Here is a 144,179-nt window from a genome sequence, read left to right on the forward strand (position 1 = left end):
AAAGTAAGGTAAGGTTGCATAGGTTTCTGGGCAAAACGCTGCTTATTTTTTCGATAAGAATATTGTGTAGGGAAGGTTGCATGGGTTCCTGGGGCGAATGTTGAATATAGAGCAAAATCTTGCATGTGTGTTTGGGCAAAATGTTTTGTAAATTTCTGGGTAAGGGTTGCGTAGGTTTATGGATAAAGTGCTGGACAAGGTTCCACGTGTCCTTATGACCAACTCATTGTCGAACTACAGTATTATAAACGTTTTAATAACTCTCAGTAATCTTACTCTTTCTTATGTCGAGTTCCCTGTTTTGTGAAAAGGGCTCAATTTTGTGGCCACCTTCAACCGACAGCGCGAATTTTCTTTAAAAGTTGACCCGAAAAAATTTTACTGGCGATACCATATAAAAGCTCACTTTTCCAAACAAGAGTCGTATGAACAAAATGCTAACAACACTGTCGATATGGGTTCCAGTGGAACCTCAACTCCTCTCATCCTGGATCTTATTTCTGATGACACTCTTCCCGTTGATTTTATATTTTCAGCAACACCCCTTCCATCTGGTATTTGCAATCGTTTTGAAGTTCGGAATCCAAAATGGTCACCACCGGATGGAGATCTTCCAATGGTTGACATCTTTATCAACCACTCTCGTGCTGAAACCAACACTATTAAATTCAAGAATACTAATAGTAGGCCTACCCTCTCCAAAGATGAGCGACTTGTTCTACCCATCATGAAAACCTGCAAGGAGATCAAACCGAACGACATAGGTGGCGCTATTGTTGTTACTTTTCAGTATCTTCACCCACAAACTCTTTTATCAGGCACATCGACGACATTCTAGGTCTTTTTTTTTTACTGGACACAAAAGCTAACGCGACCTTTTCATTCAATTTATCTTAAATTTACTTCCCAAATTTATAGTCATAAAACTAACTTTTTAAGCATCAGTTCGATATTTCTACAACTATATTTACAACCAATGTACAAACCAACTGACAACCATTCCTATTTACATTTCAATTGTTTGTATCCCTCTGAGCACAAACACGATATTTCTAAAGGATAATTCCTACGTTTGTGCTCCGACAACACTGATTTCATGTGTAAACATGACTCGTTATTCCAGAGATCAGAACTATCTCGATAACACCGTTAAGAAGGCTAAACTTGCCATATTCGCTTTATCACAAACTGACTTTCTCCACTGTAAGGACAAACCACATAGTGACAGAGTTCCTTTAGTTCTCACATACCATACTTTAACTAGACATATTAGCAGAATTGTCCAAAGCAATGTTATCTTACTAACAAGAGACAACACATCGTACATTTCAAATTACAGACTGAATTGACTTTACTTGCAAAAAATAATGGAACTTTAATTGTGAATATATCACCAACCTGTCCACCCTCTCCAGTTCTACCTTTCACGTGAAAGGTCAATTCAGTTGCACATCAGAGTGCATTATTTATTGCATTCGCTGTACTACATGTAAACAACTCCATATTGGGGAAATTATTTGCATATTAAGTGAAAGATATTGTGAACATCTCTTACTTTTACGCAACGGCAGATGGGTTAAGGCGTTCGACTTATAATCTGAGGGTCGCGGGTTCAAATCCCAGTCAAACCAAACATGCTCGCCCTTTCAGCCTTGGGAGCGTTATATTGTTACGATCAGTCCCATTATTCGTTGGTAAAAGAGTAGCCCCAGAGTTGGCGGTAGATGGTGATGACTAGCTGCCTTCCCTCTAGTTTTACACTGCTAAATTAGGGACGGCTAGCGCAGATAGCCCTCGAGTAGCTTTGCGCGAAATTCAAAACAAACCAAACCCTGCAGTACAACGGAAGTGACAACATGACTGTACTCGTTTTATTACATGCCCCAACCAAGTATGTTCGCGTAAGCCTAGAACATAAACTTATATTTAAACTAAATTATCTTTCACCACACGGAATTGATGAACTTTTTTTTTCTATTTTCAGTGATTATAGCTTTCGTCTCTATCTCTTTGCGACCCCTGTTAACTTGACATCGCCTGCATATATTTCCCTCATTATTATTATTATTATAAAATTGTTATTTTTTTTTCTTCCGTGTTCGTTTGATTTCTAAATTCAAATTTCTCCTTTTCCATTTTTCAAACAATGTTTTGATAATAATATTTTTGTTAAAGTGCTCCACACGGTACGTACGTAATTTAAAATATGTATATTCTAACTCTTCAATGATTCTGTCCAAGCCTTTTTTATGTGTAACTGCTTCACGAAAAGCTTTTGCCCCAAACGTTAAAAATAGAGTTTTTGTAGTCACTTTGAACACTTTCTTCATTATTTCATGAACAAATGTACGCACTTGCTCGCGCATACATTATACGCACCTTCGCGCGCGTGTATAAATATTCGTGCATGTTGCAATATGCAGAGATGTGCATTTACTATCATACACACCTGCATGATCATGTACCAATATGCGCATCTGCACAAGCATATGGTTGTGGTCAAGATGATTATATGGACAATCAGATTAACAAGGTGGTTGTCTTATTATATAGACAATTAGATTAACAAGGTGGTTGTCTGATTATATAGACAATCAGATTAACAAGGTGGTTATCTGATTATAAAGACAATCAGATTAACAAGGTGGTTGTAGCTCAGCCGGGAGAGGCGGTTTTATAGAGAATATATTAATTTGGAAAATGATATTTTCAGCAACTAAAAACACTGGTGGGATATTAATCCCTGGAGAAAAACAGTCACATGAGAGATTAGGTCATTTCTGAGAGGAATATTGGACTTATATCATTGTTGTGATCTATACAGGTGAAGAACTGCTATCATCTGCAACATTTAGGTCTGCCAATCATGTTCTTCTTTGAGGATCAGCCTTGATGCAAGGAAACAAGGACTACGTATCATCATCTCGGAATGGTGTCTGTTGAGTCTGAAACTTGATAAGTCCGTCTGCACTGTATTCCTAGGTTTAAGCCAGTTAGATTAATTCAACTTTCATTCTGATTGAAACAACCAGGCACAGCATGGCCAGGTGAGTTATGGCGTTCAACTCGTAATCCGAGGGTCGCGGATTCAAATTCCCCTCGAACCAAATATTCTCGCTCTTTTCAGCCGTGGAGGCGTTATAATGTACGGTCAATCCAACTACTCGTTGGTAAAAGAGTAGCCCAAGAGATGGCGGTGGATGGTGAAGACTAGCTGCCTTCTCTTACACTGCTAAATTAGGGAGGACTAGCGCAGATAGCCCTCGAGTAGCTTTGCGCGAAATTCCAAAACAAACTTTATTGAAACAACCCAAGAAAACTAACTGAAAAGAGACTGGATACACTGCTAGTGTACTGCATCTGCCAGCTGCAGCAATCTCACCACCAGGTGTAATGGTAGGTACCAAATGTCATGATCAATGCTCCCTTTAAGCTGCGAGACTGCACGGCCAAACAACAACCAATAAAGTGCCACACACTTCATTATTTTAGTCGCACTCCCATTATTCCTGAGTAATGGTGAGGGGTATCAACAAGATTATAGCCTTAATGACCCTGGCAATCGATAGTCCTAACCCACAAAAAACCAACAGCTAGCATTGCAAAGTGACCTAATGATCCAGTAGGATTGATGGTTTAAAATTACCCTCCCCAAAAAAACTGGTAGCGCATATCTGCACATTATCTTGATACTAGTGCGCATTAAAAATTCATACCACACATGAATCGAAAAATGAGTAAGAACACTGGTCATGGGGCAGTGATAAACTTCTTCAAGATGGAAAGTATACTGCTTATGTAAACATGATCAACTATGGAGCTTGGAGTTAATCAGAACCAATAATCAACCGACCAGGAATATTTTTTTACACTGCCACTATAGATCAGAACCTAATACTCATCAAAGAATTATAATCCATAAGAACCCTATCACACTATACCACTGACATATACGACATTCTAGCCTAGTGTTGGTCACGACTTCATGGGTTAATAACGGTTTATAAAACGCCTATGTTTTCTTGTTAGTAAGGCCAAGTATTATTCTTCCCAACACTAAAGGATCTAGCAACTAAAAGTTATACCCAAAAGTTCAAAAACACAATCAAAATGGCTTTAAACCCTTGCTTTCTAACCTAATGAGTGGTTTTCTCCAAGGTAGAATGTCCAATATTTCATGAGTAGTGAGAGTTTTATGGGAAGTACCGTATAATCTTTGCTAGTTTTTGTTGCTGGTAGAACTTTACCATATGAGGTGAAAGAGTTTTGCAACAGTTCAAGTAGTTAGTGTTTATTTATGAGAAATATTCAGCTGAAAATCCTCAGTTTAGCCAAAAATGATTTTGCGATTATTTATTCCGTGAAAGCCTGAAAAGACAAATGCTCAAGTCTGATGGTTTGCAAGTAGCAATCACTTGTATTTTGGCTTTCTTCACTCCTATATACGTTTATGTATTTTTTTCTGGGTGTAATGTTGCATTGGTCAAGGTCGAGTAGGTTTATGAGCAACATTTTGCGAATGTTGCATTGGTCAAGGTCGAGTAGGTTTATGAGCAACATTTTGCGTATCTTTCTGGAAAGATTGTATTGGGAAAGTTGTAGAGGTTTTGTGCATTTTGACTTATCTCACTCCAGTTCCGAGAAATGGAGCGCCATATAGAGTATTTTTTATAACATAGGGCACGATTGCTTTTTTCCCTTATATTTCGACAAATAAAGTTATATAGTGTATTTTTATATTTCTGATTTATCATTTACCTATAGTTTCACTTTTAAATTTCTGGGTGAAAGTTTTGCATATATTTCTGGACAAGATGTAGCGTGGGGTATGGTTGCATAGTTTTGTTGAGAAAAAGTTGCATAGGGAAAGTTGTGTAGGTTTCTGGACATTTTCGCTTTTTTTCACTCTTATGTCGAGAAATAAAGCGCTGAATATTTTTGGATTTAAGCATGACTTCATTTTCAGATTTGGCCCGACATAGCCAGATGGGTTAAGGCGTTCGACTCGTCATCTGAGGGTTGCGGGTTCGAATTCCCGTTACACCAAATATGCTCACCTTTTCAGCCGTGGGGGCGTTATAATGTAACGATCAATCCCACTATTCTTTGGTAAAAGAGTAGCCCAAGAGTTGGCGGTGGGTGGTGATGACTGGCTGAATTACCTTTAGTCATACACTGCTAAATCAGGGACGGCTAGCGCATATAGCCTTCGAGTAGCTTTGCGCGAAATTCAAAAATAACAAATATCAAAAATAATAACCCTTTCAGCCGCGAGGGCGTTATAATGTTACGATCAATCACATTATTCGTTGGTAAAAGAGTAGCCCAAGAGTTAGCGGTGGGTGGCGATGACTACCTACCTTCCCTCTACTCTTACACTGCTAACTTAGGGGCGGTTGGCGCAGATAGCCCTCATGTAGCTTTGCGCGAAATTATAACAAACAAACAAACATTTTTAGATTTCTGGGCAAAATGTTACGTAGGTTTCTGCACAAGGTTGCCCAGGTTTCTGTCTGAGGTTACGTATTTATCTCCGTGTTTATGTTTATTTCAAAAATTAGAACTTGTTGCTATTTTAACAGAAAATATTCTTGGCAAAAACTAAGAATAAAATAGTTTATAACATTTAAACTTTTTATCAGCTATATTTTCAGAACCTTCCAAAAACAAAAAGAAACAGAAACTTGTCATCATCCAGCCTTAGTTAGAAGATTTGCTTCGTTATGATGAATGAAATATAATACCTAAACGTACATAATTTCTTCATTTATTGTAGATTTTTTAACATTTTTTGCCTTCTAAAGTTTTAAATTTCTGACTAAGTTTGACCTGTTCTTACTTATTTTACCAAAATAACCACGTTAAACGCTTTGATATGAGAAGATGGGAAAAATATGAGCATGACCCACCCACCATCCAATTCACCCTCTTTTTATCATTCCAAGCTCCATTTGTCTAAATGTCTAAAATTTACGAATATAACAGACTTCTTGACCTTCCTATCAAACTCAAGTACGTCTTTAACCCATACTAAAAACAGGGAAGAGGGACAGAAGTGGGGGTGGGCAGGAGAGACGGTCCTGTCGCCTGACGACGGCTCAATGCCAGTGACCGACTTTGAAGAACTCGCCGAAGCTGTCGTCTCTTGTTTCCGTCCGTCAGTGTTATTCATGTCAAGTTCCTGCTTCCACTTGAGGTACATTTTTTTTTGGTTTTCTCTACATAATCGTTCTTTCATTTAATATTGTGAAACGAAACATAATTAAGGTTATCGTTTGACAAGTGGTCGTGCAACTGGGTCTTGATAGTCATTGGTCCTGCAAAGTATACCCTGTCCGAGGTTAGATTTTTCTACGTGAACTATGGTCAGTGTACAATACGGTTATATGAATATACACCTCGACACTTGTCTTAGAAATAGCACAATATCATCACTTGTTTTTACACCGACGATTACGATCTTACTGTATCATACTGAAATATCTGTAAAACATGTACTCTAAACTATTACCTTATACAATATTTCACCTTCCTTCTTGTTCAGACTCTCCACAAGTCCCACGCTGGTACAGCGGTAAGTCTATGGATTTCCAGCACTCACATCAGACGTTCGATTCTCCTCGGTGGACTCAGCAGATAGCCCGATGTGGCTTTGCTACAAGAACACACACACGCGCGCTCCAAGATCGGTGCTTAAATGATCTCAACATTTTTACGACAGATCCACGAATTTAAGTTGTTTTAATCGTAAAAATATTTGATGCGCATGACACCTACACTATAAACTACACATTGTCTTTTCTTTATTTTTTTTTTTTTTAATTTCGCGCAAAGCTACACGAGAACTATCTGCGCTAGCCGTCCCTAATTTTGTAGTGTAAGACAAGAGGGAAGGCAGCTAGTCATCACCACCCATCACCAACATTTGGGCTGGTCTTTTACCAACGAATAGTGGGATTGACCGAAATATTATAACGCCCCTACAGCTGAAAGGGCGAGTATGTTTGTTGCGACGAGGATTCGAACCCGCGCCCCTCGAATTACGAATCGAACGCCTTAACCCACTTAGCCATGCCGGGCCTACATATTATTTTACTGAAAAGTTAATCTTGTATTTAATAAGTATGTCTCTGTGGCATTTGTTTAATTTGTGGTGTTTTGTTTGGGGGTGTAGAGAGCGCAACTACTCTTTACAGGGGATAGTACCATCAGCCATTAATAGGCAAGGTAACATTTGATAATGCTTATAATCAGACAAATTTTCTAAAGACTCGACCAATGAAAGAGAGCAATAAAAGTGATGAATCGATGAGAATTTCATAGCAAGTACAGTCGTTGTATTTGAATATTTTAATACAAGCACGCGCATATATATTTGGCAAACAAAACTGTAATAATAACGACAAACGTGATGTTTAAATATAAAAAAAAAATCACTCTCTCTAGTGACAAAATTAGCAAAATAATTGAACCCTGAAACTATACATTCAGAGCTTTCAAATATCAGTTTCTGTTAGTGTTAGTGTTAAACGCAGCGCGTAATTTAGTCTGTACTACAAACCACATTACCAAATGTCACAACACGTTTGCCTGGCATGGCCAAGTGTTTATGGCGCTCGGCTCACAACCTGAGGGTCGCGGGTTCGAATCCCGTCACATCAAACATGCTCGGCCTTTCAGTCATGAGTATGTTATAATATGAAGGTCAATCCCTCTATTGGTTAGTAAAAAAGTAGCCCAAGAGTTAGCGGTGGGTTGTAATGTCTAGCTGCCTTTCCTCTAGTCTTACACTGCTAAATTAGGGACGGCTAGCGCAGATAGGCCTCGTGTAGCTTTGCGCGAAATTGAAAAAGGTACACACAAAATATTTACAGCAACCAAGATGAAAGTTAGAACAAATTTATTATACGTTTAACAAATAAGTTAGATAAGCCTATTTTAGTCTTTTTATGAAGGTCAGAGTTTGTGGGGTTTTATCAATTACGCGGTCATATCTTTATCAACTTACTTGGGGTTTCGTATAGAGATACATTTCTACAAGGCTCATATATGTACATACAGAAATGTGGGGTATGCTAATTTTTAGTCATTTCATAGAGGTCGAAACACAAACTTTTAAGGGATTTGGTCCCTTTCTTGGTCATATTTCTACCAATTTACATGTGGCTTGGTACAAAGATACGCTATATAGGTTCGAAGTGTAGAAAGTTTTTAGAATTTATTCTTTCGCTCAATATTTCAGCTTAGAAAGCACAATTTAGAGTTTTCATGAACTATTCATATGTACATCAACCAACTTTCAAAGATACCTTTTGCAAGTCCCAAGCGGTTACATAAACAGTTATCGATTTCTTTGTGTTTTTCAAAATTTCCTGGTGTTAAAACTGACCACGCTGGCCTGTTTAATGTATGTTTGAAATGGTTACGAAGAGTCTATTTAAATAACCAATAATATATATCAGCTGGAAAAAAAAAACAATTGAAGCATTCGCGTCACAATATGGTGGCTCTTATGCTAGAATGAACTTGAGAAATATTAGAGTAAATTATCTCTTCCTGACGTTCATTATACTCATATAAAACAAATCTTAACTTCATATACCCTACAATGTTGTTGTTTAGCTTTTGCGTACTCGTAAGCATGATCCAAGCCCTTATGAGCTGCATTAAGTACATGTTGCTTGTATGGTCTTGGAAGAGTGAGGAACGTGCCAGGTGCCTGCGGTATCCTAGGTAACATTAAGTATCCAACACGTGAACAGCACTTCACTGCTCTTTTCCTTGAGGAACACTATCAATATTGGGCACATATTAGTGACTAGGTGATCCAGTGGGATATAAATTGAAAAATGGACCTTTGATTCCATATGCCATGATTGGAGTTTGATTCCTGACAGGTTATTAATATATCTGTGATGGATAAAGATAGAGGTGTCAGAGTCTGACTGTCCCTGAGTATACCAACGATAATTAGAGAGAAGTTAGGCTTAGCTTTCTTCAGGGAACGCTTGTTGACAAAGTGACAACATTTTCAGAGTAAGCCTTGTTCCTTTTTTGTTTATCAATATTGGTTGTATCACTGTGCAATGTGCAAAAAATCCTGATGCAGTTTGAAATGACATGGATTTACTGTTTAGTTATGAATTTATTCCAGTTTCTTCTCCTCTAGTCCCATGTTCAGATTTAATAACCCATGTGACGTTGAGAATACACTTGATCACCATTCGTTTTACCAAAAGATACTGCTATAAAGCATGTACATTGGTAATTATAATTGGTAGATACTCTTCTATATGTAGACTTCACAGCATCTACAGCTCCCTCTATAATATTCGTAAAAATTACCCTTAAATCATAAATATTACTCCAGAACAACAGATCACCTGGAGTATTTTGTCACCAAAGATATTTGTTGACCTCAAAGGTATTAAGTTTTGTTCTGAAAAACAACACAGCCCTAATTCCTCGTTTCAATCGTTTATATTTAGTATTAAGCATAGCCCCTCATAAAACAAATAATGTTTTTTTTAAAAACTCTATCTTTAGGATAAATACTGAAATCAAATCTACGCCAGTAACGCTCCGAAGGTCTTTTAGAGTAAATAACTCATACATATCAACCAGTGTGGATACATTTAATAATGTAAATTTTTCATCATGTTACACCATTTCAACTTTTACATATGTTTCCCATCTTCCAATTACGGGAATCTTAAATTTCATAAGTAGTGAGGTTAAAACTTGGTATAAACTAATGCACTCACATCGTTATCTGCAATTATTAACTCTGTATTTCTCAAAGAGCAATTCCAAATCATAGCGTCTCATTTTCTCTGTACTTGTAAAAATTTTTGCAATGAGTTTTCTGACATTTATGTCATGTAACAAATTTTAGTTTACTTACAGCTTGTTACGTCACATCTTTATTTCCATTTTAATGTGTTGTCACGTGATATGTGAAGCCCCCTCGAATACTTCTCTTATTTTATTAAGTGAACAAAGAAAGTAAGAGCAATAGTTTTATTAACTTTATTAACAAGTTAGTTTAATTTCCTGGTTTTATAACTTATAATAAAACATAACGAGTTTTCCGAATGTGCTTGTAACATAGAGTAATGATTTAGAATCTGAAACAAAGAAATTAATGACAATATAATTAATAACACCTAACTATGAACTGACACATATCTGCCAAACAAATTAAGATATTCTAATAGCCGTTCACGATCCACATAGTCCCATATTCTAACTTAAATACTCTTTTACGTGATGCCCTTTGTTATGAACCGTTGCTCTCCAGTGCAATTTCTACTGTAAAATACTGAGCAATAATACACTGCAGCCGATTATTCCACCTTTCGTCCTATAAAGTTCCTAATATCAATTAACCACGAGCAAAAGACGTTTCATGAAGGATTGATTAAATAATAAAAAAGACACAAAAGTCCGAGAGTGATTTAACTGGTACGTCTTCAAAAAATGCATCATGAAGTTCCATTATTCGTTACATATTGTCGAGGAACTGCCATGTTCACTCAGACGCGTGGCTAGATGCTCTGTCTTGGTGGATCGTTACATTGTTGGCAATTATCACTTTCAAAGATGATATTTCCTTCCAGTATTAGAAAGCCTAATAACAAGCTGAGATTATCTTTGTGTTTTTCTCGACTTCTTGATTGTAACATAACACATCATTATAAGTCTGGTCTTAAACCTCCATAAATCCCTTAAGGAAACGTTTGTGGTCTGCTCTGTACCATCTTTAAATATTGTATTACTAGCAGAGTAACAATATTTTTTTAGAATTGTCGAAAATGACAGCATAATTCCATTTATCTCGTACCACGTATCGCTGACACGGTTTTCAACAACAAGTCAAAATTTCGTTGGGCTTTGCGTTATAGGAGAAATTTGTGAATGTAAGTCTTTTGTTGGCTTATTAAACCTATATTAACGCGAATCACCTTGTTTATAGTTACAAGGGAAGTTTCTACTTTATCTGCAATAAATGTTATTGAATTACTTCTGCTTAGCTTTCTACACGACCTGCAGTATGTCACTGATAGCCAATCGTAGAATAGCCTTTTTTTTTTCTCTTGCTGCTGGAACCATTTTTCTTCTTACATTACCGATACGGTTCAACACTACAGGTATCCCTTTTTTGAAACTCTAAAATTTTATATCTCTCAAGGTTTTATTGATGTAACTATGGAATAGAACTTCGAATTGGAAAGACATGTAATGTAACTTTCTCAGAAAAGGCACCATATGAATGACTAATTTCCACACTGATTTGCAACAAGAAAGCCAGAGCTTTTAACCTGTGTAGTTTCAGATCACGAGGCGGTCAGGAAAAAGATGGTTAGATGTGCTGGCTATTACCATAAATCCTGAACAGCCCTCCATATTGTCTTTTATGCTTAAAGTTGTCAAGTGATTAGGTATATTTCTTTGAAAATGTTTAATGTGTTTAATATTTTTGATTAAAGTAAAACTTATTGTGTAGCAGATGAAAGAAATATATTTCAAACGAAGCTTTTTTTTTCTTAACTGACAAGTGAATGAATTTCTTTTAAGATTTTCTTATCTAAATATGTTAAATTATATGAATTCGAGAAACATATTTATCTTATTCAGGTAAACTTATACTTAAGTATTTAGTGTAGTATTTCGATCATTTCTTTTACCATTAATCAAAATATCAAGGTTTTATGTTAAAACTTATTTCATGTAGTAAACACTCTGTCATTCAACCTAACTAATCATTAAATTAGCATTGTATTTTGTCCCCAGTGGCACAGCTGTAAACCTGAAGACTTATGACGCTAAAATTCGGTTTCGACAGCCGTTGTGTAGCTATCCTGTTAACAACAGCAACAACAATAAAATCATATCATACATTTTATTTCCTTTGTGGCGCCCTCTAGTGTTTGGTTATACGCCTAATACTTTAGTTTTATCCATCCAAGATAAAACTTTGGCCTCTAAAACGATTGGATTTCGCTAAAATTCTATGCAAAAAAATAAAATCCAGTAGTAGCTTGTTCAAATTTCCAAACTCAACAAAACAGTTTTATCATATTTCTAACTTATTTCCTTTACTTAGTATTACAGACCCTCTCCTTTTGTTTGTTTGTTTGTTTTTGAATTTCACGCAAAGCTACTCGAGGGCTATCTGCGCTAGCCGTCCCTAATTTAGCAGTGTAAGACTAGAGGGAAGGCAACTAGTTATCACCACCCACCGCCAACTCTTGGGCTACTCTTTTACCAACGTGATTGACCGTCACATCATAACGTCCCCACGGCTGAAAGGGCAAGCATGTTTGGTGCGACCGGGATTCGAGCTCGCAACGCTCGGATTACTAGTCGAACGCCTTAACACGCTTGGCCATGCCGGGCCATACCTTCTCCTAATGAACCTATTTGCGAGTGTACCGACGTGTTCAAGTTTTGTGCATAATTTTGTGATAATTATATCACGTGCACAGCATATAGTTTTCAAAAATCACACAGAACTAAAGATCGTACAAAACAAAGAAATAAGGAAAAACAATGATAATTACTTCCTACAAATATATTGTCAAATTTGTGTAAGTGACCAAAGTTTATATGTGTTTTTTGCAATAGAGAATGCGTACCTTACTAGTATTACAGCTGCAAACTCAACAGGAGGCGCGCATTCATCGAGGAACTTTCGTCATCTGAACATCATGACGTAATTCAGCCAAAATTTTTAATCTGGAATATGGAAAGTTAAACATATGCATACGGTAAACTATCATGAAAGTCAACTTCCCACCACGGCAGCTCATGTTGACAGAAACAGATGCAACACGATAGACTAATATAAAAACAAACATTGCTGTCGTTTCAATTAAAATGAGCTGTTTAATGCACACCTTTATCACTCTTTATCAACTAAACGCGTTTGCATGCGTAGTATCTTCTTAATATGTTTGTAAAGTGGGAGGGAGGGGCGTCGATAAATAGTTTCCTAGCTTGTACTAATAATGTGACACCGTCTTTTGAATTTCGCCTGTTTACTGTTCCTCACCTTTGTATAGCTTTTGTTGCAATGAACTTATCTGTAGAGTTTTGTATTTTATTGTTACTTGAGTTTCGTCTTTTGTTTAGCTAAGGTTTACCCTTCAGGCTATTGTACTGTCAACCTTATAAATTTTTCTAATTCTAGATGTACCTGATAATAAATAGCTTGTGTTATAAGGCGCCATTGATCCTTAACTTTTTTATCATCAGGTTATCTGTTATTACAGTCTGATAATGTTGTCATTAGATATAAATACAAACGATTGCCCTGTCAACCGACAGCATTGCTCTGGTGGGCGTGTTGCCACTGAGCACATGTCCTGCTCAGTATGCCTTCTCAATTGTATTTTGTCAGAGCCAACATTGTCAGAGGACGAAATCTATTGTATGTAAACATTATTAGATCTACCCCCCTTTTTTTGGAGAGGGGCAAAACGAACAATAAATATACGTTTTATTATAACCAGCCTTCAGTCCTTTGCAACATATTTAATTAATTGGTATACGTAATTTAAACGATTCAATCAGGTTGAAAGACAATTAAGAAATGTTGCTAAGCAACGGTAAGTTTCACAACAGTATGTCCAATGCAAAATAAAGAGTTTTATTACATAGTTGTTCTAATTAAATATATTAATTCTAATTGAAAAATAATTGTTCTAATGATTCATTCAAGCCAAGAAAAACCTTCATTCAACTGATCACCCACTTAATTTTTAGAGTAATTAGACCATAATGATATAACTAATGTTTTACGTGTTACACTGTTATGTAGCGTGCATTATATCAGATATGGAATGTCTAGGTGCAAAATGAAGTAAAAGTTTAATATTGGTTTAGTTTCTTGATTTGTTCATTGTTAGAACTACATATTATAAGAAACTAAAACCAACAGTGAAGTTCTTTTATATTCTAAAACAAAATGGAGTAGTAAAAATATTAATTATTTTAGACGTTGGCAGGGAATGGCCAGAACAAATTTAACATTCAAAATTTACTTCTGTAACACAAAACAATTTGTTATTGTGACAACGTGAGGTAATTAAACTCCCAGGCCACGCATCCCTAAGATTCAGAAGCACACTTTGTTTGGCGTCGAAAACGAGTTGTTTGTTTCTCAGTTTCGCGCAAAGCCACACAAGGGCTGTCTGTACTAGCCCTCCCTAATTCAGCAGTGTAAGATTAGGTGGACTACTCTTTAACTAACGAATAGTGGGATTAACCGTTACATAATAACGCCCCCACGGCTGAAAGGGCGAGCATGTTTGGTGTGATTAGGATTCGAACCCGCGACCCTCAGATTATGAGTCAATCACCCTAACCACTTGGTCATTCCGAGCAGCCAAATAAAGACACCCGAAGTCATGATTTTAATGCTCCCATGATTGAAAGTGCGGAAAGGGTTCAGCGATACTACGACTTCAAACCTTGGGCCTTCAGTTACGCAGCTCAGTTAAAGTGGAGCACAGACTTGTACTACCGGAAATTCTGTTAATGCATCATTTTGTACCTATTCGTCCAATATAAAATAGAACGAACATTTACGTGGAATGAAATTAATTAACATTTTTATTATCCAAACTCCTGTGCTAGAATACATTTTAGCTGCACATATAGAAAATAGTATTACACTGGTGTATCTGTATTTCAAAATTTTCTATGCACTATTTTGTTTGTTTTTTGGAATTTCGCACAAAGCTACTCGAGGGCTATCTGTGCTAGCCGTCCCTAATTTAGCAGTGTAAGACTAGAGGGAAGGCAGCTAGTCATCACCACCCACCGCCAACTCTTGGGCTACTCTTTTACCAACGAATAGTTGGGTTGACCGTCACATTATACACCCCCACGGCTGGGAGGGCGAGCAATGTTTAGCGCGACCCTCGGATTACGAGTCGCACGCCTTACGCGCTTGGCCATGCCGGGCCGCTATGCACTATAAACATAGAAGTAGTGAATAATCAAGATGGGCGGTTTCATGCATTATATCTTTCAGTTACGTAGAAAAACTTGTAACAAGAAGATAAGCCTATACGGCCCGGCATAGCCAGGTGACTGAGATACTCGACTCGTAATTCGCGGGTTCGAACCCCATTCACACCATAAATGCTCGCTCTTTCAGCCGTGGAGGCGTGATAATGTGACGGTTAATTATACTATTTGATGGTAAAAGAATAGCCCAAGAGTTGGCGGTGGGTGGTGATGACTAGCTGCCTTCCCTCTAGTCTTACACTGCTAAATTAAAGACGGCTAGCACAGATAGCTCTCGAGTAGCTTTGAGCGAAATTTCAAAACAAACAAATAATCCTACACTTTCAACATAATAATGAAGAAATTTTTATTTCAGCCAAATTTTCGCCATTGCGACTTCATCTTGTACTAGTGGCCCTGATGAAACTGCAACAGCGAAACATTGACTCAAATTTAAAAAATTCTTATTATTATCTGGAAAATAAAGATTTTGTTTTATTGTCAAAATGGCTACATCCCTCCAGCATGCAATACAAATTCTGAAAACTAATACTTTTTTCAAGTATTTAGTTGTGTGGTATAAGGTATATTTATGTTTAATTCCAAGTATTCAGTTGTGTGGTATAACATATATTTATGTTTAATTCCAAGTATTCAGTTGCGTGGTATAACATATATTTATGTTTAATTCCAAGTATTCAGTTGTGTGGTATAAGGTATATTTATGTTTAATTCCAAGTATTTAGTTGTGTGGTATAAGGTATATTTATGTTTAATTCCAAGTATTCAGTTGTGTGGTATAACATATATTTATGTTTAATTCCAAGTATTCAGTTGTGTGGTATAAGGTATATTTATGTTTAATTCCAAGTATTTAGTTGTGTGGTATAACATATATTTATGTTTAATTCCAAGTATTCAGTTGTGTGGTATAAGGTATATTTATGTTTAATTCCAAGTATTCAGTTGCGTGGTATAACGTGGTATAACGTATATTTATGTTTAATTCCAAATATACAGTTGTGTGGTATAACATAGATTTATGTTTAATTCCAAGTATACAGTTGTGTGATATAACATATATTTATGTTTAATTCCAAGTATACAGTTGTGTGATATAACATATATTTATGTTTAATTCCATTCTTCTGGTCTATTTTTATTCGCGTCAACATTTAGGTTACCAAACTTCTAAACTCGACAATATTTATTATATTTTTCTGTTGTAGAAATGTGTTTTTTAATGCAGTAATTTAGACCAGGATAATTAGTTAAAGGAAACAAAAGCACTTTCATGTTTCGTCAGTTACTGATCACGTCTCTATCCTGGTATTAATATGATCTTCTGGTCTGACGTGAACGCTGTAAATGTGTTGTTCTATGGTGTTAGTTACCAATTATCTCAGCAGGGAAAGGACAGAAACCTAGCCTCGACTAGACAGGTTGCACGAGTTCCTGTCCACCAGGGGGTACCTGACAGGCCTCGCTTCCCTGATGAAGCTAGAGAGACAACCAGACCTCACCCTAAACGAACACAAACTCCCACACCACATACCTCTCGTGATGGATGAAGGGCTCGAGACACGTGAATTGTCTTTTGCCTCCAATCAGAAATCAAAACATGCAGCTGTATGGCTTTTTCTAAAGAATTTTACGTACCAATGTTGACGTAGGCAAACACTAGATATGCGCAGCATAGAATAAAGGCATTAATCATTTGTTTTTGTTGCTGTTTTTTTGTTTTGTTTTTTCACTTTCAGGCTTATGTGGATTTACTTGCTGTATGTACTGGTGGTCATTTATTGTTTCGAAAAAGTACAAAACGTATTTGTGAGTGTGAAGAAAAACTGTTGTTGTTTTTTAACCTTTTCTGTCTTTCAACATTGCACTTATCAGGAGGTGATAACTACAAAGTACTACAGTGTTTTAAATGACCAAGTTTACTCAGTGTATTTCAGATTAGATTCATATTTAAAAAAAAAATAAATCGTTAAAGTTACGCCATCATGAGCAAACGTCACGACGTGTTGTGTGATTGTCGGGATACATTTTTTGTTTGACCTTGAGACCAAAAGAACGAAGTTTACAGTATTCGTTTTCGAAATGTACATAATTGAAATAGCTATCAAATAACTTTCTTTTTCCAGGAGCTGGAAGAGAATAGTTGAGTTTACCTGTCTAATGAAGATATGCCCCCCCCCTCAGTGGTACAGTGGTATGTCTGCAGAATCACATCGCTAGAAACAGGATTTCGATATCTGTGGTGGGCAACGCACAGAAAGACCGGTGTATAGTTTTTTGCTCGATTTCAAACAAATAATAAAGATAAAACTTACTACTTCCAGGCCCGGCATAGCCAGGTGATTAAGGCACTCGACTCGTAATCTGACGATCGTGGGTTCGAATCCCCATCACATCATACATGCTCGCCATTTCAGGCGTGGAGGCGTTATAATGTTACGGTCAATCCCATTATTCGTTGCTAAAAGAGTAGCCCAAAAGTGGATGGTGACAACTAGCTGCCTTCCCTCTAGTCTTACACTGCTAAATTAGGGACGGCTAGCGCAGATAGCCCTCGTGAAGCTTTGCGCGAAATTCAAAACAAATAAATAATACTATTTCATTCTCTCAGTTCCACTAGAACTATAGCAATGCCACACACACGTACACACTCCAGGTATAAAAATAGATACTGTTTTGTTTGTTTGTTTTTGAATTTCGCGCAAAGCTACTTGAGGGTTATCTGCGCTAGCCGTCCCTAATATAGCAGTGTAAGACTAGAGGGAAGACAACTAGTCATCATCACCCACCGCCAACTCTTGAGCTACTCTTTTACCAACGAATAGTGGGACTGACAGTCACATTATAACACCCCCACGGTTGATATGGCGAGCATGTATGATATGATGGGGATTACAACCCACGACCGTCAGATTACGAGTCGAGTGCTTTAACACACTTGACCATGCCGGGTCCGATAGATACTGTCTCTAGAAAAAGGAAAAACTTTTCATTGTCAAACACATTCAGACCGTTCACTCTCCTTTACAATCCTTTTTCATGGAAAATGATATAAATTTAATTATTTATGCAAGACATTAAAATAAATCAAGGGCTGCGTAGGAAGTTATTTGATCATAAACGAGCAAACATGTTGGCATTTTTCTCAGACGTAATATTCAACCACAATACTTTTGTTACCATAGTAGATCTTATAATTTGATCAACTTCAATCGAAATCATTCTTTAACTATTCTAAAGAAGATTAAAATACTTCAGGATATAACTACACGTTTTACAAACTGAAACTTTAATTATATATTCAACTATATGTTTACCTTTAAGAACGTATAAGAATTTCCACGTACTCCGTCATATGAATTTGCATTACATATATTTCCATTTGGCGTTTTGTAATTTTAACATACGTGATGTAATTCACGCGTAGTTGCGGATGAATTTGTGTTTCATTCAGACTTGACATTACAGACTAACACAAAAGACGATGCATGCGGTTAGCGTGATGTCACCCTTGAAATAATCGCTTTATTTGACGCTATAAAGCGTTCAAAATCGTGATTTAGTTGGAATATATCACCTCATGAACACGTGTACATAGCTTATTTTACGAGTTAGGAAACGTTATTGAAATACCACTGCTTGCACGTGTATTTGGTTCCACTTTTAATGCTAACGTTCTCTCTCTTTTTTGTTACCCGAGCCAAGTTTTAGCATAGTGACAAGTGTGCCGCACTGCGAAGCACGAGGCCCACTGTTCGTGTCTCCTTGTCTTGAAATCACGTTGTGCACTATAGGTACGTGGGTGTCTCATAAGAATACCGGTCCAGTCCGTTCTATTAGGTTATCCCAAGAATTAGCGGTGGGTTCTATTGATTAGCCTCCTCTCCTGTAGTTGGTTAGTTCAAATTTTATTAGCTCAAGCTAACGGAAGTTCGAAACAAACAAACCTGTATTACCATATTTTGTCTATAGTAACCGTGGATTGCGTTCATAATATTAGCGGTTTCTGAACATCCACTGATTCAGTGTTTTCATAAAAGTCTTTCAAAACATATAATGGTCCGATTATATAATACTAAAACTGTAGATTCTACTCACACAATATATCTATATATGTACATATTTCATGTACTCAGGAAAAATAAAAGTTTTGATCACATTTATATTCTCAGTAGTCCATCATATAGCAACTCATGTTATTTAGGCGTTTTAATAGTTCCTGGTAATGGTTATACGTAAGTGATCTGTGTGACTTAGTTCATTGTAATTTAAATAATATGAAAACCAATTTCAGTTTCCCGGTAAGCGTGGGAGAAAAAAATGTTATAGTTTAATTAATTATGTTGTATCTAATTTTGGAATGATTAAAACTGGAGATTGTGTGGTCATATGTTGGTGATTATTATCCTACGTATTATATAATTAGTTCTTGTAATATTTCAGAAGGAAAACAGTTAATTATAATTATTAAGTATATTTTAAATCGCATAAAGATTAATTAAAGCCGACGGATAGTTTCTGCAATCATTGCAAGAGCGGATCGTCTGTGATAGCGAAGGATATTAAATACATAAAGAGAAAGATTTAAAAGTGATAAAAATACACTTTGATAAACAATTATAAACAAAATAAAATGCAAGCTAAATTATCTTTTACAGCTAGATTATTGAGTACTAATGATAAAGGAAATAATTATTGTGTGATTAGAAACAGAACATAAGTTTCTATTAGCATGGCATGTCCAGGTGGTTAAGGCACTCGACTCGTAATCCGAAGGTCGCGGGTTCGAATTCCCGTTACAACAAACATGCTCGTCCTTTCAGCCGTTGTGGGCGTTATAATGTGACGGTCAATCCCACTATTCGTTGGTAAAAGAATAATCCAAGAGTTGGCGGTGGGTGGAGATGACTAACTGTCTTCCCTGTCGTTTTATAGTACTAAATTAGAAATGGCCAGCTCAGATAGCCTGCGTGTAGCTTTGTGCGAAATTCCAAAGACAACTTTTTATGGTATCTTTCTTTCTTAAAGTGTATAAAGATAAAAGTTCGTTTTTCAGCACGGTTTTACACATTGAGCTGTCTCCGGTGTGCCCAGGAGTATCGAATCCAGATTTTTAGCGTTATAAGTGATCTGTGTGACTTAGTCCATTGTAATTTAAATAATACGAAAACCAATTTCAATTTCCTGGTAAGAGTGGGAGAACAAAAAGGAAATGGATCTGTTTAATAATACCGAGTAGCAATAAAAATCTTTTCTCTACTATTTGAAATAAATACAACCGTTTCTGAGTAATTTAACAATACCGATTCCAAAGATCATGCCAAAAATCACTAATCATTTCGTCAAACTTCTTATATTAGAAGAAAATAACTTTTTATTTCATAACTTTACTTATTCATTGAAAATTGCATCTAAGAATGTTCAAAAACAATATGTAATAGCAATGCCAGTTTTTAGAAAAAGCCATAATTATAATAGAATTATATTCTGAAAATAAATTCAGAAACAAAAAAACAACAATGGTTGGTATACCCACTCTGCAGGCTTAGCAGGAGTGCAATAATATTCCGATTAGCACATATGTTCCACCTATGGTGATCATATTTGGTTATCTCAAGTGTAATCAGCATGCTCTGATAAGTTCCTTTCATGTTCACAGCACGAGCAATAGGAATCGAATTGATGTTCCCATCATGCAACAGTTTAGCTTTCAAAGTGGTTTTAGATGAATCGATAAAACGTTTCCATTCTTTAGCATAATGCTCAGAAGCCAATTCTTCTATTAGTGCATCAGCATTTGTATAGAAGCACAAAATATCTCACATGCTGTAGTGAGAAGCAAGACTTTGATGGCGACTTTGGTAAATCAAAACTCTTCTTCTTGAAGCTAATAAGTTTCATTGCTGTCAAGGAGAGCCAAGAATTTCCCCATGCGGAAATGAGACAAGTCATCACGAATCAGATCATTCTAGTTTGATCAGATGAGACAGTTTATTGTAAGGTATCACAGGAGTAGAATTATTAGATAAGGAAAATGAAGAGGATTCATTGTCTTCTTCGTAAGTTAACTCTTCTGTTTTCCAGTTATTTGGGGATGTGGCATTGGAAGACCATCCCTCTGAGGTACTGATTTCATTGTAAATACAACATCTGAATATTTAACGTACTGTTTGGTATTACTGGAATATCCAGGAACATTAATCATGCAAAGCTAACAGTCAGTCAGATGATCTTTAGGCTGACGACATATCATGGGAAGTGCAAATGGCATACTTGTTTTCTTCATATTCAGCCAAATCTGCAAATTGTACAATACTCATGCGGAGCCCCATATTTTCTCGGTCGTCAATTTACACCCAAAATAGTGGTAGTAAGTACTTTGTTTGTGATGTTTTTCTTTCGTGAAACTGTAATATATTTTTCCACAAATGTAGCAAAAACTGTTTGAATGATTTCTGAAACTTACGGACATTACTGATTGTTTGTTTATGAGTTTCGCGCAAAGCTACTTGAGGGATATCTGCGTTAGTAGTCCCTAATTTAGCAGTGTAAGACTAGAGGGAAGGCAGCTAGTCATCACCACCAACCGCCAACTCTTGAGCTACTCTTTTACCAACGAATAATGAGATTGACCGTCACATTATTACGCCCTTACAGCTGAAAGGGTGAGCATGTTTGGTGTGACGGAGATTCGAACCCGCGACCCTTAGATTACGAGTCGAATGGCCTTAACACACTTGGCCATGCCAGGCCCTTTGTTTCTTTTTCTCTAATATGTATGTTTTTCTTATAGCAAAGCCACATTAGGCTATCTGCTGAGCCCACCGAGGGGAATCAAACCCTTAATTTGAGTGTTGTAAATCCGTAGACATACCGCTGTAATAGAGGAGGGGGCTTTATTTGAACTGGAGGCAACCTGCGTTTCAAATGACTTTTTATAAAAAAAATGAAAATAAAATTTTATAGAATTTGGTTAAATCGCGGATATGATGCGAGAAAAAATACGGGATTTTATTTTCAACGTATGTCTAGCGAAACGCAGTGACCAACTGAAAAAGCGAGAGGCGTCTGAATTCGTCGCTTTTAGGCTAAGTTAAAGGATTTTTCGAATATTCTAATAAGCTGAGCACGAGAGTGTTTTGTTTTTCCCGGGCGGAGCTGGTTACTCCGGGCATGAAGCAAAAGTGACACAATTTGCTAGAGTTATATCGAGAACAAATAATATCTTAGAACAATTTATTTCGAAATTTAAACCAATACATTTCAATCAATGTTTGAAGTTATCAAAATTGTATGTCTACTAAACTATGCAAGTAAACTTCAGTTCACAGCATGAATATATTGTACTGAGTTGGTTTCACACAGTTCTGATAAAGTATTGAGATGTTACAATAACTCAAAATCGAGAGGTTCTGTACTTCTTCATCGTCTGCCATCCATGAGATGTAGAGAGAAAACTTTAAGAACTTTTGATGTGTTCTATCCAGAGCCTTTCTCAGGCTGATTCTGTGGTGTTTAATGTTAACTATGATGTCTTGACTCCACCTCATTCCTTGGCCCACCCTTTACCTTGTACCCGTTGCGTTGTATTGTTGCAGTCTATTCTAACGCATCCTAGTGACCAGTGAGGTGTCCAAGACATCTTATTTGCTGATTTCAACATGTTCTAGAAGTGATTTAACTCCCAATCTTTCTTGGATATCTTTGTTCCTGATCCTATCTCGGAGCCCGGCATGGCCAAATGGTCAAGGCGCACGACTCGTAATTTGAGGGTCGTGGGTTCGAATACCGGTAGCACCAAACATGCTTGCCCTCCCAGCCGTGGAGGCGTTATAATTTGACGGTCAATCCCACTATTCGTTGGTACAAGAGTAGCCCAAGAGTTGGCGTTGGATTGTGATGACTAGCTGCCTTCCCTCTAGTCTTACACTGATAAATTACGGACGCTAGCGCAGATAGCCCTCGTGTAGCTTTGTGCGAAATTCATAAAACAAATACCATCTCGCCGCTATTCTTTAAGGGCTCATCTCAGACATATGAATTTCGTTGTTTTGATCTTACACTTCTTTGAAGTTCTTAAGAATCCAGATGTGGCCTTGATAGCACAGGTTGGCAAGAGTATTGAAATGAAAAATCTATAAGTAATCAATGAACTCTGATTACATTTTTTTTTTAAATCAACACCATCTACTTATCTGAAATCACTCGAGTTTTTTTCATTAGCAAATCTTTTGTCCTTCAGTGTAATTTACGATTGAATAAATCAGAAGAACAGGCTATTGGTAATATATATCTTGGTAATGATTCACTACACTAATTGTTTTACTTTTCGTTAATGGGATAAAGCAATTGATGAAAAATTAATCACAGGGATAAATAAATATAGGTTTCATAACCAAAACAATAATTAAACAAAGCTATTTATGAAATCAATAACCAGAGTAGGGCAATTTATGTTGTAAAATAATAAAGAATACAAAAGCCGTTGGATTAGACAATATTTCCTTAGTAGTTGGGAAAACGAACTATTGAATCTATTGATTTTCGATTTCAATACGTATTTAGGTATTTAAAAAAAGTCCAAATTCTTCGAAAGAGACGAAAATACCAATATTTTAAAACGGAGATAAGAGATAAATTAATAATTATACGTCAATAACAATATCAAGCACGTTCTCACAATTTAAATTACACTTTGGGATTTTATTCATGTAATTGATTTAATATCAGTACGAACCTCATAAAGAAAACGTGAAATTGTTATAAAATGTCGCTGGGTTTACCTAAGGCACTTTGATGTGTGGATCATAAGTTATTGTTAATATATATACATATGCACGCGCACACAATTCAAGAAATATAATTAAAATATTTAATATAGTTGAAGAAGTTATTTAACAAGCAAACTCGCAATATTTAATATAAAAAAACAAGTATTCTGATACGTTAATAAATGCAAGGGATCAATATTGGGACCACTGTTTCTTTATGATATATCAATGATATACTTGGTTTAAATGATATACTTGGTTTATTGTTCCATGGAAGCAGATTTTAATCGCAGATCACTATACAGTTTTTGTTTATAAAAGAGTTTATCATCTAAAGATGAACTAATTGGGTGTTTGTGATTTGATTGCAATTTTTGGTTTGGTTTGTTTTGAATTTCGCGCAAAGCTACACGAGGGCTATCTACGCCAGCTTTCTCTAATTTAGCAGTGTAAGACTAGAGGGAAGGCAGCTAGTCATCAACGCCTACTGCCAGCTCCTGGGCTACTCTTTCACCAATGAATAGTGGGGTCGACTGTCACATGGAAACGACCCCACTGCTGAAAGGGCGAGCATGTTTGGTGTGACGGAGATTACGAAAACAAGGAGAACACAGTTTAATGACCTAAGTAAAAATAATACAGATATGTTTGTTGGATAAATGATTTCAAACCACCATTAATACATTAATTAAATGAACTAGTGATTAGCGTGATCGGAGTGTAAATCCGAGGTTCGTAACCCGTTGTAGCAAAAGCGCTCTTTGCACTTTGGGATCGTGAGTGAGTTATAAGAGTAAAAGTTAAATCCAAAGATTCGATTATACAACAATTTGGGATAGGTTCTATTGTCTAGTCGCTTTCACAGGCTGAATTATGTTATCTATTTGATATAGTACTCAAATGAATTTGCGGTTTGTTTTTTTTTGTTTCATCTACGTAAAGCCTGTAATGAACTAGAAAATATTGATCATTTCCTTAACTCTATTCGTTCAAATTCGTTTCGAATGAATATATAAAACTTCAAACATTTTATGTGTCAATAAGTATGGTAATCTTTAAGAAATAGCTTTGAGAGCTTTACCATTCCTTTGTCAAGTAGATTTGTAATGATAAAATCGCCGTCGAAAGAAATTTAAATCACTCACGTGATTGCTTTGGAATGTTTAGGATAATAATCGTCAAATCTAAGACCCATTTAACTCTTCAATATTTGCTATTATAACAAAAAAATATATAACGTTACTCTCTGCTGTATGTTTGGATGAGACCCAGCGCTTTCCATTACGGCAAACAGTTCACAGCAGATGGTGCTTGGATACAAGGAAAATTATACATATTTTCAGTAGATCGACAAGATGCATTATATTTATATCCAGATAAAAGGTTGATAATGATTTTAAGTTGAACCTAGTCATCACCAACCATTTCAAGAGAAAGTTCTGATGACCTGATGCATTTGGACAATGTCTTGTCATTATCGCGGGTTCCAAAACAGCTGTTATTGATTTCGCAAATGGACGAAAAGAGAGAATAATAGGTCTTAGGCGATTGGCGACTGCGTGATAGCTGCTCTAAAAGCTTAAGAACCAGAGGCGTGTAATAGAAGTCTTGAGTACAAAGACTGAATATCTACACTTAGAATTCTGATATATCATTGAAATAAGCACATATACCTGTGGCTTGTACATTCTTCATCGGCTTAACACTGGTCCCACTGGCATGTTTTAATGTACATCACATTAGGAAATCAATGATAATGTCGTTGTTTTAAACACCGAATTATCTACCATTATGTCTATTGGCTTGACTCAAGTCCTGATAAGGTAAAGATTACCGAAGGTGATTACAATAATCTTCTGCATGTGATGAAAAAAACTGAAGATTAGATCCGTTAATGGATGTAATGATTATTGTTTCGTCATCACTGATTTTATTATGTAGTTTGTATGTTAACGTTTATCCATTTGGGAACTATGTTACATATGTTGGTACATTAATAGGAGAAGTTACGCATTAGATTCACTGTAGATCCATTTACAAAATGCCAAAAGACACGTTGTATTGTGTATCTAAGTTTTGGCAGACTTCATACACGCTAGATGTCAGTAAGAACATTAGATTATAACAAAGTTAACAGAATATGTGCTGTAGACCCATTTTCATTATGTGGTAAGACATTTTTATATATCTATATTCTAACTGTTTCCAAATAAACTGGATATTAGCTATTCTAACATCAAACTGATAGACTAGAGGGATAGCAGCCAGTCAAACACACAACGCCAACTCTTCGGCAACTCCAACTGGAACATCAACTCATTTTGTTTCCAATCTGGAATTACTCTCCCCTAAATTACATTCAGCTTTTACAAGGACTTACGTTCCTAAAATCAGTTAAGGACAATTTAGTTCTTCAAAAAGTATAATGCTAGCAGCTTAGTTTTTAGCCACGACGTACGTAGTGGCTCATAGAATGACTCCAGAGTTGTTTTTCAAGTACAAACTCCATAAGCTCATAACTCCATCTCTTGGCTGATTTTGAGAACTAATTACAGCCATGGTTAACGAGGATTCGCTCTTGTTTATGATTATTGCTCTCAGGACTAGCTTCACAGGACTTTCGTGCTTGTATTTTAAATCTCCATCATTGCGTCAGAATATTAAAATCTATGTTTCGAAAGGTTTGATTTGAAAGAGTATCAACTGAACATCTAATTCAAAGGTTAATAACCTCTTTACTAACTGGTTTAAGCATTTTTAGTAAACTCATTACAAAACAAACAGAAAAATACAGTCGGAGTCGTAAATATATTTTTGTCAATATTATGGTATTTTCTAATTCTCTAAAGAAACATCGTGATTTATACTAAAGACTGTTTCATTGTTTGTAATGAAGCACAAAGCAACACAATAGATTGTCTGTGTTTGTCCATCAAGAGTATTGAAATTCGTTTTCTAGCGTTGTAAATCCACGAATACAGGCCCGGCATGGCCAGGTGATTAAGGCGCTTGACTCCTAATCTAAGGGTCGCGGGTTCGAATCCCCGTTGCACCACACGTGCTCGTCCTTTCAGCCAGGAGAGCATCATAATGTGACAGTCCATTGCACTATTCGTTGGTAAAAGAGTACCCCAAAAGTTGGCGGGGGTGATAATGACTAGTTGCTTTTCCTTTAGTTTCACAGTACTAAATTAGGGCGGCCCGGCATGGCCAAGCGTGTTAAGGCGTGCGACTCGTAATTTGAGGGTCGCGGGTTCGCATCCCCATTGCACCAAACATGCTCGCCCTTTCAGCCGTGGGGGCGTTATAATGTAACGGTCAATCCCACTATTCGTTGGTAAAAGAGTAGCCCAAGAGTGGGCAGTGGGTGGTGATGACTAGCTGCCTTCCCTCTAGTCTTACACTACTAAATTAGGGACGGCTAGCACAGATAGCCCTCGAGTAGCTTTGTGCGAAATTCCAAAACAAACAAAATTAGGGACGACTAGCGCAGATAGTCCTCGTGTAGCTTTGCGCGAAATTCAAAACAAACCAAATCGCAAACGTACTACTGTGACACTAGAGCTCTTATACAAAAGATGTGTGTCAAATCATGCGGATAATGGGATTAACGTGTTCTGGTTCCGATTAATCAGTCGACTCCTACTTTTGCAAAGAGATTCATGTCAGTCGCGTTGCGACAGAATGTCAAATCATCTGCATTTTAGATTACAGAGTCATTTATAAGAACCTCGTCATATTATCTTTGGTTGATATTTGGGTAATCAGATAACTTATCAATATCTCGTTATGCTAGGCCTGCATGCTTTTCTTGGAACCTTGATTTGACACATCATTTTTGGATTAAAGTGGCAGCATTTTCCTTCCATCATTGAAATCGTATCAGTAATACTTGATATCTTTGAAGCATACATCCACATACATCAAGAAAATTAGACGTGAAATTCGACTTATTTATAGTGACCTTTGATTCACATATAAGAAATTATAATACATTCCATTAGCTATAAAGATTTGAAAAAAAAAAAAGTGGAATGTTTTTAAAGCACTTTTAAAATGCTTGTGTGAAGCCTTCAACAGCGTCACTGACCAAAAGGTTCAAGTTCTGCGCAGTGTATTATTTATAGTGTTCGTTTCGGGCCCTTGTTTAGTCTTTTCTGTACATCAAAGTATGATCCGCTCATAGTAGTAGCCTGTCATTCCCTTCGCTTTGTCATTTCGTTAACGACAAGTCGTTCTGTCAATAAGGTTTAGAATTTCACTTTCATTGCAAGCAGCGCTTTGGAGTTTGATTTCTTGAAAACCAAAAACGTTTTTGACGACTTTCATTTAAATCCGCTATTCTCATTCCTCGTGAATTAAACATAGCAGAACACTTTATTTAACTTATTAACTTTTACAATGTTTTCAAGAAGATGGTGTATCCTAAAAATCACCCAAAAACACACTTTCTATGCGTTTTGAACAACCTGTGTCAGCTCACTTTGAGCAACCTATTTCAGGTATTTAGTTTGGTAAGTCAATCAGTCGCTTTACGACGATTTTCAATTCATGCAGAACTCCGAGTAAGTTGAGACCCAAATAGCTATTTTCTCTTCAATGATTTTCTGAAGCCCTCTGGCGTGGTGTTTCAGAAATATTGAGGTTTGGTTTGGTTTTTGGAATTTCGCACAAAGCTACTCGAGGGCTATCTGTGCTAGCCGTCCCTAATTTTGCAGTGTAAGACTAGAGGGAAGGCAGCTAGTCATCACCACCCACCGCCAACTCTTGGGCTACTCTTTTACCAACGAATAGTGGGATTGACCGTCACATTATAACGCCTTTAGGGCTGAGAGGGCGAGCATGTTTGGCGCGACGCGGGGCGAACCCGCGACCCTCGGATTACGAGTCGCACGCCTTACGCGCTTGGCCATGCCAGGCCCAGACATATTGAGAAAAAAAAATATTTTGGCAAAAACGTCTTTAATATCGACAGAGAAACTACTTTTATCTATAAAATATCTAATTAGCAACAAAGGTTTTATCAAAATACTTTTCTTCTTGTTTTTTGTTTTTGAATTTCGCGCAAAGCTACACAAGGGCTATCTGCGCTAGCCGTCCCTAATGTAGGAGTGTAAGACTAGAGGAAAGGCAGCTAGTCTTCACCACCCACCGCCAACTCTTGGGCTACTCTTTTACCAATGAATAGTGGGATTGCCGGCACATTATAACGTCCCCACGGCTGGGAGGGCAAGCATGTTTGGTACGATGGGAATTCGAACCCGCGACCCTCAGATTACTAGTCAAACGCCTTAATCCACCTGGCCATGCCAGGCCCAAACAGTTTGCATCCGTACTGAACGAGATCAGATTTAACACAAGACTGATGATATATTGTTAGGTATAATTGCAATAAAGGTATACATTCATCAGGTGTATTTTGATGAGGATTTTCAGTTCTTGTATTTCGTCCTGAGATTAACCATCAAGATCGGTCACGAGCTGCCGATTATTTTTTCTTTATTTTTTAGCCATTTCCAAGAAGGGGGCGCGGTTTACAGCTTTTCAGTTCCTTTTGGGCCTAGCATGTTAGAGTGTCACGTGCAAAAGCCCGCCATAAACAAAGGCATTAATCACATAAATTAGGTCTTTTATCAAGCTTTTAAATGCCCATGATATAAAATTTTAGTCCTTCATCGCTCGCTGCTAACGAGCTCTTGTACAATTCATGTGAACACGTGCCCTCTTTAATAAAGTTAGGGCGTATTCTTCCCCTGTTCGATATGGGATAACATCGGTTATCAACACCTCATACGTCGTATACTTCACGGCACAATCTACTTTCTATGCGTTGGTGATCGGAGAGGTCTCTCGCTCATCCCTTATCAGATTAACCGTGCTTATTACTAATCACTGCTTGCTCATCTCTCGGCCACCACTAGCTCTGTGTCCAGCTTAGGAGCAACAGTTTTCTGTGACTCTCATCTTTGCCCCTCATGGTCATGTAATTCACCTTCCTCATCCCGCCGTAAGAGACTCGGCATGAGGTCGACAAGAAAAATTAACCACATTAATTATTTGCTGTTAACCCTTAATGAGACTTCACATAGCAATTACATGTAGCACGTGCGGAACGTGGAAAATAAAAATACAATGTTGAGTTTGTGTTTATCTGTATAATGTTTTCAGATAAAAACTCTGGGCCCAGCATGGCCAAGTGGTTAAGGCACTCGACTCATAATCTGAGGGTGGCGGATTCGAATCCCCGTCACGCAAAACATACTCGTTCTTTCAGTCATGGAGGCGTTATTACATTACGGTCAATCCTACTTTTCGTTGGTAAAAGAGTAGGCCAAGAGTTGGCGGTGGGTGGAGATAACTAGCTGCCTTCCCTCTAGCCTTACACTGCTAAATTAGGGACAGCTAGCGCAGATAGCACTTCAGTAGCTTTGAGCGAAATTCAAAACAAACAAACAGAATATTACATATTCATTAGTTATTATTACAATTTTATTGAACTGGCTCCCCAGTGGCTCAGCGGTATGTCTACGAACTTACAACCATAAAAACAAGGTTTCGATACCCGTGGTGGGCAGAGTACAGATAGCCAATTATGTAGCTTTGTGCTTAATTCAAAACAACAACTATTGAACTGTAAAGTATGAATAACAACTGCTTCATAGAAGCAGACAAATACAAGGAAGCTTTCCCGGAATTATTTAACAGTAATCTATAAATGCCCAACAACAATACTTGAGATTTTACGTATTTGCATAGATTTACCTAATTGTGTTTGTGGTGTAAGAAATACTGATATAAAGCTTGTTTGTTTTGAATTTCGCGGGCTATCTGCGCTAGCCGTCCCTAATTTAGCAGTGTAAGACTAGAGTGAAGGCAGCTAGTCATCACCACCCACCGCCAACTCTTGGGCTACTCTTTTACCAACGAATAGTGGGATTGACCGTCATACTATAACGCCTCCACGGCTGAAAGGGCGAGCATGTTTCGTGCGACTGGGATTCGAATTCGCGACCCTCGGATTACGAGTCGACCGCCTAAACCCGTTTGGCCATGCTGGGCCCTGATATAACGTATTTTAAAATAACAGTTTGAATATTAATTTTAATAACTATAAAATTTAATGAAAAAAGCATTACAAATGTGTTCGAAAACGGTAAAACACCCGTCAAAAACAAAAACATTATTACCGTTTGCAACGTTTCGGGCATTTAAAACGTGTTACTCAGTAAAAAAAGCAAATCAGAAGTCGTCCTTTTACATCAAATATACTTTATACGCCTAATGTAGTGAAGCTAAGTTCTAACATCCTTTAAAAATGTGACAGTTCAATGTCTTTTCTATATAACACTGTTTAAATTGCCTGACGAAGGGCTTATGCCCGAAACGTTGCAACTAGCAATAACGTTTTTGTTATAGACGTGTGTTTTAACAATTTTGAACACTTTCTTGTGTTTTTTTTTCTACAGTGATTTTTCTGAATAAAAACATTAGCTAAGAATACGAAAAGCAGATAAAAATATAAAGTGTGTGTGTGTTTTTTTTTTCTAATAGCAAAGCCACGTTGGGCTATCTGCTGCGTCGACCAAGGAGAATCGAATCCCTGATTTTAGCATTGTAAATCCGTAGACTTAGTGCCGTGCCAGCGGGAACAAAATATATATATATAAAGATCTGCAGTATACGTCCTAACATTGTCAAAATCAGAAGCATGCAAAATTGCAGCCCCCAGTGGCTTAGCGGTATGTCTGCGAACTTACAACTCTAAAATCCAGGTTTCGATAGCCGTGGTGGACAGGTCACAGATAACCCATTGTGTAGCTTTGTACCTAATTCAAAACAACAACAGCAAAACTGCAAAATTTGTAAATTATTATAATTATTAAAACATTATTTTCTCTCTAAATACTGTGGCTCTGAGTCTGAATTTGAAAGAAAGTTTAGGTTGTAGCAAGCATCTGTAATGTTGGTTATTTTGATATGACTGATTTTACTAATTTTTACATCTAGTATCAGATATCGTTCACACGTAGTTCATTTGTTATCGGTTATTCTGTAATTTGTTGTTCGTGCCCTTTTCTCACGTGCATTTCGCTACCTTTAAGGTCATATTAATTGTGTTTTTTTTTGGTTTTTTTTGTACTGGTATTATGAGAATACTTCAAAACAATATTACATAAGTTTTTTTTTAAGCCACGTGTAACGTACGTCACATTTTAACCAAAACTTGTAATTATACTTTTCTCAATATGATCTGTGACGTTGTGTATATTTCCCTCTATTACAAACTTAAGTAAAAAATTTCAGATCATGTTGTAGACACGACTGTTTAATAAATATCATATAACACATTTATATAATGTATTAAGTTCAGTCATCGTCTGTAAAAAAGATTTATATAATACATTATATTTACATATTGGCCCGGCATGGCCAGGTGGATTAAGGCGTGCGACTCGTAATCTGAGGGTTGCGGGTTCGCATCTACAGCTCGCCAAACATGCTCGCCCTTTCAGCCGTGGGGGTGTTATAACGTTACAGTTAATCCCACTATTCGTTGGTAAAAGAGTAGCCCAAGAGTTGAGGGTGGGTGGTGATAACTAGCTGCCTTCCCTCTAGTCTTACACTGCTAAATTAGGGACGGCTAGCACAGATAGCCCTCGTGTAGCTTTGCGCGAAATTCAAAACACACAAACATTTACATATATAACTATTTTTTGGAAGTATACTTGGGCAGGTTGTCTAGTGTAAGAACTACTTTAGTCTAAATATTGGTAGTAAATAAGTACAGTTAATAATTTAAATTATTCAATGAATGCTTTTCTAAAACGAATTAAGTTTTCGCTTTTATAACAAGATTAGTTTTTGTTCTTTTGTTAACAATATTTGATAGAATGTTTAATAGATTCATTTTTATTAATTTTACCTTTGATTATCCTATGTAACAAAATTTTACTTTTTCTTCTTCCTGGGCAGAAAGTGTTATTTCCCAATTGCTTATGCCTAAAGTAAATGCTAAAGACCTATTTTTCTCTTCAAACTTTGCTTTTGTGGCCTGGGTAATGACATTTTCCAATTTACCCATTTTCCAGAACATTCCAGGTAGATTCAGTGGTCAGCAGCTGATAGAGAATTTTCTCGAACTTACAAGAATTTTCAAGAACCTTCTAGAATGTTGTAGAACTTGAAAATTTTTAAAAACCTTTTAGAATTTTCTAGAACTTTCCATAATAACATATATACATGGGTTCACCATTCACCACTTCAGTTTAGTTATAGCTGCCTAAGTAAACACATAGACCTATCTAAGGAGGCTTTACCAAGTTTTTCTGTCATCTTTGCCTTTGGGACAGCAGGGATACCGCAGCACACTACAACAGGAAGCACTGGCCACAACGGCCCGAGTTCTCTGTGGGGAGGCACAATGTCAAGTGTAAGCCACTAGTGGACCCTCTGAAGGTGTTGTTCCCACCATTGCACATAAAACTGGGTCTTATGAAACAATTTGTCACAGCTTTTGATAAGAGTCTGCAGTCTTCAAGTACCTTCAAGACTTCTTCCCTAAGCTGTTTGAGGCAAAGATCAAAGTTGGTTTCTTCGTCAGACCACAAATAAAGAAGATTCTGGAGTGCACAGTATTCTCCAAAAAGCTCAGTAGGAAGGAAAAAAAAGCTAGGGGCAGCTTTGTCGCAGTGGCTAGGGGCTTTTTGGTCAATCACAAAACCAAAAATTATGTGTAACTGGTTGAGGCTCTGGTGAATAACTACGGCAAAATGGGCTGCAGGATGTCCCTGAAAGTCCATATCCTTGACGCTCATCTTGATAAATTCAATGAGAACATGGAAGCATACTCAGAGGAGCAAGGCAAGCGCTTCCACCGAGATATACTGGACTTTGAACGCCGCTATTAAGGAGCGTATAACGAAAACATGTTGGAGACTATATTTGAGGGGCTGATACGTGAAAGTAATTTACATTACAATCGCAAATTTCGAAAACCTACTCGTTTCTAAACACTTTTATACAACTTTAGTATAAATACATGTAGATCTTGATTCATATGTCGTTTTATTCAAACCTTATGAAAATGAAAATGTGCAAATTTGCCTGTTTTTACATAGAAAATAGGTTAATTTCTAAATTTCATTATCCAGGTCACAAAAGCAAAGCTTGAAGGAAATAATGGCCATTTTCTGTAGTTTTACAACATAAGCAGTAAAGAAATAACACATACTATCCAGGAACAAACTTTGTGTTGCATAGAGTTATTCTTGTATGTCTTTATTAAAAGACTGTTTGCCTTGTTAACATAGTACATGAACTTAAGGTTAACCTAAATCTGTTAAAACATTCAAACCACTATCAGCGAGAATATTTCAGTGGCTGAATAATACAGTATATTCATTATAAGTAAGAATAGCATATATACTAATGTTATTAGATCTGATAATATGCAAATATATCTACATACAGCAGTAACTAAAATACAAATTCATAAAATTTACAAATCAAAAGATATCCTTTTAGATCAAAAATAATTCATACACCTCATGCAGTTAACTGAATATATAACAAACACCCTTCAAATAATTCATAGCTTTAATCCTGGTTTAATTCAGCAACGAATCGTGAAACACAGATTAATATAATGATCTTTTATTCACAAGTCCCAAACAGACCCGCATGTACTGGCACAGTGGAATATCTGCGTACTTATACCGTTAGAAACCGGGTTTCGATACCCCTATTTGGCAGAGCACAGATAGCTCATTGTGTAGCTTTCTGCTTAACTACAAACAAACAAATCGAAAATAGAAATATATGAACAATTTCATATATATATATACATCGATATTTTGATTAATATGAAATAACATAAAATTGTATTGAACTATTTGAGACTTCATTGAAAGTTTCTAATGTGATGTCTTCAGAGTGTGTTTGAACTTACTACAAAGTACACTTCCGGCCTCCATCTTTCTAATACTTCTGTTTAGTTTCTGTAGATGTCAATGTTTCAAAGTATCTTATAAAATCGCCAGGAGGACAAACAGTTGTTTACAGCAGCCAAACTCCACCTTTTTCATGTACTATATGTCACATTTTTTATGAGTTAAAGTACTGTGATTTCTAAAGCACATTTCCAAGGTAATGCTGCATTCACAACGCTACAGAAACGTTATGCGGTAAAGATGCTAATCAGATGACCAGAAAAAAAAAAAAAACTTTTTTTTTCATATATCATCTGGAACATTTATTAATAGTGTTAGCTTCAGGTATATTTATATTTAGGTACTTTTGTATAATAATAATAAGTTTTGCACGCTTCTGATTATTAAAAATTCCATTCAGAGGAACTGGGAAAACATGTTTTTTTTGTATAACATATAAAACATTTAGCTTCAGGTATATTTTTCATGCTTGTAATAATTTAAATACGCAAACCCGTGCGTGGTTTCAGAATAAAATTGTAATTGGATCATATAAAGCTGGTCAGGCACATTATTAGACTTCTCTCTTTCTTAGGTAATTCAAATTACCCTTTTTTAACTCCACATTTCAGACCTATTTTCTTTTGATATTGAGGTTTACATTAGGCTTTTCCGTGTTTCCTTTATTAATCGTAGATTGTAAGTTTTAAAATGTTAGTATGTGACGTATACTGGTAGCTTTCGGTCAGTTAGTTTAAATTTTTTTCGTTTTCCTCTTACAGTTAACAGTAATTGAGTTAACACCAGTTGGACGAAAAACTCACTTACGTAAAAATGTATTCTAAAAACGGCTAGTATGGGTATTAAAACTTTTATTAAAATAAAGTACAGAACAACGTTTCGAACCTGAAGATGACATAAGAAGGTCGAAACGTTATTCTGTACTTTATTTTAATTAAAGTTTTAATACCCATACTAGCCGTCTTTAGAATACATTTAAACTATGATTTAGGTAAATTTTCATCTATCACTAAAAAGTCACCCACTGGTACAGCGGTAAGTCTACGGATTTACAATGCTAAAATCAGGAGATCGATTCCTTCGGTGGACTCAGCAGATAGCTCGATGTGGCTTTGCCGTGAGAAAATGCATATACCAAGAAAAAGTGCAGACCCAGAGTCCTCGCTGAGAACAGGGAAAACAACACCTCTACTCTTCCAGGTCCATGATATAAAAATATGTACAGAAGAACGAACAATTCGTTTGTTTTTCGCCCAGAGTTACAGAAGGGATATCTGCGCTAGCCGTCCATAATTTAACAGTGAAAGAATAGATGGAAGGCAGCAAGTCATCACCACCCACCACCAATTCTTGAGATACTCTTTTATCACCGAATAGTGGGATTCACCGTGACGTTGTGAATGTTGAACCACATTCATTTTTATTAGAGTACTCCAAGAGTTGGCGGTGGGCGGTGATGACTAGCTGCCTTCCCTCTAGTCTTACACTGCTAAATTAAAGACGGCTAGCGGATATAGCCCTCGAGTAGCTTTGCGCGAAATTCAAAAACAAACAAACAAACATTTTAATTATTTGTGTTGAATATTTGTGAAGTCGTACGGAGTTTTAAAACTATCAACGGTTATCTCACGAGACGTTCGAATCTTTAAAGGAGATATTTCTCTATAATATTATTGGTGAAGTAGTAATTTCTTTTGTAAATTTCAGCAGAGTTACACGAAACGTTCTAGTCCTTGTTTCACTTGTATTTTAATCCCTTCAGATAACAAGGTAACTGAAACAACCTGTTTCACTTGTATTCTAATCCCTTCAGGTAACAATGTAACTATAACAACCTGTTTCACTTATATTTTAATCTTTTCAGAACAAAAGGTAACTGTAACAACACGTTTCACTTGTATTCTAATCCCTTCAGGTAACAATGTAACTATAACAACCTGTTTCACTTATATTTTAATCTTTTCAGAACACAAGGTAACTGTAACAACGTATTTCACTTGTATTTTAATCCCTTCAAATAACAAGGTAACTGTAACAATGTGTTTCACTTGTATTTTAATCTTTTCAAAACACAATGTAACTGTAACTTCCTGTTTAACTTGTATTTTAATCCCTTCAGGTGACAAGGTAACTGTAACTTCCTGTTTAACTTGTATTTTAATCCCTTCAGGTGACAAGGTAACTGTAACCACCTGTTTCACTAGTATTTTAATCCCTTTTGGTAACAAGGTAACTGTAACCACCTGTTTCACTTGTATTTTAATCCCTTTTGGTAACAAGGTAACTGTAACAACCTGTTTCACTTGTATTTTAATCCCTTTTCGTAACAAGGTAACTGTAACAACCTGTTTCACTTGTATTTTAATCCCTTCAGATAACAAGGTAACTGTAACAACACGTTTCACTTGTATTCTAATCCCTTCAGGTAACAATGTAACTATAACAACCTGTTTCACTTATATTTTAATCTTTTCAGAACACAAGGTAACTGTAACAACGTATTTCACTTGTATTTTAATCCCTTCAAATAACAAGGTAACTGTAACAATGTGTTTCACTTGTATTTTAATCTTTTCAAAACACAATGTAACTGTAACTTCCTGTTTAACTTGTATTTTAATCCCTTCAGGTGACAAGGTAACTGTAACTTCCTGTTTAACTTGTATTTTAATCCCTTCAGGTGACAAGGTAACTGTACAAACGTATTTCACTTGTATTTTAATCTTTTCAAAACACAATGTAACTGTAACTTCCTGTTTAACTTGTATTTTAATCCCTTCAGGTGACAAGGTAACTGTAACCACCTGTTTCACTTGTATTTTAATCCATTTTGGTAACAAGGTAACTGTAACCACCTGTTTCACTTCTATTTTAATCCCTTTTGGTAACAAGGTAACTGTAACCACCTGTTTCACTTGTATTTTAATCCCTTCAGAAAACAAGGTAACTATAACAACCTGTTTCACTTGTATTTTAATCCCTTCAGATAACAAGGTAACTGTAACCACCTGTTTCACTTGTATTTTAATCCCTTCAGATATCAAGGTAACTGTAACAACCTGTTTCACTTGTATTTTAATCCCTTCAGATATCAAGGTAACTGTAACAACCTGTTTCACTTGTATTTTAATCTCTTCAGATAACAAGGTAACTGTAACAACCTGTTTCACTTGTATTTTAATCCCTTTTCGTAACAAGGTAACTGTAACAACCTGTTTCACTTGTATTTTAATCCCTTCAGATAACAAGGTAACTGTAACAACACGTTTCACTTGTATTCTAATCCCTTCAGGTAACAATGTAACTATAACAACCTGTTTCACTTATATTTTAATCTTTTCAGAACACAAGGTAACTGTAACAACGTATTTCACTTGTATTTTAATCCCTTCAAATAACAAGGTAACTGTAACAATGTGTTTCACTTGTATTTTAATCTTTTCAAAACACAATGTAACTGTAACTTCCTGTTTAACTTGTATTTTAATCCCTTCAGGTGACAAGGTAACTGTAACTTCCTGTTTAACTTGTATTTTAATCCCTTCAGGTGACAAGGTAACTGTAACCACCTGTTTCACTTGTATTTTAATCCCTTTTGGTAACAAGGTAACTGTAACCACCTGTTTCACTTGTATTTTAATCCCTTTTCGTAACAAGGTAACTGTAACCACCTGTTTCACTTGTATTTTAATCCCTTTTCGTAACAAGGTAACTGTAACAACCTGTTTCACTTGTATTTTAATCCCTTCAGATAACAAGGTAACTGTAACAACACGTTTCACTTGTATTCTAATCCCTTCAGGTAACAATGTAACTATAACAACCTGTTTCACTTATATTTTAATCTTTTCAGAACACAAGGTAACTGTAACAACGTATTTCACTTGTATTTTAATCCCTTCAAATAACAAGGTAACTGTAACAATGTGTTTCACTTGTATTTTAATCTTTTCAAAACACAATGTAACTGTTACTTCCTGTTTAACTTGTATTTTAATCCCTTCAGGTGACAAGGTAACTGTAACCACCTGTTTCACTTGTATTTTAATCCCTTCAGATAACAAGGTAACTGTAACAACACGTTTCACTTGTATTTTAATCTCTTCAGATAACAAGGTAACTGTAACAACCTGTTTCACTTGTATTTTAGTCCCTTTTGGTAACAAGGTAACTGTAACAACACGTTTCACTTGTATTTTAACCCCTTCAGGTAACAAAGTAACTGCAACCACCTGTTTCACTTGTATTTTAATCTTTTCAGGTATCAAGGTAACTGTAACCACCTGTTTCACTTGTATTTTAATCTTTTCAGGTATCAAGGTAACTGTAACCACCTGTTTCACTTGTATTTTAATCCCTTCAGATAACAAGGTAACTGTAACAACCTTTTTCACTTGTATTTTAATCCCTTCAGATATCAAGGTAACTGTAACAACCTGTTTCACTTGTATTTTAATCCCTTCAGATAACAAGGTAACTGTAACAACCTGTTTCACTTGTATTTTAATCCCTTCAGATAACAAGGTAACTGTAACAACCTGTTTCACTTGTATTTTAATCCCTTCAGATATCAAGGTAACTGTAACAACCTGCTTCACTTGTATTTTAATCCCTTCAGATATCAAGGTAACTGTAACAACCTGTTTCACTTCTATTTTAATCCCTTCAGATAAGAAGGTAACTGTAACAACACGTTTCACTTGTATTTTAATCCCTTCAGATAACAAGGTAACTGTAACAACCTGTTTCACTTGTATTTTAGTCCCTTTTGGTAACAAGGTAACTGTAACAACACGTTTCACTTGTATTTTAACCCCTTCAGGTAACAAAGTAACTGCAACCACCTGTTTCACTTGTATTTTAATCTTTTCAGGTATCAAGGTAACTGTAACCACCTGTTTCACTTGTATTTTAATCTTTTCAGGTATCAAGGTAACTGTAACCACCTGTTTCACTTGTATTTTAATCCCTTTTGGTAACAAGGTAACTGTAACAACCTGTTTCACTTGTATTTTAATCCTTCAGATAACAAGGTAACTGTAACAACCTTTTTCACTTGTATTTTAATCCCTTCAGATATCAAGGTAACTGTAACAACCTGTTTCACTTGTATTTTAATCCCTTCAGATAACAAGGTAACTGTAACAACCTGTTTCACTTGTATTTTAATCCCTTCAGATAACAAGGTAACTGTAACAACCTGTTTCACTTGTATTTTAATCCCTTCAGATATCAAGGTAACTGTAACAACCTGTTTCACTTGTATTTTAATCCCTTCAGATATCAAGGTAACTGTAACAACCTGTTTCACTTCTATTTTAATCCCTTCAGATATCAAGGTAACTGTAACAACCTGTTTCACTTGTATTTTAATCCCTTTTGGTAACAAGGTAACTGTAACAACCTGTTTCACTTGTATTTTAATCCCTTCAGATAACAAGGTCACTGTAACCACCTGTTTCACTTGTATTTTAATCCCTTCAGATAAGAAGGTAACTGTAACAACACGTTTCACTTGTATTTTAATCCCTTCAGATAACAAGGTAACTGTAACAACCTGTTTCACTTGTATTTTAGTCCCTTTTGGTAACAAGGTAACTGTAACAACACGTTTCACTTGTATTTTAACCCCTTCAGGTAACAAAGTAACTGCAACCACCTGTTTCACTTGTATTTTAATCTTTTCAGGTATCAAGGTAACTGTAACCACCTGTTTCACTTGTATTTTAATCCCTTTTGGTAACAAGGTAACTGTAACAACCTGTTTCACTTGTATTTTAATCCCTTCAGATAACAAGGTAACTGTAACAACCTTTTTCACTTGTATTTTAATCCTTCAGATATCAAGGTAACTGTAACAACCTGTTTCACTTGTATTTTAATCCTTCAGATAACAAGGTAACTGTAACAACCTGTTTCACTTGTATTTTAATCCTTCAGATAACAAGGTAACTGTAACAACCTGTTTCACTTGTATTTTAATCCCTTCAGATATCAAGGTAACTGTAACAACCTGTTTCACTTGTATTTTAATCCCTTCAGATATCAAGGTAACTGTAACAACCTGTTTCACTTGTATTTTAATCCCTTCAGATATCAAGGTAACTGTAACAACCTGTTTCACTTCTATTTTAATCCCTTCAGATATCAAGGTAACTGTAACAACCTGTTTCACTTGTATTTTAATCCCTTTTCGTAACAAGGTAACTGTAACAACCTGTTTCACTTGTATTTTAATTCCTTCAGATAACAAGGTAACTGTAACAACACGTTTCACTTGTATTCTAATCCCTTCAGGTAACAATGTAACTATAACAACCTGTTTCACTTATATTTTAATCTTTTCAGAACACAAGGTAACTGTAACAACGTATTTCACTTGTATTTTAATCCCTTCAAATAACAAGGTAACTGTAACAATGTGTTTCACTTGTATTTTAATCTTTTCAAAACACAATGTAACTGTAACTTCCTGTTTAACTTGTATTTTAATCCCTTCAGGTGACAAGGTAACTGTAACCACCTGTTTCACTTGTATTTTAATCCCTTTTGGTAACAAGGTAACTGTAACCACCTGTTTCACTTGTATTTTAATCCCTTTTGGTAACAAGGTAACTGTAACCACCTGTTTCACTTGTATTTTAATCCCTTCAGATAACAAGGTAACTGTAACAACCTGTTTCACTTGTATTTTAATCCCTTCAGATATCAAGGTAACTGTAACAACCTGTTTCACTTGTATTTTAATCCCTTCAGATATCAAGGTAACTGTAACCACCTGTTTCACTTGTATTTTAATCCCTTCAGATAACAAGGTAACTGTAACAACACGTTTCACTTGTATTTTAATCCCTTCAGATAACAAGGTAACTGTAACAACCTGTTTAACTTGTATTTTAATCCCTTTTGGTAACAAGGTAACTGTAACAACCTGTTTCACTTGTATTTTAATCCCTTCAGATAACAAGGTAACTGTAACAACACGTTTCACTTGTATTTTAATCCCTTCTGGTAACAAGGTAACTGTAACAACCTGTTTCACTTGTATTTTAATCCCTTCAGATAACAAGGTAACTGTAACAACCTGTTTCACTTGTATTTTAATCCCTTCAGATATCAAGGTAACTGTAACAACCTGTTTCACTTGTATTTTAGTCCCTTTTGGTAACAAGGTAACTGTAACAACACGTTTCACTTGTATTTTAACCCCTTCAGGTAACAAAGTAACTGTAACCACCTGTTTCACTTGTATTTTAATCCCTTTTGGTAACAAGGTAACTGTAACCACCTGTTTCACTTGTATTTTAATCCCTTCAGATAACAAGGTAACTGTAACAACCTGTTTCACTTGTATTTTAATCTCTTCAGATAACAAGGTAACTGTAACAACATGTTTCACTTGTATTTTAATCTTTTCAGGTATCAAGGTAACTGTAACCACCTGTTTCACTTGTATTTTAATCCCTTCAGATAACAAGGTAACTGTAACAACATGTTTCACTTGTATTTTAATCCTTTGAATTGACCACATTATCCGTGTTAAGTCGTGTTAGTGGAAAGGGTAGGATTAGAGAAATAGCATATACAATAAGATGGGGGCTACACTGCGAGGACACTGTTCCCCTGCTCCATCAATGTCTTATGTTGTGAAGCCGTGAAGTTCGGCTTATGATGTATCTAGTTCTGGTGACGTTGTCTACGTATGATAGATTTCTCGCAATTTTGAGCGTTGTCTGCCCGTGGGTGAGCAGAATAAAGCCACTGTATCCGGATTTGACCCCCCACTGGTTACGGCATGTTCACAGGTCATAAATTACTAGCTACTCAAACACTCAACAGACATATGAAGAGGCCTAACACGAGATTGAAAGTTAAGGTGTACTTGACAGTGTCTAAAGGTCTTTGGACAACTAATACTGATTGTTGGTCATAATGAAGTTTAATCTCATCGAGTTCATTTGTATTTTAACACACCATTAACTACTTGACCAGTGAAATATTAAAATGATACCACAGCTATAAATTATTCGTGACATCCACTATGATGATAAGCTAAAGGCATTATGATAGGTTAGTACTTAACGTGAATTTGAGTTTCTAGTCAAGTCAATTTATTGTACACATATATCGATTTGCTCCCATTTAAATCATTATTACCACTTCTTCCATTAAAATTACAATTAAAATACATTCCATCGAAATCGTAGTTAACCGCTCTGGACTAACGCTACAATTAAATTGAAACTAAATTGGAAATGTTGTCCAGGAATGACGTACTTAGTTTTACCCCTTTGAAACCATAGCCGGCTTGTCCTTCTAAAAGATATACTAAAATTTCCTTTACCGAAACGTTGATTAAGCTAACCTTCTGCGAAACCATAATTAATTAATATTTCATTCTAATCACATATAACCTTTCTTTGTTGATTTTACTTTTAACATTTTCTTCTGTGGACGCGTAGTGTGTGTTCTTCAGGAAATTTATGTGAATGTCCAACAAACAACTTTGTAAACTGCTACAAATTTATTCGTGACGATTAATTAGAACGTGAAAAATAACTAAATTTGGAGATTATCGTGTTTGTGGTTAAGTTTAATTTAAGTGGTTGATCTTCCTTTATGCAAAATTACATCAAAAACTAATTTTTGCATAACATATACACTTCAAAAGTAGAACTTAAAACCGTAGTTTAAAGAACCATTGATTGATTTGAATTGAGCACAAAGTTACACAATAGGTTATTTGTGCTCTGCCCACCACGAGTATCGAAACCTGTTTCTAGAGATGTGGATCTGCAGACATAACGCTGTGCCATTTGGGGGTCTTGGAAAACCACTGACTGTAGTTTGTCCATCACTTTACACCTTGTTCTTTTGTATACCTAAGAAGGAAACTTTAATTTTTAACATCTGCCAAAACTCATTCCAATTGATGGATTTTCACACTTTTCAAGCCTAATTACCGTTATAAAACATTTCAACGAATATGAAAACATGATTAATCCATTTCAACCACATCAGTGAATTGACTTGATGAATCTCAGAACTTTTAATATCAGCGAATTTTTTCTTTTTTTTTTATGCAATAAAATAACCAATATTTGAGTCTCTGAATATAAGCAACAGGACGTTTGTAATCTCCCTTTCGCTTCATCCAAACAAGTGACGTGAATAGACACCAATATTCATGCACGTGAACCACGTACCATCACGCGCTAGACACTCGGGTAGACAGTGATAAATGACATATCGCTGTCCTGGGATGCTTGGGCGCGGACCGAGTATAAAGCTCCTTGTAGGGTAAGATTTGGTTCTCCAGTCACTGACACCGTCACAGAGAACGCGTGATCACCTAGGTGGGAATGAGAAGAAACGAGCGTTAACTTTCTGATTGTGGCACAGTTTTTTCACTACCTCTCAGTCCTAAAAACACGTTAACAATTATAATCCCCTGCTGCGACAAAAACCGTATTCCCTCCCCCTTCCCCGTATGCTCACCGGGAGAGACAAACCATTAACTAGCCGGCTTATATGATTATTTATCATTTCTTGTAGATCGCTGATTGCGTTGTGGTGTGCAATAACTTCATGCGTTACGGCGGTGAAAAAAAAAGAAAAGAAGAACGCACGCCGCCTGCAGAAGTTCCACTTGGTCCTATCAGACAGCACTTGCTATTGTCACCTTATGATAAATGGATATTTAATCAGAGATGTAATAATCCCTTTTGATTCCCACACTTAACTATGCTATCCTTTCTCACAATTGCTCTTTTGCTTCTCTTTGAAAGAAAGTCGGCATAGTTACGTCATGATCTACCCTGCAACAGGATATTAAGAAAGCTTTGTTGTCCCAGTTCTGGAAACAGGTTCCCCACGTTTGTATAGAAGTTTCCGCTGTTGAGGTTTGAACATCAGTTTAGCCGTATACGTTTATTCCTTCTAATGCTTTCCACTTTAAATGATTGTTTTATTATCGAAATAATTATGGTCATTTCCTCTGTCGAAACTTCAGTTTAAAAGGCCTTTTTTTTTCAATAGGTCATCTGTATGCGTCTTCTTATAGCAAAGTCACATTGGGCTTTCTGCTGAGTCCACCGAGAGGTATCGAACCTATGATTTTAGCGTTGTAAATCCGAAGACTTACCGCTGTACCAGCGGGGAGACTTAATAGTCCCTACAGATAGGTAATAAAATATATTGTCGTTATACGCAGTCTCAATACGCAGTAGCTATGCGCACTTTTATTCGGATTAGTATTCTGACATGACCTTTTAATACATCTATTTAAAAGGCTTTAATTAATCTATAATGTTTAACAGAAACTAGCCGCAAAAAAAAATGTCACAATGAACGTATACGACCGCCTTGATGGAAACTTCGTTACAAGCGTATGTTTAACATGTTTCAAAATTAACTCTATAAGTGAAATTATTACCGTCACCAATGAATAAATACATGGATTCCCATGATACAGTTGATCATCAGATAGGATTATTAGACATTTTTCTTTGACCTAAATCTTGCAGTTACTAAACAATATTTATCAAACTGCCAGAGCTGCTTACGTTAGAATCATGCTTAATCAATAAGTTGCTATATAAAGAAAAGTCATTTGGCAGAAGGTTTTAAGCATTTAGTAAAAATCTGTTTTCAATGAACCATTTTGTATGAACCGCATAAGAGTCGTTTATGTTAAAAAACCTTTAAGTGGTCCACACACCTCAACCAGTCCCTCTTTGACGCCCTCGCCTTCAGCCAAGATCTTATCACCAGCTCAGAATGGCAATCATCCAGTTAGGGGCACATCGTTTTAAATACGAGATAACGGACCACAGGTTTTGAAAAACCCAGACTTACGTTACTATGAACAAAACTGGCGAAACTGACAAAAGATACAACGGCTTATCATGATGGTTTAATATTTTAAGGTGTCCCTAAGAAAGAAGGGAGGTGTTTTTGTGGAGCTTCCCCACACAGTGCCAAATTAGATATTATCATTTACGGATTACATATTTAGTTATTTCTTTATTTTTAAGCACTTAGCTACACAATGTCGTCTTAAACGTGGGTATCGGACCCAATTAACAGCGTCATAAGCCTTTACATTTATTGCTGAGCTACATACATAATCAATTAAATCTAAGAACACGGTGTAGCTACCATTTTTCACCAACAGGTGGCAAAAGTTTGTTTGTTTTTTGAATTTCGCACAAAGCTACTCGAGGGCTATCTGTGCTAGCCGTCCCTAATTTAGCAGTGTAAGACCAGAAGAACGGCAGCTAGTCATCACCACCCAGCTCCAACTCTTGGGTTACTCTTTTACCAACGAATAGTGGGATTGACCATCACATTACAACGCCTCAAGGCTGAAAGGGCGAGCATGTTGGGCGCGACGGGGATGCAAACCCGCGACCCTCAGATTACGAGTCGCACGCCTTAACACACTTGGCCATGCCGGGCCATGGCAAAAAGTAATAATATCACATTTACTTAAGCGTAGTTGTCATTTGATTCGACCCCATAATGAATAAAGTTTTATAATAGTACTGAAAATGCTGGTACAAAACGCCAAGGATATTTAATAACATTTTTGGGGCTGTTTACGTGGAATGTCTTAAACAAAAGCTTCTCGGTTATCTATGAAAACCACTTCCTTGTACAACATTCCTTCGGCTCTTGGGAAAACGAATTTCGATCTTTACCAGAAGAATCAGTGTTTCTTTTATAATTGTTTTATTATCAATATTGGATAAATTTGGTTTAATATTTTGTATGTGTTTTTAATTTATTTGCTAGTTTATTTACTGACAGATTAACGCTTTTTATTTCTCGCTTTTAATGTGTCTGTTTGTTAATTTCATGCAAAGCTACACAAGGACGATCTGCGCTAACCGTCCTCAGTTTAGCAGTATAAGACTCGAGGGAAGGCAGCTAGTTACCACCACCCACCGCCAACTCTTGGGTTACTCTTTTACCAACGAATAGTGGAAATGACCGTGACTTTATAACGTCCCTACGGCTCAAAGGGTAAGGTTGTTTGGTGCGACGGGGATTCGAACCCGAGACCCTCAGATTACGAGTCGAACGCTTCAACTCACCAGGCCATGCCGGACCTAATGTATCTGATATATCTACGTTTTTGTTATACAAATGTATATGTGCGTAATATTCCGTAGTAAAAATGATAAATACTACAAAAAAAGAATAATACATACATATTTATTTATCTTTACAAATAATCCTATTTGTAATAATAATCCTATGCAAACATAAAACAAATGTTCTAGTGTTTCGTGTCCACCAATCAGCAGAGCTTATCAAAGCTTGTATATCACATATGAAAGAATAAAATATTAGGCTTAGTTTCAGTTTCTGCCGTGCTGATGGAGTTGTCTACGCACGTTAATTATACGTGTCTTTGTTGTACCAAGTACCGTGTAAGTTGTGTAAAGAATAGAGCAGTAACCTGCAGTCTGTCGACTTCACACAATAGCCAATCATTGGAGTTGTGATAAATCAGAGCCGACATCAGCTAGGCCTAGTTTTGTGTGATTATCTAATCTATCTTCCCCATTTTATTTCCAATATTTACTTATTAAGTTTCCACATAGAAACACGAACTGGCAGAGATGGAAAAGGAGCTATCTAATGGTCAACGTTGATAGGTGACCACAATTTCCAGAGATAAATTAAACATCGATCTTCGGCTACGTGTAATGTGCTGGTCATCATCATGAAAGATCGTGTGAGATAATATTTCAACATGAATCTCCCGTGGCTCATAAGCTTAGGAGTGGTGCTAGGAGCAAATACTAAATCTGATTACTTAGAATTTGACCCATGTCTCTTATCTCTAAGAACTTTAGAAATAAACTTAAATCGTGACTCGACTGAAAAAATGCGATACATTGGTAGAGTAAACAGAAGTTCACTTTGTCATCTACAAAGAAAGTTGTTTTTGTTTGGTTTTTATTTTAATAAATATACATAGCTGTTAATGTCATCTGACCTACTGACCAAAAGAAATACAGCCAGTCAGCAACATCTTAAAACCCATCAGAATGAACTTACTGTCACTCTTATAACACATCCACTGCTTCAGACCAGTGTATTGTGGCTATGGTATAAATTCGAGCCAGACTCGCCATCTCTGAAATCCAAAGTTCTATCACCGTGCCAACAAACGCCCTCCTTACTTTTTTAAACAAATTTATTTTTAAAGATACACATCTCTTCAAGAAATAAATGGCCTGGCATTACCAGGTGTTTAAGACACTTGACTCGTATTCCAAGGGTCGCGAGTTCAAATTCAGTCACACCAAACATGCTCGGCCTCTCAGCCGTGGGAGTGTTATAATGTAACGGTGATTCTTACTATTCGTTGGTAAAAGAGTAGCTCAAGAGTTGGCGGTAATTGGCGATGACTAGCTGCCTTACTTCTAGTCTTACACTGCTAAATTAGGGAGGGCTAGCGCAGGTAGTCCTCGTGTAGTTTTGCGCAAGGTTCGAAACAAACAAATCAAGAAATAAATAATCAAAACCTCAGGAGCATTGCAGAACAGCATGACATATTTATACAAACATCTTACTATACGAGTCACACCGTATAATAGGGTACTATCAGTATTTTAAAACTAAGCATTTTTAAATGATATAAACCTAGTCTGATACCAGAAAGATTTGAAAACTTGCTTTATTGGCCAGTAGATAGGATAAGGTGTTATTAAAAATTATAATTTTACTTCACCGAGCGGTTGATATGATGAAGCATTATTATCATAATTTCTGAAACGCTACACGTGACAGTGCATTATTATAATATATTTCGTATTAAAATATATACAATAATCAAAGCTTTAAGACAAGTTAGTTATATAAGAGTATGATAGATAGATAGATAGCACAATTTAGGTTGAGATACATATTTACTTCGGTACACAAAAGGTTCTTCGTACCTCCTGTAGGGGTCGCATCCATCTTCTTGACACGTTTAATCTTGACTATATAAGAAAGCTGTTTAGAATTCACACTTTGGGGTCCACACTAGTTTTGCTACTTAGTCGGAACGTTTGACATGAAAGAAAAAAAAAACACAACAAAAAACTTTGAAACAGGTGTCGTGGTAGAAATTTAAGAGTAGTATATTACTACGTCTAAGATGTGAATGTTGATATAGATTAGTATCACAACAGAATATGTTCGTTGTTTATTTGTATTCAGGTAAAAGACAGCTTAGATTGATATTATTACAAGGTAAACGCACTTTGATGATTTGTAAATTGTATTAAAATATATATGTGTATATTACATTTAATCCTGTTAAGGCTTACGTGCTAATATTCTTAGTAGGTAGCGCAATTTGTTAATGATTCCTTGTTCGTATACGTACCTTACATTCAGTCCCGGATAGGTACTACATGTGTCGAAATTCATTACCTTGAATTAAGCATTAAGTTTCAGCTCTATTCTAATGTTGCCAAAAATATTCTATTGAAAGTTTTCAGTAATACGGTTAAACGTAAGATTTCAGGAACACGGATTATTTAAAGCCTTGAAAACGTAAGATTTAAGAATTTAAGAAACAGGTTATTTGAAGCTTGTAAACGTAAGGTTTACCGAATACAGATTATATAAAGCTTGTAAACGTAAGGTTTAATTTGAAGATTATATAAACATGTAAACTTAAGGTTTACAGAATACAGATTATATAAAGCTTGTAAACGTAAGGTTTAACGAATGCAGATTGTATAAAACTTGTAAACGTAAGGTTTAACGAATGCAGATTGTATAAAGCTTGTAAACGTAAGGTTTACCGAATACAGATTATATAAAGCTTGTAAACGTAAGGTTTACCGAATACAGATTATATAAAGCTTGTAAACGTAAGGTTTAACGAATGCAGATTATATAAAGCTTGTAAACGTAAGGTTTACCGAATACAGATTATATAAAGCTTGTAAACGTAAGGTTTAACGAATACAGATTATATAAAGCTTGTAAACGTAAGGTTTAACGAATGCAGATTATATAAAGCTTGTAAACGTAAGGTTTAACGAATGCAGATTGTATAAAGCTTGTAAACGTAAGGTTTAACGAATGCAGATTATATAAAGCTTGTAAACGTAAGGTTTAACGAATGCAGATTATATAAAGCTTGTAAACGTAAGGTTTACCGAATACAGATTATATAAAGCTTGTAAACGTAAGGTTTAACGAATGCAGATTATATAAAGCTTGTAAACGTAAGGTTTAACGAATGCAGATTATATAAAGCTTGTAAACGTAAGGTTTAACGAATGCAGATTATATAAAGCTTGTAAACGTAAGGTTTAACGAATGCAGATTATATAAAGCTTGTAAACGTAAGATTTAAAGAATGCAGATTACTTGAAGCTTGTATCCTCTCTTATCTCTGTCTCTTTTTTTATTTCTATTTTGTAAAAGACAAACAGATGGCACCAAATTAAGCTTATAAAGGTTTGGACTTTTTGAAAACAAACTTGTAAGATATAGTTGTAATGTTTTCTTCTTTCTTTCTGCGACTTTTTATAACAGAACTATAAAATGGACTGTCAACGCTGTGTCCACCGAAAGGATTAAACCTCAGACTCAAACATACAACTCAGTCTTTTTGCTAATAAGAGAAATAAAATATATTCTGAGTGATCTTATTTGTTCTCTATTGTATAACTGTAAGAAGAATACAGACAATACAAAGACTTGAACAAAGTTCATACTGTGTAAAAGTGATAAATGCTTTGTGATTGCAAAGCGAGATTCAGCTGGTGTTGATGTTTTTTACATTCACTTCGTCTATTTCGCTAAAGCTAAATATGACTTACAATGATTTTTTTCAGATCTATTTCAGGCCTAGTTTGATAAAATTAAATACAATTGATATTGTTATTTTCAGATGTACTTTATTTCGTTTACGTGTTTCTATCGAATGACACATGTGCTCATTACATGCTCTCAGGATATTATCTAAGTTACGTTTTTCTTATTTTTTCAAATTAACTTAAAAGTTATTACAATCTAATCGTGATTTTACATACCCTAATTAATACGCTGTTAATCTGCTTTTACGGTACTACACAGAAATCAGTGGAAATGTTAAACGAAAATTAACTTCATTTGTTTATCTGAGAGAAGCCACAACACAAGATTAAATCGGAAAATGAATGTTTTAAAGCTTGTCCTTTCGTATTGTATTTCATGGAATCGAGTGAGAACTGTTTACTTTCACTTGTTCGACTATTCATCCGTGGGGCATTGTTATGTGACGTTCAATCCCTCTAGTCGTTGGTAAATCAAACAAACCAAGGTCTAACTTCCAAACCATTTGTTTCAAAATAACATTCGAATAGCTATAAACAGCTAAACTAATACAACCATTCTTAATTTGACAAAATATGTGTTTTGGTTTACTAAACATAAATACGAAGTCCGACCTATCATTCTATTTATAACTTGTTCCTAAGTTATACATAATTCGGGGAATTCCAGTCTTCATCAGTTTGTTTTCTATGATCTATATTGTGGTAAGTAAGAATATTAGCAACGACTAATGTTACGTAACGTTTCTATCTACTCATCACATAATTATATTTTCGCTGTGAAACGTACGAATAACAGCCGAAACCTACACTTTAACATACGTTTATTTAGACTTGAAACATTTTTTTTCACATAAAACTCATTGTTCGTTACTCACATTCAGTACACTTCGACTTGAAACATACGAACATCAGAATTATCTAAGACAGGTGCAACACTTTTAACAAAACGTAGGAACAGCATAACACCTATAACACTAAAGTAACGTTGAGTATTCCCTGAAACTTCTGGAAGGAAAAAAAGACAGTAGATGATACAATAATGACCGTTTTTCTGGTCTAACAGCGAAGTATGTTTCAAAATAGATGAGATAACATGCAGATGTTTAAAGGCTCACAGATTCCAATGTAATTACACCAAAACCTGTGCAAAGTAAGCATATCATTTCACACCCAATAGTCTGAACCAGCAAACACAAGGTATAATTTAATACTTTACATAAGAAACTACCGTGAAAAATCACTTAGGAACAAAATAATGGTTCTTAATGAACTATTGACCTTTGTTCTTATTTTCTTTATACTTTCAACTGTTTATATTTATAATGTGCGAACTCCTCAACGTTAACCGTTTCGACGAAACGTCACAGAACATTGCTTAAAAGTTTCTTTATTTACAATGATTTGTGTGTTTTTAAAGCAAAGCTACATCAAGCTATCTGCGGAGTCCACCGAGGGGAACCGAACCCTTAATTTTAGTGTTGTAAAATCCATAGACTTACCGTTGTCCCAGCAGGGTACACAATAATTTGTAGCCAACTTACTAGTGTAATAAGACGATTTTAATTGCTTTACTCCAATATAATACGTCAGTATTTTCTTAACACAGCTACTTTGATTACCCTAATGAACATTAGATTATTAAACAAGCTGAAAATTTTAGTTCATGCAAGTTAAAGAAATTATGGTTGTGAAGAATCATAAAAAGTATACTAATATTGAAAACTGGATATCTGCCTATTAAACTCTTTTTACCTAGATTCTTATATTCAACTGGAAGTAAGGGAAACTATTAGATAAATACCATATATAGATTAAAATCTACACAAAAACAATGAAATTACATCAAAATGTCCAAACACCTTTCACTCACCCTTCGTGCTTTGTATCATAAACACCGTCTGATGATTTTCTGTATCACACGTTTCATCAGCGAAAAAAGAAACGAAAAATATAATTCATCTTACAAAAAAAAACGAAGAAATAAACGTCTATCAGAACAAGGTCATGAGAAGAAAAAATCACCTTCCAAGAAATTTTTCTGAGTATAAATCTTTAAACACACTTACTTTTTGCACTGATGGCACTATCCTTCTTAGCTGTCATTGTGGAAGATAATTTCTCACGCTAATACCCGTTCTTTGACATAGGAACAAGGTTCTACGTGCCACTCAAAGTTCAGAGAGTTGGTTAAAAAACTGTAGTTTTGTAACCCAAATACAGAAGTCCTTTTAACAATAGTGTTTTCTTTACTGATGTGAAGCTATCTCAGTTCTTCTTTCCTTTCAGACCTTGCTTAGAAAATAACTTTAATCGCTCAGGTTTACAATACCATCCCTCTTTGAACACTCGCTAAATGAGAGTCAAAGTTCACGAACGCGTGTCATTAATCAGAGAGGGAGGCCTGGCGGGTGGAGCAGGATAGAAAAGAAAACTGTGCAAGGTGGAAGATTTAATTCGTTTTTTAACACCTTGATTGTCGTGGATGGTGTAGAAATTCTGCGTTATTCGAAGTATGTATTCGTCCTGACTTGAGGACAAAGTGAAAAATGAGTGAAGTGACATTTAAAAGATAAGATTTATAACAACGACACTATTTTGAAATTAAGTCAAAAGTATAAAGTTACGGAACTACAGGAGCTCACTTCTTACTGATTACTTAGCATAATTATAAAATAGTAACCTATATTAAATCCTTATATATATGTATAATCCAAATGCAGAATTTTTTTGATAGTAACGTTTAGTGTATTCTTGTGAGGCTATCTAATTTTTTTCTTCAGGATTTTGTTTTATATATTTATGTTTCGTTGAGATTTGAAGTCAGTTCAATAAGGTTCAGCCGTGCTTGTTTTTGAATTACTCGAACGAACTTTGCTTCAGTGGAAGTGCATACTTGCTAATGTTGAAGTACAAGTCCCCCCCCACAAATACGTTCATTTTAGGTAAAGTAATTGCCTTGAACAAAAACCAGCTCAGACTGATGATTTCATTCAATAGTAATGGAAAAGACGCAATGAAATTCTTGAGTGAAAACAAACATTTTATTCATCAATAGACTTCAAAGCTCACATCTTTGTTGAGACACGGGTGTCACATTGCTTAAAACATTTGTTTGAAAACGAAATGTCTCAAACTATGTGCAACAGTAATCATACTGGTTTGATGCCCGCCTTAGATCGTAGTTCCAGTAACGAATGTATATTTCTTTTGAAGCAGGTCGCATATATTATGTCGAGTGAGTTAACTGTTTTGTTTTTCAGAGAATAATGTCGTTGTTTGTGTCGGACTAGAAACAAACAGCTGGACCTCCAACAAACAATATATATATACACTTTAAAGCATGCAATGAAGAACACATGGTTGAATCGGTAAGAAAACTGTGCATGTTTACATACAAACAACCAGGAGATACAAGAGACGACCATAAAAGAACAATACACAGTGTTCGCGTTTAAATACAAAATATTGGTTAACGAAAGTTCTTACTTTAATAATACAATGTTTATTTTTGTGATTTATGATGTTTTTCTAATATTTTTAATACAAACTTTACCTGTCATACAGTACACACTGTACTAAGTGTATTGTACATTTTTACCCACTTTGTACATATACGCAACCAGTTAACAGTTTGGTGTTTCGATAGGATGAAAGTGTTTGTAAGGATACTCTAACAGCATTGAACACATATTAACATGTGACTATTTTTCGAAATTAATTAATAATAGTAGTTTTAACGAACCTAAAATCTCATATTACAAGTGTTGTATATACTCTTCAAAAAAAGAAACGCAAAAGGGATATTTTTCTTATTTTAAAGAGAAATATATGTAATAACGTTACAAGCTCAGAGTATGTGATGTTACACGTGTTAAGGCACTGATTGTCAGACCAAAATGACAATAAAAGTTGTGCACTTTGAAAACGGAGGAAAACAACGGATTTTTCGCCAAAACGCATTCGTGTCCGATAAATTTGTTTGAGAGATCTGCATGTTCTGCAAGTGCAACATGTGCAAAATGCCTATAAAAGTGACGGGTTCTCGGTTTCCATAGCTCAGTGTTAAGCCACCGACACGCAATACAGTTACGCCAAGACTGACTGAAGCACAACGCAACAACGCCATTGGTCGCTTGGAAGCAGGCGAATCTCGATCAGATGTTGCCAGAGCTATAAATGTCCACCCAAGCACCATCACAAGGCTATGGAATCGTCACCAACAACATGGATCAACTTGTGACCGTCCACGATCTGGCAGACCTCGTGTGACCACGCCCGCACAAGATCGTTACATCCGGTTACGTCACCTTCGGGATAGGACCACCACTATGACGTCTATTGCTTCAACCATACCAGGCCTGCGTGGGATTTCCGATCAGACCGTACGCAACCGTCGACGAGATTTTTAGGCCCCATGTGCAACCAATCATGGTGAACGTCAACGACGTTTTTCAACATGACAACGCCCATCCTCACACAGCCCGACTCACCACTGTCTTCTTTAGACACCACAACATCAACGTTCTTCCCTGGCTCTCCAGATCACCTGATTTAAACCCCATCGAACATCTTTGGGACGAGTTGGACCGACGTCTGCGACGGCGACAACTTCAACCGCAGACTCTGCCTCAGCTTGCAGCAGCTTTGCAGGCTGAGTGGACAGCCATTCCACAGGATATGATTCGTCATCTCATAGCTTCCATGGGCGGGAGATGCCAAGCAGTTATTGATGCTCACGGGGGGCATACTCGTTATTGACGTTGAGTGACGTTAAACTTCAACTAGTGAGCATGGACTTCGCCTTTGCAGACTTTGGATGTTCAGCAGTGAATGTGCAAAGTTTCACACATGTCATACAGAACTACCCGAAATAAACTTGTTAACAATATGTCTTAAATTTTGCCTTTTGCGTTTCTTTTTTTGAAGAGTATATATGATTTCTTTCGTCTGATTGTTGTACGACAGTGGTACGCAGTAGAATGTCCGTTTTAACAAAGTATGGAATTACACAGTGTAGAATACACAGACAAGTCATGAAAACACCCTGAAAGAAGATAGTCTCCCACATCGGTAACGAGATTAACTTAAAATTGTTTCAATTCCTTGACAAAAAAAATACAAGAGCACAATGAAAAGCAAACAGTGTCGTCACAGAGTGATTATTACAATATGACGTAATGAAGACTATATCAAAATGGCGTAATTAATTACGTAAGTTGATTTTGTAAATATACTGTTGTTGTAGCTTTTTTTACACAGACAGACAAATAGAGACTGATCCACACACTAGAAGGTGTAACTTTTTCAATTTTCTGTCAGGTGAATCTATAAAGAATATTATATGCTGGAATTTTTAGTCTTTTAATAAAGAAGAAGCACTATTTTTTAAACTTTTGTTTGTTTGTTTCGGATATTCTTACGAAGCTATACAAGGACTATCTGCGCTAGTTGTCTTTAAACTGACAGTTGGCTTCAAATGCTAATTTTGGGGCCATTTTAATCAACAGAGAGCGAATACACGCAGCAAGAAGCGAAACAATGTTATCAGATTCACAATTCTCTAGGCTATGTACTAAACCGGCCCAAGCGCGTTAAGGCGTGCGACTCGTTATCTGAGGGTCGCGGGTTTGCATCCCCGTCGCGCCAAACATGCTCGCCCCTTTTAGCCGTGGGGACGTTATAATGTGTCGGTCAATCCCACTATTCGTTGGTAAAAAAGTAGCCCAAGAGTTGGCGGTGGGTGGGGATGGCTAGCTGCCTTCCTTCTAGTCTTACACTACCAAATTAGGGACGGCTAGTACAGATAGCCCTCGAGTAGTTTTGTGCGAAATTAAAAAAAAACAAACAAACAAACTACTAAACCGCTTTGTAACGGAACGGGCCCAACTTGAACACTGTATTACTATAAAGTAAGTAAGTCAAAAAGTGATGTCTTTATAGATATATATGTAAGTTAGCGTTATAATAAAATGTTAAATAAATACTACTGTGAAATTTGGAAAAAGATAGAAGTTGCTTACTCAAAATTCTGAATACAGATTGTCACAAAGTTCAACACAACAGATTTATCAAATTGGTTTAGTTTCCTTCAAAACACGTCAGCTGGATTTGTTCCAGTGTTTTAAAATGAAGAACCAAGTAACAACTAGCGTGTTGGAATTAAAATATATCAAAGAAAATGCACTCAATATTTCAATACGTTTCATGGAATGTGAAAACAGTCGTTAAGGAAGACACGTTATTTAACAAGATGGACTGCTTAAGAAAATAATGGGCTGGTGGTTAAGACATTCGATTCATAATATGAGGGTCACGGGTTCGAATCCCCACCACACCAAACATGTTCGCCCTTTCAGCCGTGGGGGCGTTATAACGTGGCGGTCAATCCCACTATTCGATAGTAAAAGAGTAGCTCAACAGTTGGCGGTGGGTGGTGATGACAAGCGGCATTCCCTCTCGTCTTACACTGCCAAATTAGGGACAGCTATAACAGATAACCCTCGTGCAGCTTTGCGCAAAATTCAAAAACAAGAAGATAGGTAGATTTTATGCCGTCCCCTCAAATAGCTCCGTGGTAAGTCTGAAGGCTTATCACACTAAAAACGAGGTTTCGATACCCATGATGGGTACAGTGTGGATAACAAGTTGTATATTTTTTTTGCTTAACGATAAACATACCATAAGTGTATTAAAAATCTAAAAGCATTTAAGCAATAACTTAAATATCTTATTCGAATTGTTATATTTCTAAGATATGTTTTAAGTTATATTTATAAAGCAGTATTATTTTATTTAATAAAAGTAGATGTACGCGCTTAAAACAGGAGGGTTTAAACATTACACAAAATTTGTATGTGTTAAGCAGAAATAAAAAAGAAAGAAAAATCTTAATTTGAAGAATTTAAGTAGCTTTACGTGTTATTCACCAGACGTAATATTCCCTTTTATGGCATTAACTACTATAGGATCACTTTAACCAATACCACGATCGCACGAGGAAAACAAAAGTGTATGCGTAACAATCGTGTGTTCTATTTCTTCTAAAAATTATTTTTCTTTCGCAGAACAGTTTGTAGTCGAATATCAGAGTTACCAATAATTGTAGAGTTACAATCAAACCAATGTTGTTGTTGCTTCTTATCCTTTGAAAACTATAATAGCAAAATTGTTTGAGATAATAATAACAAAAAAAAAAGGTTACGAACCTTTCACCAACTTTTGTTAAACTTCAAATGAAAAGAGCCTCAAGACTTAATGATTGTACTTATTCCTTTTGGGTCTTACAAAAGAGCGGGTAGTTCGTTATATTTGAAGGAATAATATATTAAAACCAATAACCGTTACACGACTTCTATACATTTCTTCAAATACCTCTGTTACACCTGTTTAAAGAAACAGACCTTTCTTCTGACAGTGACAAATGGAGCCTGAGACGCTGTTGAACGTTAAGCTTTGTGGAGATTTGGAGGAAAATGGAATGAGACTTGATGTTCCCCTGCAGAGAATAAGGTCAATGGACAAACACCAGAGGGCACTGATCTTCATAAGCCTGAATGAATTCACTCGTTCAATGTTTTGACGATTTCTGTATAATAGTAAATTTCCAAGGCTTGACATGCTTTTAGAATGAAAGCAAGAACGGTTTCACGTCGTAGGTTATAAGATAAATTAAAATAGTGTTGAAATTTATGTATAAACATGATGGAAATAATTTAAAGAAAGTTGTTTTCCTTCATTTAACTTCCAACCTGATGTACTTCACAGCAAAATTAGTGGGTTTTTTCTATTTTCTAAAGAGATATACTTACATTTTCTTGGATTGTTTTGAATTTCGCCCAAAGCTTTACGAGTGCTATCTGCGCTAGCCTTCCCTAATTCAGCAGTGTAAGACTAGACTCACTAGGGAAGGCAGGTAATCATCAGCTCCCACCGCCAACTCTTGGGCTTCTCTTTTACTAATGAATAATAGGATTAACCGTTACGTTATAACACCCTCACGGCTGAAAGAGCAAGCATATTTGATGTGACGACGATTCGAACCCGCGCACCTCAGATTAGTAGTCGAGCGCTTTAACTACCTAGCCATGCCGGGCCTCAATTATTTTTGAAATCTGACACTGTACTATAAGACTCACAAACTGTTATGTTCGAAATTCGAAATTTAATTTAAACCATTGCAAACTGTGATCGGGTATGAACTTCAAATAAAAGGTCAGAAAACTACTACGGTTTGAAATTGAATGTTTAAAGTAACATTTAGTATTTATTTTCTAGTTAATAGCAAATTTCATTTAACAACAAATTACTATAGTAGATGTGTTTAGTTTTATTACCCTAACTTTATTATTGTGGTTCCAATGTTGAAGCATTCAAAATTTAAAATAACATATAAATGCTTCAGTTAATCAAATGATTTTTAAGTCATTTAAGATTAAACTTTTGTAAATATACGGAAATTAATGGATCGTAAGTATGTTGTCTTCACTCGCTCCGAAATTTATCTAGTGAATTAGTAAAGAATCAATCAGAATGTTGAGTATGGAAAAAGTTCTGCAGTTTTTAATGTGTTTGTTTTAGAATGTTCATGAAGAGTTCTGTGTCATGGAAGAGTCAAGTTTTGAACTGATAGACTATAGAAGTAGTTAAGTGCACCCACCGCTTTAAGTGCACCCACCGGTTAATCCTAGGTTGCTCTTCTCTGACAGAATATTTGTAATTGATTGCCTCTCTTATAACTCACCCACAAATTCAAAACTCACACCAAGTTTTGTAGAAACGGGACACGAACCATGAACTTTAACTAATACGCCAAACATCTAGATAACAGTGTTTAATGAAATATATATGCAAATTAAAACAACGTCCTCTGGTATTTTAAAGAAATGTGCCAATTTGTTTTTTGCCCCATGTAACTGCTTTTAGTGTTCATTTAATTCGCTTTTTTTCAACTCGGAATGGATCAAATTATTCGTCATTATTCCTGTTGCTAGCTGATATACAGAACAGTACAGAGCTAACAATAAGCTTTTCACAACAGCTATAAATAGTATCATTAACAAATATATAGACATAATCGAGCCGGTTACATGAGATTTATCTGAAAATTTTTCTTTAATTTTCCAGAACGAAATGAGAAGAGCTCCGTTGCTGACATTCGAGCGATCAGTTCTCTGATGATTTGTGACTGGGTTAGCTGTAGGCCGACAGGAAACGGCTATATATAAAAGGTTACGGGTCGTAATCATTAGCAAGAAAGAGAGCTCAATTCTAACTCGTTGTCGCACCGACAGCCCGACATTATTCCCAATTAAATGGGTTTTACCGCTGGTCAAGCTTTCTGTTCGATCTGCCCTAATTGGGTGGCAGCAAGGTCGTGATTAGTGCAGATCACAGCTGGAAAGTGCCGCTCATCTCGTTACACTAGTAGCCTACATGACAATCCCTCTAATTGTGTTCTAGTCTAATGTAACCGTATGATTAAAGGCAGTTTTATTCTAGTTTTTGAACAGTATCTGATTATCTCCCCTCGCTGTTTTCCTTACACGTCTATTGTTTCAAGATTTTGGAATTAAAACCCGTATGATATTTATTTACTTTTTATGCAAGACGAGAAGTAAAATCGATATATTTTTTAACTGAGCAGCAAACTATGTAGAAATCGTTATCGTATTCAATCCATAAAAAAAGGTATTTACAGAATCCAGAAATATAATGTCATTTCTAATTATTCTAATCCTTACTCTATTGACGTCATCATGACGTAAGACTATCTAAGAGGATGTAACCAGATAGCCTTCCTGGACACAGACTATGGGCGTGAACGGGTAGCCAGAAAGCTTTCTTATAATATTCAGCATTGGGAAATTTTGATTGGAGGAACAAAATGGGTCATTCCTCAGTCAAAAAAAAAAATTATTCAAGGTAGGACGGATACATGATTTTATATTAGTCAAACTTATTCAGTAATGAAATGATACGCCAAGTGGGTAAACCATTCTCGGGTAAGAACTACAAAACGTCATTTGGTGGCCTATTTCTTTCTTTCCTGTCTCAGATGTGCAATCAAGTGTTTAATAACGTCAATTGTCCATAACATAACATTATCGGGAGATAAATACGTTTATGGTTATTGCTTAAAATTGGCGATACGTTACTACACACAATAACACTAGTTATAGATTTACATTTATAGAAACAGAAAAGTTGTATTACATAGATTGCCATCTAGAAAAATAAAGTACGAAGAGATGTGTATTTGTATGGATCTGTGGAATTTTTACATAGGCAAGAAGTAGATCCTTCCACGTGTTTGTACGAATCAACATGTATTTTATATCTGGAAGGAAAAGATGTTGGTATTTAGATGATTTCCACAGAAAGTTTTAATCCAGCTTCCAGGCATGGATAGATTGAGTCTAATGGAAGAGCTCGAAGAAAGTTCAATTAGATATCTTGGATCACCTCTTTCAAACGTGTATATATATATATATATACACACACACACACCATACAGTTGTTGTGTCTCCTTCATGGCCGAGCTATCGTTGCGACTGTGGTTTGTGGTCGTGTGTTTCAGATCTCGTGGATAGTCTATACGCTGTCACTGCTTAGTGAGTTACGCTTCGTAACCTATGAAAAGGATCGTGAACCGTGCACGCATGTGCTTAGAAACTCGATACACCTTTGTGAGATTCACCATCATCTAACCTTCAGATCTGAGAACTGCAGACAAATGTGTCTCTGTGTTATAACAGACCACACGCAGGGCTTTACTCGGGTCTTGTCAACCACACAATGTTTTTCCTGCTTTCTTCTTAGTTCTTGTCCTTTTCACTTCTCTCTCTCTCTCTCTCTCTTTCTTTCTTTCTCTTACAAGTCGTGATTCTTGTGTCTAATATACGGTTACTAGCTCTTCTCGCACCTCGTGCTTATAGCTCCTGGTTTTCTAATATCTTTCTTCCAACTTTTTATATTCCACTACCCCTCACTCTGACGTCATACTTTGTCTCCTTGTCATTGCCTACGTTCGTTTATTATTCTCCCACGTCCATAATTTTGTTTTTCTTTCATTTCAATTTTAAATCATGTACCATGCTGCTGTTTGTTTGTTTGTTGTTGTTGTTTTTTAAATACAAGATCCTTATTCTTCGTCTTTTATTATATAAAATAATTTTAACATTTCTCTCTTATTATATTTTCTTCGGTGTAAAGTTTTTACTATTCTGTATACGACTGTTCTCCCTCTCACACACCTTAAAACATTCATAATGCAATCACCACCTGAAAAAGAGAGATGGGGAGGAAAGAAATGTAACATTGTAAACCGAAAAATAGTTTTGTCACCAGTTAATGAAAAGAAAATGTCTAACAAGTAGATAATAAACTGCTGACTTACGTTTTATAATTTTGTTATTTAACCTTTTAACGTGAAAAAAATAAAGTATTCAAAAGAGATGTTTAGACAGTTCACATACCACGATTAATATTTGTCTGATTATTAAATGGTGAATTCTGGCTCGTTGGTACCAGATATGATCAAGTAACTTTAAAATGTTCCTCATTAAAATATTTTTTATATCTGGTAAACAGCGTAAACTGATGTTAACTCTCCAGCAGAAGGAGCGTAATATCGGTTAAAGAAAACTACAAATAATGGTGGCAAAGTGTTTTAGAATAATTTTGGTTCTAAGTACTATAGCTAAGTAAGCGACAATCAATGGTGCCAAAGTGTTTTAGAATAATTTTGGTTCTAAGTACTATAGCTAAGTAAGCCACAAGCAATGGTGCCAAAGTGTTTTAGAATAATTTTGGTTCTAAGTACTACAGCTAAGTAAACTACGAGTAATAGTGCCAAAGTATCTTAAGATGTTCTTGATTTTTACGTGTTAGTATCAAGTAAAACTCAAACAGCATTGTAAAAATGCCTTAAGACTATTCCAAAAATACAAACAGTAAAATTGAATAATTTTAGGAGATTCTTGACTATAGTTGTAAGCCCAGCATGGACAGGTGGTTAGGGCACTCGAATCCTTGTCACAAAAAATATCCTCGCCCTTTCAGCTGTGGGAGCGTTATAAAGTGGAGGTCAATCCTATAATTCGTTTGTAAAATAGTAGTCCAACAGTTGGCGGTGGGTGATGATGACTAGCGGCTAGTCTTACACTGCTGAACTAGGAATGGCTAGCGCAGATAGCGCTCGTGCAACTTTGCGTGAAATTCAAAACCGACAAACTCGTTCTTGACTTCAGAAACGTTAATCTTCCTTGTGATACAAAACCAAAACCTAATTCTTATTTTTGAAATAATGTTCTATCGCACTAGTACTCCATCTAAATTAGATTTGCACTTTCACGTGGCAAAATCTCATTTTAGGTTATTATTAAAAGTTTACACGTGTTATGAAAAGCTTTGTCACGATGGAAACACGAAAGAAGGAATTTAGTACTGGAAGAAAAGCTGAGATCAGGTTTTTCGTAGCCTATTTTCGTGCATTTTGTGGAATTTCACGCTAGGTCTATTTGCACTAGTCGCCCTTACTTTAGAGGTGATAAGCTAGAAAAAACTGTAATTATTCAACACTGTCTACCGCCACTTTACCAAAGAACAGTGAGCTAGTTCGCAATATTATAATACCTTCACGATTAAAATAGTGGGCGTGTTCCGTAATGATAATAGATCCAATGATTAGCAGATTACGCCTTAAAAAAAACCATGCATCCTATCTATGTGTTTTACGTGTTTATTGGATACCATGTTTATATAGCAGTTTGGAATAATTTGTTTTGTCATGAACGCCAGTTAAACAGTGGACTAGTGGTTAGTATATTCAATTCGGAATATTCACCAAGCATGCTCGCCCTCTTAGCCGTGGGGATATTATAATATTACTATCAATTCCACTATTCGTTGGTAAAACAGCTGCTCAAGAGATGACGGTAGATGGTGTTGAAAGCCTAACTTCCATCTAGTGCTAAAATGATGAACCTTGTAAAGTTTGGCACGAAGTTCAAAGCAAACCAAACCAGTTAAACGACATTTTGTGAATTTTATTCGTACAAAACTCTATCTAATAATTTTTAGTTACTTGTTTTTAATCAATTTTAAATATATTGTTGATTGTGAATCGTTTGTTACACGAAATTTGCGACTTTTCCTTTTCATATTATTACAACACTTTGGCCTAAGTAGTACATTAACGAAAAACATAAATGGACAAAAAACCAAAAACATTTAATCCCTATTATTAGAAATGTAGCAAATAGAATTCCATGTTTAAAATACGAAGTTATTCTACAAACAATTATTCTACTAGAGTTTTCTGTAGAATTAGTGCAAAATGACAAAAATATCCAGGTGAGCCTTACTTACGATTCAGTTAGGTATCTTGTGTTTCACATCTACAGTGACGATGCACAGCTGTGAGGTTTACCAGCGGTAGTCATGAGTTGGTTGCACTACCACAGGCGCTCACTCAACACGAACGATGGCAGATACTACCACTATGTCTCACGGTTGACTGATTAATTCACCAAGACAGTAAAATGTGAATGAAATAAATGTAGAAACAGTATCGCCTATGGTGGTCTAGAGGTTTCTATCAAACCTCATTATTTATTATCACGAGAACTGGTTTGGTTTGAATTTCGCGCAAAGCTACACGACGGCTATCTGCGCTAGCCGTCCCTAATTTAGCAGTGTAAGACTGGAAGGAAGGCAGCTAGTCATCACCACCCACCGCCAACTCTTGGGCTATTCTTTTGCCAACGAATAGTGAGATTGACCGTCACATTGTAACGCCCCCACAGCTGAAAGGGCGAGCATGTTTGGTGTGACGGGAATTCAAACCCGCGTCTCTTAGATTACGAGTCGAGTGCCTTAACCACCTGGCCATGCCGGGGCCTTATCATGAGGAGAAGAAGCTTAACAGACTCAGAAATTCGTGGTAAATATTGGTAGTTGGTCACAAATCTTGGAATACAATTATATAAACATACGCAAATGCTGATAATTACCTAAGAATTGCGTGAAAGTTTTCAGTATGATAATAAAAGATTTAGGATAAACCGCTTACATGCTATAAGAAGTGTAGTTTTAACTTTCTTAAAACAATAATATATTTATATATAAGGAAATAGGGAAACTTCGAAGTGGCACTTCAGTCTTTTGAAAGTGTGTATTTAAGTACATTACTGCAAAACTTACCATTCCTTCAATCGTATAATGAATTATTTGAGTTACGACAGAAATACACAAATCGTTGTTGACTAATTCTTATCCATTATTTATTCTCTGTTTTTGTTACTACAAAGTTACTGTTTTAATTTTGATGCTAGATAAACCTGATTCAGCACGATTAGCGCACTGTCACGTTCGGTGAAATTACTGTAACTTGCATCGTGTAAAAATGTGCTACAAAATTAACGATAAAATGTTTTTGATGCCTGATCACTGTAAAAATGTGCTACAAAAATTAACGATAAAGTGTTTTTGATGCCTGATCACTGTAAAAATGTACTACAAAAATTAACGATAATGTGTTTTTGATGTCTGATCACTGTAAAAATGTACTACAAAAATTAACGATAATATGTTTTTGATGCCTGATCACTGTAAAAATGTACTACAAAAATTAACGATAATATGTTTTTGATGCCTGATCACCGTAAAATGTACTTCAAAAATTAACGATAAAGTGTTTTTGATGCCTGATCACTGTAGAAATGTACTACAAAAATTAACGACAATGTGTTTCTGATGCCTGATCACTGTAAAAATGTGCTACAAAAATCAACGATAAAGTGTTTTTGATGTCTGATCACTGTAAAAATGTACTTCAAAAATTAACGATAATGTGTTTTTGATGCCTGATCACTGTAAAAATGTACTACAAAAATTAACGACAATGTGTTTTTGATGCCTGATCACTGTAAATATGTGCTACAAAAATCAACGATAAAGTGTTTTTTATGTCTGATCACTGTAAAAATGTACTACAGAAATTAACGATAAAGTGTTTTTGATGTCTAATCACTGTAAAAATGTACTTCAAAAATTAACGATAATGTGTTTTTGATGCCTGATCACTGTAAAAATGTACTACAAAAATTAACGACAATGTGTTTTTGATGCCTGATCACTGTAAATATGTGCTACAAAAATCAACGATAAAGTGTTTTTGATGTCTGATCACTGTAAAAATGTACTACAAAAATAACCGATAATATGTTTTTGATGCCTGATCACTGTAAAAATGTACTTCAAAAATTAACGATAATGTTTTTGATGCCTGATCACTGTAAAAATGTACTACAAAATTAACGATAATGTGTTTTTGATGACTGTCTTTTCTAAAAGCCTCATGCATCAAGGTAGATTTAATATTCTATGTTTTATTAGTTACGGGAAGAAATTATTAGAACCTATTTCACTAAGCATGACATTGCTTTAGTATGTAGGAATGGCTGCCGCATTCAATTTGTAACTTTATGATGCTCACAGTTAAGTTATAGACTTATTTGTGCATGTAATTGTCATGATCAAATTTTTCACAGCTTGTGAGACACCTAATATCATTGAAAATTGTCTTTAAAGTGAAGAAAAATCAGAGTGTTCATTTTTCTCTTTCTTCTCCAACGCTAGTCCAAAGATGTTTTCGGAATGGTTTTAGTACGACAGAAAAACGTTTTAACAGTACTTGGGGACAGTCTATTACTTTATGTTGTTTACAAATAACTGCTAAAGTTCATTTATAGCTTTGTCTGAGCACCTATTTGTCATTACCAGTGTTTCACAGCTTGTGTAGCAATATTATAATTCTGCTCATCTGCAACACGTATAATAAACATAAAGAGAAAAGTACAACATAGTAATTAATTCAGTTTATATACATATATTAATTCCGTGTTTCATAAATAACAGTTTCATTTCTTATCGCTAGATAGCACCACGAATTGTTCTTATATAAGGATCGTTTGTGATTTGTGTTGCCCAAACACAATATCTGCCAAAACAACTTCGGTAAAAATAAATAAAGAATAATCTAATCTAATATTCTAGGTATCAAAAACATCAAATATTTTTCCAGCTAACAGGTTTCTGCACATATTATTTATGTCTGAAATTTTTTAAAAGACCATCAATTTCTAAATTATCAAAATCAAACATTATGAAGCGATTTACTTTATTTCAAATTCTCAGTAGAGCCGAGACTGGCAGCTGTATGTGGTATCATAATTCTTAACCTGGGAGCTGCATGATATCCTTTCTGTTGATCAACATGATCCTAGCATGTGGATGAGTCGATTGTATGCACATGCACTGAGTTGGGGTGAAGTTGGAAGGCGTGGGTTCTGTGAATGTCCCCTTAACTTCGATCCAGTACTCCGAAACATTTGTAACGTTCTAGAGGAACTATTCTTGCTTTACTGGTCCCCAGAGTAATCCAAAATTAGAGAAACTCTAATTGGGGTATAAGAATCAAACAAATATTTAGTTATGAACTTACTTCAATGAAATTATTTATTTGATAGAGGAGAAAGAAGTAACAAAATTTGTAAAAATCAAGTATTAAGTATGATATATGCATGGCAATACTAAAAAATACAGAATCAAGGTAGAAATGAATACACAAGACCATACATAAATCCTTACGTTAGCAGTCGGTAGTACTGAATCAGTCTTGCAAGCTCGTAGTTATTTAGCCACTGTAAGACTGTATAGCAGTGTTCAGTTTAATTGTAACTGAAAGTGAGTCTACATTTAATTGTAAATGAAAGTTATTCTTCGAAAGATTTCGCTATTTATGTAGTGAATTTTGTGTTTTCATCTCTATCTAGTGTTCGTGTTTTTGTTGTTGTTTTCTTGGCGTTGCTGTCCCTATGTTATATTTAATTTTTACACTTGTTTTATTACTATACACAAATTGGCATAACAAATTATGCATTACATGATTCGATTCCCTTCAGTGGACTCAGCAGATAGCCCGATGTGTCTTTGCTATAGGAAAACTTGTAATCTGAGGGTCGCGGGTTCTAATCCCCGTCGCACCAAACATGCTCGCCCTTTCAGCCGTGGAGACGTTATTATGTGATGGTCAATCTCACTATTCTTTGGTAAAAGAGTAGTCCAAGAATTGGTGATGGGTATTGATAACTAGCTGCCTTCCCTCTAGCCATACACTGCTAAATTAGAGATGGTTAGCGCAGATAGCCCTCGCGTAGCTTTGCGCGAAATTCAAAAACAAACAAACTTACAAGACGTTCGCCCTCTCTAATTTCGAGCTGGAGAAAAGGCAGATAGTCAACAGCACCTTTTGTCAATTTTTGGGCTACTCTAATCTAATAGTGGGATCTGACACGGCCCAAAAATACGACGCGAGATTTTGCGGCAACGAGATGTGAACCTTAAACGCTTGGCGTCAGAGTTTTCATGTTAACCCCTAAGGAAAACAGGTAAGCTTTAAATCGTTCAAGGTGCACCTGCTTAAAAAGATATAGACATTAATCGCTATATTCATTTAGAAATTGTCGTTTGAAACTGAACACAAAGTTACATAATGGGTTATATATGCTCTACTTACCACGGGTATCGAAACCCAGATTATAGCATTGTTAGTTCACAGACACACCGCTGTGCCACTAGTAGGCTTAGGAATCGACAGTGTCAACACGTAAAGCACTTTATGAATATTTTAACAGAAAAATCATACCAGAGAACTCTGTACCAGAGAACTAGTTCTTTGATTTTTCTTATTAACCCTCCTTCATAGAGGGAACATATAAATAGCAACGGTACAGATAAACATATACATGATATATTAATCATACACAGAATTACCTCAGAATATTAATAATAATAATATGAATTCTGATCTTCTGATTGGAGGGAGAGCACCAAACAGGTGACAACCACCATCACAAGAGCCTAATAACAGGATTGGCTGATGCTTTTATTATGTGACCTCTGCTCAAAGTTCAAAGCATATTAAGCATCATTACCTCTCGAGCCTTGGATCCTCCGATCACAGCGTCTGGCCTATTTGCATATTTATAAGAATAAAAATTCAACCTTTTACACTCATACCTAAATAAATAAATAAATTCTTTCACACCAGCAACTCAACTCACGTGACATGTTTTTCCACCCGCTCCACATAATAGAAACAACGCATGAATAAGAAACTATGGAATTGTTCTTCCTTTTTTTTACAATTATTTGTTTAAAATAAAAAAGTAAACAAGCTACTACCGCACGTGGGGGGAACAGGTCGTTTAAAATGAACAAATCGTTTGCTCCAATGCTGGGATGTTTTTTTTTCTGAGGGAAGATTTTTCTTTTGTGGAATAGAAAAAATATACTCAATCAAGAGGAAATTCTCTTTGTGTGTATCTGATGAATAGCTCTTTAATAAGACTGCAATTATCCCCAAAATAATGTTTTATTTTTATCATTTTAAATGTTTAGCGAATAAGATTAAAAAGGATAAAGTAATACATTTTAGCGATTAAAAGGTCGTTTAATACTCATGGTCTAAAAATCAGAGATGGACAAGTACAAGGTAAAAAGAGTGAATTGTGCTTTGTTGTTTGTTTCTCAGTGCCCCACGCTATTACAGCGGTTATGTCTCCGGATTTACAACGCTAAAATCAGGGGTTCGATTCCCCTCGGTGGGCTCAGCAGATAGCCCGATGTGGCTTTGCTATAAGAAAACACACACACACACTTGTTTTTCAGCTGCGAGGTATAGCTGTAAGTTTTAACTGGCTCCTCGCAAAACTAAGAGAATGGTAGAAGTTCATAAAATTCATGTTATTTCGCCAAAATTAACATTTAAAATACGTTAAAATAAAAAAATATTTAAAATTGATCACCATTGGTAAATAGTAGACGCATTGAAAAAGTATAAAACATCCGTTTAGCAACACAGAAATATAACAGTTAATATTTCGAGTTTTTCTTGATTAAGTTTGTTTGTTTTTTGGAATTTCGCACAAAGCTACTGGAGGGCTATCTGTCCCTAATTTAGCAGTGTAAGACTAGAGGGAAGGCAGCTAATCATCACCACCCACCGCCAACTCTTGGACTACTTTTTTACCAACGAATAGTGGGATTGACCGTCACATTATACACCCCCACGGCTGGGAGGGCGAGAATGTTTAGCGCGACGCGGGCGCGAACCCGCGACCCTCGGATTACGAGTCGCACGTCTTACGCGATCCGCCATGCCAGACCACTTGATTAAAAACAATTGCCTGATTGTAACTGTTTGTTTTTGTTTAAATTTGTTTTTAAAAACAAACAATTCATTAACAACATGGAAACAATAACACGTAAAAAGAGCGATTTGTTGAAACTTAGCCACGAGTGTTCCTGGTGAGTCTGATTTCATTTACAACATGGAAGTAAAGTGAAGTTAAATAAATTTCACACATTCACTGGAATAACTGGAAATTGTCTGGAAAAATTTGAAAACACAAGTGTTTAATAACTAAGAAAAAAATAAAAACGTAAAAGAAATAGGCAGAATTTTGGTATTTAAAGTCATTGTTGTGTTGTTTCACTGCACGGAATTTTTCTTTCTGTTTCAATATTTAATAAGAGTAATAGCTTCCAAGCACCGCTCGTGCTCGGAACGTGCCAAGCCTTTCACATTAGACCCTAATGCTTCCAATATGGAAAAGGGAAAAATATTTCTTTTTTTCTTTCTCACAGTTTGTTTCTAAATAGGCTCTAAAAGGCAACTTATTTAATTCTAATTCAACATGAAGCTCTAAAATCAGTGCTCAATTTCCCAAGGTTAGCGAGTTTGTAGATATCTGAGCTGAAAATACGGTTAATCGTGATTTGTACTTCAACATTTCCCCTTATTTTCACTTGTCTTTTTTAAAGGTCAAAGATGATTCTAAATGCACCCACTCTAAAGTGCTTGGAACAAATCAGAAATAAATAAATGCATTTATCGTTTGAAAGCGCAAAGTTTAAAATTGAAACTGACGTTGATTGAAACAAATAAAAGACAGTGTTGTTGTTTCTTTTTTTTACTTCAAGTTAGGGCTTAAAACACAAAAAATTTTACAGCCGAAGGTCTTAACGAATGGTGCTGCTAATGGACCGAGTCCAGAAATTAAATTACTATACAGCAAGGTAAATAAACTTTTCCAATGCAGTAACTTTTATTTGTGTTGTAGAAATGCAAAATGTAGCATGTATAATGTAATAAAAGATTTTATTTAAAGAAACAAAACTAATCTAGTTAAGCAGTACTTAACTTTTCTTAAGCTAAGTATTGTAATGTTGTGTAACAAGAATAACCTGTAACCACTTTACCTTGATTCTAATGCAGTGAACGTTATTTGAGTTTGATGAAAACCATGCCACTAATCCACGTGGTTTCTGTCATATTTGTCGCCGTTTAAAACTATGAAAGACGTGGTAAAAAACACAATTGTTGATGGTAGAGTAAACGTACGCGAAACGTAATATTTTACAATGTGTTCATTTGTTTATCCTGTCTGTTTCATGGCTCTGTATAACTCTACTTCTTTCTATATCTCTCAGGCTGATACTTGCTTGTATAGCTATTTGTTTATCTGTTTTGTGCTTTTTCTGTTTCTTATGTACGTCTGTTTATTTCTGTTGCACTGTTTATTATTATTATTTAATCTCTCGCTTTATTATCAATAACAATAATAATTTTGATAATCTAACTTACAATTATTATTTTTCTGAAAACATGTGCCTGGCGTAACCCAACTATGTACGGCGATGCAGATCGAAAAGCCCAAGATTGGAGCCACGACGTCAGTCAACACACTCTGCAATTTTAAATGTAGATGCATTATAAAATTACAAAAGTAACATTCGCTACCATTATTCGATTTTAGGAGCCAGACGGCCGTCCTTGTGGGACGGGTGTTGCTGACAGGATACCCTCCCTCTGGACTACAGTTCAAAATTAGAGACAACTATACCCTAAAGGCTCTCTGACCCGACCGCTTAGCCCATGTGAGCATAAGGTGCCATCCAAGCTAAAGGTATAAATACCTTGAAAATATTATTACCCTCGACCATAATTCAATAACGACTGGTGTCGCTGTAAATAGTTCTTGGACGGCCTCACAGCATAATTTTTTTATCACGCTGCAACATTTCCCTTTCTCAGTTTATTTTATTTATTCGATATATTTCTAGATAGCAAATATTAAACGTTAAACCGAATGCTTTTGAGGCGTCTCTCAGAATTAGACCATAGAAAGTTTTTCTATCGGCAGTTTATCTTTGTCGTTATAAAGCTAAGGACGGCCTGTCATGGCCAAGTGTGTTAAGGCGTTCGACTCGTAATCCGACGGTCGCGGGTTCGAATCCCGGTCGCACCAAACATGCTTGCCCTCCCAGCCGTGGAGGCGTTATAATGTGACGGTAAATTCCACTATTCGTTGGTAAAAGAGTAGCCCAAGAGATGGCGGTGGGTGGTGATGACTAGCTGCCTTCCCTCTAGTCTTACACTGGTAAATTAGGGACGGCTAGCGCAAATAGCCCTCGAATAACTTTGCGCAAAATTCGAAAAAACAAACAAACCTGAGGACTTATAACACTAAAAACCAATTTTTGATACCCATGGTGAGCATATCAAAGATAGCCAATTTTGTAGCTCAGTTTTTTAACTTCAATCAAAAAACGCCTTAATTCTTTATAAGTTTCTATCGTTACATGAAAATGTTTTGAAGCAAATTAAAGTTTAAAAATATGTTAGAAAACACCAGTTCTTGGTTCGCACGAGCCAGATATTAATCCGGATCAGAAGCCTACACATTTTACATTTTCAATAATAAACTATACTTAAAAATGATAAACTCTTTCGACTTTCGAAGATGGCTGACCAAATTTAGAATAATAGTTTGTTAAGACTGTTAATATGTAAAGAAGTTATAAGACCGGCAGACGAGAGTACAATTTCAAAAACTCTTTTAACAGCTAGACATCTGTAAAATTACGTCTTTCTTTGAGTGGCCAATGAATGATCTCATATGAAACTATCTACTTCAAAAGATACATGAGACACGAAGTCTCAGTCCTGTTTAAAAAGCTGATGATAAGAAAATCGAACTTTATTTCTTCTTGCAGTAGGTTCTAAACACTTAGCGTTTCGTTCACCCCCCGCAGATACTTCTTTTGTTGTTTATTTCTTGCCCAAGGCCCCATTCTCTAATACACGTAATCAAGCGCAAGCGATCATCTCTTAGCTTTAACAGCGCCTATACGCCATTCAACCCTTGGATTGCCACCTCATGTTAATGTCTGGAAATTAAAAGCCTGGAAGAAAGTTCCCTAGCAACGGAAACAAGGCTGTTGATAAGGCGTAAACAAGAGATGAATGGATTAAGTTACAGCTATCCGGTGGAGAACAATTTCTTTCTTTATTTGGGTTTCATTTTCTTTTATATGAATTTAGCTTCCTTCCTCAGATTAGATCTTGAAATCAAACTTGTTTTGGTTTTTTTTATCTGACTCTTTATTCTTACTGTTAGAGTAGAATGTGATTGATGTGATACTTCTAGTTACTACACAACTATATTTTTTTGACATTGAGATTTAAATCTTGACCGGCCATATGTTTGTTTCATTAGCTCGACATAAAACATGTGACCCATACACTTTGTATATATACGTGCGTGTCTGTGCGTTTGTATTAATGGCTAAATAACTGCTGTTGTTCTTTCTGTGAGAAACTGAATGAACACACACACACAGAGACATAGGCTCTCGTTAGGTATGCCTGTAGATTTACACATGTTGAGTATATTACATTAAAAGTACCCATATTACATTGTTACAAATGATGCCGCAACATTCGGTCATGCGCTACCTTACAACTGTGCATTTTGATAATAGCTCTGCAGCGTTGTTTCCCTGTGTCTGTCATGTTCTGAACTATACTATTCCAACTTGAAGTCTTTCCATAGTATTTCTAGTGTACGAGGATGACGGTTCTTATACGTCTGTTTCCTTCTCCAGCTGTTTGAGATATAGAACGGTTGAACGGATATGTCGTGATAGTAACTTCTGTCGCTTTTCCATACAGAGCTCCTTATTGACTGTCTTATATGTTATTGCTTGGGACACATAAACGAATTTTAACACTGACTTAATTTCTGTTCGTGAATTCTTGCCTGTTACGAGACGTCATAGAAACTCTCAATCCCAAATCTGAGCACATCTTTTATTATCTTAATGTATTAATATTTTGCATCAGAATGATCTGTTACACACTATTCCTAAAAGCGATCGATCGATTCTATTCCTATTTTATATCTGCTGTGGTTATTACGTCCTTTTCTGAGTTGCTTATTTAGAATCGTTTCAATAAGATATACTCAACCCTCTGTATACATATAAATTGTCGTGTTTGGTCCACACGTAATATAATACATGTATTTGTACATTTGGAGTTCACGAAACTTGTAATCAGTCTTACAATCTTTATAAATACATTGTTCTTAGTGATGCTATTTTATCTCACTTTCCTTTTTTCAACTTTTCTAAATTTACTAGAAATATGTTTTCCAGCTCCTCTGCTGATCAAGCACTATACACTTGCTAATTCTATCCGCGTATTAATACCAAAATCCTCGAACACGTAATTTGGTTTTTAAATATATATCCTTATTATAAACGTTCTCCATGTGATGTGATTAAGTACGATTCTACGGAGACAATAATCACAGCTAATATCGTCTTGTTGGCTCGTCACGTATCCACATGTGTTGTTACGCCAGTATATGGTCAATAAAATAATCTACTGACAATCATGGGCTAAGAGTATTTACAACATACCTGCTATAGAGAGTATCTAACAACCAACAATGTGAAATTACCAGACGAAAGAAAAGAGAAGTTAGACTGGCTTCCAGAAAAGATTATGTTTGTTTACACACCAAACTATGTATACGTGCGCGCGCGTGTGTCTGTGTATTTACGTGAGAAACCATAAAAACTTACAGCCATATCAAATGCATGTTCTACACACGAGAAGAGGGAATTTTATAAATCAATGTGAACTGAACCACAACAATACACACAACTATACAATAACAAATTAAGGAACAGAATACAAGTTACGGAAAATTAGAGTCGACTTAAGAACTTAAATTACGCACGTCATTTGGAATCATTCTCTATGTTTTTATAAATGTGTACATAGAGGATAGTGTAGATAATATTTATTTCTTGACGTTAAATATTAACGTATATATCACAAAGAAATAAATGATATATGTGGATATAACAAAACAATCTAATTACCCGCTGTTGTACTCCAAATATAAAATCTACCCATCTGTCTGTCTGAATGGTTCCTTATCTACCTGTCTATAGTCTTGCTTAAGGTTTATGGGCTGTATGTAGTTCTCATAATATATTCAGTATTTTTACTAGTATTACACGTGTTTTATTCTAATGGTCAGATTAAAAATTTGATGTTTTTTTGCTGTTATTCACGTCTTCAAACTAACATCTAGACCGCTTAAAACCTTAATATGTTTAATAGCAAGAGTAACAACCATGATAGAATACATAGATTACAGAATACAAACGAAAGCTAACGCTAGATAAAGGAATCCGCAAACTGTGGGTTTTGATGCCTATTTTCTTCAACTTATGATCAAAACAAATTAACTAAATGCACTAAATGTTAAACCTAACAATGGATATAACAAATTTAATATACATTTTTATAACGACTAGAATCTGCCGATTCATCTTCTAAGTGTCTTCGATGTTAGCAAAAATTTCGGCCATAATCTCACTAATGGAAACTTATTCACAGTTCACATGAACGAGACGTGAAGAAAGCCTGAGATTATTCACAGTTCACATGAACGAGAAGTGAAGAAAACCTGAGATTATTCACAGTTCACATCAACGAGAAGTGAAGAAAGCCTGAGATTATTCACAGTTCACATCAACGAGAAGTGAAGAAAGCCTGAGATTATTCACAGTTCACATCAACGAGACGTGAAGAAAGCCTGAGATTATTCGCAGTTCATAAGAACGAGACGTGAAGAAAGCCTGAGATTATTCACAACTCACATCAACGAGACGTAAAGAAAGCCTAAGATTATTCACAGTTCACACCAACGAGACGTAAAGAAAGCCTGAGATTATTCACAACTCACATCAACGAGACGTGAAAAAAGCCTGAGATTATTCACAGTTCACATCAACGAGAAGTGAAGAAAGCCTGAGATTATTCACAGTTCACACCAACGAGACGTAAAGAAAGCCTGAGATTATTCACAACTCACACCAACGAGACGTGAAGAAAGCCTGAGATTATTCACAGTTCACACCAACGAGACGTAAAGAAATTGGCTGCCAAATTTAGTTGGTTAGCTGGTGTACCTCAAATTCTATTTTGTAAAGTTATATGTGTGTATAACTAAATGCAACGTTAGTTAGAATAATATGCTTCAAACGTACAAAAAACGTGAACTGCACGCGTATATATTTATATGTTAAATGTGTCAATTACTTACTCATACATGTTAAATACGTGTTTTTATCTCGTTATTAGTTTTTATTAATTAATAAATTTCTGGTCTTCTCAGTAGACGTAGTTTCACGATAGTTTAAAATGTCATTTGCTGAACAGTTAACAATTTACTGTGAAGTTTCTAGAGCTTTCGCGTTGCCCTTCGAATAAGCCTGTTTCTTCAAGTCTTCCTTGATATTAAGCAAACACACTACAACAGTGTTACGTTGAGTTGCGCCGGGAGATAGTTGACACACATCTGCAGTACGGGTTACATCCGTGTATCTAGGGGCACCACAAGGTGGCGCCTACCTAGTGCCTGCTAGGATTAAGAGTTGTTTTTATTCACAGGGGTTCTCAGCTTAAACTTTCTGTAAATCCTTCAGAGCTTCGTGCTTGTTTTCCTATGGGCATCAAATGGCAATTCTTAGAGACACGGCTTATTTACTTATACAGCAATCAATGGCTTTCTCGCTATCTGCCTCTCTCATTCTATGTGTTTCTCCCTCTTTCTCTTCTTGTCTCTCTGCAGTTCGTCTTAGTAAATATTCATCAGCCTACCCCTTTCTATCTTCCTATTTCTGTCTGTTTCCAACTCTCTATAACGTCTTTTTTTTTCCTTATGTATCTGATTATTAATTGTTCCTTTGTTTCATTTGTCTATCTCTTTGTTACTCCAACTTTATATCTTTCTATTTATGTTTGTGTATTTATGCTTTTGTTTGCAACTACTCATCTCTCGCTCTTGATATCCGTGTGTCCTTTCTCCTTTATCTATCTGTGTTTCATTTGTTTTTTTGTTTTAAATGTTTGTTCAGAATTAAAGCTCAAAGCTATATAATGGTTAATCTACGCTCTGCCCACCACACGTATTGAAGCCCGGTTTCTAGCGGTGTGAGTCAGCAAACATACAGCTGGTCACTGATGGGAGAGGTGATTTAACTATCATTGTATATTTTTATACTATTTAGCTAAACAGCACCATCAATACAATACAAACAGTCAAAGTTGGCGAGGGTGTTCTTAGAGTTTATAATTTAGTGTTATGATGTGTGTGTTTAACTAAAGTTTTTGTTCAAATCCGAAACTTTTGTTGCTGTTTGTTTCTTTTCTCGTTGAGACCTGGAGTTATTTATTTGTTTTTTTTCCTCTGAGACCAGAAGTGTTTGGTTTGCTTTAATATACACATTTTAAGTTATTCGACTTCTGTTTATTATCCAATGATCTTTCGAATAAACCCTTTAAATTCGAATATTATCCACTGCTAACAAGCAGTCAGTTTATCTGGGTTAACTTGATTGACAACAGAGAGTGTGCTTTGCAATGACGGCCGAATTAACACAGCTGGCACGTGTGCCCAAACACACTTTAGTTTTCAGGCTACACTTAAAGCCGTGTGCCTGTCTCATTATAATAACCAAAGAACACACAAAATAATAAACACGCGTCTTAGTAACAAGATGTTTTCTTTTAAATCTGTTTCATAAACGTCATGAACAAGTAAGCTGGCAGGTTCTGAATCATTAACACTGTGTCCTTCTTTTAACAGAGTTGTTGTAGAAAAACTACAAACCTCGCCAATGTTTCCTTGAGGAAAATTACAGGTTATTTTAATGTCTGATTTCAGGTGGTTTGGAGAAAAGACCTATGTCAAAAAGTCAATTTGTTTCGCTTGAGGGACGGCTGGCTATCCAACCCTGTTTTTAGACTCGTCATAAAATTACTTACTGGCTCAGATGGTGCAGTTCTAAAGAAGGTGTATATTGATATGTCGAATGAACTATAAACGTTGCAGTTAGGAGTGGAAAATGCACACCCAACAAGCATTAATACAAATATATACTATCAAAATAAAAAATGCTAAACGTTATGGTCCAAGTAATATTTTGTTGTTCGTTTATTTATGAGAGTTACAGAAGTTGACTGTGCTAATGATGGATCGTGTAATTCAGTTTCTTCAGCCAGACATCAACAGTCAGTATAAATACATGTTTGATATATATATATGTGTGTGTATATTTAACATTTATTAAAAGACTTAGATCAAGTGTAAGTTAGTGATTTACCTCTTACTAACAGAAATATCTATATGATTCGATTAGAATTCTATAAACGTATACCTGTGTAATGCCTACAACATCTATTACTACAATACAAATATTACGCTTTGACAAGTTTGGGTAACTTAACAGTTATTCTTGTTGAAATGGTCCGGCATGACCAGAGGGTAACAATAACAATAAATATATTAAATATAATAAATACCTTTATAAGTTAAATAACAATAAATATATTAAATATAATGAATACCTTTATAAGTTAAATAACAATAAATATATTAAATATAATGAATACCTTTATAAGTTAAATAACAATGAATATATTAAATATAATGAACACCTTTATAAGTTAAATAACAATGAATATATTAAATATAATGAACACCTTTATAAGTTAAATAACAATAAATATATTAAATATAATGAATACCTTTATAAGAACAATAAATATATTAAATATAATGAACATCTTTATAAGTTAAATAACAATAAATACATTAAATATAATGAACACCTTTATAAGTTAAATAACAATGAATATATTAAATATAATGAATACCTTTATAAGTTAAATACAATAAATATATTAAATATAATGAATACCTTTATAAATTTAAAACAATATATATAACAAACACAGAGACCATGTGTGGCCCAGCATGTCCAGGAGGTTAAGGCACTCGACTCGTAATTTGAGGGTCACGGGTTTGAATCCCCGTCACACCAAACATGTTTACCCTGTCACCCGTGGGGACTTTATAATATGACGGTCAATCTCACTATTTGTTGGTAAAAAAGTAGCCCAAGAGTTGGCAGTGAGTGGTGAGGACCAGCTGCCTTCTCTCTAGTCTTACACTGGTAAATTAGGGACGGCTAGCGTAGATAGCCCTCGTGTAGCTATGCGCGAAATTCAAATCAAATCTTATTGAATTACTGTTTTTCGCTTTCCTCACTTCATTACCACATCTCAGTTATTTTAGGCTCATAGCACCTTTGTTAATGAAAACGTTCCTCAGTAGCGTGTTTCAAACTAATTTACGGCATTTTTTTTAACACCAGCAAGTTCATCTTGAAACATAAATCATTTTAGTCCACATAGTTAAGTAGGGCTGCCATCTAGTGGAAACGTGTATAACTATACTAACTTTTATATAATAAATCACTCACTCTCAACCCACAGTTTACTTTCGTCAGAACTGGTAGTTCTGTTGAGTAACGTCTCGTTTTACTGGTGGTTGAACCAAGCCTAAACGACATAGATTAACATGTAAATATCTATAAGCAATACGTGTTTAGAAACCAAAAATAAAATGCTAAAAATGGTTATAATGATTACCAGTTAAAAAATACATTTTTTTGTTGGTTTTATTAGACTATGAAATATCTCTTAAATTCGTTCTACTCTAAAGTAAGGTGCCCATCCTCAGATAATAAGGTAAGTTGCTCTAATGATAAACTAAGTACATTAACTGGTATGTAAAAATGTTTTCAGAAAAAAATACTGATTTGTATTATATAGCATTATAAGATATTAGTGTTTATTGTCTTTAAATTAACGGAAAAACTTTTTCTTTAAAACTTTTTCTTTATTATACGTTATTTTTGTCATTTCGTTATTCAGGAACAGTCAACTATGTACACAGGTTTCGTTGTTCAGGAGCAGTCAGTTCTGCCACATGTTTACAATACACAGTCTGCCATATGTTTACCTTTCACGTCAGGAACAGTCAACTATGTACACAGCTCTACCACATGTTTACCTTTCACATTATTCAGGAACAGTCAACTACGTACACAGTTCTGCCACATGTTTACCTTTCACGTTATTCAGGAACAGTCAACTTCGTACACAGCTCTACCACATGTTTACCTTTCACGTTATTCAGGAACAGTCAACTATGTACACAGTCTCCCACATGTTTACCTTTCACGTCAGGAACAGTCAACTATGTACACAGTTCTGCCACATGTTTACCTTTCACGTTATTCAGGAACAGTCAACTATGTACACAGCTCTACCACATGCTTACCTTTCACGTTATTCAGGAACAGTCAACTACGTACACAGCTCTACCACATGCTTACCTTTCACATTATTCAGGAACAGTCAACTATGTACACAGTCTGCCACATGTTTACCTTTCACGTTATTCAGGAACAGTCAACTATGTACACAGTCTGCCACATGTTTACCTTTCACGTTATTCAGGAACAGTCAACTATGTACACAGTCTCCCACATGTTTACCTTTCACGTTATTCAGGAACAGTCAACTATGTACACAGCTCTACCACATGTTTACCTTTCAGGTTGTTAAAAGAGCAGTTTGAAACGTACACTGTTTTACGAATTATTAACTTTTGTAATTAAAGAGAGCAGTTAATAACATGCGTAGATTTATGGTTTTAAAAGCAACTTTTAAAAGATTTGCATGTTTAAAGTTTTACAATATTTCAATCTTTCATGTTTTTGAGGAGCTGACAATAATTTCGTTTCTTTTACGAAATTGTTAAAACTGTTTTCGCTATTTATAGGCCACTCTTGATGAAACACGCCTACACCATCAGTAAAATTGTTCTTCATGTTCGAAGACGTTACTGCAGACCAGCAACAAACTGAAAATTAAATCTTTGTAGTGTTTGTTCTATTTTGCGCAAAGCTATTCTAGGGTTATCCGCACCAGACGTTTATAATTTAAAAGAGGTTGATTAGAGGAAGCCAGCTAGTAAACACTGTCAACTTATAGGCTATTCTAGTCGAATACAGTGGTTAGTCATCACATTATAAAACTCTCACAGCTGAAGATCGCTCGTGATTGAGGATGGGATTCGAACCCATGACCTGTAGATTGAGAGTCAAACGCTCTAACCTCCAGATAATACATTGCTTGTATTGTTTGTGGGTTTCTGAGTTTCATTCATGTTAAGTAGCTTCAAGTTTTTTTTTACACCATTGATTATTGCAAGCAAGAATGATATTAAAAACACATTATTATTTTTAGATAGGCGAAGGAAAATTCACTAATTTTTTTTATATTTTAGTTCAAATGTTTATTTTATTATATATGCATATTAAAACACAAGAAAAGCACACAGTCGTAGCACATTAAAATTAATGTTCTGAATCATTTTGAAACACTAATTTCTTTATCGTTAAAGAAAGTTTTATCTTTACATTTTGTCACTAAGAAATATTCATACTAGAAGAAAACATATATACATAAATATGTATATGTATATAAATATGTATACCCCTAGCAACGGGGGGTAAGCAGTGAGAAATGTCCCAAGCAATGGGGGTAAGCAATGGGTTTAATGTCCTTGGCAACTGAGGTAAGCAGTGGGGGGGAAATATCCTTATATATATCCTTATATATATACATAAATATGTATATGTATATAAATATGTATACCCCTAGCAACGGGGGGTAAGCAGTGAGAAATGTCCCAAGCAATGGGGGTAAGCAATGGGTTTAATGTCCTTGGCAACTGAGGTAAGCAGTGGGGGAAATGTCCCTAGCAACGGGGGGTAAGCAGTGGGGGAAATATCCTTATATATATACATAAATATGTATATGTATATAAATATGTATATCCCTAGCAACGGAGGGTAAGCAATGAGAAATGTCCCTAGCAACGGAGGGTAAGCAGTGGGGGAAATGTCCTTATATATATACATAAATATGTATATATTGTGACTGATAACGACTTGTTTGTTTTCGGAAATATGTGAGCCAACGACTTGAATGCTATCTGTGCCAACCGACTATAATTTTGGACCGGTAGAATAGAAAAATGTTAGCAAGGTAACAGCACCTATCGGCCCCAAAGTGCAGAGCGTGTTTTTTGTTGTTGGTTTTATTTTTTTTGCGATAACGGAACGCAAACTCTTCACCTGCGGGTTCAAAAATATTGCATACTATACACTAAATCAGGCTCTACCCTATCAATGACGATTCATTGAACTTTCAATTGACTTCATTGCTCACCAGTTGTTGTAATTATTAAATAATTTAATAAAGGGATAGTTTAGCAAAGACTTAAACTTTGCATTCACAGTACAAACTGATATATCAGTTATGGTTTCCTCAGTGCAAAGATAAACGAACTGACTATCTTCTCACTGTCCAATGCAGGAATCGACCCCAGATTTTAGTGCTGCAAATCAGTACACTTACCAAGGGGAATGGCCCGGCATGGCCTAGCGCGTAAGGCGTGCGACTCGTAATCCGAGGGTCGCGGGTTCGCGCCCGCGTTGCGCTAAAACATGCTCGCCCTCCCAGCCGTGAGGGTGTATAATGTGACGGTTAATCCCACTATTCGTTGGTAAAAGAGTAGCCCAAGAGTTGGCGGTGGGTGGTGATGACTAGCTGCCTTCCCTCTAGTCGTACACTGCTAAATTAGGGACGGCTAGCACAGATAGCCCTCGAGTAGCTTTGTGCGAAATTCCCAAACAAACAAACAAACAAACAAAACCAAGGGGAACACAAACCTGTGATGCAAAACAGGTGTTTTCACAGATTCCACACAGTAAGTTTTGAGGTGTAAAAATTTCTTTTCCTGGCTGGGTGTGATATTTCAGCACACTAAAACAAATCCTACTAAATTCCACAAAATGGCTGTAAGTTAGAATTACAATTTCATGTTATATCAGCTCTCGCCCATTTAACTAGGACTATCACAGAGAATGCAATATAATGAAGCTTTCTTTATATGTATCACTAGGTGTGAAAACAGATATCAAACTCCTACATGTCTTGTGAAATATGCTACGATTTCAAAAATAGATGCAATTTATCAAACTATTCGAAGATGTTACTATAATTAGATAATAGCCGCCTGGCGATAGTAAACGAATTTAACAAGACTGTTTCCTATAAACAAAATATTAATTATAGAGAATTTTTGCGACCTCCTATTATTTCTTTTTGTAATCGCATTTCTGTTTCTGTTCCATAACCTAGAGTCTAATTGCAATGTTTACCCAGTAGCACAGCGACATATCTGCGGACTTATACCGCTAAATATCGTGTTTTAATACCGGTGGCGGGCAGTGCACAAATAGCCCATTATATAGCCTTGTGCTCAACCACAAACAAGCAGACCAATTGCACTTTTAACTAGCAGAAACTTACACGTCCGCAATAACAACTTGTTTGTTTTTAGACCGAGGCCACATTACACATTGGACTGTCTTCTGAGTCTACCGCAGGGAATTGAAATTTATGGTTGTAAGTCAGTGGACTTAACGCTATAACATCGAAGAACATATGTAACAAAGAGACCATAAACACTAGTTTTTCAATTGTTTAATATTTTTGTCTGTAATCATGTGAGCTGAGTGCAAATGGTGGTTGGCGTGCTCGGACTTTGAATTCGAGAGTTCGCGGTCCGTTGTCTCGTAACTACACTTTGCTATTTAGGGTTCACGGTAAGTTATAAAAGTGTGATCGCAGTGTTCGGTCAGACAAGAGTTAACAGTGAATGCTCTTGTCTGTCGGACTTTTCATCACCACCACGTGGAATGATCTATGACACGCTGCATTGTTAGCATACTATGTTGTAAAACCATTGTATTATTATGATGTTAAAGTGTGCCAAGTATACTGTTTTTACAGATATCCGCATTGCATTACTTTTCACAACCGTACAAATAGCTACATTAGTGTGTAAATATGTACGATCGTACAAAGTATCACTAACATGTGCGTCTGTGCAGAATACACGGTATATCAATAGTATACACAAGTTCATAAATTATATCGTACAAGAGTCCAAATTATGCTTTATCAACAGCATGCAAGTCCATAAGTTCACTAAACCCCCAGAATGTTGAAGCATACAAATTATACAGTACAACCAAAGAGAAGAAAGATGACGCATAATACGGTGCGTCATCAGAAGGAACTTCTAAGTGCACGAATTACGTTGTGTTACGTGTTACCAGCAAAGCCAGTTAAACCACGTTGAATTATCTGCTGTGCCTAGCGCGGGAAACGAGCCTAGGATTTTAGCGTTGTAACTCCGTAATCTTACCGTTGTTCCACTGTGGAAATCACCAACAGGTAAATATTTAACAAATACGCTATTCTGTGCGACACAAATCAAGGATAGAGATTTCACGAAACTTGTAAATCTATCTCAACTGGCAGAGGCGATTGAACGTATTTGAATTGAAAGGGGTTGGACATTTGATATCAGTTAGAATTGAAACTGAAATAGTGACTTTCGAAAATGGTCATACATTGAAAGGAATACTTAGTTACCTCATCAAAAGTAGGATTTGGCACATACACACAGCTTCCGCCGCCTATGTTTACACGTACAACTGTTTAACGATAGAAGAAAACATTAAAAACAGTACTACATTCTTAATGATAGAACACATTTTCTGTTCCGTTATCTGTTACAGATTTAGGATTCTTACGTCAGAATATTCTTATTAAACTGATGTAATAAAACGTGCTCATAACCTCCGCTACCACAGATGTACGAAGGTTGTTTTCACCTTTGTATGTGATTGTCACCAATATTTCTCAAATACGGCTGAGTGAATTTATACGAAAGTTGGTATATACTTGGACTATAACCCAACATAAAAGTAATTATTTTTTGGAGGGTCAAGGTTACGAAAACCGTATCTGTTATCGAGAGTATCGGTTTTTTTACATTATTTTTGCTCTATAACCCAGACAAAAAGGATCAAATTTTGTTGAAAGTTGGTAAGCCTATTTAAAATATTATTCATCATCGTTCTGCCAAAAATAGTTCGTTTTTGTTGATAACGACGGACATAAAAACACATTTTCGTATTTTTGAGGGGCGAACATGAAAATTGCTGTGTGACAGAGGTATGTACTCCACTGAGTGATTCTCTTGTCGAAAGTGTAATGAAGAATTTTTATCATGAACTGAACCGTCTACCTAGATTGCACGTGAGAGGTTTTGTACGTAAATGTCAAGATACAAACCTGCGTTAGTAATAAATGAAAAGGAGAAGCAGTCCATAGTGTATATAGTTGTGGTAGAAACAAATTTGTATCCACTCTTGACTGTATATCACAGGCCAAGTTTTATGATAACACCATGTAACACAAATTTTGTTCCTGGATAGTATGTGTTGTTTCTTAATTGCTAATGTTGTAAAAGTATAGAAAATGGTCATTATTCCCTTCAAACTTTGCTTTTGTTACCTAAATAATGAAATTTAGAAATTAACCTATTTTCTATATAAAAACGGGCAAATTTGCACATTTTCATTTACATAAGGTCGGAATAAAACAACATATGAATTAAGATTTACATGTATTTATACTAAAGTTATACAAATATGTTTAGACCTGAGTAGTTTTTCTAGATTTGCGACTGTAATGTAAATCACTTTCACATATCAGCCACCAAGTATAGTCTCCCACCATGTTTTCGTTACACGCTCCCAGGTCACAAAAGCAAAGTTTGAAGAGAAAAATAGGTCTTTTCCATTTACTTTAGACAAAAGCAATTGGGAAACTTCCCGCTAATACAGCGGTAAGTCTCCGGAGTTACAACGCTAAAATCAGGGGTTCGATTCCCCTCGGTGGGCTCAGCAGATAGCCTGATGTGGCTTTGCTATAAGAAAACAAACAAACAAACAAACAAGCAATTGGGAAATAACACTTTCTACCCAGGAACAAGAAAATTTTGTGACATAGCGTAATGGATCACATATGTGCACATTTGTCTGTCACGATATGGTGATTGGTGCTCAATGTCCAGTACTGTCAATATTGTAATGACAAACCCTTACTGTGGCCCATCGTTCTAGTTGACCGGTATCGTCATAACAACCGGTTACACACACACGTTGTTACTCTTGTGATGTGAACCTTTGTTCTACCTGTCTCGACTCGTCACTATGACCCATCGTCTATCGATTGATTGTTTGGGATTAAGCATAAAACTACACAATGGGCTATCTGTGCTCTGCCCACCACTGTACCGCAGCCTTGTGTACAGCGGTGTAAGTCCTCCAACTGTGCCATTAGTGGGGCCCCATCGTCTAATTCCATTTGTATGTTAAGACACACAGATCTATACAAATTTGCAGTCTTGTTACATTAATTTTGGATCCATTTATTGTGTATTGTTATATAAAATAAAGTCGTCCCATTATTCTTAGAATAAATCGTTCTCTCACGCGTATACACTATTGTGTTGCTGATCCAATATTGTGTTAAGTTAACCTTTCATAGAGAATCATTTCTTGAATTGTTTAACATTGTCACATTGGATCGCTGTACCAGCAGCTCGTTTTCAATATGGCGAGGCTTTAGCCCACGTTTTCGTTTCTGTAATGTAAGCCATTATCGTTGTCATATTAAAGAAACGTTTTCTCATTTGTTCTATCAAGGTAAACTGCGACCTCATCCTTATAATACAGCAATGGTGGTTTATTCTTCTTAAAAATTACAATTACTGCCTGTTGTCTGTCTGTACGATTTTACGATGTGGGACTGTCGTCCAACTCATCCAGTATCCTTATGATGAATTTTTATATATATATGACCGTTTCATTGGGTAATCTGTCTAAGCACACAGGATGCTTTTTGTAATGGACAACTGACCACACATGTCCTACCTCATACAATGGAGTCATTGGCCACCACACTTGTACAGAGTCGTTGGCCTCAAGTCTCTTCATAAGATGAAATGAAGTTGGCTAAACAAAAAAGAAAAAAAGAAATTAGAGACAAACAACTAAAACTTTAAAACGTAATTTATTTTCTCTAAGGATAAAACACGTTAGATAAGCATTTGTTGTTATCAAAGAACGATAAGAACTCAAAACAATAACACAAAACACATTTACAAACTACTAGAAACAAGATAGAAAGGTAGGTTGTTGGTGCATGTAATCACTTATATTTTCTTTGTATTGTTAAAGTTTGTTTTTTCCACAACTGTATTACTCAAAATCCTTCAGTGGTTCAATCTGAGGAAAAACTACAATGAATCTTTCAACAAGAACACTGCGACATGAAAGAAACATCTGTTATAGACACTTCTACACGATAATTAAGTAATAAACGAAAACCTAAAACAGCTTCCTCTGAAGGAAAAAAAAGCTTTATCACAAATGAACTAATATTATCTACTACAGTAGGCTTAAAACTTATTCGTAATCATACCTCATCGTATGCCCTCCAGGGGCACAGCGCTATGTCTGTGGTCTACTTATAATGTAGACATATAAAACACTTGCTCTTAACCCTAAATAATTGTAAAAATCGGCATTTAGGCTCGTAGTTAACTGTACATTATCGTATAACATCGGAATATAAAGACTTGCTCTTATCCCTAAGATATTATAGAATACTGTCAATAAAGGCTGACTGTCAGCCCTACATTATTGTACAACATATACTTAAAGCTTTCCCTTAATCCTAACTTGTTGTACAATATCGACATCTAAAAACTTGTTCTTAACCCTAAGATATTATAGAATACTGTCAATAAAGGCTGACTGTCAGCCCTACATTATTGTACAACATAGACTTAATGCTTTCCCTTAATCCTAACTTGTTGTACAATATCGACATCTAAAAACTCGCTCTTAACTCTATATTTTTAATGATGCATTTCTTTAGATAAACAATACAGATGCGAAAGCATGATAATACATTTTTAAAAGTATTAACTTTATATTTTTATTGTGATAAAAATATAAATACATTTAATTCTGCAAGTCTAAAATCACTAATTTCTAACTCATTGCTACGCTCATAAAAGAAACGAGTGACATTTAAACGGTAAATTAAAAGATCTTTTTTTGTACCTTGAATGTGAGCGAACACATAAGAATAATACTTTTAAAGTTTAAAACAGTTACACGACTTCACTTACTGTCAGCTATTGAATGAGAGCTTCAGACTTGTGGCAGTTTTTGCAGTGTTGAAAATAATAGAAACATTGTATGAGATTACGAATGGCATTTTTTATTTTTCTATGAAATTTTTTTCATCTATAAGAATTCAACATTTTGCGTCATGCCGTAACTTTAATAATGTATATACAATGTCCTCTGTTAGTACAGCGGTAAGTCTACAGATTTACAACGCTAAGATTGGGATTCGATTCCCTTCGGTGGACTCGGTGAATAGCTCAATGTGGCTTTGCTATGAGAAAACGCATATATATAATTATACTAACCTAAGAGTTTGTCATTAGACATGAACAATTCTTCTTTCTAAATGGTTTATTTGCACATTTATTTTCTATAGTTTGTAGGCAGTATTTAAAATAATGTTGACAAAGCATAACAAACCTGTTTTTACCAGTAGGCAACATTAGTAATTACATCTCAATGTAAGTAAAGTAAAAGTATAATAATTCGTCAACAGTGATCCATCTGTTGCATCAAAAACGATTTCCTAAACCTGATAGAAATCAACGTACCAAAGTCCACGTATGGTCCATATTTCATTATTGTTGTTGTTTTGTGAAACAAAAAAGTTGAACAACAGTCTATCTATACTGTGTCCACCGTAGGAATTGAACCCTGAATTTCAGTACTGTAATCCCACAAGTATACCGCTGTACGTGAGAAGGATTCGTACTTATCGTATAAAATATTCTAACTGCAAAAACTGAGTTAACAAACTAATCAACATATTTTGTACGGGTGATATATGAGCTGAGGTATACTAAAAACCTAGAAAACAATATTAAATATTTCTGCACTCCAATAGCATAGCAGTATATCTGCGGGCTTATATTAATAAAAACTGGGTTTCGATACCCGTGAGGGCAGACCATAGTTAGCCCGTTGTGTAGCTTCTTGCTTAAGAGTAAACAAACGAGAAAACATGAATGATTGACAAATTTCTTGACTACACCTCAAAGCAAGGATTCTCAAACTGTGGTATGCGTACAACTGGTGGTACACGAAGCTAATATCGGTGGTACACAATATAATTAATTTGTAATAAGTTCTATCGGAGCTCACCACGTAATAAACTACTACTTTCCTCGTTCATAGACTCACCCTCTACTTCTACAGAGTCACCAACATTTAGTTTCCCTAAAAGCGACAAAAATGAAACCACGTATTCTTCAATCGCATCCTTTGCATTAATGGGTAAGTGTTAAAAATATGAATTTCTGTTACTAGGTTTTAGGATTTCAAAAATTAGGCCAGGGTTTATAAATTTAGAAAAAAAATCAAACAAAATGTGGTAAGAGAGCTTAAAACGTTTCAGGACCACAATATTAAAGTATATCTTTTTCTCGTTGGTATACTGTTACATTTCTTACCTACAGAAAAACAGTTAGTTCTGCTCACAGTTGAGTTACTGTAGGATGGAATCTATCTATACGTAACTTTTAAAAATAAAAACGTTCACTTCAAAATCTGGCTTTACGCCACATTGTCTAGTGATAATGTATGTGCTGGTTTCGAAGCTTGTAGTGTGTACTGATTTATTTTCCCTGTTGCCTCTTAAACATATAAAAATAATAACAGTAAATACAATCAATTGTTGTAATCAACACCATCTCTCTGGCGTTCCTGTCAAGTAATAGAGCAACAACATAAATCTTAATGTCACTAGGTTTGCTTCTTCATTTGCAACGTTGGATTGAAAGTATAGGTGACACTAAATGATATTGTATAACAATATGTCAAACACACTCTATCCTCTATAATCATTACCGATGAGAGTTTTCACCCAACACCAATCGTATCGGCTTGGATACGATAGGCATAGTAAAAGTTGAGACGCTATTCATATTAGCAAATTTCAGGAACAGCAGCTGTTATGGTGTTAACTATTAATCAGACTGAAACGGCTCTGAAGTGCAGATATAAACACTATTTCACACCAAAACAAACTATCATTTCTACCACAAACACTAAGTTATAAAAATAGTTACGTTTAAGCCTAAACACTCATTATTGGTGTATATTTATGTATCTACATTTTGTAAATATTTTACACTGAAATGAAAGAGCTTTTGAAGTTTCAATAGGCTTAGAAGAGCTACGATAACAAGTTAGGATTGTTAAAGGTTTTGTTGTTATTCTGTTGGATTCGAGAATGAAAACTCTAACTTACCTACATGAAGCACACAATGCCTGAATTTTAACGTGTTTCTGAAACTCGCGATCAGAAAGGTTTCTGACGTCACAGTTTCTGAAGGACAGATCTTAAGCTGATGGCATGGATAAACACAGTCCTGGAGCCACAGAGGTTAACTTTCAATATTCGGAGTTCTAGTATATAGCCAAAAGTACACTCCGTGTAAATTATGTGCCCCCCCCTTCTCACCTGGGATGTGGGTTTATAACACTTCATTATGAAAACATGTCATGTCTTTCACACTTTGACTTGTCACTCACGAGCACGAGCTGCCAAGCTGGTTTGCCCCAGCCATTTACTCGAACCATTAACGCCACATTTGGAGATGAGGAACACAAACGATGCTCCATGTACTGGTCCATTGTAGTCACCCTGCTTAAACAGTGATGGACGAGGGGTCTATTGCTGCAGGGAAAGAAAGCACTTGAGCGAGACTTGTCAGGATGTGGAGTCTTTCCAAGGTGTTTGTAAATACCACACTTTCCTTAATCATAGCAAAAGAAACAATTCTATCAAGTTCTCGGTAAGATCGTGTTTAGAATATAAGAAAAGAGGCATACATTACCAAGGTAATACATTCACGTTGACCAAACGTTGTCACTAGTGGTTAGGCTTTAGAACTATAGCACTGTCGACACTGTTTCTGCAGTCTATCTGTAAGCCACCATCTTATTAACACACGATCGTCAGCTGCTATACAGGTGTTTTCCGTCATCCCGTGTACCTCGTTCCCTCTTTGAAGCAAGATAAAAATAAAGATTGGCCTCAACCCCCACTTCTTTAAGCTGGATGACGACCTAGGATGATGAAGAAAGAAGGTATGTAAGGCCATCTTCTTCATCATTTGTTAGCAGTTCACTCGCAATTCTTGTTGCTGATCTCATGAACACCTCGTGGACCTACTGATGACGTCTAAGTCTTATGTGATAAGAATGCTTAACCTGCATTTCTATAGATTTTAATTGGGAGACATATGCCGAAACATGAACTCGTGTAGCTTTGGTTTCACACGGCGTCATATAGCATCGCCTCTCTTTGGGGTTTCTTATTTCTAAATATCAAAACTGGGTCTATCACATATGGTTGCGTGTTCATCATCATTAATAGAATCCTGTTTTCGTTCTACTTCATAACTTAAATACGTTATCAAATTATAAGATTAAAGGAAGCAACTTTGCTGTAAATTTAACTATGTTTAGAGATAAAAAAGCACAAGCTATAGAAATGGATTCAGGCTTCCCTGGGAGCCCAGTGAACCAAATATCGATTAGCTTTGTAATATTTGTCATTTTTGTACAATTTAACCTTGGCAAATTACGTTCGCATTTAACAGACTCGTAACTCAACCAAAGTTTCACTAAACTGTCGTGCAGTAATACAAAATACATTTTAAACATATTTCGAGAAATATACAAAGGCAAGCTCGGTAAAAACGTATAATGAACAATTACACGTGTGACAGAAATTGACTACAAGTCTTAAAACATTGATTGTATATGATTCACAAGGGAAATTTGCAACAGTGTACGGTTGGTCGCTACATTTTATATGTAATAAGTACATCAATGACAAAACAGTACGCCATGAATATGCGAACTATTGGATAAACTCACAACAGTGGTTATACATGGTATCAAGTCACATATACGTAAAAAAAACTTATACCAATGAGTGGACTGTTTGCCATATTAATATCTATCTGTGTGTGTAACTAAAGACAGTGATTAAACGGATCATTATTTCTGTAAGGTATACTCACTGCAAAGATTCAGTAAAACATCACATGAGTAACACTTACTGCAAATATTGAGTAAAACATCACTTATGTAATACATACTGCAAATGTTGAATGAAACATCACATCATGTGATACAAGCTCAATGCAAAGATAAAATAACATATACATGTGTGATATACACTTAGTGCTAAGATTGAATAATTCATAAGCTATAGAATATAACTTATAGATAATAATACGTAGTACTCAAGGTATTCGTTTATAATATAAGAATCTTACGCAACTTGTAAACATTGCTTACAATAATACAGCTTACGTTTAGTAAGGCAGACCTGTGTAGTTTTTTCGCACGAAATCGACTAGTACTTCAATATACAACATTTTGTGCTAATTTAATAACCGTACAAATCCTCCTTATTGTAGTAAATCCTCCTTATTGTAGTATTACTCAGAGTGCTTTTCTTAAGCTTTAACAAATCACCCTTAATTATCATTTGTTTGTCCATTATAATTTACAAGAGATTTTGTTTACAATTTCATGTATTCACAAGATATTTTACTAACAACTCTTACACAATGGCGTTAAGAGTTTAGCCAACTACTAATGCTTATGTCTAAAACGCACCATTTGTAGTAACCTCTCTGGTGCATATAGTGACGTGTTTTCAATGTGAAAAAACAACGCAGTTCTTAAAAATATACCCGAAACGAGAACAGCTTTGTCTGTTTCAGTCGTTATTAATGTTACTGATGACACTTTGGTTATGTCGTATGAGCCTAAACTGAAAGATGAAATCTAGGAAAATTGTTAAAGAAAACATAGTAATAACACTAGTAAAAGTTGTTTCCTATATGTATTGAAAAATAGGCTACTGACTGTGTGATTAAAGCTCTTTTCTCTTGTATATTCGAAGTGGAATATGGTTGTTGTTGTTTTGAATTAAGCACAAAGCTACACAATGGGCTGTCTGTGCTTTGCCCACCACGGGTATCGAAACCCGGTTTTTAGCGTTGTAAGTCCGCAAACTTACCGCTGAGCCACTGGGGGGCCGTGAAATATGGAAAACATTTCCTGTACGAAAGTTGCTTTGGAAATTCTCCAAAGTTTCCAAAATTTACAAGTATACATGTATATAAATGTGGATGAATTTATAGTGGGTATCCATATATTTGCATACACACTTTTCTCAGTTATATTAAAACCTATTTATAATAAGTGTTCCTTGCTACAATCTTCTTACATAGAATACTTAGTGCTACAAAGTTCTTATATAAAGTGTTCCTTTCTACAAGGTTCTCAGGAAGAAACTTTGTAAATAGTGATTTTGTTATTATTCCAATAATATTGTTTTACAGAGCTGTGTAAATCTACAATATTTGTTTGTTTCACTGAAACATACAGTATTAGTGGTTATTTGCGCTTTTAAGCTTATCACATTAGTATTTATTATTCAAAGCATTTCGATATTCGATAATTTAAAAGTCCAAAGGAATTATATTATGCACGGCAAAAGATGATAAAACACGTCGATAAAGGCGGTGAATCAAAATGTACCAATGAAATAAACTTGATAAATAAATATTTGCCAACGTTATTATTTAAATTATGAATAGTGGACTCATTTTATTAAGCTGTAGCATTTTTGTGACTTCTTATTATTGGCCCGCCATGGCGAGATGGTTAAGACAGTCGGTTCGTAATGCGAGGGTCGCGGGTTCGAATTCCTCTCACACCAAATATGCTCGCCCTTTCCGCCGTGATAATGCGGTGGTCAATCCCGCTATACGTTAGTAAAAGAGTAGCCCAAGAGTTGGCGGTGGGTGGTGATCACTAGGGAAGAGGTGATCTTCCCTCTGATCTTAAACTACAAAATTAGAGACGGCTAGCACAGATGGCCCTCGTGTAGCTTTGCGCGAAATTCTAAAACAAACAAACGGTGCCTCTGGTAAAAAAAAAAAACTACTTTCATTAACAAAAATAAAATGTATGTTTTGTTTTTAAATAAACATGTTTTATGTGTATATAATATCGTAATGTTTTTTTTTTAAATACCATGGAAGTTATAACATTTTTTTCGAATGCTACACACATAAACATATTATCTGTTTTATAAGTATGCAGTATTTTTTTAACGCAACTTTCAACAAAACACACGGCGTACCGATGCCACAACACACTCAAGTTTTGAAGTCCATCATTAAAGGCCAACGTTTCCGTGAAGTTTAACCCAGTAATAAAATACATAACGTTTAGAAAACAGAAAACTACTTTGGTCTGATGTAAATTTCAAAGACTTATCTTTTAATATACATCACTTAAGCTAAGCTCCTACATTCCCTTCTCCTTCTTTTTTTTTTTTTTTCAAACAAGCAACTTTTGTCCGTTTATCACATCAGCCCGCTATAAGCGCGCTTACTGTAAAAGGCATTTCACTACGGAATACTTGAATAGGAAAGCGTCACGTGCTGTTCAACATTCGCAGCTTCGTACGTCATACAAATAATATTTAAAATTTATGCGGACTGCTTATCACAAAGGTTCCCTACAAGATAAAATTTAATTTTGTAAGTTATCACGTTGTGAGTCAGGTGCAAGATGGCAGTGAAAATGTATTAGTGTGCAGATTGACGAATCGTTAGCACGCATTTTGCGTGCACAACGCTCTCGCTGTCGTCCTCTTCTCCGTCAAGTCTATTATGAGACTTTCCCAGAGGTAAAATTTGATTTGCTCTCTTCTCGTTCAACTAAATTTCCTGACGGTTCTCATGCAAAGGAAAAAAATATATATTATCAGAGAATGTCTACCAAATTGCTGTTAAACGTCTGTCATCCAAACTTAGATGTCCTAAACGTCAGTAAAGTTAACAAAGCTAATAACAAAAAAATCCGAAAGAGATTTAACAAACATTCTGCAATACCTTAAACTATTCTAATAAATCATAATAAACATTTTTGTTTGTTTTTTTCGTTTTGAGCCTCTGCGCTAACCATCCTGAACTTAGTACTAATGATTAGGGGGAAGGCAGCTAGTCAATACCACCCACCGCCAACTCTTGGGCTGCTCTTTTACCAACGAATAATGGGATTGACCATCACATTATAATGCTCTTATGGCTGAAAGAGCGAGCGTATTCGATAAGAGGGATTCGAACCCGCGACCCTCGGATGGAGTTTTGTGGCCTCAACCTGTGTGCTTTAGCGTTCTTGAAACGCTCTACAATCATGTGTGTTTAATGCTGGTATCACGTAGGTGAAGCATGGTTGGTAACTATGACATGATAAATCAATAAAAAATGCAATTCTTGTTTGCTATTTGTTTCCTTCTCAGATAACACACATTTTAACAACTGTACATTCTATCGCACGTAAAAAAGAGTGAGGTAGTGTATTTCGGAACGTGCATTTCGTATGGCAAATACATACCACGCTGTTATAGGAAAAATTTGAAGGCCTAGATAAAGATCTCACCGCTATATAAACAGGTTCGTGCAAAAGAACGTATTTATATTGTATAATATCATGGCCAGTATATGTGAAACTGTGTCAAAGTTGAGCTCCTTGTGGTTAGCAAAGACTCCGACTGAGAAGGCGTTATCGATGTTCTTGTACGCTACCCTTTAGCCTAACGTTTTCTTCTGCGGAGCTAGATTGGGATGGTAGAAAAAGGAGCGCAACAGTGACTTTAAAAGGGCCCTACGTTTCACCGAGACAAAGAGGAGGAGTAGAAGAAACGTCGGAAAAGTTATGAGCCTCCCAGACAACCTGGGGGCGAATGATGCTATAACTCAAATTACTTGTTAAGATGTCTACAGTAAAATATGGGAAAGTTAATTAACATCCATAAATCTGTAACATGAACAACGGTCGTGATTAACAACGTCAAGACAATAACAAAAGTACACGCTAACCCTAAGCGAACCAGAACCCCTTGTTACCGCGTGCCTCGCGACGAACGTAAAACAAGGCTGGGTATCCACTGTTGTTGTTGTTTTTGGTTTTTTCGTGGTTTTTTTTTTTTAACGGTAGCTCTATCGTTGTGTTTTACAAAGTGCGTTAATTAGGACTTGATATCACTTGATTATTGTACAACACGTGTGGTAATAAATGCTACCATTACTTCGAAAATAGAAAATTAAGATTTTTTTTTTGTCTCGAAAAGTTTAATTCATTTCTTAAAGATGCTGTGAAGAAAATACGCGTCGCTTAGGATAAAGACGACGTGCTTTCGTTGGTTGACTATTCTGGCCGTTTCTACGGGTTTTCAAAAACAATGGTGCCTTTCCGTCCGTTTCTTTGTTGAAATACTACCAGCGTTTTTAACAACTATTTATAAAACGACCATTTATTCGAATTAGTTATACATCCCTAACGTAACCCTAACACTGTGTGAAGGTACTTTAAGGGTACTTACGTTGAGGCTGATTCGTTTTAGAATTGAAAGAATGAAATTAAAAATCTAAGAGTGAATGGAATGAAAAATCCGTTTTCAGTTATTTTAATCACTCGTTAGGGTTATCAACCTCGAGGCTGCAATTTTTACAATGTAATAAGCTAATAATTATATTCGGTGTTTGTTGAAAGATAGCATATTAACAAGTAACAGCAAGATCGAAATATTCTTTAGGTTGTCAGCTGTTTTAGTTACCATCTTGAGCGCTGTGAAGTTATGAACGTTAATTAGTGTTGTCAGTAAGTAACGCTTCGAATGTCCAGCTCTGTCAGTAGATTATGCTCGCAATGTGTAGAGTTATCAGTAGGTGTTACTACCAATGTAGCTTTAGTAATAAATAATGTTACCCATATGTACAGTTGTCATAAAGTGTTGCTGCCAATGTAGCTTTATTAATAAATGATGTTACTAAACTGCACAGTTATTAATAGGTGTGACTGCCAATGTAGCTTTATTAATTAATAGCGCTTTCTGTAGGTGGTACTGTCGGTAAAAAGTGCAGCGCTATTACAACTCGCCAGTGAGTAATTCTGATAGCAGATAATGCTGGCAATGTGTATGGTTTTCAGTAAATGCTGACAATGTGCATATAACCTTCTCACTAGATTGAACTAAAATGTGTATATTTATTTGTCAGTTAGTGTTATACATAGTGTACATTTTTCCGTAGATTATACTGTCACATTTGTCAGTGAGTGTTGCACCCGAAGTGTAGTTTTATCAGAAGATTATTGTGTCAATGTATATATTTGTCAGCGCAGCCGAAGTGTAGTTTTATCAGTAGATTTTTGTGTCAATATGTATATTTGTCAGTGCAGCTAAAGTGTAGTTTTATCAGTAGATTACTGTTGCAATGTATTTGTCAGTGAGTATTGCAGTCGAAGTGTAGTTTTATCAGTAGATTATTGTGTCAATGTATATATTTGTCAGCGCAGCCGAAGTGTAGTTTTATCAGTAGATTATTGTGTCAATGTATATATTTGTCAGCGCAGCCGAAGTGTAGTTTTATCTGTAGATTATTGTGTCAATGTATATATTTGTCAGCGCAGCCGAAGTGTAGTTTTATCAGTAGATTATTGTGTCAATGTATATATTTCTCAGCACAGCCGAAGTGTAGTTTTATCAGTAGATTATTGTGTCAATGTATATATTTGTCAGCGCAGCCGAAGTGTAGTTTTATCTGTAGATTATTGTGTCAATGTATATATTTGTCAGCGCAGCCGAAGTGTAGTTTTATCTGTAGATTATTGTGTCAATGTATATATTTGTCAGCGCAGCCGAAGTGTAGTTTTATCAGTAGATTATTGTGTCAATGTATATATTTGTCAGCGCAGCCGAAGTGTAGTTTTATCAGTAGATTATTGTGTCAATGTATATATTTGTCAGCGCAGCCGAAGTGTAGTTTTATCAGTAGATTATTGTGTCAATGTATATATTTGTCAGCGCAGCCGAAGTGTAGTTTTATCTGTAGATTATTGTGTCAATGTATATATTTGTCAGCGCAGCCGAAGTGTAGTTTTATCTGTAGATTATTGTGTCAATGTATATATTTGTCAGCGCAGCCGAAGTGTAGTTTTATCCGTAGATTATTGTGTCAATGTATATATTTCTCAGCACAGCCGAAGTGTAGTTTTATCAGTAGATTATTGTGTCAATATCTATATTTGTCAGTGCAGCTAAAGTGTAGTTTTATCTGTAGATTATTGTGTCAATGTATATATTTGTCAGCGCAGCCGAAGTGTAGTTTTATCAGTAGATTATTTGTCATTGTATATATTTGTCAGTGTGCATTGCATTAATCATCATTTTACAAAAGATTATTCTATTAACTTATATATTTATTCATAAGTACGGCGGCTAACTTGTAGCTCATTAGTATATTTTACTGTCATAGTGCATACTCGTCAATAATTATTGCAACTAAAGGAGTTTACTCAGTGATATAAATATCCATACGACTTAAAGATCCTGTATGGATGTTGATAAATAAATCCGTCAACGTCATTGTTGACACTGTGCTGTTAACGTGCATTATGTAATAATGTAAATTTTTAAACTTGTCAGCGTATTGTGATGTTAGTGTAAACATTCGTCAGCGAGTATTGATAGTAATGTGTAGAACTGACAATGTGTAGTGATGATAAAGTATAGGATATCTGTAACAAAATAGAGTGGCACTAGTGTATATATCTAAAGCTTGCACTGTTGTTAACGTAGGTACCTGTTTGGGTGTAGTGATTTATTTTCATGTAGAGTGCAGTGATGCTAAATAGATTTGTCAGCGCATAGTTATGCAAATGTGTGGAGTTGTCGGCGTGCTGTCAGTGGTGTTTATTGACATGAAGTGCAAATTCATTACTTATCAACGTGAAATCTATTCACCTATTGTAGTATTGCTTTGCGCTATTTCAGTATGGTGTCCTCTTTCTACGCATAGAATAGTTGGACTTAGTTACATTTAGAAATAGATAGTATACTGAGTTGTTGTTCTGTTAAAATAATAATACTGTCTTTGCAAACTCGAAGGTTTGAAGTAACTTCTATCACTTTGGTTCACTCGATTTCTTATCAACGACAATGCTCAGTGCGTGTTCGAAATGAGACTTCTTATGTGCGTCGACCGTTTCCAAGAACCATCTGTGTGTGAAAGGTGACAAGAGAAGCAAAGCATTAACCAACATCCAAAGAACCCAATCTTTATCCTTCTTCTTTATCTTTTTGTAAGTTCTCAAAGCACCCGAAAGAAAGAGCTTTTCCTCTTAAACGTCCCTAACAAAGGCACAGTTGCAAATTGATTGAATAGATTACCCGCCTTCGAAATATTGCTTCGAATCTTTAATGTCAATAATAAAGGCATTTTCGTTAGGTTATGGGTTAGTGCCGTCGCATTTCCAAGGGTGTTTCTGGGAATATAATTGACATCACGCTTTCAACGAAGTGAAGGCGTGACGTTTTGCCCAGTGGTCCCTCCCAGGTCTCTCAACGAATTGTCACCAGCATACAGCTTATGATAATAATGAAGAAGGACAAGAGTTTTCTGACGTGTACTCGCAATGTTGTCACTGTGTCGTCTCAGTTTGCCTGCCTTTTATCACACCAAGCAAGCCTAGTTTTGACAGCTACACAATTTCATTATTGTGGGACCACCCCTCTGTGGTCATATGTGTGGTGAAGCCAACGCAGCAGGGTGTCCCTGTTTTCTTCTCCTTCTTGTGTATGCGTCATTTCGCATGTCACTTAAAGGAACGACTAATTGTCATCTGGCGGCAAAACTTGTAAGGATAACAGTCCTAATGCAGGAAAAGAAGTGTTTCTCATTTTTTTTATGAATACCATTCGGAGCTTTGTTATCATTTATCAAGTGTTCTCTTACAGACCAACCTCTATTGTTACTAGGTCCGCCATCTGTTTCCTATCAAGAAATTTAAATTTTTGCCTTGGAGAGAAAAACATAATATTTTTTCTTCTTCTTTTCTTCTCGTCGGCGCAATGGATTACCAAAGTACACGAAGGTCAAAGTGACCATAGCTTACAAATGTATAGCTGGTGAAGTTGGATTTTGCTGGACATTGCTGCTTATCTTTCGTTTACGCAAGAGTTGTAAGAAATGAAATAGGTCATAATAGAAATATTCCAGAACATTTCAAATGATGTTTCATTCTTCTTTTAGGTTTATTACCTAATCTTATGATGAAGACACCGTCCTGAATATGTACAATAAGTAACTTGAGAAGAAATAGCCGCTGTAGAGATTTGCATATTGTGGAGCTAGTGGAAGTGAGAAAAGAATGTCACTAGACATTTCGACAAAAGTTTTATATGTTTTTTTCTACTCGAATTAAGAAAAGGTACTTCCCAAATTTACTTTTCTTCCGGCTTTTCTTCATATTTATCAAAATACCGATATAGTATTTTCTTTTTTTACATTTCTTAAAGCAGGATCTGTAAATAAAATCTATCATACGCTGGGCGAGTAATCTGCCGACTGAGCAAAAAGGGTTAATTCGTACATGCTTCCAAATAATGAACTTTGAAACAATGTAAATTACTAAAATGAATGTTTTTATTCGATTCGCTACCGATGAGTTACATATATTGAGTCATTTTAAGTTTGTATTACAAAGAACTGATATAAAAAAATGTTTAACTCACTAATTTTCCCATAATATTAACAGAGGACTTCGGTAGGCATTAGCGGAATTAATTACAAAATATATAATATTTTCGTTTATATTTTCTCTGTGGTCCCTGAATGGAATAATCAACAAATTTAACAGTCCGCCATGGTTTCGTAATAGACGTATCGCGGGTTCGAATCCTCGTCACACCAAACTGCTCGTCCTTTCAGCTGTGGGTGCTTTATAATGTTACGGTTAATCCCACTATTCCTTGGTAAAAGAGTAGCCCAAGAGTTCGCGGTGGGTGGTGGTGACTAGCTACCTTCCCTCTGGTCTTACACTGCTAAATTAGGGACGGCTAGCTTAGAGAGACCTCGTGTAGCTTTGCGCGAAAATCAAAATCAATCATTCATCACAGTTGTTATTGTAAGAGCAATGTAGTGCATAAACAGTTCGGGAAACGTGTTTAAAAGTCAAGTCAACCCCATCCATAATTCTAGGCTTAATAGACAATATGGAAAACATTAGAAAAGAAAGTTTCATCTAACGTATCAGTTACATGCCAGTTCTTTACAGTCTATACCAAATAAAAGGTACTGGCTTCTACAAACCTCATTAGAGTAAGCTTGGAAAGTGTTCAAACACTTCATTCAAGTTTACTTTGATGTTTTTTTATTCTTCACGTTTGTAGTAACAGTCAATTGATTACAAACTATAAAGTGCCAAAAACGAATAATTTTAATCCTAAACAATTACGGGAAAAAAAAATATTACCGTATAAAATGAGTTCGAGCTAGTTAGAAATTTTTTCAAACGACCTTTATAATGTCTTGTAGCCTTTTAATCCCATCTATTTATATAATAAATAACAGTTGCCTTCACCATCTATACATAAAGAGCATAGGTTATTTGTGTTCTATTTACTGAAATTGTTTGACTCTGTGTTGTTTGTCGCTTATGCAAATTACTGTTTACATAACTGGCGAAATAACGTCATCATTATTAAGTCATACAATAAATGTCTTTTTTTTTTCTTCTATTTCACGCAAAGACCTTCCCCCCCACCCCCACACACATCTCTCTCTCTCGTTTTTCTTTGAAATCCGGTCCTGTTTCTGTCCTTTGATGACACACATTATTAAATTCCTGCATTATGTTAATTTAAAACTAAATATTGACGCTGTTGGCGTCATTCGCCTGGAAATCCCAAATGCGTGTGTGAATTATTTATTTATATCGAGTATTTGTTTTTTAACTTAACGAGTCTTAAGCAAGTAAAATTACTTTACTGTTGCTTGATTTCATTAAGTAGGTATAAAATTTAATCAGCCCTAAAGTGTAGTATTTGATAAACAAAAATTACACGAATTGGATGTCTTACTAGAAACGTTCAAGAACAGAAATATATATATATATAACGAATCATGGTTTCATGTTTCAAAGCTATATACGTGTTTTATTTTGTTTTTCAAGCATGTGAAAGATGTTATCGATTTTATGACTTCTTCTTTTCTCTTTTTTATTGTAACTACTAACTTCACAACAACTTTATTCAACTGGCTTTTTTATTTAAATGCAGCCAACAGGTTATATTAAACTAATATTGTTAATAATACGTGTTTGTTTGTTTTTCAATGTGGAACTCTTTCAGTATTGTTCCTAGGCTTATGGAGGAATTCTTGTCTTTGTTTTTTTGATAGGATATCGATCTGGATGCATTATTTATATTGAGCTGAAGTAAACCGAAACACCTAAACACTACGTCATTTATACCACTTACCACGTTCCCGGCATAAAGCAATGAGCCTAATGCCATGAAACATACCCTTATAGCTGAAAAATTTGTTACACCACTAAATATATCCATAAATGTGCTTCACGTCAGCAACCCTCTTCCTATCATCAATGATCCAGTGCTCATTACATCAGAAGACATATTCTATCATTTATCCATTGTGCTTTATACCAATAAACTTCCTTTTATCATCTATTTAATATTCCTTATACAATAAACGTATAGGTATTACATGGCCACTGTGCTCTGTGTTAGTAAACTTATTATGGTGGCTCAGACGTAAGTCTGAAGGCTTATAACGCCAGAGGCCAGGTTTCAATACTCGTGGTGCGCACAGTACAGATGGTCCATTGTGTAGCTTTGTACTTAACAACAAACAAACAAAATTATGATATACCTTTATCTTCTAGTCAATGTGCTTCACATTATTAAACTTATCCTATCTTCTAGTCAATGTGCTTCACACTATTAAACTTATCCTATCTTCTAGTCAATGTGCTTCACATTATTAAACTTATCATATCTTCTAGTCAATGTGTTTCACATTATTAAACTTATCCTATCTTCTAGTCAATGTGCTTCACATTATTAAACTTATCCTATCTTCTAGTCAATGTGCTTTACACTATTAAACTTATCCTATCCTCTAGTCAATGTGCTTCACATTATTAAACTTATTCTACCTTCTAGTCAATGTGCTTCACACTATTAAACCTATCCTATCTTCTAGTCAATGTGCTTCACATTATTAAACTTATCCTATCTTCTAGTCAATGTGCTTTACATTATTAAACTTATCCTATCTTCTAGTCAATGTGCTTCACACTATTAAACTTATCCTATCTTCTCGTCAATGTGCTTCACACTATTAAACTTATCCTATCTTCTCGTCAATATGCTTTTGTACCACTAAACCTATACCTATCATCTAGATGTTGTGTTTTGCATTACTGTTCTTTGTATCTAAGAACAGCTGGTATGGATATTAACACTTTTATTGACAAGAAGAGAACAACGTTTCGGCCTTCCTAGATCATCAAGAATTACTGTCGTTTATTCTTATACATTAAATCAATACACGTCTTATTTGTGTATATAACAAAGTAGTTTACAATGATATTTGTTATTCATCTTCTCTAAACAAACTACATTAACATCACTAATTTCTAGCACATAATAATATATTCTACATATGCTCATTCTTGGTCCTCTATAGTTACAAAGACATTTCTTTTCCTACTGTTGGCTAATCAGATCAGAATTGATTTTTCAACATAGAACATAGAACTATTTTCTCTTATGTTTAGAGTTTACCGTTTGAAAACATTTAAACTATATATATATATATATATATATAGTTTGTTTTTAGTTCAGCGTCATTCTAGCTTCTGCATACAATATAATAATAACCAATCAATATTTGTTTATTTTTTCTGGCTTTTTCCACAATCTTGTTATTGACCTTTGACCTAGTATCTATAACCTGTTACTTTTACTTGAAATCCACTTTCCACAAGTAGGGAAAAAATTACAAAATAAAACGTATAGGAGTCTTCAAAGAAAATGTTTTTCAGCTTAATTATCATAACCCAACGATAGTTGACTTTTTAAAAACGTTTCTGAAATGCTCAACGTACTTTTTTGCTCATAGGTCAAAAACGTACCACAAATATCGCAATTAATACCACCGATTACTGGTAATGACCCATAACCATATAAATATGTTGTTTTTTAACGTATCTCCACTGAACTGAGTCTCCTCACTCCTATTTTATAGTTGTCGGTTTCGTACAGATGAAGACAAATGGATCTAATTTTTGGTCGGTTATTTACGCTGAGTGCTGTAACACGCAAAATCAGAAAATTACTCAATACGATTAATGTGGACTTCATCAAAACTGAACAAGTGACTAACTTGAACAACATAAAATAAGGACTGAAAGTGTCATGACTCCAAGTTTAATAACTAAGCCTCTTTTTTCATTTTAGTTCGACGTCATATTCTCTTATTAACCTTAACACTGGTTTTGTGGAGATTTTAAACTCTGCACAGTACAGCAAAAAAACAACAAACTTTTACGTTTGTTTTTAGTGCAAAGCTTCTCAGTGGGTTACCTGGGATCTGTATTCCGTAGGGAATCGAACACCGGATTTTAGCGTCATAAATCCGTAAACGTATCTTTGACCTACCGGTGATATAATAACATGCACAAGAGATTCTTTGTTTTCTCTGTTGTTGTTTTTTTTTTTTAATTTCGCGCAAAGCTACTCGAGGGCTATCTGCGCCAGCCGTCCCTAATTTAGCAGTGTAAAACTAGAGGAAAGGTAGCTGGTCATCACCATCCACCGCGAACTCTTAGGCTACTCTTTTACCAACGAATAGCGGGATTGACCGTCACATTATCACGCCCCCACGGATGAGTGGGCGAACATGTTTGGTGCGACTGGGATTCGAACCCGCAACCCTCAAATTACGAGTCGAACGCCTTAACACGCTTGGCCATGCCGGGCCGGGAGACGAGATAAAAATTATACTATTCTCTATTTTTCAAACATATAAAATCATTGAACTATTAGTACTAAGTTGTATGTGACATTTGACTTATCCATTTGAATGTGAACAATGATTATTAACGAACAAACTTTACTTCCGTAAAATTCTAAAAGGTCAGTAAAAATATGGAAATCCTGTGTTTTCTTATCGCCGTTGCGCTTCACGGTTAAAATTCGTGTACTCCAAGAATTAACTACCATTTTAAAATATCGTACTGTGTAATCATGCGAGAGGAATTTCCATGAAGTTAATAAAACTCAATGATCATTTTATCCATCGCATCAACGTGAAAAAAATATTTTATGGAAAACTTATAACCCAGTGAAGAGAAATAGAGTTAATATAAAAAAAGGACTCTTTTTCAGTCTATTGTGAATAAAAAAAATTGTTTGGATTTATAATTAATATATGCCTTTTTATGTTGTGGTTTCATTTCTGGTCGGAGTTTATGACTGTAACATGTCCTGCACGTTGTGGTTTAGTTTCTAACAACTAGTGCACTTTTAAACAAATTTATGTACACTGGAACAGAAGCAAATTACCGAGAATTACGTGGTTTTCATAAAACTCTGGCCTGGCATGGCCGAGCGCGTAAGGCGTGCGACTCGTAATCCGAGGGTCGCGGGTTCGCGCCCGCGTCGTGCCAAACATGCTCGCCCTCCCAGCCGTGGGGACGTTATAACGTTACGGTCAATCCAACTATTCGTTGGTAAAAGAGTAGCCCAAGAGTTGGCGGTGAGTGGTGATGACTAGCTGCCTTGCCTCTAGTCTTACACTGCTACATTAGGGGACGGCTAGCACAGATAGCCCTCGAGTAGCTTTCTGTGAAATTCCAAAACATAAAATTCTATCACTGAAATCCTCTCTTAATACAAGTTTTTCGACAGGAAATGGCATCACGCACATAGGTAGTTCTTAGTTAACCACAGTCTGTAACATGTAGTTTGCCTGAAACTATCCTAGTGAATACCAAGTTTCCTACCTTGTCACTAAAGATTTGAAAAGAATGTTTGCAAAAACGGTTTGATATATTTGTTTAGAACCACAAAGAAAATGACAATAGATCATTATTTCGCTCCTATGAATACCCCCTCTCCTAGTGTGTATTAACGGTACACTTAAAGGCTTGTAATATTTGTGTCTGGGGGTTCGATCCTTTCAGTGGATTTACCACAGATAGTCCACCGTACAACTTTGAGTTAACCAGGAAAACAAAGAAGATAAACCAGCCACAAAAAGAAACAGACTCACAGTACAGAGATAATTTGTTTTATCAGATCAGCAAGTTAAGGTTTAATAGTTAGCTTTAACTTCTGATTAAAGCAAGCTGCCTACTTATAACGAAAATTAAAATCAACTCGGTAACGAGTACAGCCAGTTAAATACATTTTTCTGGCGTTTCTATATATAAAGATTAGAATGATTGTTTCAACAGTTTGGTATCATCACTGTTAGAAGGTGTAGGTTAGTCCTAAATACAGATATTACAGTAACAATGGAAAGCAATCTTTATAATAATGAAATTAAAAAAAAACTTAAAAATTAGATATTTATTGCAATCTAACCAATACTCTTAATGTCAGTAACAATAAAGATATAATGTAGTATATCTTAATTATGAGACACAGAAATACTAGCTGCCGGTTTCACCTACTACAATTACTTTTCTCTGAATAACAAAATATCACTATAACATGCTTGAATTTTCCCAATTCTCCGTAACGTGTCTTTTGACCAACGAAACCCACTAAAACTCTCCGAAAGTGTATCATTAGTGGTTCGTGATATCTTTGACAAACTTAATATGAAAAATGTAACTATTTAAATAGCCTATATCGACTCGAGTAGCAGAAAATTAGAAATTATACTGCTAAAAATCTAATGTGTTTCGAGATACAAAATATTAAATGAGAAACGAAAAAATACACGAACCATTCACGAGAATATAACAACATTAAATGTAGTACAAATAAAACAGTGTGTTAATAGAAATAGTATAAGAATTGTCTGTCTTTAACACTCTCACCATAAAAATCTCATAGAGTAAGCAAAAGGAAATACTAAACAAAACAAAATTTTGTGCAAGATCCAAACTCTAAACACAATTAGTGCCTAGAAAGTTCAGACATGACAATCAGAATTATAAGAGAAAGCTATAACACTGGTTATTATAGATAATAAAGTAGTTATTAAAATATAATGACGTAATATCATACTATATACGGAATTTTTATTCTCCTAGTGTTAACTCTATAATAAGAGCCTTAACTAACGGGACGTAAAACCAGTGGTGAGACGTGAAAGTGTTTTTAAAAGGTCGTGACATTCTGTTAAACCTCTGAGCCATAATTATCAGTAGCAAGAACACCGTTGAACTTCTCACAGAATCGAATGTATTTTGTGTTGTATAAGTGCAGTAACAAAGCTCGTTTATGAAAAATTAGAGCGAGATTATGTGATTTGTTCGTGAATTATTGAAAACTAGAATAAATCCTGTTGTGTTTAACAAGCTGTGAGTTGTAAACATTGTAATATTACTTGTTTGAAATATCTGTACGTGGAAAACTTGTAAGACTTCAAAGCTGAAAGCATTCTTTTATTTAACACTTAAAACTCGAATGTTCTTTAATTATCATAATAACTAAAACTATATATTTTGCTATTATAAGTGAAGGAGTGTCCTCTGGTGGATACGCTTGTTCAGCTGTGTCAATAAAACGTAAATAATAATTAGGTAAAGGAATAGCACGTACACTTGAACACTGTTTTCAAGTATGACTGATGTTCAAAACGTTTTCATAGTTTTTCTTAGTAGGCTTTGAAATATATGAAAATTCCAGTCAGAATAAATACAAATCTGCGAGTTCTAGACTGAACTTACCTTCCATTGGAAGACATGTTGGCCAAATTACATAGTTGTGTCGCTGAGCGAGAATCACACAACTTGTATTGTTAAGTAAGAAATTCATACACTGCAAGAATTTGTTTAATGTAAAACGATAGTAATTTTTGTGGTCGACATTGTCATAGAAAGTTCTTTGTTTAATAACGCAGAATATTTATTTGTCAACATTACTAAAAAGTCTGGAAGTTATTGATGAAAGACACTTTTAAATTCTATCAGTAGAAAGACTGGGGTAAAATAAACTAGAAACAAACTTTCCAATTAATAGTTTCGTTTTGAGTTTGTTTACTGAATAAATATCATTCTATCACAAATTACAGCTTTTATAGAAAGGAAGATTATTCTTTAAAATAAGTACGGTGATTCGATCATTACAAAATCCAGCTAAGCCTAATGTTACAATTAAACAACGAAAGCCTCTTTGAAAGAATTCGCCTATGTTTTAGATAGATGGAAAAAAAAAGATTTATCTTATTACTAAAAAAACGCTTGAAATTGTAGAATGAGGTTATACTTTGAACCTTCCCAAAAGTGTGCATATACTTGAGAATTACCTCACCAGTGATCCAAACATCATATCTCCTCACAGAAATAATATTTCTTACTATAAAAGCTCTAACTTACCAGAGAATAATTGTTTCTATTGTTATATCTTCAATTCATTTAATCATATCTTTAATTCAATGGATCTAGCGAAAACATTCAACGAATCAATACCGATAATATTTTCATAATGTTACAATATTTCTGTAGTTGTATGGTATTCATGCAATTTGTGAATTAAAATGATATAGTTAACACATTATGAGGTTTAACATTATAATATGATCCTTCAAAATTTATACGTCAACGTGCGATTTACGAACGACAGTGTTCCAATTTAGATTTAACTCGATTAGGGAAGTTGTAAGATATTGATGAGGCACAGCGGTATGTCTGCGGGCTCACACCACAAGAAATCACGTTTCGATACCCGTGATGGGCAGAACACAGATAGCCCATTGTGTAGCTGTATGCTTAATTCAAAGAAACAAGGATATCTATGGTTTGTAATAAAGCTGTAAGAGCAAAATATTGAGATAATATAAGTTAAATTAAAGAGATATAGGTCGTGCTTTTATTTAGGTTTATTATAGGATGTACATCAAAGTTTAGTAAATCTATAAAATGCTTATATATATATATATATATACCTTTATCGGTTTTGATGTGTTTATATACTTCTTTACCCAAAATTTTAATGTTTTAAAATTAAACCTTGGTTAGTTACATAAAATTGTAATATAATTATTTTTTTTACAGATTAAAATAAATTATTAGTGAATTTCATTACATTATACCGACTGTCTTTGTGCATTCTTTTGAGTTAAAAGGCGAATGACAGCTCCAGCGTTTCCACACACACAATCATTTATTTGTATAAGGTTAAACAAAAAAACACACTCTACCTGTTTCGGTAAGCAACATTTTTCACTATCTTTAGAAGACAAAGAAAGACACATGAGGTTCGTTTATTTACTACGCTAATAAGCACATTATTATAAAGTAATGTCATTTACAAAATAGAATTTCAGAAAATTACTTCCGTGGCACCAGGACCTAAACCTTTATTTAACTTTATTTTTAATTCGTCTTTTCAACTCAACTTCTTTAAGTAATTTTACTTTGTTCCAGTCAGTAACATGTGAACAGTTCAACACATGTTCTTCCAAGGCCGAATTACTCATTTTCAATTTATCAATACGTTTCTATGTTCTCTTATTCTAAATTTCTAGCTTCTACTTTGGGCCCGGCATGGCCAAGCGTGTTAAGGCGTTCGATTCGTAATCCGAGGGTCGCGGTTCGAATCCCTGTGGCACCCAACATGCTCACACTTTCACCCGTTGGGCGTTATAATGTTACAGTCAATCCCACTATTCGTTGGTAAACGAGTAGCCCAAGAATTGGCGGTGGGTGATGATGACTACTCTTACACTGCTAAATTAGGGACGGCTAGCACAGATAGACCTTGAGTAGCATTGCGCGAAATTAAACCAAAACAAACAAACCACTTCTACTCGCCTGTCCAGTATGATTTGAACTACACTCACACGATGCTTTACATATTACACGTTTATTCTTGAGTTACTTTTGTCCTTCAAGCTATCAGTATTATTAATTAACTTTAACTGAGGTTTAAAAACCATTTAAAAAATCCATATTTTTCTTAAAAACATGTGACAAACATGGTCCGTCCCTATTTTCCTTCTTCGTTGTCTGTAACTTTGTACATTCACATATTTGTAATTTATTACAATATTTGTTATAAATTGTATCTATAATACCCCCTATCAAACGTTATCACGCAGGTGAAAATCTTGGCGTCGTCAGTGTATTTTAAATTTCATTATTAGCTGATTTATGGGCGGAAACAGTAATGTTGCTATTATGTAAATATTCAAAATGACCAGTAACTCCATTCGTAGCTATAACATGTTCATTGTTGTTGAATTTCTTCAAATATCTATCGCTTTAATGGATTATGTCTTTGATTTTATCTAAACTGTTTCTATATATAATTACTTTTAAGTTATCTTTTTTTTTTTTTACACTATTCATGTAGGACTTTACTGAGTGGTGTAATAACTACTCGCTTTGTTCGTTTTCAATTAATATTTGAGCAGAATTTAGAGCTTTCACCCATTAAACAGTCGGAAATTTAGACGAGTCACAATTTGAAAGTAACTGTGGAAGAATACATGTAGGAAAATGAAACATATTCACATTTAAATGATAAAGTGCAATTCAACGAATGTGTTATATGATACTTTATCATAATCAAATACGTCACTGTGCAATTCCCTCTTTCAGGAATAAGTAATAGTTAGGTGATTAATTTTTTTCAAATGCTAAGTAATAAAGGTTTTATAGTGTTTCTGAGTGCTGATTCCAGTTCAATTAATTCTATACTTCTGTCAGTAAATGGAACTACAAGGTAAACTGTCAGTAAATGGAACTATAAGGTAAACTGTCAGTCAATTGAACTATAAGGTGAACTGTCAATAAATGGAACTATAAGGCGAACTGTCAGTCAATGGAACTATAAGGTGAACTGTCAGTAAATGGAACTATAAGGTGAACTGTCAGTCAATGAAACTACAAGGTAAACTATCAGTAAATGGAACTACAAGGTAAACTGTCAGTAAATGGAACTACAAGGTAAACTGTCAGTAAATAGATTTACAAGGTAAACTGTCAGTAAATAGAACTACAAGCTAAACTGTCAGTAAATAGCACTACAAGGTAAACTTTATCTTTCCATTCACTGGCTATTGTTGTTTCAGGTTTAATTACAAATAGCACGTAATAATCTACATTACTCATTAAACTGACTGACAGCCTTACTTATGTTCTCTCGCACGTTAACGTGCCAACCTCTGGGATTATTTCTTTCATAAACGATACAAAGAACATTTACAATGAATTATTCTGTTTTCTAGTTCTGTTTTTTATGTGTCAGAGTCCATAACTGACACTGACGTGTAAATTTTGCTATATTTCCCTGCTACGTGTGTTAGAAACAAAAATAACCCAAATAAAATAGAAAATATAAATTACAATTAAGGCAGCAATATATTGTGATATAGCAATTGTTCTACTGCAAAATATAAATTCAGACCATCAAAAGGCATAGTTTGCACTTTTCAACATTTTTAATATCTCGCAACGAAAGTCGCATTACGACAAACCTTGGTCATAGCACCATCTATAAATCACTTGTCAAGCCATGCGTGCCCTAATGGTTAGCGTGCCTAAAAATACCAATAATTCTGATTGATATTTTCGATGCTTATTAACACAACATAAAACTACGTGTTACCAAGTCATCTTCACAACGGTACTGAGGGCCAGAGGTTCGAATCCCCGTTATACCAAACATGCTCGCCCTTTCAGTCGTAGGGATGCTATAATGTTACAGTCAATCCCACTATTCGTTGGCAAAAGAGTAGCCCAAGATTTGCTGGTGGGTGGTGATGACTAGCTGCCTTCCCTCTCGTCTTACACTGCTAAATTAGGGACGGCTAGCGTCAACAGTCCTCGTGTGGCTTTGCGCGAAATTCAAAACAAACTATGACAGTACTGTCTTCGAATGTATTATTTATTTACCCACAGAGTTAACTTATTTTTTATCAGAAGTTATTAATCATATGTATACGGCTTATCTTAAGAAGTTAGGAATTAAACATTTATTTTTAGTTTGTATAAATATTCATGGCTTTTGTAACATTGGCGAGTATGTGTAACAAGATGGTACATATATCAAGTGGCACGCCATTTCAAAATACCTGACATTTATGTTACATTGAAACTTTCAGTCACGTCTGTTATTAACTGGAGGACAACGATTAGTTATGTTAAAGATAAAGGGAATATTTTAAAATATTCCAAAACTTTAGACATAGAAAGGGGATGTTAAGGAGTGACGTATAGTTTCATTTAGGATTTTAAAACAAAAACCCATACTGATATCCCATATTCTTAATTCATCCATTCATTCATCCTCTTTACTTTTCCATTAACCATATGTCCACCCTTCTGTTTTTTATTGTCCATTTATCATCCGTGATTATTACCAGTTCATTCACCTCTTGTTTTTCTATCAAACACTTGCTCTTCCATTAACTACTCGCCCACCTCCTTCTTTCTTTAACTACATATTTTTTCACTTCTCGTTTGTCCATAATCCATTCAACAAACCTTTTTATTTTTATTACCCATTCGTCCACGCCTTTTATTACCCAACGTTTTACCTCTCGCTCTCCTAGTACTCATTAATCAAATCCCCAGTCTCAAATTATCCTTCATTCAACGTTTCTTTTTATTATCCATTCATCCATCTATTATTATTTTACTATCCATACATTCATTCCTTGTTCTTTTACCCCTCATTTATAAATGTTTGTTTATATGTTTATTAACATTTTTATTCGTTCAATTCCTCTAAAGATCTCGGTGAACTGAGCAGACAGCCCGACGTGGCTGTGCTATAATAAAACACACACTCCTATAAAGAATATACAATATAACTTCCTTTAATAAAACAGCATAAAAAAACGTCTGCCTGAAACAGTATTTCAATTAATTCATGTTCATCTTAACCGCGTAGAAGTAATTTATTTTATTAAAATTACTTATGGTGGTTGAGATCAAAGAACTGTAAATAATTTCTAATTGCTTGAGGTATACGGAAAACGTTAATGTTCATTGCATATGACAGGTTTGGATTGCCGCTTCTTTCTAATAACCTTCAAGTAGTTCCTTCGCGCTCTGTTCATCGTTCATTTGTCTTATTTCCTCACGGTTACATGGTTAATTCATTTGCCTAATCATCACACACACCATAATCTGAGATCTTTCAGTAAGAAAGTAAGTTTGTTTGTTCTTCTTACCATGATTGATTTTAATTGTTTTAGACTTTACATCATGAAATATTATTAAATAATCACCAAAAACTGAGTTTAACCAATAAAATCTCATTAAGCACTGACGAAGGTAGTTTTTATGACTGTTCTTATTCTCGGCCTAACAAGGTTTTCCACTTCAATGAAGTCCGCTTTAGACTATAGTCGACACATTTCTGACTTATTTGTGTTATTTAGGCAAATAATAAGATCAGGATGGTGCAAATATGGCAAGATAACTCAAGCTTTTAGCATTCATAATACATCTTGCGTCCCGTCGTAATGAAACTTAAGTTTAATAAGCATCTTGGAAGATTTGCTTCACGATCTATCAAACATAATTTTTTTGCAAGGTAAGAGCTGGTTTATCAAATATTTACAGTTAGTTTACTTAGTTTTATTGGATGTTTAAATTCAGATAAAACTGGGTAAATCTAAACCAAGTCATTACAGAGAAGACATTAACTTTTCTGGGCACAACTACGTCCTACTGCGTGTACTTCTAGTTACCCTGCGAATTGAACTACGTTTATTAATACATTTCTACATTTAAAGTTATGAGCCATAATATATTTATAGTGAATATCATGTTTAGTTTCATAGTTAAAATATCTATCAAAACTACTTTATATTGACGATGTTGAGTTTTTCACCAGGTATGAGGGAAACCTAAAATTAAATTAGGTGTAACAAAGCATTATTTCACGCTGCTTGTTGTCAATGCTTTATTACTTGTTGTTCATTATAAACACCCCGATGTGTTTATATGAACGTGTTTTTTTTTCCTATGTCAAATACTAAAAGTTTCATCATAATATGAACATACGAAATTATATATTAAACTGATTTAAATGTTCATGGGGCTAACATTTCCTAAGTTCAAACTCATTCTAATTACTAAATGATAAGAGAAATCATAGTTTCTAGTTCATTACCTTGTTATTGATCTCAGAACGAAAATTACATGGTGAAAACTGAATTTAACACAAGCTTCTATGACTTGTTGTACCTAGTGTTACCAGCGAAGAACTGCAATCTAGAGCATTATTAACCCTAATAAGCCCAGGCACGTAGAAGAAAGAAATGAATTTCAAAAATCAATATACGGATAACACTACGCAGACAAAGTTCACGAGGTAAGGACCTTGTATACGTGGAGGGTCAATATATAATTGTTTTTTTATATTGTTATGCTGTTCTCAAGCGATCACAATATGAGTTGTAAACAGCTAACAATAAGTAACATATTTGATATTGTAACTAGTCAAAAATCGTATGTTAAAAGAAAAGATTGATAAATCTGGACAGATGAGCTGTCTCAATCATACCACCAAGAGGTTGCAGCGTGATTTCAGTTTCTTTAATTTTTCGTTACTCTGTACTGTACCATGCTGATCGCAACAGTTAAATACACTCCTTCTAAGATCAGAAAATAATATCTCATGCAAACTAATCGTTGTAAGTATTGTAGAGAAGTATATTTGACTCAACAGCGGCTACTTCTAACTGAGACGTTTATACCCTAAGCCTTTACAGCTGACATGTGGAAATAAAATTTTACATACAATTAAACAGTAAACAAATATTCCTCTCTGAAAACAAAACATTTATGGCTTAAACGTTTACAGCAGGCATGTGGAGAGTAAACAAGCAAGTCATGAAAAACAACATATATCCAAAACAAATTCCTTTTTGTACTTCAGTCTGAGGGCCCGGCATGACCAGATGGTTAAGGCACTCGACTCGTAATCCGAATGTTGCGGGTTCGAATCCCTATCACACCAAACATGCTCGCCCTTTCAGCCGTGGGGGCGTTATAATGTGACGGTTAGTCCCACTATTCGTTGGTAATAGAGTAGCCCAAAAGTTGGCGATGGGTGGTGATGAATGCCTTCCCTCTAGTCTTACGCTGCTAAATTAGGGACGGCTAGCGCAGATAGCCCTCGAGTAGCTTCACACGAAATTCAGAACAAACCAAACAAACAAACTTCAATCTGAATTAGCTATACAAAAACATTCTGTTCGTTAAATTGTTATCGTTACAATCATTTTTACATTCACAGTGTGTTGTTTAGAAGTTTACAGGTAAACAGGTCCTGAAAATGACTTATTAAAACAGCTAGATGTTAAAATGTTTTATAAAGCTTCAGATAAGTTATAATGCAATGTTTTTATTAGTTTACTGGGCGTCATCAAGTATCCAATAAACTAGGTCAACTGTTACTTTGTTTGATAATGTTAGCTGTTGTTAATCATTATACAGCTATGTAGCCATGAATCATTTAATGCAAGTTGTAAAGAAATGTACTATTTCCTACATACGTAGAATATACTTGACAAATATCATTATACTGAAACCTATTTATTTTTTCCCAATATCTGGCTGGGTCGAGTGTAGCCTAGTGCTTAATGTCTCCAATTGTGAATCAAAAACTCCAAGGTTCAAACCGCGATATACTCCATATCTTCAGATATGTAAACTCCTCCGATCAAAAGTAATCGCTTAACCAACGGGTGATACAAACCGACAGGTATATATACCTTCGTGATTAGCGGTTATATTATCTGATACCTAACCGCTTAACCCTAGTGTTGCATAATTTAGCATTTAGGTTGCAAATGCACAAACAACAAATTATCTTAATAATGTATATCCGTGTAGGCGCACATATTAATATACAATGTAAACGCCAAGGCTTTAATATCTGTTTCCGTTATTTTCAATAGTTTCTATGAATAGTATAATTTAATGCGTTTGAAGGACACACGCACGCTCTTCGTGTGAAGAGTCACATCCTGTTCCTATTTAAATGGTTTTCTTATGTTTCTCTGAAGGCTATGGTTATTTTCGTTTTTCAGACCTTAATACAGTTTAGACACATTGATTCATGCGTACCGTGAAATTCAGAATATCATGTTTACGAAACGCGGCACGTGCTTCTTTTACCACGTATAAAACACATTGGGACGTATACTCCTGTTGGCAATGATGTAAAACACATTAATTCTTGATTCTCTTGGTAATATACTTCCTTTTCGAACGGTTCTCATGCGGATGACTAAAGTCATCTGAACTCCTCTATCTTACGAACAAGAATAATAAATTTTTACATGGATGTCTACATATCACGAATATTCAGCCTTGTGGTTATTAAACGAATAAATCAGAATCTGTCTTATGAAACACGTACGTCATTAAAGCTGTGTTTCCATCACATTACGACCGACGACTGTGGCCCGGCATGGCCAGGTGGGTTAAGGCGTTCGACTCGTAATCTGAGGGTCGTAGGTTCAAACCCCCATCACGCTAAATATCCTCGCCTTTCAGTCGTGGAAGCGTTATAATGTGACGGTCAATCCCACTATTCGTTAGTAAAAGAGTAGCCCAAGAGTTGGCGGCTTACATTACTGAATCAGTGACGGCTAGCGCAGATAGCCCTCGTGTAGCTTTGCCCGAAATTCATAAACAAACAAACCTACGGCTGTATGTAATTTCTTTCTTTTCGAAGTGTGTTCCTGTTAACTAGACTAAATTGATAGCGATGAAGTTACTGTGCTATATATTTGCAATTTACATATGACGAGTATTACAGATTCATATTATTTTCCATTTAAAAGCAATTTTTCGAGATGATTCATAAGTTCTGTCGGTTTAAAGTTTGTTTTTTTTACTACTGAATACTTCAAGTTTCTCTTTTATTAACAGAGCTCGATTGTTTAAGTACATAAGCAACTGGATAGAAAAGCGCGACAGGAGCCGTCGAGAGCCAACTGTGGTTCCTCCAAGTATAGATCTGCCATGTACGGAAGCAGGGCTTAACCAATCAGAGGCACTTCGTAACAACTGATAACAACATTATCCAAAAAAGCGTTCGCACAAATTGAAAACGGAAAAGATGTCCAATCACGATTTGAGCTTCCTCGTTATCTGTCCATTGGATTGTAGCTAGGTCTTGTAACGTTACACTCTACGGGAACCTCTTCTCACCCTCTGTGCATCTGTTGGCTCAGCCATGAAGGCTGCAAGAAGTATATTCCAAGCGCTATTGTTTATTCAATAAAGAAAACCACCAAGCAGTTCTGTTTACTCAATAAAATACGTACGCATTGTATGGTGTTATGTATATCATAAATTATAAATATTATACAGTTCTATACCTGTTAATTAACCTCACTATTTAATCTCCCTTTGATGTTTTGTTTTATGTACATACTTATGTATTTTCAGACGAATGGGAAGATATTCTTCATAGAAGTCTCGGACTTATCTGGTCTATACTGTACAATAACATTAAAGCCCAATAACAAAATGTTGAAAGTGTCTTTAATTAAGTACAGACATTTGGTTGTGTAGTTGTAAGTATAAGCACATATATATATATATATGTATATACATCATTGAAAATTTCCATGGTTGTTAATGGAACATTCAATTGTTCGAAAATATAATTTAATTTGAAGTATGTTCATACGCTGCGTTTCATTGGTTTGTTTTCAGCACGTAACTTTCTAAACATAAAAAAATACAATATTTTAATGAAGTTGTAAAAATCATAACGTGTAGACAATTTTACACCATTTTATTTGTACACTTCAATTTTACACCATTTTATTTGTACACTTCAATTTTACACCATTTTATTTGTACACTTCAACTTTACACCATTTTATTTGTACACTTCAATTTTACACCATTTTATTTGTACACTTCAATTTTACACCATTTTATTTGTACACTTCAATTTTACACCATTTTATTTATACACTTCAATTTTACACCATTTTATTTATACACTTCAATTTTACACCATTTTATTCGTACACTTCAATTTTACTAAATTTGTTTACCTGATTATGACCAACTTCACATCCTTCCAGACTGGTGAACAAAGACCCTTAATTGTAACCACATATTGATGGGTCTCATATGGTTTATTAGACAATTTTTCTGAACTATTTATGCATCAAACTACTTGTGGGTAGTAATAAGTCACCCAGAAAAGTAAAAAAAAAGAAAAATACTATCAGTGTTCAACCAGCCCCACAAACTACTGATGGAGTCTTGTTTTGTATTCTACATGGAAAATGGGTAGCTTTGCCTAATAATTTGTAAGTGTTCTACACCGAAAATTGTAGTAGATAAAATCAATAACATTCCTCATTACGGTGTCACATTCCGACCTCTCTGGTAGTGATAGTGAACGATGTAAACAAAAACAAGTGTTAAAACATAAAAAATACTTATTCACCAAATCGACCACGACAAAACCGAATTCTGAACAACGATTCTTTATTATTGTGTTTTAAATCTTATGTTTTATTGTCCGTCAACAACACGTCTGTGACATCCTGAATGTCTCTACTTTTCACATAATGACCACAGCTTCATACTTCAAATACCAGTTGCGACCTGAACGATAATCAATCTTTGAGGATTACTAAGGCGTTTGCGGAGATTTGTAAAGAGTGGGTTTTCTGCTGTAATATGGCTGTCAACAGATTATGACGAGATGAGACACTTAAAATGCGGGTCTTAGTTTGGTTTGTTCACCGACTCACCATTACGTATGGCTTACGTTTTATATGATGGATTATTTGTCCCGCTAATCACTTTCCTGAATTAAGACGCTGGACATAAAAATACAGAAACTCATCCATTAGTTGGAAGCTAGGCCTACGAATGTACGTTTACTATATACATATATCGTAGCTAACTAGGTAAAAGGATATATGATTAGTAGTACTTGGCATATATTAAAAGTGCTATCGTTATTTAAAAAACAACAACATGTTTTTAATTATCATGGACTGGGCGTGTCATAGTGGATAGCATCCCGAAGTGTGGATTCAAGGGTGAATGACTTGCTACATCAGTTACAAAAACTCTCCACTTTGAAACTGAGGGTACGCTATAAGATTAACTGTCAAATCCAACTATTCGGCCACACAACAGTAGTCAAGAGTTGAAGATTGGTTATGTCAACTAGCTGGCTTCATTCTACAGTCCAGATGTTAGCTGTCTGGCTTCTTTCTACAGTCCAGGCGTTGGCTAGCTGTTGAATAGCTGGCTTCATTCTACAGTCCAGGCGTTGGCTAGCTGTTGAATAGCTGGCTTCATTCTACAGTCCAGATGTTAGCTGTCTTGCTTCTTTCTACAGTCCAGGCGTTGGCTAGCTGTTGAATAGCTGGCTTCATTCTACAGTCCAGATGTTAGCTGGTTTGCTTCTTTTCTACAGTCCAGGCGTTGGCTAGCTGTTGAATAGCTGGCTTCATTCTACAGTCCAGATGTTAGCTGTCTTGCTTCTTTCTACAGTCCAGGCGTTGGCTAGCTGTTGAATAGCTGGCTTCATTCTACAGTCCAGATGTTAGCTGTCTTGCTTCTTTCTACAGTCCAGGCGTTGGCTAGCTGTTGAATAGCTGGCTTCATTCTACAGTCCAGATGTTAGCTGGCTTGCTTCTTTCTACAGTCCAGGTGTTGGCTAGCTGTTGAATAGCTGGCTTCATTCTACAGTCCAGATGTTAGCTGGCTTGCTTCTTTCTACAGTCCAGATGTTAGCTGTCTGGCTTCTTTCTACAGTCCAGGCGTTGGCTAGCTGTTGAATAGCTGGCTTCATTCTACAGTCCAGATGTTAGCTGTCTTGCTTCTTTCTACAGTCCAGGCGTTGGCTAGCTGTTGAATAGCTGGCTTCATTCTACAGTCCAGATGTTAGCTGGCTTGCTTCTTTCTACAGTCCAGGCGTTGGCTAGCTGTTGAATAGCTGGCTTCATTCTACAGTCCAGATGTTAGCTGTCTTGCTTCTTTCTACAGTCCAGGCGTTGGCTAGCTGTTGAATAGCTGGCTTCATTCTATAGTCCAGATGTTAGCTGTCTTGCTTCTTTCTACAGTCCAGGCGTTGGCTAGCTGTTGAATAGCTGGCTTCATTCTACAGTCCAGATGTTAGCTGGCTTGCTTCTTTCTACAGTCCAGGCGTTGGCTAGCTGTTGAATAGCTGGCTTCATTCTACAGTCCAGATGTTAGCTGTCTTGCTTCTTTCTACAGTCCAGGCGTTGGCTAGCTGTTGAATAGCTGGCTTCATTCTACAGTCCAGATGTTAGCTGTCTTGCTTCTTTCTACAGTCCAGGCGTTGGCTAGCTGTTGAATAGCTGGCTTCATTCTACAGTCCAGATGTTAGCTGGCTTGCTTCTTTCTACAGTCCAGGTGTTGGCTAGCTGTTGAATAGCTGGCTTCATTCTACAGTCCAGATGTTAGCTGGCTTGCTTCTTTCTACAGTCCAGATGTTAGCTGGCTTGCTTCTTTCTACAGTCCAGATGTTAGCTGTTGCTTCTTTCTACAGTCCAGGCGTTGGCTAGCTGTTGAATAGCTGGCTTCATTCTACAGTCCAGTAATTTAAAATAACCTTTGTTAGACACACGAGTATTTTCAGACATATTTTGTTTTATTACCACATTAATTTGATGTGAAATCTAATGTGTTGAAGTAATCTGTTGTTAATTAAAATTTAGAATGCGATATACTTTTTGCCAAGTCGTTGATACAAGTGCTAAAGGAGCGTCATCAATTTCATATTGATGCTTGGACAGAAAATAAACCGCCTACGTATTTTTAAAACTTGGACCTCTTTCATCAAAAAAACATGGCGTCAAGAGAATGAATGCAGGTGTCAAACTTCTCTCCGCCTGTAGATGTAAATAATAAATTTTTACATAGATGTCTAATTGAAAGTCGAGTAATCAAATAAAAATATAACTATGTCTTAAAACTTCCGTGTGGACTGTAAAAGTTAATCATTTATTTACCTATATTTAAATAACTTTAAACTGTAAGATGGTTAACGTTCATAAACTTCCAGATATTTTACTGTTAACGATGGCAAACACCAGTTATTTCATTGAGTTAGTAACATGTCTAATTATCCCTGTGTTTGTTCTAATCATATGCTACATATAAATAAACATCCGGCTATAGATTTGCTCAAAGCTATTCTTACCGTTCTGTTTTCAATTGTTCATGATCGTTCAAGCTTTTAATTTAGTATCTTTTCTTTTTCATGCTCCCCAGTGGCACAGCAGTACGTCTGCAGACTCACACTGCTAGAAACCGGGTTTCGATACACGTGGTGGGCAGACTATAGGTAGCTAACTCATTGTATCGCTTTGTGCTTAATTCTAAACAAACAAGGCTCGTCATGACCAGATGATTAGGGTGGTCGACTCGTAATCTGAAGGTCGCGGGCTCAAATCCCCGTCGCACTAAACAAGCTTGCTTTTTCAGTCTGTGAAGGCATTGAGTAACGGTCAATCCCACTATTCGTTGGTAAAAGAGTAGCCCAAGAGCTGGCGATGGTTGGCGATGACTAGCTACCTTCCTATAGTCTTACACTGCTAAGTTAGAGATGGCTAGCACAGGTCGCCCTCATGTAGCTCTGCGCGAAATTCAAACAAAAACAAATCTTATTTTTATTATTTCAACTTTAGGAAAACAAAACTAACTTAGCAGTGTAAGACTAGAGGGAAGGCAGCTAGTCATCACCACCCACCGCCAACTCTTGGGCTACTCTTTTACCAACGAATAGTGGGGTTGACCGTCACTTTATAACGCCCCCACGGCTGAAAGAACGAGCATGTTTTGTGTAACGGAGATTCGAACCCGGAACCCTCGGATTACGAGTCGAGTACTTTATCCACCTGGCCGTGCCGGGCCTTTAAAGAAGTAGAAAAGAAAAATGACAGTCGTATTTTTCATGAATATATTATTTATTACGACCATAGTTTTAGCCAGCAACATCAGGTACAATCTCTACGTGATACTTTCTTGACTAGCGAAACTATGGTCATAAAAAATAAAAATATTTATGAAAGGTACGGTTGTCTTTGTTTTTTAAAATTCTATTATTATAAAGTTTCACCAGGTACTGACTGTTTAAATTATTAATTATATAAATCTAAGGTGATATCGCTTTTCAAGTTAACTTATTAAAGAACTAGGAGGCTTATTCAACGACCTTTGTTCTCCATTACTTGCTGCTTACCATGTAACGCACACTAACCTTCGAGAGATATCACATAATGCATAAAACGAGCAACATTTTTTCAGTCTTGCACTCGTGTAAGAAAGAATGATACCTCACTGTGGATTAATAAACACCAATAATTGATAATAAATATCAAAATACAGATAATGTCTTAGTACGACATGTGCAACCTATCAGTACTTGAACACCAGTAACATATCAAAGATCATGTGTTAGTATAACACGGTAACATTGCCATGAACAGCATATTAAAGTAATGTATTAGATTTACACGTCAATGTTTGGTCATCAGTAGTAGATTAAAGATTTAAACATGAGTAGCACATTAGAGAGAATCTTAATAGTATGATGATGGGTCAGTACTTATTGTTAAGCACAGGATTACAAAAACTTGGAGATCAGTAACCTAGTTCGTGTTGTTTGAATTAAGTCTGTACAACGCTTCGTTTTACAGAATTTAATGTTTAATACGTTTAGCAGCCCCCCGCTAGTACAGCGGTATGTCTTCGGATTTACAACGCTAAAATCAGGGGTGCGATTCCCCTCGGTGGGCTGAGCAGATAGCCCATTGTGGCTTTGCTGTAAGAAAACAAACAAAATACTTTTAGTACTTTCAATCCTGAAGTTTTATTCAAAGGTAGTAAGAACCAAACGTGAATACAGAAGAAAAAAATATGACTAACATCTTAAACAAGTGAAAATATAAATATTGATTGCTTTTCGATAATGTTTATTTTAAAAATACGTTTTGGGGTTCCAAGTGAAATATTATATTATAAATATTATAAATGTATGTATTAAATATTATATTTCTTGAAAGATAGTTTATTATTCCCGCTTTTAGTCGTTTTAAATATTAAGTATTAAATATAAAACATAGCAGTCAATTAGCTTAAGTTACTAGCGCAGATAGCCCTCGAGTAGCTTCGCGCGAAATTCAAAACTTAAGTTGCATTACGAGTTTTAAATTTTACTTCAATTATGTTATTTAGTTTCTAAGCGTATAAGTTATCTCATGAAGTCATGTAAGTGTCCTAATTAGCATAACTTTAAGTGCTAAAATTAAAAGAATTCATAAGTCATGTTAATTATGACTGGTAACAAACCATGATCAAAATCTGGTACAACTATTTATTAAAGTCACTAATGGTAAACACATATGGTGTTTGATTTCTTAGAATCCCTCTTTACGCACAAAATACGCTTAAATTAGGTTTTTATGGAGTTCTTCTTATCATATAAGATACGCTTCAATTAACTTTTCCCAGCGTACTTCTTAAAGCACAAAATAGGAATAAATCAGTTTTCTAGACACCTCTTAACGAACAAAATACGCTTAAAACAAGTTTTCCTAGGGCCTTTTTTAACACACAAAATACGCTTGAATCAAGTGATTCTGGAATTCGAACTTCAGCCTTGTCCTTCTGATAATTAACATGACAGTGCAGTCAAATTAAAGATATTTATAGCGTACTTTAGACACTATTAAATAGCCAGAAAGCACGATATACAAACATTATATATAACGTATATATATCATGCATTGTTGACAAAGATAGCTCATAAAATAAAGAAGGAGATGAGAGATATGTTTCTTTTTTAAAGGACGACAACCTTCCTTTACAGCAGTATTAAATCATGTTCTTATTTTTGGCTTGTTGCATATTGTATTAAGATAATGGCGGTAGGTCATTTAACTGTGATTTCCTTCGTGGAGCACAAAATATTGTTAGTTACCTACCCTTGTTTTGTTTAAATCAAGTTGTTTTATTTCAATATATAAGTAGATTTTAACACCAAGAGAATCTCACTTAAAAACTTTACTTATTCAATATTATAACTTTAGTTCAACTTTTTTAATGTTTTATTCCAATTTTCCTTTAACGTCATCCCAGTTTTTTGAAGAACATAACAATACAGCAACTTAAAAGCAGAGTTTTATCCTAATGTGTAATTTGCTTGCATAGAAACTGCAATGAGTCAGTTAAAAATGAAGTGTTGAAATATTTATGCACATATTTTGATGTTTCTTCACATCTGTATTCGAAAATCCTTATTACAGAATGTTTCTGTCACAACCTTTATCATGTTTCTCTCAGCACTTGAAAAACTGTTTGCTGACTAAGCTTACATCAGTTATGTACACTGTATAATTTATAACTGTTGATTAGTCTCCATTATTAAGATGTCATTGTTTAACTTATGAAGATTTCGTGTATTTTTGAGTCTCATCTTAAGGAATCTGTTTAAAAGTACGATATAACAAAGTTTATTTATACGGAAATATTCTTATTCGATAAAAAAAGAGTTTTTAATCAAACTTATAAAAACAATAACGTTTTTAAAAATAAAGTGTTCGTGAGTCGGCATCCGTTTCGCAGAATGTCAATGGATGTTTATCAAAATTGGTGTGGAAGTTTATTTGGTTCATATGGGAATATATAAAGATTTTCAACATAACATAGTGTTTAGATACAGCAAGGGGACCTGTTGGTCTATTTAGGCTGTTCCATTTTCTAAGCGAAACTAAAAATGTTAAATAAAAAAATAAAACCAGCCCTTGTCATTCATATATCTATCAAGCTTTCTTTTAAATTTACTCAAACTTGTTGCCTCCACAACATCCAAAAACAACCCATTCCACACACCAACCACCCTATTTGAAAAATAAAACTGCCTTGGCTGACGACAGCTTCTACCTTCCTTAAATCTATATTTGTGTCCCCTTGTTCTACAATGCTCGTTGTTAAGTATGAAACACGTTAATGCATCAACATTATCATCTCCTTTTTTAACCTTAAACACTTCAGTCAGATCCACTCTAACTCTTCTTTTTTTTAAGATAAAACAATTTTAGGGATCTTAATTTCTCCTCGTATGACAACCCCTCCATCCCAAGTATCATTTTACTTACCATTCTCTGAACATTTTTCAACAATTTAATGTTTTTCCTAAGGTAAGGAGCCCAAAACACTGAACACAATACACCAAATATGGCCTAACCAATGAAACTACGACTTCTTTAGACTTGTATTCCATATTTCTGTAGATAAAATCAAAGATCCTATTTGCCCTACCACGAACGACAGCACACTGCTTGGATGGCTTAAGAAACTAACCAACAATTACACCAAGATCCATTTCTTTCACGGCATTCTTAAGATTGCTATTCCCATCCAAATTATACTTATAATTCAAATTATAATAACTCACGTGCAATATCTTGTATTTATGCTAACTAAAACACATCTTTCATTTGTTTTCCCAACTCACTAAATGATCTAAATCTTCTAGTAAATTATCAGTATCCTCTTCACAGCCAGCAACCCCAAGACCTTGATATCGTCATCAAATTTAAGTAATTTTTTTACCATTTCTTCATCTATGTCATTGATGCAAATTAAAGAGAGCAATGATCCTAAGACTGAGCCCTGAGGCAAACCACTTGCACCATTAATTAGGCTTGACTAAACTCTATTTATAGCAACCCTCTGCTTTCTTCCATCCAGTCACTCTTTTGTCCAATTAGTTAAATTATCCCTTATACTTGTAGAGATATGTTTGTTTACAAACCTTTTATGCAGCATTTTGTCAAATGATTTCTGAAAATCCTGATACACCACGTTTACATCCTAACCCTCATCTACATATATAGTGATGTTTTCAAAGCATACCAAAAGCTTTGTAAAGCAAGATATTCCCTTGTAAAACGTCTATGCAAGGTATCGATTATCAGACTTTCCAAAACGTTTTCCATAACTGATGTAAGACTAACATATCTGTAATTACTGGAACAGCTTATATTTTGTAGAAAAATTGTAACAATTGGCTCACATATCGAATCCTTGACTTCCTTTAAAACTCTTGGGAAAATACTATCTGGTCCAGAAGAGTTATTATTCTTTAAACTTCCCAGTTTTATTTAAACAAGCTCAGAATGTATGTAATTGTTGCTCGACTTTATTTTTAGCTGTCTATTGTTCAAGATGAAAAATTACTTCTTAAGTCTTCATTAGTAAAAACTGGAAAACAACATAATTTTATAACCTAGCCATTTTATAATAATCAGATACAAGCCTTACTTCATCCCTCAAGGGTCTTATCTCAATTTTAATATTTTGTTTACCACTAATGTACTTTAAAAATACTTACTATTAATTTGTATGTTTTTAGCTAAATGTTTTTCATATATCCTTTCAGATGTTCTAATTTCCTGTTTGACCAGCTTTCTTGGTTTTCTATAATCTAAATACCAGTCAATTTAAATTTCTTAAATTTGTGATGGTTTTCTTTAATTCTAGCTCTGGTACCTTTGTGAACCAGCCTTGTTTTTTTACTTACAGCTTTTCTTTTTGTGAGGAATATATTTGTTTTAAATATTAAAATTTTCCCTAAAAGAATTTCCACATTTGTCAAATGTCTCCAAATAATTCAACTGGCCAATGCACAACGAATAATTTTCGGTGCATCCTTTCAAATTTTGCTTTTTTCCTGAATTTGGAATCAATATATCATTATTCCTAACTTACATACGCATCAAAACTTCAAACTTAACATGGCAACGACCACTTGTGCCCAGGTATTCCCCAATTTTCATCCTCTCAACTATTTCTGTATTAGAAGTTAAAAATAAATCTTAAATGGCATGTTTTCTATTAGTGTCCTTCACCAGGTGGCGAAGAAATCCATCTTAAACAGGTTCCATGAATCTTTATCCTTCAGGGTTTGACTCTAGCATTTCCCAGTCAATATGTGTGAAACTAAAATTACCCATAATTATGATTTCATTGACAGCTGAAATCATAATCTCACTGTAAAGTTTCTCACTAGTTTCTTCAGTTTCATCTGGTGATCTGTACCAAATTCTTACTAAGAGCGTTTTCTATTGATATCTACTAACAGAAACCGAAATAAATTCAATCTCCTTACTATTCTCAACTTCAACAAGATGGAACTTACTCTTTTACATATAGAGCCATTCCTCCCTCTCTTTTTATTACTCTGTCCATATTAAATAACCTATAATATTATATTTCAAAGAAATTCTGTCGTAAAAATCATCTACACTTAACCATGTTTCAGTTATTCAGATTATGTCAAAACATTCTATTCGTACCAGTCATCTGTTTTATTTCGTATACTTCTTGCGTTACAATAGTGACACTTAAGCCTACTCTTATATCTACTTATATACTGATTTCCTATGCTAAACTTTCTTCTATATCTCAGTTTTGTTTTATTTTGTTTATATTTCTTCTCACCACTATCTAGTCCTAGTTAAAACTTCCCTTACACCCTTACAGCTGAATTAATAGCTCTTACAAATAAGCCAGACCATTTCCTATTCAAGTCTATACCATCCATTCCAAAAACTTTCCTCCTCCCACTGAAATCATCCCACAATTCCAATCAGCTAACCTGCTCATCCTTCCATATTAATTTTATCCGAGCATTTAGCCCCAGTGACCAACTCAAAATTTCATCTCCACAGTTAACTCTTGCCAGTATCGTGACACAATTAATTTACTTTCTTTATCTTTAAATACTTTATCAACCCCTTGTACTTATTAATTAGCTCCTTTAGGTTACTCTTCCTATCGTAAGCTTCAACATGCACAACAAAAACTGCATCGTTGCCAGTTCTCTTAATTATATCTCTTGCTCTATCGGTTATGTCTTTCGTCTGTGCCCCAGGATAGTATAATATAATTATTTTCTCCCTATTTAGCGCACAGTCTGTTCTATCCACATGCCATATCAAGGAATCACCTATAGATATAATCTCTTCAAATTCATAATCCATATTCTTCTCTATTCATTTTCCTTTCCTTCCTTCCAATGGTTCCTCGTCTAAATAAGTCTGAGGCTGAAATATATTTTAAATAGGTTCTTTACAATTACGTTCACTACATTCACTTCTAATGTTACCCTTTCTGCCTATCTTAATGTCATTCTTAATCTTAGCTGATGCTTTCCTTGACGTTCTGCCGTCGTTTCTTTAACTTTAGTTAGAACAGCCTCCAACTCTTCCTCCAGCCATCGAACTCTACGTATAAATTGAACATCCTTACTACTAGCTTCTTTAAAAGTGCATAGTAGTCTAACGTTCCCCAATAAAACACGTTAATTGCATCAATCGCACCTAACAAGCTGGAAACGCTTAACTCTCGAACTAGTCTTAACCAGTGTATTATTTGTAAAATTCAAATAAACACCCAATACTATGGTTAAGTACCAGTAGCTTGTTTTTAACACTGTTAACCATAAGTTTGATAATTAACTAGTTTCTAACTTTGTTTAAAGTTAAGTACAAAGCTACATTATGAGCTATCTGTGCTCTGTCCATCACGAGTATCGAAACTCAGTTCCTAGAGTTGTAAATTCACAGACATACTGCTATGCCACTGAGAGAAAACTAGCGCTTAGACTGTATTTGTTAAATAAAATAATCTATTTTAATTTGTCTTACAATCTCACTACAAGTTGAATTATAACTTAGCCTAAACAACCGTTACCCTTACTAAGCCTAATCTAACTCTGTACTACTAAAATCTAAATTACCAGCTTATATGCACTATTTTAGTCCCCAATTTTACTAAATCTATTTATACTTTTGTTATGTAACTGTAATTTCTAAAGATAAAAATAATATAACCAAATAGCATTCAAAAATTCACAATATTCAAGTAATTTAGATTTCTAATGTTAAATTATAATGAAATTTTATATCTATAGTTTTATTATTTTTTGGCGTTTTTGCGTTTTCGTGTTCTTACCAATACATCGTCCCCCTTATATGGATCTTCGCTAAATTTGACATTAAGGTTCATTGAGCCCATGGGAAGATTCATACAAGTTTTCAGTTTTGCATTTCGCATTTTGTGGCTTTTATGGACGTTTTTGCGTTTCTTACCCCTAGTTCGTTCCCTTTAGATAGATCTTCGCTAAATTAGGTATGAAGGTATGTTGGGTCCATGCAAAAATACAAGGAAACTTGTGGCTTCACATTTTGTGTATTGTTATTTTTCACTAATATTTTTTACAATTACATATAAAGGAAGCAGTTTTTCATGTCCGAAGATGACCTCTCATTAATCATGAATTTACATAACTTCTATCTATGGGGTGGGTACACCAGCTAGTATTATATATATTTAACAGTTCGTAGGCTATGAAAAATTGGTGCTTAGTAAGTTGATACAGCGTCCACCAAATTCAATGTTATTCGTCTCTTACATGCTAGTATTGTTAAATATGTTCTGTTTACATATCACTGATTATTAAAGCTTTTATTATATTTCGATTAAAGCTTTCAATATCGAAGTGATAAGTAAATAAAGTAATAGAAATAGGTATTTCTATCGTTGATTACAGTGTTCCAATCTTCGTGAATAAAGGAAATAACTAATCCAGTAATTACAGACAAAACTGGATAGTGTATTTAACAGCATCATGACGAAAATCCAAACAAAGGCAGAGAAAGGAAATTGTACGGATGTTATCTTAATTCAAAGCTAGATTTGCAATAGACTGTGTGCACTCTGTTCACCGCAGGGATTCGGACCCAGGATTCTTGCTTGTAAGTCTGTAATATTTCCGCTGACCCATCAGAGGACAACAGTACAAAGCCAAGCACGATTCTCGCAAAGGGATTGAAGCATTCCAATCAATGGGTGATTCGTACACAATACTTTTCTAAACCCAATTTATTTCCAGAAAATTAGATACATTTCCAAATTTTTCACTACCATACGTTAACTATAGGTGCTTTACGTCTACATATGTTTTATTTAGGGATATCAGACCGAGATATATTGTTTAATTGATTTTCGTGGTTTGTTGTTTTTTGTTTACGAAGTTTATTAGTGTCTTCATGAAAAAAATAATCAATCCCACAGTTCCTTCTGGGTCATGATCAAAGGTTTCACTTATTCATTTTAAAAACCAGTCATAACTTTATCCTCCAAAAATAATATAAAAACTACTACTGGGAAGTGACGACCGAAGAAAAGTCACATATATTACCATTTAAACTAGTGAAAAACGGGATTCTTCCATTTCATATTGTAATTCAAATAACTTCAGTAGTTAATGTTGGCATGTAGTTAATTAAAAACTCATCTGTTCTCTTCTTGAATTATTAGGCTCACTAAGCCTAACTAAAGCTCTGTTTAATAAGACTTAAAAATTTTCCCAAAGCAACTGAACTTCATGGACAGTTTCCAACGATATTTTCTTTCCCAACTGTGGAAGTTTTGTACGGTTAACTTGTACGGTTACTTACCAGTATAGTAGTACCATATTTATTTAACACAACACGTGGCAAGTTTGGTGCGTAAGAAAGGAATCGATGAATTACCCATATTGTGCACGTGTTATCATAACCAAATTCTGATCAAAACAACCCCAGGGATTAGAACTGGAACTTAACAGATAATGGAAATAGTTGATTTAATATACTGACTGGTCTTACATGTAATGGTGATAATGAATTATTTCGTCAATTAAGTACTGTCATTGTGAACGATATTTTCGGCGGTAATCCTAATAATTGGTCCCAAACTTCCAATCTACATACAAGATTTATTACGATAGTTTCAATCTACAAGGTTGGGAAAGAGTGACTATACTGTTGATTCCCTTGAAAAGTAGTTAAGTTTCTAACGTTTTATCCTGAAATAAACAGTAATACAGCTGGTTTTAATAATCTTCATAATGTCTTGTTCTAATGCCATCCGTATAACATCAACTGTAATAATAACTTTTGTTCTACCCTGTATGTACCAAGCAATCTTTAAAAAATATTCATAATATAAATGTATAAAATAGAAAATTGAAGAAATATTAAAAATAAATATTATAGATATTAAATAATGTGATCGGTGCTGTTATTCAAAATTAAAATTAATTAATGTTCTCAAAGCATTAGCTGCACGTGGCTTTTCGAAATTCCTTTAAACTTGCATTATAAGAACACATTTTCCGTTTTATTTCTTTGTAGTGAACCTTGTTTCCTAACATTTATTTATCAATAACGTTCTTTTAGGCCCATCTGTTACTAGATGGAGTCTGACATTGTCACGTTCCGTACAAAGAACACAAATGACACCTTAAGTGTGCTTGACACCATGCCACCATATTCAGCTCCGCCTTGACAACGGCTGTGAACTATGACTCCACCCACAAAAGTGTCTTTATTAAGGAGACTCCTCCCATCCAGTCGTTGTGCCGCCACGTGAATGCTGGATTCGTAATTACATAGAATTCGTCATGTTCAATATGAGTGATTTTTTACGCTCAATCCCTAAAAAAGAAAATCTAATGTTTCTTTCCCAACGTGAATGCCTCGTTGTGTAGATACTATTTATTTACTATACTCTTTCCATTACAGCAAAATTTGCATATAAATGGCCTGATTATCTCAGTGTTAAAGGTTTATAAGCTGTTAAGAATGTATTAATCAGCACAAACATTTACCTCGAAATGCATGTTATTACCTAGATAACATACGTACTTTTTCGAAGATAATTTTTTGCACCTTTTAAGCCTTCGTTTCACTTAGTAACTAGTGCTTGTTTTTACTTACACAACAATACGCTTCACGCCAAGTCAAACTAAGTGAAAACGGCGAAGTTTTTTTACGCCTATTTGCAGCAAAACTCACAACTGGCTATCTGAACTCTGTACACTGCAGGAAACCGAAACCTGGATTTTACTGATGTAAATCTGTACACTTATCGTTTACCTACTGAAAGACAGACAATATAACACCGCTTGATTTTTCACAGTTTCGTACGTGACATATTGTTCTGCAGCTTTCTGTCAGTGTAAAAACGTCTGATATATTTTGTTTGTACCTATGATGAATTAACACTGTATGAATCGTATCGTTGTACTATTTTCGTACACTGTTATGCCGTATGATATTACTTAATGTATGTGGCTTTATATTTACAACAGTGTAATGTTTTCGCTTCGTCACGTTGTTTAACACGTGAAATATTGACGAGCTAACTGTTTAACTATCTGACTTTCTTTAAAGCTATGTTACTTCATACCACAGCATCAGACTATTACAAGGCTCATTAACACATAAGTAATAACTCTGTACAATAAAACTGTAAAGCTATTGATTAATTCACAATACTTCGACCACACTAACATCATTTCTTCACATTAAAACTAGCAATAATAAAATTATATGGTTCATATTTCTTTGCGACAATTAATTATTTCAAACTACGTTTAGTGTAAATGCAATTGGCTTGTTTGTTTTCCTCTTCTTTCTTGTTGTTGGTTTTATTCATTCATATAAGGACTAGACGTGAACTTAAAGGTTAGCGTTCCGGATTTTAATATGAGGGTCCACTCTAATCGGATAGTGGGATTGATTATCACTTTTATAACGCACACGAGGCTCCAAAGTGTGTTATCAGTATTTGCTGCTAACTGGGTCACTGTCCGTTCAGAATTAGGGGCAGCTAGTACAAACACTACTGATATAAATTTGCATGATAAACCTTAAACAAACAAACAGAAACATTCAAGGATACAAATCGGAGTTACTCCATAAGCCTTGTTCAAGAAGATAGTTTAACCAGCCTAAATAAGTAGCATTTCAATGTACTAATTAAATGAGAGTATTTGAAACAATATCATTAGTTTGACGAAGAAACATGGTAAGTTTTGCTATTTTAGGTGGAAGGCCAGCAGACAAATAACAATAATAAAATAGAGCATACCATGTATTTGTGAATCTGAGTAAGCGAGGGACTTATTTTTTTTTCTCATCGGAAAATATTTTGCTCTTAAAATTATTCACTTTAGTTCAAGCAGTTCTATTAATATTCTGAAATATGTTTTATTTATATCAATATGTATCCAAAAGTAACCAAACAGTAAATGCTTTTTTCCGTCAGCTTTTCATAAAGCGATAGGGGCGCCATCTACGCATTACCGTCCCTAAATATGAAGTGATAGACTAGACGTTTAGTTTGTTTGTAATTAAGCACAAAGCTAAACAATGGGCTATCTTTTTTCTGCCCACAACGGGTAACAAAGTCTGGTTTCTAGAGTTGTAAGTCTGCAGACATGCCGCTGTGACACTGGAGTTGGAGACTAGATGGAGTGCACCTAATGAACACCACCAACTTGTGTGGTACTCTTTATCAAAGATCTAGAGTATAGTCCGTCAAAAATGATGGTATACCCATACTATATCCTAACCTCACATGTCATAGCTAACTGAAATAAATAAACTTACGAAATCAAGCTTGTCCAACAAAGATGCAGAAAAGTACAGTCGAGGAAGTCAAACGTCAGTAAATTCCTTTGTGAGTCAATCACATTTAAGATCATTCATGGTATGAATTATAAGAGTAATCGTGGAGTGTTCATAGAATAATTATTGGTAAAAATCAAGTAGACTAACAACTTTTAATGTATGGAAAAGTTAGTATATTTTGATAACACTAAGTTCCAACTATGATTTTTTTATGTTATGTTGCTTAAGCTACAAAAGTATGACCTAATATTGTCAGTGTATGCACCGAAAAACTGAAATAAAAGGTGATAGACAAGAAGACTGAAAAACTATTTGTTGATTTCTTAGCTTAGACTTTTCGTTGATTAAAATGTTTGCTTTTATTAAAAGTATTAATGATACAACAGAAAACAACCTGAATCAGACACGATTTGACTTTAAAACTGAATCGATATATTTACTTTAATGATAGATTTTATGCATTTGGTTCTAGGCTAGGTGATGCTACTTTACTTTTGGCTTATAATACTAACACTCACTACACTTATAAGGTTTCTTTCAAAGTAAAAAACCAACTAATTATCACATGTAACAATTACCTTTTACTGCCTGTATTAGTGCAAGGTGATATACCTTTTTATTTACTTTTTCAAGGCCAGTCCAAATCGCGTATTTTGATATTGTAAACAGTGAGTAGATTTGATACAAGGTGGTAACCAAACAAGTGTGAAAGAGATTTGATACAAGGTGGTGACCAAACAAGTGTGAAACAGATTTGATACAAGGTGGTAACCAAACAAGTGTGAAACAGATTTGATACAAGGTGGTAACCAAACAAGTGTGAAACAGATTTGATACAAGGTGGTAACCAAACAAGTGTGAAAGAGATTTGATACAAGGTGGTAACCAAACAAGTGTGAAACAGATTTGATACAAGGTGGTGACCAAACAAGTGTGAAAGAGATTTGATACAAGGTGATAACCAAACAAGTGTGAAAGAAACCTGTAACTAATTTTAGGCTGTTGAGGAACTGTTTTGCTTATCCATTTAATAAAATAAATTTGTTTATACACTTACGATTGCGTGTTCAAAATGTGATCCACATTACGTTTCTATAACATGTTTTCGTGTGACATTAAAGTTCACAAAGGCATTAAAAAAATAAAACAATATTGTTGCCTTATGAAACAGTATATTATTCAGAACTCTTAAATCTCTGTCAACTGAACTTTTTCCACAAGCATCTATACACAACAGCTGACACCCAGATCCATCTGCATCAACGAATATATAAAACAGCTGCCACTTAGACCTAACTTTATGAATGTCCATATGACACAACCAGTGAAGAGAATAAACTGCACGAAAGATTATAAAACAAGTTGTCAAACAGATCTAACAATGTAAAATTTATTAAGGTGAGTTAACAACCAGGCAGAACTATATATGCGTCTATTAAAATAAAAGCAAACTACATCCAAACGGATCAATACATATTTGCTGGACCTTCCAAACAGACACAATTGTATGGACTTCTATAACTGCCAATCTATTCAACTTTACTAACTTCTATAATTACAAAAGCAGAAGCACAACCGCATCAGCGTCTATTATAGCTACAAACCACAGACCCACCTGTATTAACATCAATAGTAACCAATCAGACCCAACTGTATCAACATCAATAGTAACCAACCAGACCCAACTGTATCAACATCTATAGCTTCCAACCAGAGACCCAACTGTATCAACATCTATAGCTTCCAACCAGAGACCAAATTTCATAAACGTTTATAGCTGCCTACAAAACACAAATGTACCAACATTTTTTGCCTCCAGCCAGACCCAATTGCACTAACATCTATAGCTTCCAACCATAGACTCAGCTGTATCAACATCTATAGCTTCCAACCAGATTCAACTGTATCAATATTATTCATAGTTGCCAACCAGTGAGTGACCCAAATGCTGTATGAACGTATGTCCGACTAGAACAGGGATTCTCAAACTGTGGTACGTAGCGTTAATATCGGTGGTACACAATACACTTAATATAAAAAAATCATAAGATTTGTAATAAATACTATCTGAAATTTCCACTACACATACACACTACACTCCTTACCATTGACTTATCAGTATGTCGTTCACCTGAAACTGACAAAAATGATACCACATATTCTTCAATCGTGTCAGAAAAAGAGTTGCATCCTTTACATTAATCGGTAAGTGTAAAAATATGTTTTTGTTACTGGGTTTTACCCCTTTGTAAAATTATTTCTGGATTTCTATTTTGTTTTTAAATTAAATAAAAGCTGGTACGAGAGCCTGAAACGGTTGAGAATCACTGATCAAGAAGATAAGAGATCAAAAGCACCGCAGACATTTGTTGTACTAGAGCACATCGTGAGACGAAAAACATTAAATCGAGAATAACTCGCTTCGAAAATTGGAAATACGTCAAAATTATAAGCAAAGAAATAAAGACTTAAATGCTTGTAATAATCTATTTTACAAATATTAACGGACATGTCGGTATATACCTTCTCACAGTTAAAACCTTGTGCTTTATTGAGCAGAAAATTCAAGGGTGTCTTTAATTAATGTTTGTCTACTTTTAGAGATTACTTGTTGTTGTTTGTATTGGGAAAAGGTCTGAATTTGACGGGCTGGTATGTAATACTAACTGTTGGTTTGTAAGGGAGTCCGGCATGGCCAAGAGTGTTAAGGCGTTCGACTCGAAATGCGAGGGGCCCGGGTTCGAATCCCGATCGCACTAAATATGCTCGCCCTTTCAGCCGTAGGGGTGTTATAATGTAACAATCAACCCCCCCCCCTATTTGATGGTAAAAGAAGTAGCCTAAGAGTTGGTGGTGGGTGGCGATCACTTCGCTCTATTCTTACACTGCTAAATTAGGGACGGGTAGTGCAGATAACCCTCGAATAGCTTTGCGCGAAATTCAAAACAAACAAACATAATTAGTTTTTCGAAAGTTGTTTGGTTGTTGGTGAAAAGAGTTTAATGTTACATTCTAAAACTTAGTTTTGGTTAATAATGGAAAAATTATTTTAACATAATGTTTGTTTTTTAATATTTGAATTTAACAAATACTATTTGGACATATATTTGATTGCTTTAAGGTTTAAAATGAAATGTAACACAGACTAAGTTTCAAAATAAGAACGTAATAACTATTTGATTACCAGTGAAGAAGGCTAAACTTTATATAGTTTCAAATTGAATTGTAACAATAATTGTTTGATTTTTGTACTGAAAGGCTCTCAACTTTAAGCTTCGAAACTACAATGTAACAGCAACTATTTAGTTATTTGAGAAATTTTAGCAGTTTGGTTTGAAGCGATTTTGTAAGAAAAACAGTTTGGTCCTTTGTGGAAAGAAACCAATGTAAAAGCTTTAACTTTCAGTGAATGAAGGATTAGTAGGCTGAACGGTGATGTTCATAATATAAGAGATTTTAGTCTTACTATATTTTTTAACTTACAATCATTTGATAAATAAGCCTTTAAGTATATTTATGTAAATTTGATATTTTAAATATAAGAAATCTTTCAGACTTTTATTTGCTAACCGCCAGTATTTTGATAGTTAAATGGTTTGTGGTTTGTTTGTTTGTTTGTTTTTTAAATTCGCGCAAAGCTACGCGAGGACTATTTGCGCTAGCCGTCCCTAATTTAGCAGTGTAAGACTAGAAGAAAGGCAGCTAGTCATTCACACCCGCCGCCAACTCTTGGGCTACTCTTTTATTAACGAATAATGGGATTGACTGGCCAATTATAATGCCTCCACGGCTGAAAGGGCGAACATGTTTGGAATAAGTCGCAACTCTTTTCGTGAAAAGGTACTTGTATGAGAAAGAGCAGAAAAATACAAAGTCTTATTTTTAAAGAGTGGCTCACTTGACCGAACTGAAGGTTAACAGACATAAACTCTCCACAGTTAAAAGTACACAGCGTGTTTGACAGGTGGTGAGACTCAAACCTTGGACCTCCAGTCTTCAGCTCAGGACGCTAGCTATTAAGCCACGAGAGAGATGGAAGTTTGTTGAAATATGGGAAGAGATCTTGGTGTACTTGAGATACTGCACCAAAAAACGGGGCACATTGTGATTTGTGATTGTTGCAAGTTTCGTATGTAAAGAGTACACAGTAAAATGATCCGGCATGGTTAGGGAGTCGTGAGTTCTCTTTCCCCGTTACACCAACCATGCTCGCCATTTCAGCAGTGAGGGCATTATAATGTGACGGTTAATCCCACTATCCATGGTAAAAGAGTAACCCTAGAGCTGATGGCTGTGGGTAGTAATGAATAGCTGTCTTTCCTCTAGTCTTACATCGCTAAATTAGGGACGGCTAGCGCAGATAGCCCTCGAGTAGCTTTGCGCGAAATTCAAAACCAACAGATCATTTGTGGGGTGCTGGGTGATACTAGAAAAATATTCGAAATATTTAGCTCATTATTTAAACATACATTAACAATTAACTAATTAGTTTAGTGGATCATTTACCTGATCAAATACAATCTGTCGATCGTAAAATACTCCAAAAATGCAAAAAACTGTGAATCCCAATAAACATACGTAAAATACATAAAGCAAGAAAAGCTTTCAGTTCTAAAACAAGCACAAGCCAATACGGTTCTAAACATAATATAATACTCTAACTAAAACACATAATGAAAAGATCGCTTTGTGCAGGCATTTAACATAAGATCTATTCAGGTTTTGCTGTTGCCTGTTACAAACAAATAGTAATGAACTTAGGTTTGATTGTAACAACAGATGCAATCAGTATTAGAAGTAAATAGTGTTGTCTCAATCGCTTTTTGAAAGTACATTTATTTATGCTATCGACTAATAAATAAAGTTATTATTTTTAGGTAATGGAAGAGGTGTTATAAAATGTATAACAAAGGTAATCTATGTTTATTACCCAACGCTGCATTTCGTTTAAGAAATGCTGCACAAATTAGGGAGAAGCGAGAGGTCTTTAAATAAGTTAAAGTTTATTATAACTATTTGAAGGTGGGATAAGATATATCGTATACGTTATCTTCTAGTGTATCAGAAAAGTAGACGAGAACAGAATGAAAAACGCATGTTGCTATTAAAAACAACGACAAAATCTGAACTCTGGTCACGACGTGACTTCTTCGTCGGTCGTCCAAGCGATCATGGCGGGGGTTAGCTAACAATAATCTGCGGGTCGTTTTTCGTGTCTTTTTCCCATGCTCATTCGTCAATTTCACGCCAGGCAACGTTAGCACCGTGTTACTGCCTCGTTGATGTCACCAACCCTAGCTCAGGCTTTCACACCGGCGAAGGAACCCAGACGTAGTTAACGAAAATAGCACGTTACTAGACGCTAGACGGAAGGCTTCGCCATTTCCTCAACATTCTCTCTTGCGGACAGTTTGAAGGTAGGAAACTCTATTCTTGGCATTCAAGAGTAAACTGAGGAGAATAGGGCACTCTTAATAAACGGGTTTTCAAACACTTGACCAGTAAGTAAGCTGGTAAAAACTAACTAAACATTGTAATGCAGTTGATGGGTTTTAATGTCTCACTGGGAAGATTATTTATTTTATTTGACTTAATATGTTTGACATTTTTTTATTTCGTTACTGACGAATCATTAAACACGTAACATTAAGAATGTTATTTTTTAAAATTTGTTCAGTATGTGTTGGAGGTCTCTAATACTGTTTTTTTTTCTTACTTTTTCCAAGTTATTCAATAAAAGAATCACTCATCCCGGAGTTTTCACCTCAATCGGACTCCATCGTAATGTACCTCAATTACCAGCAATGTATATTAGTTAGTATTCATAAGGGTATCATGAAAAGTCAGATTTAAAAATACTTGTTCGTATACGGTCGTCTTACTCTAAAAACCAACCTACAATAAACTGTCGTTCTGAATTGTAAGTACCCACAATCGGTTTCTTCTTCTTTTTTTTTTTTTTTCTCATTTTATTAAAAGTTAAAAATAATTTATATGATATACTACTTAGGAAAAGAAACTTGATCTATGATATTCAATCTCCGGAAGAAAAAAAAATCTCTTGGTATATAAAATGCGAATGTAATCTGAAACAAAAACCTTACAATATACGTTCAACCGATTGTTAGACAACAAAACACACATGCAAACAAATTGATTTAGTGGACCTAGCGTTCGAAGCTGGTTCCACCGCAAATACATATTGAACATTACCATCGTTACTGTCACATCTTATCGGGGCCACAGTGAGCAGCTGACGTCAAGAGAAAGTCTCGAATTTACTCAGTTTTCAAGTGATTTTCTCTAGAGAGTTCCATCACGTTGACAGAGATCAATTATGATGATTTCAATTACTTCGGCATTAATCTGGTAATACCCCGGCTTGCAAGCGTCAAATCCCCGTAGGCTGGCCTACACCGAGGCTCAGCTTATTTTTGGTGAGGTGCGAAGAACTGGAATCCCGGGAATAAATCTCTAGGCTTTATATCGTATCACGCTGCAGCTACATGCCAGCACACAGGGAAATGTTAAGTACAACTGTACTCTTATCTCCTAGTCTCTCCTGAACGCCTCTACAAGGAGAAAGAAGATTAGCCTCCTCCGATAATAACATCTTCTCTTCAATGGAGTCAATTTATTGACAAAAATAACATCTTCCCTTCAATGGAGTCAATTTATTGACCAAAAAATAAGAGTGATATGAAATGTCATTCGTGGATTTAGCTGGAGGTGTTTTCCTGTGTATGAAAAAAGACTGAAATAAACGTTGTTAGATAATAAAGTTAGAAGTCTATATTCTAAGCGAAGAAATTATGTACATACTGTAAACGAAAGCTGTGACGCTCACACAGATAACAGTTATATTTATTAACGAACTATAGCTTGCACTGCTTTCTTTCAGGAACCTTCTAAATACAAGTTAGTTTTGAATGATTGTTTAAATTAAATGCATAAATAATACCCATGAAATAACGAAAACATATTCTGTCTGAATATATTAAACTGTTTTATAAATATATACAAATATAATTATTTCCAAGGAAAATCAAAAGTATAACTGAAAACCCTATATATCTATTCGGATAAGACAGTAAAAATGAACACAAAGAAAGTTAACAACTGTCTTCGTTGAATCGGGTTTTATCTTTTCAGTAACTGTTGTATAAAATACAACGATGGGTTAGAGAAGAGATAAAACCACGTGCAGTGAAAACTTGCAGGGCCCTTATCACGCAAACCTTGAGCATAAAACTGATGGGTGATACTTGTCCTGAAAACTTAAGCATAAGACTAGTATAGAATACTTGTCCTGAAAACTTAAGCATAAGACTGGTATAGAATACTTGTCCTGAAAACTAACGGAGCATAGAAAATAATGAGTTATGTTTACATTTTTCGAGCTCTATAAAATCTAAGCTTTAAACCCGAAAGGTCACGTTTCAAGTACAACACATTTTTTCAACTGACAAGCACTTGTGTGAGAAGGTTGAATATTTGTTTCATGACGGTTACCAAAATCACATATATCTGTATTCAAAACTCAAATTCTGTCGGACGGTATATAGCTATATACGTATTAACAATACAAAATGATATTAAGAAACTACACGCAAATAATATTATTTGTCCTCTGTTACACAAGAATTCACAGTTAACAATACTGCTAATTAACCACACAGTGTTACGCGTGTTCTGACAACGCACAATGCCTTCGTTAGGCTACACCACAGCAAGTTTCTCCAGACCAAATACGAAGCATGACTGACTGAATGCAGTCTATATAGTACAATGCCAGATGGTATGGTCAAAATTTAATGAATACTTTATCAGATGTAATTGTAATGAACAAATGTAAACACTTCTTGGAATATTTTCATATAACCACATTTTCTAGTGATGTGTCAAACAATTCATAACAGAAAATATTCTGGCTTTTAGAATGCTAAGGTTAACTATTAGCACTACAGACGTTTCAGTCGAATAACGTAAGCCCATTAAAATACGTATATATTTATATATATATTTAATCAGGCCTCCATACACATTACAGCTGTATGAACTGATTCGTTTCTGTGTAAGAAGCGTTATTTGCAAAATACACGCAAATTTAGACAATTAAGATCGTTGGTAGAAAAAACAAACAAACAATATTTACATTTTCAGTGATTTAGACTCATCATTCCTGAAAATATTAAAATAAGATGTGATGCTCTCTTTCAAATACACAAAATCAGCTAAACATAAATGATGTAGGTATTACAACAACAATAATAATAATAAAGATAAATCATAAACATCGTTCACTTCGGTCCGCGTTAGGGAAGGTATTCCAGAACTAATACATGTTTTGCTTTGACCAGCCCGTTCACTTAAACCGGTTTTGTTGGAGTAAAAAGTAAGGGGAGGAAGATCAAAAGACAGAACAACAGTTGTTGTTGTCTGATAAGAAACCGGTCAAAAGAGTAGCAATATGTGTTGCAGCCAGTAATGTTCTAATAAGTCTACAGAGGAGATAATTGGTATTACTTTTGGTAGAAACAATATGTAATTACCACAATAATTACTCGAAGTTAATTGTAGCAGATTAGTACCTAATATTGCATTTATTATCAATAAATGTCAAATATGCTTAAACATTATGTATCCTAGTGTATTTGTTAGGGATCAGAAAGGAATACTTTAAAAATAAATAGGGTTGAATAGTACACGTTTTGGAAGTGCACAATGTTTAAAATGAAAGCGTGTTTATGGCATGAGGAAAGCTTACAGTTCAGAGGTGCTGATAGATAATGAACCTCAAACAACGACAGACGCCGACACATCAAGATACTGACAGGATTAACAGCACAGCAGGCTGAGCAACTTACAACAACAAAAACAGACAAACTGACCAAAACAAGACCGTTGTTGACAGGCTATTTAGTTTAAAAAGAAAATGGTAGACGAACTAATCAACCAGTATCCACCACAAAAAGTTCAAAATGAAGTGTCGTTATTGGGAAGAGCTAACGTCTCAGAGCTGTTGATCGATACCCTACTTAAAACAGCAATTACTGCAAAAAGCTATCCAGTTAATAAAAGAGACCATATTCCAAATAACTGATCAGTTGATAGCACAGTAGAATCCTAAAGATTGGTCAAATAACACAAAGTTGTTTGTATAATCCACCTGTGTAACAGCGCTTACCGATGAATGATGACCAGATAACACCATGATGGGTGTGGACTTACTGACCAAATAAAATTAACAGCATGACAGCTTCTGACAACTCATCTAGCTGATATCATGACTGATACCGACATGCCCGTCAGTGACACAGCGGAATGTCTGTGGGCTTAGAACACTAGAAACTGAATTTCGATACCCGTGGTGGGCAGAGCACAGATAGCCCTTCGTTTATATTCGTGATTAATTACAAATAAACAAACATGACGATATACTGACCAAATAAATAATATAACAAGAGTTGCCGACGTCTTATCCAGCGAACATTACGTTGCTTGCAAACAAACTATTTATTTGACAAACAAACACTTACCGATATAAACCGAGCAGTGTGACAGAGAGAGCACAAAAAAATCTTAATTCTCAGAGCAGCTCTGAACTTATTTTTTTACTAGGAATACGTATAATGAAACATATGACATTTCTTTCACATATTATGTGAATCTTCGCACAAACTTATCCGTCGATATCAAACTTCGGTTCTCAGGCAACGAATGTTTCCCATGAGCGTTAACCCTAAACAACATGAGTTGAGTTAAGTATTAAATTGACTGCAGGTAAGCAGTGTGCCGATATAACTATTAAACTATAACACTCGTGTTACAGGTATTAAGTTGAACAATTTGAACGGACTTTATTTACATGGAAGTGTACGTTACAAGTAAAGAATGATTTAACACTGTTTTCTTCAAAATGAAGTGTGTACCACGGACTCAGTGAATATCCGTCAAAGAATAGCGCTACTTCATAGCATCAGATTCAAAACAAACCAAACCAATCACGTATTTATACAGATATTATGGACTCTAACATTTATTGGCACTAGTAGGCGTTGTTATCACATAGTTGGTGTCCCCGCTAGTACAGCTGTATGTCTCCGGATTTACAACACTAAAATCAGTGGGCTCCGCAGATAGCCCGCCGTGGCTTTGCTATAAGAAAACACACACAAACACATGGTTGGCACGATGCTGCTGTTTAAATAAATTGTTAAAGTCGTATGAAACAATATAGAGAAGGTTATTGTCTAAGATAATCAACCTAAAATATTTCACTCAGTTATGTACAGAAAAGCGAACTGAACGTCAGCTATTATCACATAAATTTACATCACAGTTTATTGTTTAAACAAATCTAGTGTTATCATTAAAATGTTTATTTGTTTGTTTTTGAATTTCGCGCAAAGCTACAGGAGGGCTATCTGCGCCATCCATCACTAATTTATCAGTGTAAGTCTAGAGGGAAGGCAGCTAGTCATCACCGCCAACTCTTGAGCTACTCTTTTATCAACGAATAGTGGAATTGACCATCACATTATAACGCTTCCAAGGCTGAAA

General features: G+C 35.3%; 3 long non-coding RNA genes across 17 annotated transcripts in view; 2 read left to right on the forward strand and 1 right to left on the reverse strand.

Moving 5' to 3' along the window:
• Positions 1-43,291: 43,291 nt before the first annotated feature.
• On the reverse strand, positions 43,292-90,787 carry LOC143228666 (uncharacterized). 12 transcript variants are annotated; one of them, XR_013015408.1, is made up of 6 exons: positions 90,275-90,787; positions 86,800-86,880; positions 71,306-71,408; positions 66,775-67,053; positions 48,712-48,808; positions 43,645-44,108 (listed from the first exon to the last, which is right to left on the reverse strand). It is a non-coding gene; the product is annotated as an uncharacterized LOC143228666 (long non-coding RNA). The 12 variants fall into 12 exon arrangements; XR_013015404.1 differs by lacking the exons at positions 43,645-44,108; positions 66,775-67,053; positions 71,306-71,408 and adding exons at positions 43,292-43,638; positions 57,996-58,180; XR_013015400.1 differs by lacking the exons at positions 66,775-67,053; positions 71,306-71,408 and adding an exon at positions 57,996-58,180.
• On the forward strand, positions 79,381-117,410 carry LOC143228694 (uncharacterized). Of its 4 annotated transcripts, XR_013015420.1 has the most exons (4): positions 79,381-79,618; positions 89,200-89,298; positions 114,314-114,436; positions 117,007-117,410. It is a non-coding gene; the product is annotated as an uncharacterized LOC143228694 (long non-coding RNA). The 4 variants fall into 4 exon arrangements; XR_013015421.1 differs by lacking the exon at positions 89,200-89,298; XR_013015424.1 differs by lacking the exons at positions 79,381-79,618; positions 89,200-89,298 and adding an exon at positions 90,682-90,759.
• Positions 117,411-138,677: 21,267 nt separating this feature from the next.
• Positions 138,678-144,179, forward strand: part of LOC143256122 (uncharacterized) — a 12,734-nt gene continuing 7,232 nt past the window's right edge. The window contains exon 1 of the long non-coding RNA XR_013031146.1: positions 138,678-139,033. This is a non-coding gene — a long non-coding RNA (uncharacterized LOC143256122). The remainder of the gene's footprint in view (positions 139,034-144,179) is intronic.

The sequence above is a fragment of the Tachypleus tridentatus genome, chromosome 1 (assembly GCF_004210375.1).
Source record: "Tachypleus tridentatus isolate NWPU-2018 chromosome 1, ASM421037v1, whole genome shotgun sequence".
NCBI classification, from domain to species: Eukaryota; Metazoa; Arthropoda; class Merostomata; order Xiphosura; family Limulidae; genus Tachypleus; species Tachypleus tridentatus.